The following is a 144,179-nucleotide window of genomic DNA, read 5'->3' on the forward strand; positions in this document are numbered from 1 at the left end:
TCAAGACAAGTGTCACTCTTACTAAATCGAGCTCTTACTTGCTATGTAAAGGTTCAAGTCATAGACACCTTTGCTTATGCACAATCTTTTAGAAGCGTCCTACGATATTTTGGAATTTTCTTTTAAATTCAAGTGGGGGATTGTTGGAACAAAGTTCACATTGGTGTGTGAATTGAAAATAAAATATTTGAGTCTCATATCGGGTACTAGAACATACTAGTGTGTTATAGCATACTAGTGTGTATTTTGAGGAAATAAATAAGTGTAACTTAATAACATTATTGTGATTTATTTATCCATCAATTTGTAACCGAAAATATTAAACCATGGACATGTACAGTAAACTCATAAAGATTGTGATATGAGAGTTTTTGCATCCAACGAGAGAAAAAAAAAATTCATATCTCATCTTAAGAAAAGAGCACAAGAAAGGCCATTGCACTATATACTATAGCTATGCTCCATTGGTGGCTGCTAACAATGTTTTTCCTTCACTGCACTCTATTGCCGATCCAGCTACGGTCCTTGGTTATTATCATGCGTGTTTGACTGCAGGCAATATACTGGCCGTGAGGTTAGTTGCATATTTAGATTATCTTTTATTCATGTTACATTATCTAAATATACAAAAAGTCATGTTGAATTCCTTGCTAAAGGCATTGAAATATTAATTTGATTACTTGTGAACATGATATAGAAGTAAAACTGTTTGTTGATGAAACGAGAATTTTCCTCACTTGGTTCTTATATTTTTAACTATTTTACTAGTATCCATGTTTCTGAAAGTAAGTTATGCAGACATTAAAAATCAGAATTGTGAAGAACCTTTGAAAGTATAAAATCATTTTCATCGCTTTAAAATATTTATATGTCGTCCATAGTAAAGTAATAATTGGTTTCTTTCTTTGATTATGCAAAATTAGATTTGCATCATGTTTTGTTCCTAATTGTTTATAGAAAAACAATTTTTATTCTATGTATTATATGTGATACTAATAATATTATTATTAATGTTAATTGGTTTGAGAGTGATCAAAGTATCACTAGTTCCTTCAAATAAAGCATGGTTTTATTACCATTATCCCTTGGATTGAAGATTTGTTTTAGTACCATATTCGAGTGACCTCAGTGTCATTATATTGATTGATATTGTAGTATCATCAATACATGTGGTATTGTTGCACCACATGTGGTATCTTAGTACCGTTGATTCATAGATTGAGGTTGTAGCATCAATCTGAGTGGTATTGTAGTACCACTGAATCACCGATGAAACATAGAACGATGTCGTAGCATCAATTCGAGTGATATTGTAGTACCATTCAAGAAGGTGTATTCTTTGACCGATTTCTACAGTGCAGTAGCATATCGGTATACAGTTGTAACTGAGTTGTTTTATGCTGGGGACGGCGTGGTTGATAGTCTGCTTGCACAATTTTGGGCAGTGCCACGAAACATCTTAAAGAGAGCGACCTAATCCACGACTCAAACCCAGTAATCTCTTCGGTGGCTAAAAATTATTTTTAACGGGTTTTTTAAAATCCGAATACAACACTTCAGAGTGTAGAATCAGAGTAGGAGGAAGGAAGAGTAATGTAATGTGCCATCCGGGATTATTTTGAATAAGAAGAAGTGTCTTGTTTTCCCCTTAATTGTGTCGTTGTCTTCTGTTTTAAAACTTTGAATTGTGGTGTTTGTCTTTGTTTCTGCCTCGTTAAGTTATTTATGATCTGATGAGATTCTTCCATGGTGTCCTCTTTTGATCTTTGTTTTAGAACATGGAATTATGTTATGTGTATGTATTTGTGTTTTTATTGAACTCTTCCGTATACTAACTCATGGCATGGCCTTCTTGTCCATATACTCTTTTCCCATACCCATGTGTTGAATTTAGTGTGTACTGTGTATACAATATTTTACATTATACTTTCTAGTTTCTGTAAAAAAATATATTATACATTTTATTTTACCCTACATTCCAGATATTTTCCTTCCAGGAAATTAAGAACAAGCAACACACCCAACTATCTATTTTGTCCGTTCATGTAGACTTAATTGATCATAGAAATGACCTGTTAAAAGACTAGCTAAATTTAGAAACCTTCAAAAAGTTAAGGATTCCATATCCTTTATATTATTACTTCTCATTGTCACACCTAAAATTAGGATAAGCTAATGGTTTTAATTAACTATGAAAATCAACAGACAAATTTAACAATTTCCATCGAACCAACACAACTTTTTTGGTTAGATTTGTCCCTTTTTTCACCATTGCCACCTTCATGACACATTTGTCAAAAACTGTCTTTAGTTTTTGAACTATTATTATTATTATTCTCGTTTTTTTTCAAATGATAAAAAAAAAAAAACACAAAACCCTCCTAAGAAGAAGAAGAAAAAAATCTAGTCTTCTATTATGGGTTCTATCCGGAGTATTTGTTCAATTAAAAGATACATATTTATAATTTATTGTTGACCTTTCAAAAGGTGGAAATTCATCTGAGAAAAGTCTTTTTTTCATATTAAATTCTTGAGGCTCAAAGTCAATGTTGGGTTTTTGATAATTTTGTCAAAAGAGAAAAAAATTACAATTTTGAGCATGTCCAACAAGAAGGTGAAGGGCCTTCTTAAAGGCCTTAGATACATATCTCAAATATTTGGTAAATAAACATGCATATTTCTCAAATATTGTTTAAAGAAAATGCACATTTGCATTCCTAAATTCTAATGTTTTAATTATTTAAAAATCTTCATTAATTTATTTATGTTAAGTCACATATGCAGAAAGTGAAAAAGAGCAAGAAATACAGATTGGATGTCCTACGGATGTAAAGCATGTGGCCCATATAGGATGGGATGGCCCCTCTGTAAATTCTCCCAGCTGGGTAATTATTAACTTTTTTTTTTTCTTTTTTAATGACATTTTTTCTTATTTCTAGCTTGAGTTTTTTTCTTGTCGAAAAATCTAATGCCTTTCATTAAAAATCAACGGATCAATACATGTTGGAAGCCGATGAATCGGACATTATATATCGTCGTATTAGTAAGATTATAAACGACCGACCATATTAGTTTGTCTTCTATAAAACTGAGAATGAAAAGTTGTTACAAATTAAAGGGATAGTAGAATGAGACTTTTATAAAATAATTCATATTATGTTGCATCTTGAGATAATTTTTTGACTGTTAGTTAATGTTCAAGCTTGTAGAATAGTAAATCAATTTGTGCTTATTATTAAGTTATTTTCCTTGACAAAAGATAGCTTTTTCCCTTTCAGATGAATGAATTTAAAACAGCTCCAGGATTTGCATCAGCACCCATGACTCTTACAGGTGATACTCAAAGCAAAGCACAAGATAACAACGTAAAATGGGTCTCTGAAGGTAACAAGATTACTTTATTCTATTTAAACAAACATTATTATTATGTGTTAAATTGCTCCAAACATTTTCTCTATCTAATTTGGTCATTCATTCATAGATACAAAGAGAAGAAGTTCAAGGAGTGTGACCCAAGGAAGAGATTTGCCTGAATTGCCAAAATCATCTAGAAGGCAAACAAATACAATAGATTCTCCCACAAGGGGAAAGACAAGACAATCAAGAAAAACATCATCTAACAGACCATCAAACCTTAAAGATTCTCCAGATGAATCCAAACAAGAACTCATCATGTCTAACGATTCTGGAGAATTATTATTAGATGGGGGGTCACAGGCCCAAAACATTCCTAGAAAGACTCGTCGAAAGAAGTCAAAAGATAAAGACAGTTCAAGTGGTAGTAGTTATGTGTCATCATCATCCAAATTGGGATCTAAAACTCAACAACCATCAGATCCAAATTTGGATTGCGATGATTCTACTCCAACTTCCAAGTCTAGTAACAAACCAAGTTCCTTTGAAGAAAATGAGAATTGTGAAAGAGGAATGACTGGTGTGGTATCTTGAGGGAGGGATTAATTAATTGTTCTACTTTTATGCTGGCTGCTATTAGTTAGAGTGTTGTATAGTAGATTATAATTCTCTCTCAAAAACTAGAACAACACTTTCCTATCCTTTTTTCTTTATGCCCAAACTTTAAATTTCAATGTCATCTTATATTAATTTGATTATTATTTCTTTTTTTAATAGTGCATTATTTACCCATTGCTGATATTAATTACTAGTGCAACATGTATTTTTTGTGATAAATGGCTACTTTTTACAATTTATAGATATTCCTTTATTCTTGGTACAATTCTTTTGTATATTAGAACCAGAGGTAATATAACAAAGATAGTATTGTTTTTTTTGTTAATCCTTTTAAGCCGGTTAACCGAATGTCCGACTTAATAAGTAATGTTAAGTCAGTCGATAATATTACGTCGGTTAATTTGTAACTGGACTTAAGAAGTGATTTCTTAAGCCGACTTAACAGATTAATACTTATTTAGTCAGGTACGGAACTGACTTAAAAAGTCATTTTTTTTAACCGACTTAAAAAGCGTTTTTTTAACTAGTGGCCGACTTTGTATGCCTTATAGAATTTGTGTGTAACTAAGATAGTTTCCCCCCAAAACGACTTTCTATCACTAAGTCAAAAAAAAGTGGATGATTCATTGAACGAGTCATCTACAATGCCTTATAAAGAAAAAATGATAGATTTGTTTTAAGTATTAAGCTGCAGTCATGAAGAAAGTAGCGGTTTGAACCAAGATACCTAGGCTAGATTTCGAGCAATATTGCACAACTTTGAATCTTCGGACATGGGTATCACCAAAATTCTCTAGGCAAAAAAAGGGAGTGTCTAGGCCCCCTTCTTTACACGTGCATTTTAGCACTTTGACGCCAAAAAACATTCATGAACCAATAATTGAGTCATACGCTTTTAGAACGTGTTAAAATATTTTGTAGTAGAAGCATTAACAAGAGCCTTCATGTGGTCTGCCTTTTTTTATCAATCTCATGTTTAAGATTATGACAATGAATTTTACTCATTGGTTGTTGGACAAATACCCCCTTATCAAATTCCGGAAAAGCATAAGAGGGGAATAAATGAAACCAAAATTCAATTTCTCCCTGATATGTCTAATTTTTCATCACCAACTCTATTGGTGCCAAGTCTTTTAAAACAAGTAAACCGATACTATAGGGGAATGGTAAAGAATCCATTTATGTGCTATGAGCAGCCTATACTACTGTCCCTAACTTAGCCATCCATACCAATGCAATCCTTGTATGAGTTGGATATTGCTCTTGTCACTGTCCCTACTCACAGTACCAATTACTGTAAAAAAAATCTTGCTGCTGCATTCTTCAGAATTAGTTACTACTATTAATTATTACAGTAGTAGCCTTCTACTAAATTCACATAGGTTTCTCCCTCTCCTCTCATCACCTAAATTCAATTATAAAATCAAATTACTAGTAAGTAAAAAGAAGATTATGCATATATATAATTAATAGTACTATTCTAAAAAATAACACTGCAACAATTTAACTAGGTAAAATTAAATACAGTAGTTAGGAAAATTGACCAACAAAATACTAGAATAGTAACATACTACAACTCATATACTACTTCAAATTCTGAGTAAAAGAATTGAAAATGGAATTAATTACTAATGCTTTGTGTTCATATTCCCCATACATACTCTAAATAAACATTTCTTTACTATTACACTACCATCACTATCAATTTTTCATTTACCCTTGTTGAATTCAAAACCCTTTACCTAGTCAGATTAAACAGATAGGAGTGTATTCCTTTACTCATAAAAAAAGACAAAACATATCTTCATCCTTCCCAACTCAAAATCCTGTGAAGAAGACAAACATTATGAGAAAGACCAAAACCAACATAAGAGGATCAAAAAGCAGCAAAGAAACCCCATTGAAAAGGACATCACTAGGAACATCTTTTGTATGTTGACCCAAGATAGTTCCATTTCCAGAAGAACAACTATTATTGTTTCCCAAACACAGTTCTATATTTCCTGCCAACTTCAACCTTTGTCCATTTCTACTTGAGAAACTAATTCTGCCACTCAAATTGTTGTTCTCCAAATTGAACTCATTAGCAAACTCCAAAAGCCCAAATTCCTCAGGAACAGGCCCATCAAGCTTGTTATTATCAAGCCCAAAATAAGTCAAATTCTTCAAATAAACCCCCCATTGAAGCTGGGATTTTACCAACCAACCCCATTTTTGAAAATCCAATTTTTTCAACACTACCAAGATTTTCCCATATTTCTGGAATCTCCCCAGAAAGTGAATTCCCACTTAAATAAACTTCCTTTAATCTGGGAATTTCTCCTAAGAACAAAGGGATACCAAAATTACCAAAAATGTTGAAACTTAAATCCAAAAACTCCAAATTTCATCATCATCATCATCAGAAGAAGGGTAGTAGTCACAAAGGATGCCGTGTGGGGCGGAGATACAGAGGTCGTCGTGGTCGTCGGGAAAGAGAGAGAGCGCCATGGAATGGTTGGGTTGAGAGAGTTGAGAACTTGATAAAGAGCTTTCTGTTCATTTGGGTCAGTGAGAGGTTGATCTTGAGAGAAGAAAAAGAAGAGGAATGCCCATAAACCATAATAATACTACTACTAGCGTTGTTGAAGTTGAAAAGAAGAGCCATGAATGTACTACGTACTAGTGTCATTGGGATGGGACAGACAGACAGAGTTTGTTCTTGTAATCTAGAAAATTACAAAAGTGGGCTTGAGATAAGAATTGGAAAATGGAGTTAGTTAGTTAGTTAATTACTAATTGGATTGGACATTATTTATGGTAATACTAGTAATAAAGTGAAAGGTGAAAAGAGGCAGGCAGTGCAGAAGGTAGAAAACGACAAGAGAGGATGATTATTGTTGTTTGTAAAATATGTATGTCATGTCATGTGAGTGGTCTGTGTGTTTGGTGGTGTCCAGCCGGTAAAAACAGACAGAAGTGCGCCGCATTCGCTGACTTACTGTCTGTCATCTCTCTGCTCTGCTTGCTTGCTTGCTTGCTACCTAGAGAGAGCGACATGTAACTCCCTTCTCTGTTTGTGTTTGTTTCTTTCTTTACCAAAACTTAACAACATCACGTGACACCTAATCCCCCTACTACTACTACCCCTCAAAATCAAAACCAACAAACAAATACTACTCCTATCCACACTTCTAGCCTCGTTTTTCCTCTTTATATAGTTGTCAACTTGGTTTCATTAGGAACCAACATTAATCTTAGCTTATACTATTTGGTATCACAATCGATATCTCAAAATTACGATGATCAACCGTAATTTTATATAACCTACAACCATTCCAGTAAAAATAAGAGAATAGAATAGGCATGGAAACAAATTGAGTCTGAAATGATTTTTGTTTATTGTGTTCTCCAAGAGTTTAGATATTTTGGTATCGTTTGATTTTTAACAAGGGTGAAAAATATAATCCCATAACTACTTAAAGTTTGGTCAGGTGGTAAAAAACCAGATTTTGTATTCAAGAGGTTCCGAGTTTAAGCCTTACTAGTGTATTTCAAGAAAAATAAATGTAAATATATTGTAAATGTTCTTTAAGTCCCACCGGTGTATTTCATTCATGAGAGTGGATTTCCATGGACTATTATTATTGTGGCTATCTGGAAAATAGAAATTACACAATTTTGGACTTTTGCCCTATTTTTTTTTTTTCAAAAAAAAAAAAAAAAAATTTTAGAATTGCAATTGGACAAAGTGATAAACGTTTTTCTGGTAAAGATTGCGTGATGTATGCATGATTTTGAATTGATTTTGGTATGTCATTTTCGCCGTCAACTTTTTATTTATTTCAATGATTTCAAGTTTCACACAAAATCTTGATACAGTGTGATTTGTATTTGAGATATATGTATGTCATCCTCATAAACAATTATTATAGTACAATTTTTCAATCTATAATTCAAATAACGTCAAAAGTAAAACCATTAACTTATTTATATTTTTTACCACCTAATAAAATAATTTTTATGGACAAACCATTATTTTGATCCTAAAAATGTAACTGGGTGTCACATATATTGAAATTTTAATAGTAATTTTATGGACTAAATTAACCAACAAATAATTGAATAACACATTTGAGGATTGATTTTACTACTTATAAACAAATTCAAGGATCTGTTTGTAATTTTGATACATTTAGAAACTAATGTAACAGAAACAAAATGGTGATTTGACCAATTCATAAACAGAGGAAAACTAAATTGACATATTATCTGGGAGAATCTGAAAAAGGAGTGTCTTCCCTAGCTATCATTTCTTGAGTAGCAAGCAAAACAAACTTGACAATTTTGTAAAAGCATTGATGTGATAATTGTACATTATACAAGCCAATACGATAAATAAATTATTTCGCCACAATCAATCTCATCAAATGAATTAAGTTTATATCTATTAAAATTGATATTTTCTGGTTCACTATATCTAATGAAATCCATATTGAAGAATTTGAGGAATCAAAATCAACATTAGGACCTGCTTGCTATCACTACGATATAAAAAATGAAACGAAGAAAACAAATAGCCTGTCAGGAGCAACTGAAACCTGAGAAGATCATGCAGCCAACTGCCATCATGTAGTTATAGAAAATCTAACGTTCGTTCTGTCACGCTGCCGTTTGCTTGGTCTGCATGAGCAAACAGATACTTCAAAATTCCACATCTCTAGTATAAGGCAATATAATGAAACTAGAAACAATTTTGTAAAAAGATTCCATTTTGTAATTAAAAGTGAAAATACTAACTAAAATGTAAAATATGATTGGAATGAAATAAACTTACCTTCAGGTATTTTTTCTGAATTTTCAATGCTTCAGTACATGCTTTTTTCGCATCAAGACTTGAGGTTATGTCACCTAAAATCTGAAGAGATAGTTTTGCGTGAGATACATGTAGAAAACACAAGCAAGAACATGAAATCTGCCTATCCATACATATACAGTAAGGGATTTAAAGCAAGAGTGAGGACCTTGACGACATCGTCCACACCCTTGGCCTCGGTTAAAATCCGCTTATTCTTGGTCTCAAGAACACTAGCAACAAGAAAAATAGCCAGTGCATTATTTTCCTCAGTATGGCCTGTCTTTAAAGTATTTCTCTCAAATTTTCCATATTGCTTCAGAACTTTGTTATTTACTGCAGCTGACACCGGTTTTGTTTTAGCACCATCTGGATCCTCGTACTTCGCGAAGATGTTTGGGTTGTATTCCATGCCCCACATCAACTGGAAACAATCTATATTATGTCTTAAAATGAGCTATTAATTTGAAATATTCTCTATCTCATCAAAAGAATCAGAAAACCATTAACTCCTCAATCAAAAGTGATAAAATTTGTGTTGTCATGGGAATTGGTTCTTACCTCCCAAAGATACAAAGTATCTGCAAAAGAAAATTCTCTTCGGAAAAGAACCATCAGCATGCGAAATGCAAAGAGATACTCTCCACCATCTAAATCCTCTGCAAAAATAAAAGTGATAAGGGTTGGTTGCTTCCTCACACATTTATACATAAGAAAGCTTCTTCAAGCCAAGACAAATTTTGAAACAAGGTTTCAGGTAATGTCTCCCCGTTAGGGAGAGGTCCCCAAACAACTACAGACAACTAATATTAACATCACAAGTTGTGCGTGTGTGTGTCGGTTTTTTGTCATCAAAACAACCTTGCAACATTAATATATGATTTGACAAAAGAGTAAAATATTTTTCATAAGCTTCCACTACTTGGAAGCATTTGACTCTGATGGGGAATAATGTGAACCAGGAAACTATTGCTTGTGGCATATTAGAAGTTGCGAAAAGGTTTACATACCAAGGTGATGATGAAGCTTGGGATCAACTGTTTTCATTATCTGCGAGAGTGTACCCAACTGAGTTTGCACTCCCATTGAACTTGCAGTGCACCTGAAGTTCTCTCTCTGTTATGGGACATAGGCAGGAATGTAAAAAGTAAAAACAACAGAAAAATTCGGAGCAAACAAACACTCCCTAATAAACTGAGATTAAACATGTTTTAGTCTTCAAATGAAAACAAAAGTAACATGTTTTAGTCTTCTACATATCAGTTACCCACACAAGAAACATCTAGAACTATCACTTTTAGATAAATTTCTCTTGCATTATGTCTAGCATACCATCCTTCGCATCGCACGGTCAAAACACCAATAGCAATCTGCTTCATTCTCAATAAGAATAACCAAAGGTGAGCAAATATCATTCATTCCTGCAGAGGAAATAATCTATTAAGAAACTTCTTCAAGTTCTTTCAGTTTAAGTGTTTAACATCAAAAAATTGAAAGCTATAGTAATCCACCTTGGACATAACCAATATCATTGTCCATCCAAGCATAAATCGATAGAACATCCCAAAGTTTTGCTTGATTAGCTTCATCTTCATAAAAGACAAGTGCTCGGTCTGTTCGAACAACATCAAGACCTACAATGCAAAATTATCAATTGTCATTATGGATGGTTATTATTCTTATTAAACCGAACATAATATATCAAAAAAATTGAGTATTTATGCAGCAACATATACTTACCAATCTGATGTAATAACTGCATCCATTGTACAACTTTCTTATCTGAAGTTGTGAGATTTACCAAAGAAGGATCTGTTGGCTGGCCATCCTCACCGATGAGGGGTGTTGTAAGAAATTTTCCACTACCAAGGGTTGGGACGAACTTTTGACATTCAGCTTTCCACATATCATACTGCCCCCTGGATAATTTACAAAAATATTTCATGCTTTGTTTGTTATCAATCAAAATGAAGAAGATGGAATAAAAAAGCAGAAGAAAACTTGGGATTAACACCCTGAAAATTTTGTCCCTCTAGATGCCTATTAGAAAAACCTGCACCAGACTATAAGAGAAAACATGGGAAGCCACCTAATGTTGTGTTAATTTGAAGATCGAGTTGTTAGAAGATGTAAGACTATCTTGATTAGTATTTTAGATTATCTCATGGATTGGTTTCTTACCAAACAATATTGATAAAAACTTTGTTATTACATTAACATGTTTGCATATTCAATTACGAATTAGAATAATCAATCATATCAAACTATATTGATATTCATAATTAAAAGTCTTTATTCTTAGTTTATGCAAAACCCTGTAATTTGAACACAAGTAAAGAAGTATCTTGTTGTGCATATACTATGAGGCACCAAGCATAAACTTAATAGAAAGCATGGCCATCCAAGAGGTAAAAATTTTGGTCTCAAATATAATACAACACTGCAATAATTTTAACGATCACAATCGCAGAATCAGAAGAAATAACCACAATGATAGGAGGCACTGGATGATGAAGAAATAGGCATATGAATTATATATCGTCCACTTGTTTGGTATATTTTATCTCACCACCTCATATTATCTTCTAAGAAAAGTAATAGCTTGGCCACTTTTTGTACATTATGCAAGACAAGGTGAAAAACTAAACCAATAACATTAATGATCCAATAACCCATATTAATTGCATTCCCTAATAAATAGATACCAGAACTTAGAGGACCTAAGAAATTCAGGGTACTATTGATGTTCATAACTTCTTTTAATCCTCTTGATCTCATTTTCTAATCGTACAGAAGTTCATTTAATTGAAAATATACCTTCGACGTTGCATGAGCTCATTCCGTTCGTCAAATGTACTGTTAGGATCATAACAACCTAGTAAGAATTCCCATACCACCCCTTTGATTGAAGGGTGGACACCCTACATAATTTACGGAAATAATCACATCAATAAGCACAAATTAGAAGGAACAAAAACTTGAATACATAACAAATAAAATTATTATGATAAATCACATTATATATTGTTTCGTTTACATAGAAAAAGGCCTGATGCAAATGGGAAGAAGGGAGTAAATCTTACATGACATCACTACAGTCTACAAAGTATTGAGAAAGAGTCCTCGTACAATTGAACAGTAGTTACCATAGTAATTATAAACCCAGAAACATACAGAGAAACACACAAATAGACTAGCAATGCAATGATAAAGAATATACTAGTAAAAATTAAAAGTTACCCCTCGCTGTATTCGTCTCAGCACTTTTGCGATATCCAAACGACCCTCTCCATCAAATGCTGCATGCCATCTTCTTGCACTTAAAGTCTTGCCAGACTGTGAAAATAAAAAACAGCGTATATAATCGTAAGACTTTTTTTTTTCAAAACAAAAAGGAAAAAATAGCGAACAATCAAACCACGAACTCACTCAAGTAGTAGTAAAAACAACAACAACATTTGTGCGATCAAAGTAAGCTTGCAGGATCATTTTTGAGTTCTTAAAGAGTCACACCAGACCATTAGACTACAAATCTTATAAAAGTTTTTAAATATGGTGTGCAATATTAGGCCAACCAAAAAAGAGATGAGAACCTCCAATGATGTTCACCATTGGAGATACTCTTCGCCAGTTTTGTCAAATAAAGGCTATATAGTGGTGCTATAGCTTAGCAAAATCTTAACAAATTGACATTATTTTGTAATATGCTATTTAATAGGCCAAATGCATCCAAAGGTCCTTTAAGTTTCACTTTTGTATCAGTTAGGTCCTTTAAGTTTTTTAGGTAACAAATAGGTCCTTTTAAGTTTCTAAGTTGTTGCACTGTTACCCTTCCAGTTATCTTCCGTAACAAAAACTTATTGCATTGTTACCCTTCCAGTTAATCTCCTCCAACATATGTGTTTTTGTTTATCAAAATACCCGTCATGGTGGAAGTCAACGTTAACTGCCACGGTGCAACAAGGTAACAGAGGTTAACTAGAAGGGTAATAGCGCGACTAGAAACGTAAATGAGCTATTTGTTACCTAAAAAACTTAAAGGATCTAACCGTTACAAATGTGAAACTTAAAGGACTCCCGGGTGTATTTGGTCTATTTATAACGTGTTATAAATAGCACCTATAATGGCCCTCTAGCATAGCATATTCAAACAAACGAATATTCTCTACAATCATCTACTGACAACACTTATCTAGTTATCTTAACACAAAGTTTCAATCTTGCAATAATATTAGTCCATTGTCTAACACTAACACACAAAAAAGGGTAAAATTACAAACAAATATACAATAGAATATTCTTTCTATGTGGAGAATTGCATTTGTGATAAAAACAGAAGCATGAATGGAGGATATAAAGCTGACCCTTGGTTTAAAACGAGTTGCTGGAACATCAGCTATGCATTCTGGTCGAATGGGATAGAAATCATTCAACTCAGTAGTTCCAGAATTCTTCATAAGAAAATTGCAACAACTCATTCAAATCATTCGAACCTCTTTAATTTCAAACTTGTTAGAGACCCATCAAGATCAATTTCTCTGCTCAATGAACAAACCCAACAAAAAAACAAAAGGGTCAATTTCATTGTTGTTTGGTAATACCGATTATTATAAGAAAAATGTGAATATAATATAATTCTGAAAATACCTTGCGATTACGAATCATGTGGCGATTTGGAGAATGAGAGATTGAATTGGAAGAATGGTGAATGGAAAATGTGGGGATGGTGAGAGAGAAGAAAGAGAGAGAATGGAATGAGTGTTGAATAGAATAATCCGCAAAATGGAACGAACAAAACAAAACAATACAGAACAATGATTTATTCATATATATATATATATATATATATATATATATATATATATATATATATAAGAGAACAAGAGAAAAGACTATATATACACTTTGTATTAACGGTTATATATGGCACAAAATCATTTTCATCAATATTCCTTTTTTTTTTTTCCACGTCATTAGTTTCAGCTCCTTTTGTATCATAATTGCGGGGGATCGGACTGCGTCCTACCAAATTCAACGTTAATCACTACTGGTTTATTTCTATTTGTATTTGGATGAATTCATAAATGTCACTTCAATCATAATCATAATGTATTTTACTATCATTTTTTTTAAGTGGACGAAAATTTCCAACATTTTAAAAATTGGACCGGAGGTTGAAGTTGAACTTATGTGATCTATAGATCATGATTCAATCGGTTCAGCCAATTTAACTATTATTGAACAAGTACTAAATAAATAAATAATTTATCATTTATTTGAATAATACAAAAGCTCATCATCGAACCTGTTCAGAAACAAAAATTGTGTCATTTCTCGTTAGGGGTGCTCGTTGTAACACCCAAACCCAATATTAGCCTTATTCTAGCTTTAGAATCTTATTTTCAAAAACTACGCAGCAGATCAAATAAAGTCAAAGACTTAAATCAAAAAGATTGATAAAATATTGGTTCGAGATATTACAAATTACTTCAAAACCTTACTAATAACATTAATTAGTAGAATACGAGTTTATTCCAAATCTTTGAATTAAATAAAGTATTATTAATTATACAAAATAATTAAGACTAGAGGACTCTACATATATAAAACCCATTTTTCCTGTGTCATAATCAGAGCGAAGCTTCATCAATACTCGACACGACCTGAGAACCTGGACCCCCAAAGGTCCAGCACATACACAAAACAGAGAGTTAGCAAAATATCCGACTAAGTGCAAGTAACTCGATTACTATCCACACTTGAGTAAATAAAAGTAAGGCATAAGCATATATGTTCCTACACAATTCTATCTAATAAGCATACTCATTAACAATATAGCATAGCGAATTAGATAACAAATACACACATAATTATCAAAGAAACACTTATGTTAAATCAATGACAATTATCAAGTATCAAGTACAAATGACACATAATTCCTAAATGTACACTAATGTCAATTAGAAATGTATGTCTCCTAATGCATATCTAATGCATGTGGTACCATTCCTTTTTGGATAAACTTATATCCCTCTGCATCTTTCATTTGCTTACCAAAGCGGTTATGCATTTGACCAATTACATTGGATTTCCAACCTTACCAAAGGCCAATCATACAACATGAGTGCATGAAATGTTCACATAGCAATTATATGATATTTACATTTACACATATACCAATATGTATGTATACTATCAATCATAATTACTATTCCGATTAATTATCAACTCCATGATCAATTAACAATTCATATTATGATTCAATCACAAACATCATTGTCACACATAATGCATTTATTCCATCAATCAACAATCCAACTATCATTGAATAGAATACTAGCATATATTTTTAATTATTCAATCATTTGAATTCATAAAACTCATTTTATTTCCAAATCATGCTTCTAACATAAGAAATTATTAACAAGCAAGCATTATTCCAGAAAACTAACTTAAGATTCGGAATCTACACAAAAAACTGTGAAAAATAGGTTCCGGGTGCATGAACCGTCGGAAAGTCAATACTCAGTCAACGCAGTCTGGTCAAAGTCAAGGGTCAACAGTCAAACTGTCAAACCAACAGTGGCGTCGGTTATAGCGTCGACAAGTTTCGACGCAAGGACCTGTTCATACTGCATAATTATTATGCAGAAGAATTAGCGACGCCATAGCGTCGACCTATTCGACGCAAACACTAAGTTGCAGATTTCCAGAAAAACGCGTTTTGAACGTGGGTTTGACCCAAAAGTGCTTATTTTCACCAAAATCACTTATTTGAACTTAGGAAAAGTACATACACTTAATACCCAACATATAACTCATATAAAACAACTTAAACATAAGTTAAAAACACCAAATCATCAAAATTAATCATTTATCTTCAAGTTATTAGATTTTATCATAAATCTCAAAACCCACAATTTTTGCAAAGCTTGAGCAATCAACCAAAAGCAATGATATCATATATGCATCAACAAGGAATATGAACACATTCCCAATTCCCAAATTAACCAGAACCCATAGAGATGAAAGAGTTTGGGTATGAAGAAGAAAGGTTCTTCTCCCCTCTTTATGAACCATCTCAAAATGAATAAATTACTACTCTCATACCTTATTGATGTTGGATTCTCTAGTCCTTTATCTCCTAGCTCTTCTTCAATCTTCCCCTCTACTTAGCTTTCCTCTTCATTTCTTTCTCTTCTTTTCTCTAACTTTCTCTTTATCTATTCTTTCTTGAGAGCTTCTCTCTCTACCTCCATCAAAATCATAATTTATGACAACCTCTCTCTAACTTGGTCTTTATATAGTTAGGTTTACCCCATTCTTCTTTTACCAAAATACCCCTCTACTAAATAGGCCTAAAACATATTCTAACACATCACTTCCCTCATTCTATTCTTAATGAGTTATTTCTATTAAAAACACGTAAACCAACAATTAACACATAATTAATTAATTACATTAAAAACCACAAATAAAATAAATGCAAATAATCAATTAATTACTAATAATTAAATTTGGGTCGTTACACTTGCGGTTCGGTTTGGATCGGTTATGAGGCAAAAAGTCATCCGATCCAAAGAAAAAATAACATGCGGTTTGGTTCGGTTTTTGGATGACTAAGAAAAATATCCGATCCAATCCAATTTTATGCGGTTTATTTCGGTTCGGTTTTATTCGGTTTTTAAATAAACAATACATAAATACTTGTAATATAAAAAATATATACATAAAAAATTATATATATAGGATACTTGGTGGACGGTTTAGAAAACCATATTTTCATGATTGCAAGAGGAAATCAAAGAGCATTATTATGCAAAAAAAAAAAAAAATCAATAAAAAATTTAGGATTGTTGTCGTTATGACAATCGAGTTTTAACCATGAAATTATATATGGATTTGGAGTAACTATAAGATATATAAAATAATTTAAAACCAATATATAATAGGTTAATGTAATATATCATACTAATAAAAAGAAAAATAAGTATTATAATATATGTATGCGATTTGGTTCGGTTTGGATCGGTTTTTAGAAATCAATTCAAAATTCGATCCGATGCAGCGGATTTTACAAAAGGGCATCCAAATACATCCAAAATGATTCGGTTTTTTGCGGTTTTCAATTTTTTTGGATTGATTTTCGATTTTTAATTAGATTGGTTTGAATTTGAGTACCCCTATTTCTCGTTTTCCATATCACCCATAAAGGTTTACGTCAGACAAACAAAAGTCCTTTGCCCCCTTTTTTGCTTCTATTTAACGAGCAAAAACTTGAATGAGCCTTTTACCCCCTTTCTGTTTCCGCCTCGTGCCGGCACCACCCACACCTTTGATATGCTTCCTCCACCAAGAACCCCTGAAAGCTCAAGTTTTGCTTAGGTGGAAAACGACCTCAAAGCCAATTTCCATGAAAAAGTAACAACTTATGAATACGCATAACTCCCCCAACAATCTAACCATCCAACAAACATTAATGTTTGTTAAAAAACATGAGATACTTCGTACTTATATATTTGTTATAAAATTATATGTATAATAATAATAATAATAATAATAATAATAATAATAATAATAATAATAATAATAATAATAATAATAATAATAATAATAATAATAATAAAAAATATAATGATTCGGTTTTGAATGACGTAACTCTGACTGATATATGAATCGATAGAAGTTGTGCTTAGTTGATTTTGTTTGATTTACATCTATACAAGAAAAAAAACATCAATACAACTTGATTGATTTAAGGTCTAATTAGTCTTTTGGTTCCTTAAAGATATTTTAGGTTTCGCAATAGTCCCTTAAGGAAAAAATATCTGGATTGGTCCCTTAAAGACACATATGTTTCTCAATTGGTCATTTCTGTCAATTTTTTATAAAAAACGTTAGTTTTAGTTGACTGGATTGTGGATGTCATTAAGTGTAAGTGGTCCACCAAAAACCTTATTAATTTTTAAAATTTTAACCAGTGGAATTTTTTGTTATATTTGGAGTTAAAATTTAACGAAAAGGATCAATATGGCAAACATATATGTCTTTAAAGGATCAATCCGGACCTTTTTTTTCTTTAAGGGACTAATCCGGATTTTTTTTTCTTTAAGGGACCATTGTGAAATCTAAAATATCCTTAAGGGACCAATAGACTAATTAAGCCTTGATTTAATTAAGATTTTCGAATTCATCATGTTGGTACGTGGTTTGGGCATAATTAAAGAGGTACCAATCAATCACAAAGGAGGATGACACTTGTAAATATGTCAATGGATGAGTGTCTACTCTACGGTTAGTTCTCTTTTTATTTGTACCTTTATATACAAAATTCCTCTGGATTCCTTTTTTGACAGCTGTCCCGATTGAGAGACATCAACACAAATTTGGAGGAGTTTGGCGCTGTCAAAGGTGATATGATTCTAAAATTCTATCCCTTAACAAGAAGAAATATTTCGGTCTTGGAATAAAAAGAACCAAAGTTGAAGATTATCATTCAACCATGTGATAATGGAAAATAAAGAGCTCCTCCACTAAGCATATGAAAGTGGTGCACCAAGCAATAAAAGAGCACCACTATCTCTTCTTTTATTTTCCATTTTCCTTGTAATAATTCAGGCCCACTATCATGATAGTTTGTGGCTGAAATCCTTTTATTTTCTTAGGAGTTACTTTTTGCTTATTACATCATCATAAGTCATTCCTATATATACGAGGCATGTAACTCTTGCTAGAAAGGGATTTTGGATTGAGTAAAAATATGAGATTTGTTCTCTTTGGTTCTCTGAACCTCATTTTTAACTTATCGGCTTGCCGTGACGCTAATCTTTGACTTATCAACCGGAGCCTCATAGCCGGTTGTGGCGTCCTCACGACTTATCAATCGGATTTTTCCATCCCGATTGTGGCGTCTTTCCACCACCTCTATCATCACAACTCTTGTTTTGTTACAACCGCTCCGCGATTCTCATCATTTGGTATCAGAGCTCAAGTTCAAATCAGGTGTTATCTATCCTTTTCAATTTTGTTGTTGGTTTTATTTTTGTTTTTCATAGTTTGAAAAAAAAAATGAAAAAAAAACCGGAAAAAAAAAGATGGATGAAGAAATGCTGCAAGTCTTCACCAATGATTTAGAGAAGTTATTTCATAGTGAGTTTAAAAAAATTCATGAAAAGTTAGACCGCATAGAGAGGAAATATAGAAGAAATTATGATAAAAGAGATAGAGAAAAGGAGAGAGAAGATAGAAGAAAGAAAAGTGAGGAACAAATAAAAAGTCATATGGCAAGTTTTGAAGTATTGTGGGAGGAATATCTCCTAAAAAATCTAGAGAAGAAGGATAAAGAAAATGAAAAAAAAAAAGGTGTAAGGAGATACTTGAAAGTGAGGTGAAAGAAAAAGAGATAATTGTGAAAGAGGTGAACAATAAAGAAATTCATGAAGAAGAAGAAGTAGAGGAGATGGAAAATAAAGAAAAAATAGAGATCAATGAGAGGGAGAAAGAGAAAAGTGTTGAGAAGTTATGGCATGCAACTACACTAGTACCTTCTTCTAAGTTGGTTTGTGTGGTCAAATGTTGGGATTCTTTTAATATTATTTCTTGCTCTAACATTTCATTTTTTTATGATGAAGGGAACAAAGTGGTAGAAGATGAAATTATTGAAAAAGAAGTTGAGAGTGTTTTTGTAACTACTGAAAATGTCACAATTCCTATTGATAATGCTTCTTTTGCTTCTTGTGCTCTTGAAGTTATGTTTGATTCATTATCTCAAAGAGAAGTTATCAAAGAAAAGAGAAATTCTATATTTGAGAGAAAGCAATGGAAAGAAAAGCACACAGTTTTTGCTAATAAAAATGAAAAATTCTCTAAAGTAGAAGTTCTTACATATCATGGATTCTATAGATTTATTTTTGACCCAGGAGGTTATCAAGCTACAAATTCGAGGTCGAATTCTCTTAAGAGGAAGGGAATGATGTGATCCTAAAATTCTATCGCTTAACAAGAAGAAATATTTCGGTCCTGGAATAAAAAGAACCAAAGTTGAAGATTATCATTCAAGCATGTGATAATGGAAAATAAAGAGCTCCTCCACTAAGCATATGAAAGTGGTGTACCAAGCAATAAAAGAGTACCACTATCTCTTCTTTTATTTTCCATTTTCCTTGTAATAATTCAGGCCCACTATCATGATAGTTAGTGGCTGAAATTCTTTTGTTTTCTTAGGAGTTACTTTTTGCTTATTACATCATCATAAGTCATTCCTATATATAGGAGGCATGTAACTCTTGCTAGAAAAGGATTTTGAATTGAGTAAAAATATGAGATTTGTTCTCTTTGGTTCTCTAAACCTCATTTTTAGCTTATCGGCTTGCCGTGACGCTAATCTTTGACTTATCAACTGGAGCCTCCATAGCCGGTTGTGGCGTCCTCACCATCTCTATCATCACAACTCTTGTTTTGTTCCAACCGCTCCGCGATTCTCATCAAAAGGTTATCATCTTTTCTTGAAAAGCTTTCCTTCAAATGAGGGCCAACTTGTTGATTGGGGGATTATTCAAAATGTGGAAGAGGCGACGTGTATGTGTTGCATTGCAACAGGGTCCTTGAATTTGAAAACCACATTACTGTCTCTTGTCCACTTGCATTGCATGGGCGGTATGGTCCAAGGTGCATGCTTTGGATCGATCAAACACCGTTTCGCCGAATAACATTTCTTCTTTGTTCCTTGGTTTTCTAATTCCTTTGAGGAAAGGGAAGCAAGATTCTAGAGGAGTTCTAATGGTTTGGCTTGCAGTAGTTTGGGTGTTGTGGCGGGTGCAAAATGAAAGAATTTTTAATGCAAAAATGATAGGGGGTGAACAACATTTTTGACAAGATTCAACTTACATATTGTAAATTGTTCTAATCTAAGAAGGTTATCTCGCCATGTTTATTTTATGAATGGTGTGTTAATCCATTAGATTGTATAGCTCGATGATTGTTTGATTACGATATAGTGTTAAACCATAAGAATGATAGTGGTTCTTATTGGGTTATTGTTTTATTGGATAGACATCATGTACGAGTTTATTAATATTATTATATTTTAGATTTTCTTTTTTTGGTTTACAAACAACTGAGAATCGAACTCAGTATCTATAGTGTACTACTCAACCCTCTCACTAGTAGACCAAACCTAGTGGTTTATTATATTTTAGAATTTGTTAGTAAGTCAAGATCCTTCGCAAAGACTAATCCCTCAAGTCGAGTCTTGTGGGATTTAAATAGGTCGCATATTTTTTTTTAAAATTTTAACTCTTTATATAAGGTAGAAACTAGAGATTGAATCCAAAATCTTAGTTAATATAAGGTAGTAGAGACTCATCATCTCATTAGAGTGCTCCCAGTAACCTTTTTTTTTTTTTATGAAAAACAAATATTCATTCATTCCAATCGGCACACATTTTTTATTTTTATCCTTAATATATTAAGACACAATACATCTAATTTCAATGTTTCTACCTTTTTATATTCCATCTAATTCTAATTCCAAACTGTTCACGTTTTCTTCTCATATTTATTACTAACTTTTTCCTATGAGCCAAGGAACAAATATATATATATATATATATATATATATATATATATATATGTATAAATGAGGAATTGTGTTAAAAACGTGAGCAATAATAATCTCATGGTAAGTTGTTTCTTGGCTCTTTTTTTTTCGTAAAAAAAAATTGTTTTAAATATGAAGGTGTTTCATATAACGTTTTTTTTTTAATTTTAAAAATAGCTTTTTTTAAAACCAAACTTATATATAAACCAAAATCATTTTTTTAAACAAAAAAAAAAAATCTTATTGAATAGTACTACCTTCATTCCCAAAGATACAATTGAATCAACAAAAAATTAATATATTTAATTTGTTTAAAATATAGTTCTAATACATCATTTTTTATATACTTAATTGTCTCTTATAAAAATGACTATGGGGATTATAACTTATTATAAGTACAATATACCAATTGTAAACAAGTTTGATTGATAATATTTTTTTTCATGTAAAAAATCATCATTTTATGATACTACTCTAGATTTATATATCTTTATCCTTAATATATTACTCTCTCTGTTTCTTTTTAAGTGTCTTTTGACGTCTGATTTAGCGTTCCAATTTGACTATCCATTTGGTATTTTAAAGGTATGATTCAATTATACCTATTGTCAATTACTCTTATTTTTTTCAATAAACTAATTATTGCTATATATTTGGAAAAAAAATTTTTTTACATAATATATTAAATTTATTGGAAAGAGAAAGTGTGTGCAAAAAAATAAAAATTTGTTGGTGGATTAAAATAAGGATATAATAGAAAGATAAAGTGCAAAAATATAATTTACTAATTTGGTGTTACTATTCTAAAAAGACACTTTTTTTATAACATTCTAAAAAGACACTTAAAAATAAACGGAGGGAGTAAGACACAATACTATCCTAATCACTATTTCCCGACAAAAGCTCCAATTAGTCCACATAAATTAATATTCACTTTTTTTTTTATTTACAATGAGTTGGGGGTCGAACCCAGGACCTATAATATACTACCAAAACCCCTCACCACTAGACCAAATATTTTCTAATGAAATTTAATATTCCGATCCATCTAATTTTCAATTCCCAACAACACATATAGTAGTAGTAATAATAACACAAATGAGTTTAACTCAATTGGTCGAGACATCATATTATATATTGAAGAGTCAGTGTTCGAACCTCGGACACCGACATGTTCACCTTTAAGATAAAAAATTTAGCCACTAAGAAAAAAAACAACAACCATACTATTTTCAAAAAACTAACAACACCCATTTTAAGGCCTTTTGAATTGACTTATTTTTTAACTTATGCGAAACAGCTTATGCAAATAAATAAGTTTTTTATGTATTATTATAAGCTTTTCAAGTAAGTTTATGATAAAATAACTTATAAAAATATCATTTTTGTCAATGAAAATTTATGAATAAACATAAAAGTTTATTTATTTACAAAAATAATTTATATATATTTATGACAATTTTGGCACACAATGTTAATATTTTATATATTTAACATTTTAAAGACTTTTTGAACAATAATTTTTAAACAAAAAATTATATAAATTTTTAACACGTTTCAAATTTTAACATGGCCTAGTTTTAATATAAGGATCATTACGCACTCACATACATAGGAATAGAGTTTGTTGGATCGGGGTTACAGAGTTTTGTTGCGAGTGAAACCATCTGGAACAGAACATTAGCTGCTTACTTTGACGAACACAAAACAAAACAAAACAAAACAAAACAATACGATGAAGAATATCTTCTCCAAGAAACCCAACCCAAAAGGTTCTTCTTATTCATCACTCAATTTTCTCTCTCTTCTGTTCTGTTTCTGTTCTACTGTAATAATTCATTCAATTTCATTATAACTAAACAAACCCTTCTTCTTCTTCTTCTTCTTCTTCTTCTTCTTCTTCTTCTTCTTCTAACAATTAACACCCACCCTCTCGATCTCGCTATGCAGAGGTTCTTCGTGAGAGTAAACGAGAAATGGCAAATGCCACTAGAGGTAATTAATAATCTTCTCACTTTTCACTTCATCGCTTATACTATTACATTTCCATTCCTATACTATCATTTTATTATTCCACAGGCATTGAAAAGGAAATTGGAGCATTACAACTCGAAGTAAGCATTACTTCTTTTTTTTTTTTTTTTATATATAACCAGTTTAGTCTTTCAAATTGTTAAGGTTGCTCGATTTAGTTCTTCAAATTTCTAAAATTGCAATTTAGTCCCTTACATTCAATAATGTCTGTCAATTTAGAAAATTTTCCCCCCAAATTTAGACCTAGGTCTTTCATGGTTTTCATGGACATATACTAAGGCTTTGTTTGCAAATGCCAAATTTTGAGCTTATGGCTTATAAGTTCATATGACAAAAAAAACTTGTTCGGTAACTTTTTTTTTCACGAGTTATGGCTTATTTTTACTAGCTTGTATCTTTTATTTTGATAAGCTAATCCAATTAGCTTATAACTTATCATTTTTTCTCTCAATTTCACCTATGTCTTTCATATACATAAGCTAGATCAACCGTTAACACTACAAATTCAATCCGCTAGCTTATCCGCTTTAAGCTAGTTTATAAGTTATCCTTTATTTTTGCCAAACAGAGCTAAAGATATATTTTGATCGAAGCACAAAATTGATATTTCTTAAATTTGAGTGACTAAATTGCCCGACCCTTACAATTTCTAGGGCTGAAATGCTGATTTGTTAATTTCTGATGTGTGCGCTTTTATGATTAGGAAAAGAAGCTAGTTGCTGAGATAAAGAGAACTGCTAAGACGGGAAATGAGGTATAAACATTCATCTAAGTTGCTCCTGTAGGAAGACCAAAATTGATACTTACCATCAGTTATCATGATTCATGGGCCTTTTTCAGGCTGCGACTAAAATTCTAGCGCGCCAGTTGGTTAGGCTTAGGCAACAAATTGCTAATCTTCAAGGTAGTCGAGCTCAGATGAGAGGCATAGCAACTCACACACAGGTACATTTCTCGAGTGGTGGTTCTTATGAGGCCAATTCCGGTACTTGGGTATCAGTAGTGGGTGATTTTTGCTCTTACACGTGGTTATTTATTTCATGCAGGCATTGCATGCTCAGTCTTCTGTTGCTGTTGGCATGAAAGGTGCCAGTAAGGCAATGGAAGCTATGAATAAGGTAACATGGTTTATCGTATGTTTTAATTATATTTGATGTCCACGACTCCACACATGATGCATTGCTCCGGTTTGTTTTAGTATGTACATGCTATGATAGCAAATGATACAGGGTCTTATGATTTTTGACATGTTATTGTGTGCATTAATACATTTTAACTGGATGTTTATTCGTGGAATAGTGTGCAACACAATTCAAGGTTGAGGTTGAAGGATAAAGTTGATATTTATAGGTTACTGTCAGATTTTTAAGATTGCAAAGTTTCCAATGAATGATCATGAAGGATGAGGTTGTTCTTTTGCTAAAAGGAAAAATAATGCATTGGGAAGACATAAATGCAGAATTGATACTAGCTGTTGTTAGCAAAACATAAATTTGACATTGGAGTCCATGAATAGTCTCTAGTTATGTCATATTTTTCAATCATTTTCTCTTGTGCTGAATTTAAAGAACTTGTTTGCAGCAAATGGCACCTGCAAAGCAAGCCAAAATTATTCAAGAGTTCCAGAAACAATCAGCAAAAATGGATATAACTGTAAGATGTTGTAAATTTCAAAGTGGGCATAAATTTCGAAACATTGTGTTTCCACATCTAATGACTCAGACTTTAATGATCTTGACATTAATTTATGTGCAGACTGAAATGATGTCAGATGCCATAGATGATGTATTGGATAATGATGAGGCTGAAGAGGAGACTGAAGATCTGACAAATCAGGTACTAAGGACTTCCTCACATTTCAGTGTTTTTTAAAAAATGTGCTGCAATTTCTGGAGAGCTTAAACTTTATTAATTTCCCAGAATTGTTGGAAACATCTCGGCTATACATTTGGCACGGCTATTTAATTTGCTAATTAATTTACATCTCGGAATTAACACTACTAGGAATTGTTGGTCAAAATTTAAATCTTAGCTTTGATTGCTAAAATCTATAATCCAAAGATAATTAGGTGACTAAGCTGAGTCAAGCTTATGATTCTCTCTTAGCCTCCAGGCTTCAGACATAAAAAATTGAAATCAATAGAAAAGTGCATGGCTATATGCCACAGATTCTTTTTAAGAGTTAATAAGATTGCATTTGATGCACCTGAGGGATAACACAGGTAGAATAGAACAGCATGCAGTTAAAAAACAAAACCGAAGTAGAACAACATAGGACAAATAGTTGAGTTATAAGACAATTATTTGTTCTATATAGTGTTTGGTAGACATTATTCAGTACAAGCAATTTTGTGATGTTTGATTTTCGTAAGTATTGGACAAAATAATGTTAAATTTACTATTTCATTTACACTGACATAAAACAAACATAGGACCCAAAATTAATGCTCTGTATGTATAAAATAACGTACTCCCCACTTGTATTTTGAAAGAGTACGCTAGCAAGATACAATTTTGAATTTGGTATGTAACTTGCTAATGCTAATATATTTCTTCTGAAAAACAAGTGGGAGTATTCTAGTTACCTGGTTTGTTAATGTACTCCTAAAATTTATATCTGACAAATCAGGTACTAAGTACGTACCTCCTCATAGTTAATTTTGTCTTTAAGTGTTGTAATCCTTGGTATAATACACTCTCGATTGGTTTATTGAGTAACAAAATTTAGAGTCTTATCCTTGACTTCATAGTTTAGTTCTGATCTGAGTCTTCAACCATTTTTGAAAGCAAACATGATTCGTTTACTTTTCTCTTTGGTAGGTGCTCGATGAAATCGGCGTGGACATTGCTTCACAGGTTGGTATTAGTTGTTATAATCTCTGCAGTCTTGTCGTTTTAAATCTTTGTTGTTGTTTATGTCAACAAAAACATGTTAATTTGTTTTTCATTTGAACTCGTGGCAGTTATCAGCAGCTCCAAAAGGAAGCATCAAAACAAAGAATGCTGAAAATGTTAGCAGGTATCTACCATCCAACAGTAGTTTATTTTTCCCATTCATCACAAGTTTTTCCCCCTTCTATGTTGTAAAGAAAGTTAATAAAAGAGAGAATGATATTATTTAAAGATATGAATTTCTTTTTATGTAACTTATAAGTTGTGAAGAATTTACTTGGACTTGTTCATTTGAAGTTCCAAATCTACATCTTAAGCTTACATGTGAATTCCTTTAGCTGTTGCTTTTTCTGTCAGTTTGTTTGACCTTTGAAATTTGTTGCCTTTGCAGCTCGGACATTGATGAGATTGAGAAGCGATTAGCAGCTCTTAGAAACCCATAACTTTTTGTCTGGGATTTTAATTCTCAAACTCAGTTGTAATCTATAATTCTTTTCAGAACTCCATAGTTTTCTTGGGATTTCAGAAGTCCAATGTGTATATCCTCCTTGAAGTTTTTGATGTATTTTACTATAAATTTTCACATGCTCGGCTTGGGCAATCTAGTGGAGTGGATTCGAAATTGAGACAGACAATGCTTGTGATTGGGGATGGAAAGAAAACATTGTTTTACTCGAAACAATATAACCTAGTTTGATGTTATATATACCTAACAAAGTACTAAGTTGATGCTTGTGCGAGCTTGCCAAAGAGGCATATGGCAAGATAATGTGTGCAGAGAGTTGATATGTAATCAAATCAGCAAAAATCTATGGAACCCATAAACTAATTATCGGTTCGAGGGGCTTGTTTTTTAACAACTTATTATTTTATTTTTTATTGTTATCAATATGGTAACTCAAGTTTTATAATCCTGTAGTACCATAACCTTGTTAAATTCCATTCATTGTCAACAAACAATAACATTGTATATTACAAAACTTGCTACAACTCAAGTTTCATCTGGTACAATACTTATTTATAAAAAAAGAATCTTTCCATTGAATTACATCTTTGACACATTATAAGAACACATTACAGTTGCTGAGAAATCTTCTGAAGCAATCTGGGGGGATCCAGAGATGATATCAGGAGGTCATGCCATTGTGACCTCAATGGTAATTCAGTAATATCCATAGACTTGATTCTTTTGTTTGATTCCATAAGGCTTCTTGAAATCTCAGATGTGTCGAAATTTAGAAATCAGGAACAAAATGAGACACCCTTGAGTTTACCTCCTGATAGTGAGGAGTTCAAAGTTCCTCAGAGGATCATCACGGTTGCCTCTCATTGACCCACTACGTGCAAAAGTTGGTTGTCTGGTCTCATACACAGGTTGACCTCTATGCGCGGCAGCTGGACGGGCCCCACCTGAAGCCATCCTGCCAGTATGGTCACCTGAGGAATTTGGCTTGTTTGATGATATCACGGCTCTTCTCGAATTGCTTTCATATCGAGTTGGATTGTGTTGGGCATATTGCTGTTAAAACAAGATAATGTTAAACATACGATTAATGACTACTATTCTGGCACAAAAATAATAACTCAATATACAAATACAAAGCTACACTCAAGACTCAACTAGATATTCAGAAAATAAGTCTGTTTGATTTGACAAAACACTTTTTGTTTTCACTGTAAATTATTAGAAGAAAAAAAAAACCTTGTATTCAGTTTTTAGATTTGTAAATAAAATGGTGAAAGCAATATTTATTGTGCTTAGAAAACGTCTTCTTAAACCAAACAGGAAGCAAACATTCTTTCTCATTTGAAAACTTCATACTCCCTCTGGTCTCAAATTCTTATTGTTGCAAAAACATTACCACTTCGTCATAAGTCTTATGTCTAACGTGTTCGCCATGATGAGGATGATGAGGAGTAGCATTTGCGCGGTTCCTCTGGGTGAATGCTTCAACAGCACCAGATAATTTCTCTCGAATGTCTCTCCCAACTGAAATAAATTGCATGAACAAATATTATATAACATAGACTTTGAGAACAATACATTAATTTTGCTATTGATAAGAGCAATGAAGAAGATTGCTACAGTTGAATGCTTTCAGTTCAAACATTTATTTTCTGTCACAAAACATTAGCAGGATACCAAATTCCATTCATATTCAGCTGAAAGAAAACAGACCTTGCATCCTTTCTGGTTGTTGGGGAAATTGACGTCCAGGTGTCCTTTCTGGATAACGTGCAGGTGTCCTTTCTGGATAATAACGTGCAGGTGTCCTTTCAGGATGACGTGCAGGTGTCTTGTCTGGTTGCTGCCGTCCAGGCGTAGGTGCATACATAGCTGCCTTGCCAGGCTTTAGTTACAACAACTACAGTAAGCGACCAACAATAAACAGAAAAATCCAAACAAGAAATATATACATATATATAGAAATACTAACCCGTCCTCTAGAAGTGCCACCAGCTTGTGGATACTTCAAAACAGTCCAGTCAAAAACATAGTCAAATTGATAGCCTGCATGAACAATGTCCTCATCAATTCACAACCACTAAACACACTAAGGCTTTGTTTGCAAGTTTCGAGGGGAAGGGAGGGAGGGGAGAGTTTTGAAAAAAAGGAAGAAATAATTGGAAGAAATAGAGGAGTTTGGGAGGGGGAGTGGAGGAGTTTGGAGGGTTTAATTTTCTTCATAACTCCATTCTCACTATTCCTCTCCCTCCAAAGCCCTCCCCTCCCCTCCAAACTCGCAAAAAATGCCTAAGAGTTTCGAGCAAAACATACTGAATATATTTTCCACAAACCTTCTCGAATAAATAGATCTCGGAAAAGTCTCTTCAAATATGAATAATCTGGCTTGTCCTCAAACCTCAATGATCGGCAATAGTGGAAGTATGATACAAACTCAGAGGGATATGATTTGCAGAGATACTGTTCTCATAAAAGCACATAATTCAACAGGCTGAATAAAATTAAGATTTGATCCGAGACAGAAGGGGAAATGAAGAGGAAAATTTTACAAAAATCATGCTGAGTGCTAACAGTCGAGTGCACGAAATATAGTTAAAGAATTTAAAAGCAAATATCAACTTTAAGAGCATTTTGTTAATTCCAATTTTTAATGTACAAAGCTGATAAGAGGTATTAATTTAATTTCACAAAAAAACTTGACAGATCCAGGTAGTCAAGTCATAATTACCTCTATCGAAGTTGACACCTTCGTCTCACTAATTTTATCATATTTTTGTTTTTTGTTTCCAGCCCTCAGTCCTTGCCAGGGAAGACTGAAAAAGGAAAATGTATGAAAGAATGTTGACAGTGTGAATAAACTATAAAGTTGTAATAACATGAGACCTCCAAGCAGGGGGTAAATTAGATGCATTTGCCAATTAACTAACCTTCCTCTTAAGAAATACATGAGCACATAACCAAGAGATTCCAGATCATCCCTTCGGCTTTGTTCTGCCAGCACAATCACGCACAATCAGTATATAGAACACACATTCAATTCTAATCATGTAATAATTAATTTCAAGCTAAATGTTTCTAACCGAGAAAGGAATAAACCAGCACAGAGTATTACTCACCGATTCCAAGATGAGTGTTGACACTTGCATAGCGTGCTGTGCCTGTAAGGTTCTTGTTTTCCCTATGCAAAGAATGATGACAATATAAGGTTTGATTATGCCCAAGTGTTTAGCTAAACTAAATATTTCACCCTCCTGAAATAATTAGGACAAAACCAACCTGTATGGTATGTGCCTATGAGTCTGAAGATCCCTGTATTTTTTTCCAAGACCGTAGTCAATCACGTACACCTGAAATGAGATACGTGCATAATGAACCAACAACAACAAAGACTTTTCCCATTAAGTGGGGTTGGCTGCTATAATGTTCTATCATATACCGAGCATGATGAATCAATCATTAATGTTTAGTTTTGGACATAAGAATACGTATTGATTAAAAATAAAAAGATGGGCAAACAATCCATACTCATAATATCCATAAAGTGTTTAATAAAAATGAAAATAATATTAATTTAAAGTGCTGTGCAAACATAGCATATTTGATGATTAAGAAATCCCCTTCCCGTTGCTTTGACCAACAAGTAGGAAATAAAATGAAGTTTTTGAAAAGGATAAAAAACTTAAGGTTAAGTTTAAGCTTCATTTCATCGTATGTTAACTCTATCTAATATCTAATATAGTCTCACTCTAACATATTCATGTTAAAACTAGTACAAGATACTGGGATGAAATCAACAAACTGATATTCATCTAGAAACTTGCATACCAAAATGTGTGCACATGTCAAAATTTATATGTTGTTTCCAATGACAATTTCTCAGAAAGACCAACTCAACATTATGCTCAAGGACAGTAAATTTGTTTCCTAAATTTATTGAGCAGGGATCTGTTATGAACAGCAACAGTATCTACAGTGCAAGTCACTGAACTAAAGAAGAAACACACCCTCCCATAAAGTAAATATTATTGTGATATTATATAAATAAAAGTAAACCACATAGTTGAGGTATGAAAATAGGCAAAACGAACTGGTGAACTTCACTTAGGATTTTACAGGAAAGGCTCCGGAAGAAGCGAGAATATTCTTGAGAAACTTAAAGGCAGAAATGGAGACAGGAAACTGTCAATTCTATGTTACTCTACCAAGCTTATATTTTGTTTTTTTGAATGCATGCAAATGCAACTCATTACAATGAGCAATTTCTTTTTATGTATATCAAAGACAACAAAATAACAACCAAAATCTTCCAAACAACACCACGGATCCAATGTTGCAATTGCACTGTTAATAACAAAATTTCCAGAAAAGATATTGAGATCTATATCTTGATGGTTTCTCTATTTCATGGTCTTCTTCTAACCTATTTATTGGTACATCCTTCATTTGATCTTTTTTTTTTTTGGTACAAGAAGAAAAATCAAAAGAAAAAGAAAAACAAACTATCTAGAAAAGAAAGTCCCACAAGCATCAGCTAGCAGGAGGGGACTCATTCCATCTGAGGGATCAAATAGGAGAATATGCTTCAGGATTGGCAGCTCCAAATTTTGCAAGGTAGTCAGCGCATGCATTGCCCTCCCGAAAAGGGAAAACATAACAGTATTTGCTTGGAAGAATAAAGGGAAAACAAACAAAATAGTTATGACAGCTAGAACAGTTAGTTAGAGGGTATGGAAGAGTGGACGTATCGTTCAGGTTTGTTTGTTTGAAACAACACAGCAGTGGCTCGATTGTAATCACGGAAACCCTTGGAGGATGAAAAAAAAATCTGAGAATTGTGAGAAAATGGAGAAAGATGGATTCAAGCAGAAAACGAGTTGTGCATTTGTTAATACTTAATACACATTATGAGTCTGAATACTCAGATTTAAAGTGTGCAAATGTTAGTTAGAGAACCTAACTAACTTGCAGTTGCACTGCACTATGTAACGAAATCTAACATGCCTAACAGAAACTAGCAGATACAAGTAGATGTGTCGCCATCAATCAATATCAATATAATAAGAGACTATATACTCTAACATAGGATAACTCTTCTGCATTTTTTCTATTCAATTCAATCAATAAAAATCATCTGTTCTTTTACTCGGTTCCTTTCAAGGTTTCTAACATCATATTTTTTACTGGACTTCTCTCACATGTTAGACAAGATTATGTCATCTTTTGATAAGTGTTATTCCTACTATCTCTAATGAATTAATTCATAATCTTATTTTTTCTTGTATCTCCACTCACCCTGTGCAACATTATCATCTCTATAACACTTATGCTCTTGTTGGAACTTTATTTACTTCAAGCTTGAGAGGTACCTTTCAATCACAAATAACAATTGAAACATTTCTCCATTTCATCCAACTCACTTGAATCCTATGATTTATTTCTCTCTCTATTTCTTTGTTACTTTGTATGATAGATACCAGCCAGATACCAAAATTGTGCAACTTGTGGAACAATATGATCTCCATTATTTACCTCTAAGACAATGCCAAAGTGGCCTTGCTATCCATTTAAAAAAAAAGTAAAAGTGGCCTTGCTAAACTTGCATTAAATGGTGTTAATATTTGGGTTGGAGCTAACTCAACCCTACAAAACCGGCTTGTAACGTGAGAAAACTTATAAACACTTAATCAGGTCATATCACATCCAATGTGAGACTCTCAACAAATGTACTAAAAAATTTACTTTTACTTAATCATAAACCATGCAACTTTAAGCTTCTCTTCACAACTCTAGTTTACCATTTATTTCTATTTAGATTCTTCCACCATCTATGACTATATAATCTACAAAAGAAAAACACATGAAAGTATTGGCTCTTGGATATACTGGTACTAGTAACAACATCGAATACCAAAGTAAAAAGATAATTGCTCAAAATGGGCCCTGGCATGTGCTATATTTGTATATAGACACCCTATCATAATCCTTTTTCTAGGTCAATAATAATCATATATAGATTAATTTAGGTTTCCCCCATACCCCTCTATAAAACTTTTCAAAAGGCATATTGCATCCACAATAGCCAAAGGAATGAAAAAACAAGGAAGAAATCTTCAATAGACAACAATAACATACTTGATTTGCTTTACGCCCGAGGCCCATCAGAAAATTGTCTGGCTTTATGTCTCGGTGAAGAAAGCCTCTTGAATGCATGTATTCAACTCTGTTAATCTGAAAAAACGCACAAAAGTAGGAGGAAAATAAGCCATTAGTAAAACTATTTAAAGAACCTTATTAAATAGTAACATTTGTCAACTCGACAGACAGACTTACTAATTGTTCGGCAAGCATCAACACTGACTTCAATGTGAATTTCCGGTTACAATAATTGAATAAATCTTCCAGACTTGGTCCAAGAAGGTCAATAACCATGACATTGTACTCTCCCTCAACACCAAACCATTTGAGGTGGGGAATTCCTGTTCCTCCTTGAAGAAGCATATACAATTTTGACTCATAGTGAAGCTGCGGATGTCTGGTCTTCACAGATTCCTGGATTTTTTTGGCAGAACAGTGAGACAATTAGAAATTGAGAAACTACGAAAAAAAAGTGAGCATCGAGCAACTACAAAACAGACTTGTGATGATAAACATAATGTGCCATCGATTTCACATCTCACTTCAATCCATAAAGAAAACTTGTTTATTTCTCCTATACCTCAGAAACTAATCATCCACCTATTGACCAAAAGTTAAGATTTAAAAATCATCTCTCATGCCATTTCTTTCGGTATTTGCTCCAGCAATAAATGATATATCACACTCAATTTCATGCATCGCTATTGGCCTAAATAGCTAAGATAATGTCCTATAAATACATCCAGAATCACCAGAAGAAGAAAAATCAACCAAACTCTATAAATTCATGAAGGAATTTAACAATTAAAAGGAACCAAATGATTGAAGATAACTTCACATACCAGCTTAACAGCCACCTCCTCTCCAGTTTGTATATTAACAGCTGATATAAGAAAGAATAGAATGAAAATTTGTTAATAATAGCAGAACAATGCAATTACAATACAATGTAGCTAAATCAAAAAACAAAGGAAAACAAATTTATTTATTTATTTAAAAAAAAAAAGGGGCAATAAAGATGAACAAACCTAGATAAAGCTCCCCAAAAGAGCCACTCCCAATTTTCCTTCCTAGTTTAAACTTTCCACCAATCACATGATCCATGATGAAAATCACCTTCAAATTTTATCACAATTCAGCACTTGGTTGTGGAAAAATCCAAACAAGGAAGGAAAAAAGACCAAATTGATTCTTTCACCTGAATCAAAAAAAATCCTAACTTTCTTCTAAAATCAACCAAACCCAACAACAACAACAACAACTAGATTTCACAATCTAATAATCAAAGATTAAATGTGAAATTGGGGGGTAATAATAATAATAATAATAAAAATAATAATGAAAATGAATCAAATTTATGAAATTTGAAACATCCTCAACAATGAGGAATTATTCAAAAGAATAACCTTCTCTAACTACATTCCTTCACCCCAAAAGAACCCAAACCAATCATCCTACAATACTTATGGCCAAAAATCACAAAGAAAAAAAAAAGATTTTTTTTTTTTTTTTGGCAAAAAAGAATAAGGTAGGAAAAGGAGGAGGTGTCTGTGGTGGATGAAAGAGGAACAAACAAAAGTAGTTTCACAAATCAAAAAGTTTGGAGATGAACGGAGGAAGTGGGTCTGGTTTGGTGTCAAGAAAGGAGAGAGAGAGAGAGAGAGAAAATCAAAGACAAGAATAACAACATAAATAATGCTTCTATTCTTTGTGATTATAGGAGCGTGTTTAAAAATAAATTACCGGTTAAGCTAACCGGTGCCCGGGGCACCGGTTAAGGAAACCAAAAAAGAAAATTTTTAAATTGAAAATAATATTTTTAGACTTTCGAGATGTTGACTATATAAAGTTTAATGTCATATTACTATATTTGCTTTCTTAAACAGTGCCCCGGGGACACTATTTAGCATTTTCCATAAATTAATTATCCATTGAAATTTGGTCGAGGGGTGATTGACAACATCATAATCAAATTAAATGGTTTGGATATTGACTGTGAAAACAAAAATAATTAATTAAATTTTGAAGTGTGAGTTTAGTTCAGTTAGTAGCGACATCACATAATAGGAGTCGGAGTTCAAACTCCACTGGCCCGTTTGGATTAACTTATTTTTGAGCTTATATGGACAGCTTATGTAATATAAATTAAGTTTTATGTTATTTTATAAGTTCGCACTAGTGAAAACTATATTTTTATAAGCTATTTTATCATAAACTACCTTGACAAAGTTATAATAATAAATAAAAATTGCATAAATTGTTTGCATAATCTCAAAATCGAAAATATTGATCCTATTTTTTGATCCTACCGATAATGTTTAAAACATTGCTGAAAAAAATAGATATCGACTCAAATTAAGAATGAGTGTAGGATAATTTAGGTACTAAAACCATCTCCAATGGTGGGTACTTATTATTTTAAGTACTGGTACTTAATAGGTACTCACATTGGAGCAAAACACAAAGAGTACCTGATAGGTACCAGTTCTACGATAAGAAGTGGTACCTATTTTGTTTTTGCGGGTCTCATTTATAATGATGTATAGTTATTGGTGGAATATGTTATTGGTGGGACTCATTTAAAACTTTTTAAGAGATTTGGGTTGAAGTGATTAAGTACTTATTAGGTACTATTATTAAAAAATTATAAATGAGTGATGTGTATACGTGAGGTCCAATTAAGTACTCAAAAATGAATATTTCCATTGTGGATGCTCTAAAAGTACTATCAAATTAAATAAAGACTAAGTTTAAAATATTTTTATTTATATGGACAAAAAATATATTTAATCTATATTTTCATGTCGAGAATAAATTAATTTATCCATTATATACAATGAATGAGAGACTAACTTGTACTGTATTTAAAATGAAAATGTCAAAAATTAATTTGAATTTTAATTTTTTGTGAGGGAAATTGAATTTGGCCAGTTAAAAAATTGTGAGGAATCAAATTGTGTCTTCACATTTTGAATGTTTTGAGTTTTATTATTTTGATTATTTTCCTACTTTTAAACGCGCTAAATTAAACTATTATGATTTTTTTTTTCACATTTAGAATTTTCAAATTCAAAGAAAAGGCCAAGAAAGAAGAGGTTACCCGTTTCCTTCTCCACATTTGTGCTGTCAATTGTAGACAAAAGCTATTTTTCTCCCTTTAGTGTATTTGATTCTCTAGTCAATTTTATTCTTTTTATATGTCAAAGCAATTGATGGTCATGACTTTTTTGTGTAAGGATAAAGTCTTGAGGATTGCTTTCTTCTTTCTCTCTTTTTTGGTAAATTTATTCTTTCAATTTTTATTTTATTTACTTTATTCTTTTTATTTAAGTAATTTTGTCTTTTTTATTTCAAGTAATAAAAGCTGGTCAATAATTTTGTCTTTTTTATGTTCCTTCAAAAAAAAATTGTCTTTTTTATGCAAAGTTAAACTTTTATATGAACGTTGGTAGACTGCTTTTCGATTCGATATTATTTTTTTTTACAAGTTTTCTGATTCAATATTATTTACTTTTTTTGGTAAGTCTGATTGATATTATTAACAAATAATAATTGTTTCTTTTTTAAGAAAAAATTAGTGATTAAACTAAATCAATTATGAGATTTAAATTAAAAACAAATTTAATGTAACACAGACTACACTTTCTTTTCACGGTGTGTTAAAAATGTGTTGGGAAATATATATACCTGTATTTTCACTATGATATTATGTTTTCTGTTAACCTCTGAATTTTGGAAAAGTAATTCTAGTAATCAAAGTAAAGTTTGGTTTTAGTAAAAATTAAACTTTAATTATCAATCGTTAGTTAATTCAGTGGTGATTGGCGCTGAACTTGGTAGGGAGGACCGCAGTTCGATCCCCCGTAACTGCGATCGGGAGGGGACTGGAACCACTTGATGCCAGAACTGACCCCCGAACCCGATTAAATTGGTGGTGAACAACAAAAAAAATATTAAACTTTAATTCTCTCTTCTTTAAATAAAACTTATTAACTACTTAACACATTGTTAATATTTTTCTAGGTTACTTGTTATAGTTTCGAAGTATTCAACAATTCATACATAAGAGTTAGGATAGAAATCGTGACACGCTACTTAAAAGTTCAAGTTTCTTGTTACTTGGATCGATCTAGTGTTGTCATTGTTCATTGCTGATTTATTTTTTATGTGCTACGACTCATTATCGATTAAATTTATAAGGAAAGTAAATGAATCAACTTCTTTTTACCAACATTAAGCGGTAATTTATTTTCATCGGAGGTGTGTTCTTCTCTTTCACCCAAGTTTTTTTCATACATAAGGGTTAAAGATCGAAGTCTTGACGATTTGTTTGAAAGATTCAAGATTCTTATCACTTGAATTAATTTATTTTTGTAAAATGCATCAATATTTTATTTTGGTACAAGAAATGCTTCAATATTTTTATGCTTCAAATTTATTTATGAGATTTTTTTTTTTATATCATAGAAGGATCAAGCCCAGAGAAAAAATGATTTTGCAATTGATATGACACCATGGCAGAGTACGTGAAGAACATCGCCGAAAAGGATCCATGGGATCGATGGGAGAAAATGCACGCTCGCAACAATGTTGGTTTCGACAGAATCATCTCCAAATTGGAGATTCTACTTCAACACTACAACTGCTCGCCGAGCTCTTCCCATGGTGCATCGAACTCACCCAAATACATCCCTACATCAGAACCAGAACCATTGAATATCAATTTGTTGATGCATGATGAATTACGTTCACCTGCAAAACAGGTCGAGGTTCCTTCTGTTCATGAGCAGCTATTAATGGAAGAAGAGATAGTCGCTTTTGCAAAACAGATCGAGGATCCTTCTGTCCCCGCTAAGCCAATTTTAGAATCGCCGGAGCCGTATTTTGACAACTTGGTTACTGATTCGACGAAACTAGTAGATGATCTCGGCGAATTAGCTTTTGATAACGTGCAGAGGATTGGAGAATTTCGACGAGAGGATGGGTTTGAGGTTCAATGTGACACAAATCTCACGGTTCATAACAGTGGAATTATAGCGACACCAGAATTGTCGAAAGCAGAGCCAATCACAACACATTCAGTCCATAACGACGATACTTCACGGCTCGACGAATCGCAACGCAAAGTCACCGACAATGATGTAGCGGGAAATCGAGGTTTATCTCTTCAAAGTGAAATTCCTTTTGCATTGTATTTGACAAGTATAGTGAATAATCATGCTAGTAGTATGGAACCTAAGTTTCAATTACATTGGGATGATCTCTTAACTAAGCACAAGGTGGTGCTAGTGTCAATATATGGAAATTTAGCAGTTGACATCACAGGGATTCAATATGATTCTAGGCTTATTCCTCCTGATGCACAATCTAGTTTACTCAATTTTGGCCACCATGTGTTTGCTGAAATGTGTGAGCAAGGTGTTCTCTCTTGGACTGGCTTAATTCTAGGCTCTGTGGCTAGAATTAATGGCTGGAATGGGAAGCAGGTTCAGTCAGACCGTACAAGCCTTGCAAGTTTCACAGAATGGTATGAGACACCACTACCTAAACCACCAGTTTCTGCATTATTGAGCCCTCTACTATCACTTGAACCACCTAATGGTGTAGCCGTTGAGAACCGCTTAATGTTTCCACCGCCGCCAAAACCACCAGGTCACGGTTTTCAATTGCAAGTGACGCGGGCAACCGCTGTTCTTCCACCACCTCCTGAGCCTCCCGATGTAGAACACATAGTGGTGGTTTTGCAGGGATTTGCTACACTTATATTTCCTTGTTTGACTGGCTTAAGGAGCTTGTATCGAAATGGATATCGTGTGACTGACTCGATACTTGAGAGCTTGAGCATTTTGTCTCAACTTGTGATTCTTCATAATTTTGACAGCAAATTTTATACCTTAGTTTCCATATTAATAATGAAGTTAGTGCATGCAAGAACCCAACAGTGGAATTTTCTAAAGGTTAGTAATCAATACAGTGGGAAAGGAAATGTTAATTTGGATGAGATGTACGCTTCTTATGAAAACAGGGGTCTGCTAGCAGTAGTCAATTACACTCTACATGACTTATTAGCATTTCATGCATATGGAGCTGATATCAATCAAAATAAAGAAATGTGTGTTGAAGCCTTGCAACATTTGAAAAGCTTCTGCCCTTTTGTTGATAATCTCAAACTAGATATAACTTGCATTAATGCAATAGCTTCTTGTTTCTCAAGATTTGAGTATAGCAACTCAGAGAGTTGGCACTTGGGTAGGGAAGCCAAAGTTGATGTTGGCTGGTGGATAAAATATCTTTCAGTTTTGAGGATTGATAATTTTCAAATAGTCATAACAATTGAAAACTCTACATTCTTTGTATTCTATTTGTCTGATATTCACTTTAGCAATTACCATGTATGTCATGATGTGGAGCTTGTGAGCACTGTGGCGTTTTCACATGCAAAGGGTTCTCTTCAAATCTGAAATTCTGGTATAGCAGAACCAGATGTTGTATAGAATGTCGAGACATCTGGTCTGACATGAATAACACGGCAAGGCATATAACATTAAAACGGATACTGAAGAATAATGTTTGATCAGATGTTCCAACATTCAACTTAGAGAATGTCATACTTAATGTTGGAACATCTTACGAAACATAATAAAATCAACAAGTAAATAAACTGCACAGGAAATTGTTAACCCAGTTCAGCCAATCTGCCTACTCTGGGGGATACCAATCCAGGAAGGAAATCCACTAATAGCTCTAGTCACTAAGACCTCCAGCAAACCCTTTGAATTTACGTCTTACACTAAGACCTCCAGCAAACCCTCGGTTTACGTCTTACACTAAGACCTCCAGCAAATCCTAGGTTTACGCCTTATGACCTCGACACTACTCATGCAACTTCTGCCTAGGAACTCCTAGACATGAGATCCCATCTCACTTCCACACAACCAACACAACCTGTGTTGTTCATATAATGTTGAATAAAATGTGGTGACAATCACCGTGACATATTTTACTCTTGCTTAAAAGCTTCGAGTAAATCACACACAGTTAACTCCGTACTTCAAAGCTTAGGAGTAACCTTACACAATAACAAACTCAGTTCTTAACTCGTGTTATAGAATCCACAAGTAAGAATCACAATTAAAAAATACAAACACTATCTCCTTGCTTAAAAGCTTCAGAGATATTACAATACTCAACTCATTACCTAAAGGTTTCTGAGTGAGGACATAGTGACCATCTCACAACCCGAGTGGTTCACTTACACCAACTCTCCTAGAGAGTGGCTCAAAAACACGAAACCCTAAAGACTACATCTTTGATAAACAATGGTTTCGGTTGATTAAAATCTTGGTCTTGAGTCTTCTTTATATAGACAGAGCTAGCACGCTCCTGATCTTCCAAGATAAGCTTCAGAACACAGCTGGTCTTTGAGTCACGTCCAGCTAAGCAAATCAGACCTTAATAAAATCTTTCCTAAAATAGTTTATCCTCTTTAGGAAATAAACAATGTGTTGAATCATTCTATTATGTCTTGATAAGAACATATCTGCACTTAATAACGTCTTGATCAGATCAAATCTTGATATACACGTTTGTAGAGTGGATTTCCATATATAGCAGATACGTGTAATAAATGCGCGAGATTTGGGCAATCTGACTGTCGTACCCAAACATGTTACAACATTTGGTCCAACATCTTTTGTACCTAACATGTTGAAACATTTGGTCCAACATCTTGCTTGTATATTTGTTTTAGCAAAATGAGGCCAACACACAAATATCCAACAATCTCCCCCTTTGGCAATTTTTGGCTAAAACAACTTCAGCCCATTAATTAGCACAGAGAGATTTAAAAACCATACAATCCTTCAAGTCAACGTGAGCACACAAATATGAAGGAAGGTAGAACATCTTCTATGTTACTTCCAAAAGATTTCCTCAAATGAAAATAACGCACAGGGTAAAGAAATAAACTTTACCATAAACCATCAGAGGCATACACATCAGCGGAATCATAACATACTTAGCTTCATCCTTCAGTAGAGAGAAATAAACTCTCACAAGCACACTTGGGAAAAATAAATTCCCACATCAACATCAAGATGTTTCAACATGTTGTAGCGCATCATAACATCCATACATTAAGCACACATAGGCAAAGAACTTGATATTGCATTACTCCCCCTTAATATCATATCAGGGAAAAACATACTTTTGCTCCCCCTGAATACATCAGCTCATGCATCTCATCAGGCCATCAGAAAAACTGGTTCTTAAAAACTGGTTCTTACTCCCCCTGAATTCATGCATGTCACTGCACACACTACTACTTCTTCATAGACAGGCTAGACTAGCATGTCACAACATCAGATACAACATTATAAAGTAGCAGACAAACACAAACATACTACTCCCCCTTTTTAGCCACAAAATATGCCAAACAAAAACTTCATGCATTAAGAGCAATAGTAATGAACATCACAGAAATCCATAGTGCAGAATATCAGAGCATAACAAATCCATAGTCTTGAAATAGCAGAAGCATTACATCACGTACCAACAAAAAAGACAAATGTCCTCAACATTATGCTCCACATCATATAATCATCAGATACCACATACTTCTACCGCACACAAAACACATCACATATCACAACTCCTTAAGGAAACCACAAAGTAGCAGTTGGGAAGAGTAAATTCTCACATAGTTGAGAAAAATAAGTTCTCATGCATCCAGGATGTTCCAACATATGGCAGGACATCATCCAGAGCAAACAAATAGAGCTTTGCACAACAGAATAGTAACTACTTACTGCATTATGCTACTTCCCCTTAAAATCAGAATTAGAGCAAAAATTAATTTCACTCCCTCCAAATACATTGACACATGCTTATCAGAATGATCATCAGAAAACAATTCTTACTCCCCCTCAATTTTATCATCCATATCAGCACATAAGCATACAGCAACACAGATTCAATACTACACCACTCAGATTAGCAGATGTTTAAGCATCAGACACCACATCATATAGTAGAACACATCCAACCACTAAAAGAGCATGCATATGTTTCAACATCAGGTAGCACAACAGACATTAGCAGCAAAACATATCATGCCTACCAACTACTAAACTACTTCCCTTTTTAGTCAGAAGTTTAGACAAAATAGGGTCTTCATGCATTAATCAAAGAGTACAATAGTATAGATATCCAAGAACATAGTGCACAGAGCTACTACAAACGAAGACAACACCATGGGATACATACCTCATCAGATATAAATCAGCAGTGAAGTCATCATCAAATAGCCTAAAACAGATCACACTTCATCAGCACAAAACTTTCAACATGATGACCAAGATGTTTCACCATCTAGTAGCACATCAGATAGCACAGGTTCCTCCGGTATGGTATCAGAGCATTGACAACAAAGATGTTTCAACACATGATAGCACAACACATAGCACATGTTAGCAAAGATGTTTCAACATGTCTATTTAGCGTGGTATCAGAGCGAATAGGAGCAATCACAAAATACGTCACATGTTAGCAAAGATGTTGCAACATATGGTAGCACAGGTTCTAGCATAGATTCTTCCAGCATGGTATCAAAGCACGTGGTCTTCCAATCAGGGCATGGAGCATCCATCTAGCCAAAACTCCCCTTGTACACATGATCCCATCTTTGTGCAAAGGAAGCACGATGAAAGGAAACATTGTCACAGAGAGCAACAAACACATTCTGAGGGATCTTTTTCGCACCAGACTTTTTCTTTGAGGCAAAGGGTGTGATGTCTAGCACATCCTCCTCAACATCATACTTAGAGTCACTTGAAGATGCTTCCTTTCTTTTCAGACTCTGTCTCTTCTTACTAGCAGGCACATTAACCTCATACATATTCTTTTCAGAATCAACCACTTTTTCATTAAGTGGCACAGTTTGATGAATTTCTTTAGACTGGGAGACCCTTCTTCAACCTCAGTAGAATTCTCTTCATCAGACCCTGTTTCTTCATCAGATGAGTCAGATGGGTCAATAGATGTCCCAACATTTTTCACCACAACAGTTTCTTGAACAGGTTTCTGGATAATAGGAACATCAGCCTTAGGTTGATCCACAGATGTGTCAACGTCTGTCACAACATCCTTTTCAGGAACTGTTTGTTTTGATTTATCAACAACAGAACCAATAGCATCTTTTGTCTGAGATACATCAGCAACAAGAACATCTATAATTGTGTTTGTGGAATCAGCAACATTCACACCAGCAGAGATAATAATGTCAGGAACTAGCAATACTTCTCATAGCTTCTTTCTCCTTTAAAGCACAAAGGGAGAAATAAACTCCCATATACTGAAGAAAATAAATTCTCATACATCAGAGAAAAATCAATTCTCAAAAATCAGATCAGGATGTGTAGACATCATGGTGACATCATAGTATAACATATTTTGTGAGAACATAAAGCTAGAGGTTTCAAAAGAAGATCTGAAACTGTCACATATAGTAGTAGTAATCACATTTAAGTATCACAAATCTGACCATTATCACATCTGATTGCAACACATCTGAACACATATAGTACTTCTCATCAGAATGCACATCCACACAAATAGTCATAGCATGACCAGTTCTCTTTCTGTCATACTTTGAGCAATAGCTTGGTCACGTGGAAGATCATCAAGATCAGTTTCTTCTACCGCAGTCTAAACTTCAATACTCCAAACCACCACCAGGTTTAAGACTCTCAGAACCATATCAGCATCAGTGTGGGGAATTGTAGAACAGGTTTCAACAACACGAACAGGTTGGTCCAAGATGTTTCAACATCTGATGTGACATCAGACTCAGGTGAGGTTTCTTTGGGGGACACAACCACAACTTTAGTGGGGGATAACAAAGTGACAGAATCAACAACTTTGAAATATGACACATGAAAAAATTTCAAAAAAAATGTCATCAACAACCACAGCATTCATACTAGACTGACCTATGGTTTTAAGAGATCTTGGTTTATCTAGAATTACAATTTCAGAGGCAGATCTCACAGATGTTTCAACACTACCCACAACATTTGAACTGACAAAAACCTTTAACAGAGGTAACAAAATTTGATTCAACATTTAGGGGTGACAACTGAATCAATGAGGTTATCAAAACGAGTTTGGTAGGTTTATTAACATCATCAACAAACATAGATAGACTTTTCTAGGACCTTTTGAGAGATAAGATTAACCTGGATAATGGATTTAGAAATAGGTTTCCTAGATGATGCACATTTTGTTGACCAAGCAAAATAGGAGTAGATTCAGATGGATTCAAAGTATTCACAGACCTTTTATGCATTCCCTTCTGACACGTGAGTGATCACACTGTCCATTTCACTTCCTTGTTGATCTTACAGGAAACATGTCTCGAATAATGTTCTAACATTCAGTCAGACATTGTCTTCTTTTACTTGCATTGATCAACACATCTTCAAACATATTGTCTTCCACTTGATTCTAAGTGTTCTCCTTTCACTTATACTTAGTGACACATACCAAGACATCTGAATATCTGAATTTGTGACATCTCTCAATAATGAAGACTCTTGGAAAGTCCTTCCAAAAAATCTGTAGAGAAAAATAAATTCTCCCAAACTCAACCATTTAACCACTCGAGAGATATGTGGATAACTGATATAATTATTCAGCTTTACATGACTAGAATTAACCATGCCTTGTTAATAATTTCAAAATGTCACAACATGTTGTCTGACATCATATTCTCATATGAGGCATAAGATCTCCACAAGCTTGTACAACACTCTAGACAATATATATGTACCAATGCAATCCACAGATAAACACATGACTCTATCTGTCATAGATAATCAGGGTTCCAGCTGAAGATGAAAACTCGAGCACTAAATGAAAAACATGTGAAAGACTTCATGCCTTCATGTTGAAGGGCAACACCAACTCCCTCAGTAGAGTTGATTCTGAGTCAGATATTCTCACTTCTTGAGAATACATCCAAGCATTCTGACCTCTTCACTTAACAAGGACACATCTGATCAATGTCCTAGCAGAACCACACTATGTATCATGATCTTTTGAATAGGCAGGATGTCATGCATACAAGGTGTAAAGTCACTCACAAAATCCAAAATCATCTTAGTTTGCTTAAAAGCTTGACTAAGATCCTGATTATCAACCCTTTTCTAGAGTGACTTGCAACAGAAGAAAACCAAAGACAATTATCAAACCTCAGTATTTGACAATATTCTTCTGCCCTTTCATTCACTAGTAGTTGTTGATACTAGTGGAATAAATAGTCATGCATTGCTAGAGCATACTATTAAAACAAGATCAGAACCTCCACATTCTTATTCACATAGTCAGAAACACGTCTTCTGATCATACAGCTTGAGCACTCCCATACACAATCTCAAGCACCTTCCACAGAACAGCCATCAATAAATATGATGTTACAACATCATTTAGGACATCAGCTTCTGATTTTGGAACCCAATTACATTGGTTCATAAATCATCATTCAAAAGGACTTATTGTGCATAGACATCCTTCAAGAAGCTCCCAATAGAGTACCATCAATGCAGATCATCCAGGTTTTTCAAAACACCTGAATACCATGAAGAGAAATAGACTCTCATATATTCTCTGAACTATAAAGTTCAGACTGCATAATTGCACAACTCTTCAGACAAATACATCAGTTTTATGCATAACTTCAACAGAGGATATACATATACTTAGCTCCCATTAAAGTATTTATCATTTGTCAGATAGGATTACCTTCTCACACAAGGTAGGACATTAGATCTGACATCATTCTTCTGCACATGTATGGCACCAACAGATGACATCCACTCATGATAGTTATTCTAACAAAAGATCATTCCAGATTAGGTCAGTTGCTTGACCTTGTACTCCACCCTGAGTAGAACCAGCTTCCTTGGCTGAAGAAGCAGACGTTGGAGAAGATGTTTCAACATTAATTCTGACATCAATCTCAATCCCATCGGTTTCATCCTGAACTATGGTCTAGAGATACCATAGTAGTCCATAACTCTTGCAAGGGGACACAGGAGAATCAACCATCAACCTTCAATATCAAATCATCCACACATGCAGGGACGTGCATATTATACATCCCCAAAACTTCTTCTAATGTTCAAACCTCTTGTCTTACTTTAAGATGTTTGATGTCATTCTTCTGAACCTATAGAGGAGATTCCCTCTAACAGGTATCTGGAACATTTTGATCCAACACAATATCAGGTATCACAGATGTGACAGTACTTAGCACAACATCAGTCTTAGGTGCCCAAGATGTGCCAACATTCGACACCACATCATTCTCAGAGACAGATTCTTTGAGAGACTCATCAACAAACTCATTTGTGACCTTAGTGGAAGCATTAACTACATCATATGAATTTCCCTTGATTAGCGTGCACCAGACAATGGAGAGAGGGATACAACATATACTTCCTTTCACTTCAACACAAACACACATTTGGATCAGACATGAACTAACCCAAGAGGTCAACCATATGTTGATTGTGTCCTAACCAACAAACTTATCTAAGACAAGTTTCTAGCGTAGAAACCATCTCAGACACAGATGCCTCCTCTTCCAGGTCAGGAGAAGCTTCCAAACATATGTAACCAACACACACTTGTTTAGCACCCAAGCATCTGCCATGCCCTACTGTCATCCAACAAGATTCTGCAGAATCTCCTCATCAGATGTTCCGTCAGATGTTCCAACATCTGGTAAGACATCAGTTCCCGGAACACACCAAGAAATCATTTATCAAACCCACTGGAGGTTAGCTTTTTAGAGTTGGAAGCAAAAATAAATTGCTCATAACTTCCTTCAGATCCTTTTTCAACAAACTCATACGTGAGTGCCTTTATGAGTGGACTTGAGATCACCCCCAAGTATCTTTGGCATCTCTAACGAGTTAAAAAAAAACTCTTCCCGAGCATCACCACACCAGGGCTTTCATCATAAAACAGAGTGGTGCATCCTCAACAAATAAAACCACCAGGAGTTTTCCATCAGATATATATGCAGCGGAATTCAAATCACAAAACTCCTAAACAAACTTCAGGCATAACACAATAACACAGGTTTGAAAATAAATCAAACCATACAGCAACTCATCACAAGATCTACACGCCTGAACAACAATAAACAGGTCTAATACACACCCTGTCATGAATAGTCCATCCTCCACTTCTAGGGACCATTCAATCAATGTGAACTTCTCCAAGTTCAAACAAATTTTCAGTATTCCTTTCTTGCCCATAACCAGAAAGTATCTTCCCTAGGATCTCATCCAGAAAACAGAACAGGATGCCTGCTCTGATACCAATTGAAATTCTGGTATAGCAGAACCAGATGTTGTATAGAATGTCGAGACATCTGGTCTGACATGAATAACACGGCAAGGCATATAACATTAAAACGGATACTGAAGAATAATGTTTGATCAGATGTTCCAACATTCAACTTAGAGAATGTCATACTTAATGTTGGAACATCTTACGAAACATAATAAAATCAACAAGTAAATAAACTGCACAGGAAATTGTTAACCCAGTTCAGCCAATCTGCCTACTCTGGGGGATACCAATCCAGGAAGGAAATCCACTAATAGCTCTAGTCACTAAGACCTCCAGCAAACCCTTTGAATTTACGTCTTACACTAAGACCTCCAGCAAACCCTCGGTTTACGTCTTACACTAAGACCTCCAGCAAATCCTAGGTTTACGCCTTATGACCTCGACACTACTCATGCAACTTCTGCCTAGGAACTCCTAGACATGAGATCCCATCTCACTTCCACACAACCAACACAACCTGTGTTGTTCATATAATGTTGAATAAAATGTGGTGACAATCACCGTGACATATTTTACTCTTGCTTAAAAGCTTCGAGTAAATCACACACAGTTAACTCCGTACTTCAAAGCTTAGGAGTAACCTTACACAATAACAAACTCAGTTCTTAACTCGTGTTATAGAATCCACAAGTAAGAATCACAATTAAAAAATACAAACACTATCTCCTTGCTTAAAAGCTTCAGAGATATTACAATACTCAACTCATTACCTAAAGGTTTCTGAGTGAGGACATAGTGACCATCTCACAACCCGAGTGGTTCACTTACACCAACTCTCCTAGAGAGTGGCTCAAAAACACGAAACCCTAAAGACTACATCTTTGATAAACAATGGTTTCGGTTGATTAAAATCTTGGTCTTGAGTCTTCTTTATATAGACAGAGCTAGCACGCTCCTGATCTTCCAAGATAAGCTTCAGAACACAGCTGGTCTTTGAGTCACGTCCAGCTAAGCAAATCAGACCTTAATAAAATCTTTCCTAAAATAGTTTATCCTCTTTAGGAAATAAACAATGTGTTGAATCATTCTATTATGTCTTGATAAGAACATATCTGCACTTAATAACGTCTTGATCAGATCAAATCTTGATATACACGTTTGTAGAGTGGATTTCCATATATAGCAGATACGTGTAATAAATGCGCGAGATTTGGGCAATCTGACTGTCGTACCCAAACATGTTACAACATTTGGTCCAACATCTTTTGTACCTAACATGTTGAAACATTTGGTCCAACATCTTGCTTGTATATTTGTTTTAGCAAAATGAGGCCAACACACAAATATCCAACAAAATCTCCAATGAGTCACTAGATACAAAGATGAGACATCAAGCAACTCAATTATGTGGCAACACAATCCAATTAATTGAGAAGCTTCATGCTACTTTAAATACAGCTGTGTTATTACATAATTGTGGGGTATGTGACATGTCTAAGATGATTTTAGATTGTTCTAATTTTCTAATTGTGGGGTATATAAAAACTGGTGTATTAGACAGAAAAGTATTGCTATCTTTGGAGCTTGTTTCTAAATGTTGGATGGTTGTGGCGATGCAAGTAGATTATGGAGATTTTGATCTTATGAGATTGAATTGTGGTTGTGTCTACTGTGTTTTGAGGTTGAAGAAAAGAGACATCACCTCCTATTCAAGTTTAGCTGTGCTTAGTCAATTTAGTTTGATTCACTATTGCTTTAGGAATGCTCATCTTTCTATTTGGTTGCCTAAATTCAATATTCAAGGGAACATTGCTGATAGTTATGGTCTTTGTTTTCTTCTTTTGGTTACCTATGCTACTGTTGGCATTTGGAAGGATGCCAAACAATTGTGGTTGGGTGGGGCTGCAATGAAGTGCGTGTTTGAAGGCGACTATTGGAAATTTGCACAACCATTGTATTATGTAGAACTCAATACTCGAAATGGGCCGCAATTAGCATACAAGAAAAATCAGAATACACAAAATATTCTTGCCACTAAAAGTAACTTTGGCAAAATTTCTCATTGCCTAAGTGATAAAACTTATGCTGATGTGCAGATGTTTCCTTTGTCATGGGGTGGTGCATTTGAATTTAGCCATGTCATAGTTACCTCAATGGACTCACTGGAAGATGATATTTTGGATGGTGATCTCAATGCTATTTGCATAAACATCAACTTCTTAACTGAGGTGGTGACGACATCCATTTGGACCATTTGTAATCAGTTTCTAATTTCTTGTGCCCACTTCAAACAATGGGATCCCGGTCAGCATTTGGAGATGTGCACAACAATTTGGTCCTTCAAATTCAAGCAATGGGATCCGGGTAAAATTGGTGCTATGAGTAATTTTTACAACCTTGAGGACAAGGTTGATTTTAAAGGGGAGGGTATTGTAATGAATCTACTAAATTGGATAGGCCCAAAATAGGAGTTAGTCAACTTCAGCCCAAAAAAAATGGGACTATGTGGAGAAATGAGTTATTATTAATAGGGTAATAGGAGTATTTTGTGAGTTATGTGATTGGTGAAGTTGTTATTCTTCTCTCCCAAACTCTCTTTTCACATCTCAAATTCCTTTGTATTGCAACTATTTGATCTAAGTTCAATAAGAATGATTCCTATCTTAGCTTTATTTCCTATTCAATTTTAGTATCATTTCAGAATGCATACAATCCAACACATTAGAAATAAATTAGTAACAATAAATCCTATGATGTGTCAAAAAGAAAAACAATAAATCCTATGAGTGCAAGTGTGCAACATGCCATCATCAGCAATTATAAATCATGTTGAGCCCACTGGAAAAAAAAAGCCAGTCCTTAACTAATGCATCCATGATCCATCATCAACAACATTAATGAATGTTTTTATTATGATCATTGAAATGACGTCATATCACTTATTTAAAGCCGTTAATATGGAATATACTTTTAAATAGATTAAGAGGACTTTAACCTAAAATTAAGCGCTTTGCAAAATAAGCTAAAGTTAGGGCATTTTTTGCATTTTAATACTTTTGACAGTTTGGTGAAGCATAAGAAAGTAAGACATATAATTTGGTTAGCAACTACTTTGAGTCTATGGCGTGCACGAAATAACATCATGTTTAGAGGAGAAGTGGTTAATTTGTCTTCCTTAGTGGATCAAATTATGTTTATTTCTTGGTTTTGGTTTATAGGACGAATAGGGAATATCTATTCTTTTGTATTTTCTGATTGGTGTAATGACCAGTTAGTGTGCATTTAAAGCATCTAACAGTTTATTTTTTCTTGAATTGTAAGGTTTGAGTACACCTAGTACTTCTTATAATTCAATTTTTTCTTATAAAAAAAAAAGCTAAAGTTAGGGCGTCAAAATCATAATTTTATGAAAGTTAGGGGTCAAAAGTGCATTTGAGTTTTTTTTTTTCTTAACTAGACCAAATTTGGCTATTGCAACTTTTCTTGGTAGCAAAAGATTCAAACTTGTTTCCCCTAGGAATCGAATTCGGATTCTCTAAACAATTTATCACACGGAGAGTTTATTAACTAGTCCAATATCTTGCTAAACTACGTGTCTATTTATGTCTTACAATATGCTATTTAAATAAATAAATGATAAAAGAAAATTAGTAACTATTCGTTCTTTTGTCCCAAAAAAGATAATTAGTCGTTAAAATTATAAGAGTCGATGAATTTAGGATTCACATTTTAATTTAGTCCTTAATTAATAACTAAAATGTCTATTTACTCAAATGAAAATATTGATGTTTTAGAATTTTCATGTGTAATTCATATCTCTTTTAACTAAATCCTTAATTAAAAAATGAATTTTCATGTATAATCTGTTGGGTACACACCCAGCCAAGCCCAACTCAATGTTTAAGGATCCAAATGGTTCAGCCCAAACTAGAGAAATTAATAAGAGATGTTTTCTCTCCCGACCTCCCGTGTTTCTTTTATATCTCCTGAATTTCCAATTTTACCATTGGAAAAACTTCGGTTTGTAGAAACCGAAGTTTTTTTTACCTTGAAAACAAATTTCGGTTTCTAAAAACCAAAATTTACTCTGAATTTGCACTAGAAAAAATTCGGTTTCTGCGAACCGAATTTTTCTGCAAGGGTAAAATTGGAATATTGGAGGGTATAAAAGAATCACGAGGTTGGGAGAGAAAACATCTTAATAAGAAGAGTGTGCATCACTCTCATTTGGACCTTCTTTCTTTTGTTTTTTTTGTTTTGAAATTTTGGACATTCTTTATAATATTTAAAGTGTGTTGATCAGTTAAAAAATAAATGGCCGGACAAAATCCCTAAAGTTATACTGTGTTTAATTTTAAAATTGTTCATGAGATTGAACAAACTAGAGAGAAAAGACCGAACAATATCCTAAAATTTTTGTTACTCCCAAAACCACATGACAATTTTATTTATTTATTTTTTTGGTATTAGCCCTCTAGTTTTTAGGGGAAATGACTTCAATAATACAGAGTTCGACCGCGAAATAAGTAAAATCTGACCAATAATTATTCCTATTAGAAATCGAATTTGGGTTCTTCAGAACAATTCATCATGGGAGTAACTTATTAACCACTTGAGCTCAATTTATTAGTTCACGTGACAACTTTTTGTGTCAAGTTATCTTTAAATATTGTACAAAACACTTTTTGATAAAGACTTAAAGGGAGCTTGTTCCTCTGTAATCTGTCTTTAGTTTTTTTATATTCCTTATCTTATTAAAAAAAAAATATTGTACAAAACAACAAGTTATTCAATACCTTAAAAGTTTATTCATTTCATCCAATTAGAGAGTAAATATTAGACGGTTGTTAAAAAAGAATATTATTAACACTCTTCGGTCGGTTAATAAAGGCAAAAGAATATATGATACTCAATCATGAACAACAGCACAATCTTTAGAACTCAAGGACACGATGGAATCTGTTCAAGTAAGGTCATGTCCACAACCTTGGTGTTTGGACTAAAAATGATGTATTCAGTAACCTCTTTGAATCCAATATATAAATCATGTATATATTATGGTTACAAAATAATTGTTTACAATCAAATAACTTGTAATCAGTTTTCTCAATTATATATCTACCTATAGCTAATAATTGCATACACGAAAACAACTTAGAGTGTACCTCAACACAAACAAACTCAAGAACCTTAGAACCTTAAACTATAAGCTACCTAGAAGTTCTACAAGTCCAAGAAGAAGCTGTATACAAACTAGTATCTTTCCATCCAAGCCTTAACATGCCATCAACTTGAGAAAGACTATAACCATGAGTTGGTGAAAACATGTTCAATATCAATTGTGCTTGAGCCATTGAATTAGAACTCGTTGAAACTTGCTCAAAACTATTACTTGCAACAAGCTCATTTCTCCAAAGCCTAAATTTTTCTTCACCACTTCTCTTAGGTCCTCCTATTGCCAATATATTGTTAATCTCTTTAGAGAGAAGATTATGTTCAACAATGTTTCTATTAGCATCATCACTATGCAAATATGATCCAAGAGAATCAAAAAGTGTTGAATAGTAATGCAATGAACCAACAAAACGGTCCAAAAATGAACCTCCAATGTTAACATCTTGTTCTACCAAAGTTATGATTCTTGGTTCCAATTCTTCAAGAAGTCTCAAAGTTTTCCAATCTGGTCCAGTTGAATCATACAAAGAATGTTGCAACCAATGAACTGCAAGTGTCTCATTAGGCCTAATTTGCAACATGGAAACATCAACAACTTCGCCGAATTTACATGCTATAGGGTAAAATTCCAAACACAAACCAAGCCTTCTCGCGAAATTCGAGAGGTTTTTCCCCGTCTCAACAAGAAGCTCCATCGACGCTCCCATCCCCGTCATTCTGACATTTGGTCGACCCTCCATTCGAGTAGCGAGTATGTGAAAAAAAGCCGGCCATTGAAGACCTTGCATGATATCCAAATCAATTATGTGAATGTCATTACAACGATTCACCGCTTCGAGAATCGCTTGGTTTGAAGTGAAATGTGAAAATTTGATGAAAGGTGAAATATTGTTGAACACTTGTAGTGCTGAGTGAATTGTTCTATGATCAATCAAAGGTGAACATACTCCAAGCCATGAATTCATGACTCTACTAATCATAGCTTTTGCAAAATAAGCAACAACACGTTCAGCACATGATGTTTTGAAAGGTGAAGCTAATTGTGTTAACTCTAGTAACATTCTATGAGCTTCACCAAGATTTTCAACTGAAATTGCCACAGCACATTCCATTAAAAGGGTTATCAAATTCAACCCTTGATCACATTCATAATCATTATTATTATTATCTAAGTTGTTGTTTGTTTGAATGTGAAGATTATGAATATTATTATCTGAAGTGTTTAGTGGTAAGTGATCTTCAACGAAGTGTTTAGTAATGTGTTCAACCCAATCACATACCTCATTATTTTGTCCTAAGTTTAAGGAATGATTTTCTGTTAGTGATTTTGGATAAGGGTTTGTTTGGATTGGAGGTGGCAATAATAAGTCATTTGTAATGATTGTGTAGTCCCATGTTTCATGCATGTGTGGATGAATCATGTTTGGATTTGCATGAAGGACTTCAAATCCCACTTTCATCATAGAAAGAAAGATATATCAAATTAAGACTTAAAATCTATAGCTACTATAATATAAAGAAAATTAATATGTAACAAAACTAATAATACAAAGAAGTAGAAAATGGAGGAGTTTGGACTGTGAATGAGAGGGAGTTTTGAAGAAGAGGGTTATGTTACTTTTTAAAGGGAGAGTTTAGTGAAAAAATAATTAATTAAAGTAAATTAAATAGAATTGTGATATTGTCAATACTCAATAATAACATTGCCAATTCCTGTTTATGGCCGGCATAATCAAGCCATTTGGAAAAGGACAACTCACTAGAAGCTAATCATAACACGTCGATTTGGCAGTGATTTTTCCATTAATTAATCAAGCTAATTATGTTATCAATCTTTTAATTATTTTAATTCTGCTAAAGAAACAAAATTCACAATTTTTGCTGACAATAATACTACAAAACTTAATTAGACATCAATGCAAGTTACTACTCCTATAACACATTTTTATTTATTATGAATGGATAAAAAATTGTGTAATTCAGATATGTTATTATTTTGTTAACACATTTATCCTTAACTCGCCATAAAAAACAAACATATATCCTTAACTCGATTTGATACTATGATAATCTGGCTTAGATCTCATTTTAAAAGTTAACTCAAAAAATGAGATGCTCAAACACATTTACACACTCAATAATTTAAAAATCTAAATAATGTGACACTCCAGACAATTTCAACATACTCCCTCCGGTCCTTATTATAAGGAACAGTTTGAATTTTTTTGATGGTCCTTTATATAAGGAACACTCCTTAAATCTATGTTTTATTAAATAAGTAATTCTTTTTATACCCTTATTGAATTGAATTGTATACTCCAATATAACCTATTCCAATGCTTAACATTAATTACACACACATTTTCTATACAAAAAAAATGGAGGCAAATTTTAGTAAACAAAGAGTCACGTAAATGATAATGTAACATTGGAATTAATTAGCTTTGTGTATAAGAGGAGTTACATTGGAATTAAAAATAGTGGTTTAGTATATTGATAATTACAAGAGACAACAATCAATTAAGACCAAGGTTATTTTTGGAATTAAACATAACATTTTAGAATTTTTAATAAAAAAAATAGGTCTCCTTGATCTGTGTGTTTTTATAATAAGGACCGGAGAGAGTATCAAAACAAATAATCAAACTACCTTAATGTCTATGTTTTCTGCCACTGCCGCTGCCACTGCCACATGAGTTAATCATCTATCGATGTTGATGCAATGATTAAAAAGTCAAACACCTAATGGAAGACACCGCTCATTGAAATAGTCCAACTCATCACAGTATATTTAAAAAATTGTCCAATACAAATCTAAGTTATTTAGCTCAAGTGGTTAATGAGCTTCATCAAAAAGAACAGATTTTGAAAAAACCCGAGTTCAATTCTTGAATGGAACAATTTTTTGGTCAGACTTTATTTACCTCGCGGCCGAACTCTGGACTACTAGGGCCCCTTTCCCTACGAGTTATATAAAAAAAAAATTGTCCAACACATATTCATCTATTAATTGGTGCTTAATTACCGACAATAATTTATGTTTAATAATAATTGATTAAATAAATAAATAAGATTTTTTTTAACGACGTGAATAATAATGTTTAACAATATTTACTTATCATAGTTTGTAAGGAAATCAATTACAATTTTTAAAAGTAAATATTAATACAGCAGTGGAAATTCAATAGATAATTTAAGAGGTGAAAAGATGAAATTTTAATTTTGAAAAAACTTAAAGTTCACTTGTGTCAGAGTATAAGTTCAAATAAGCCAATTCATCTAATCCAAGTTATGTGTGAGATATCTTGTAGTGAATATCCGGTTATCATTTTTTGTAACTCTTGCGTGAGTCTACTTGAGTTTATAGAATAGAATGATAGTGATTAATTTGGATTGAGTTGTCATCTTAGCTGGTCAGAATTGACGTAGCCGGCAGTAATCTTCTGCAGCACGGTTGCTTTGAAGAGGTGAGGATTGTACCTACAGACACTCTGACGCTCAAGTTAACTTATGCGTGAAATGAATGTTTTAGAGATAGAAAGAATTGTACATGTGTCTTCTGCAAGAGAAGGTTATATAGTTCCCAACGCGGAACCAAGATCATCAATGCAAGGATTAAGATGACGTCCTCGTCATCATTAGTTGGCGCAATAACATCCTTGACAGTTGCGCAAGTGAACACAACCTTAAGCCGATTTTTTTTTCTACCCCAACAATTATCATTTTACCCCAACATATTTTTCAAATGCCTATTTTACCCTTATCAAATTTTAGTATATTTTAATATTTTTTATTTTGTCGTTTTATAACTTTTCTGGTAGATTGATCACACCCTTGAAAAACTGTTTCGGTAAGTTTTTATCTTTATCGGCATGTTAATTTTATCGGAACACTTTTTTAAAAGTGTTCCGGTTTGGAAAAACTATGGATGTTTACCGGAAGACTTTTAAAAAGTGTCCTGGTTCGAAACATATTGCAGAATCAATGATTTTACATAAGTGTTCCGGTAGGTGTAAAACGAGTTCTTTCTAGTAACAGTTAGCCACGGTCAAACCGTGGCAAATACTATAATTTGGAAAATTTAAAAACACAATCCACAGCAGCAACAAAAAGACACAAATCATTCGACAACAAAAATCCAGTAATGGTCGGAATCATTCCATTAGAAAAAACCTCGTCCACTAAAGGACTACGAATGAATCTAACAAGGAAAAAAAAAAAAAAAAAAAACCCTTAATAGAAGCCATTGTTATCAAAGCCTTAATTGTTGGACCCATTAACACTAACCCAACAAAAACATTTTTGTTGAATTTCACTAATTCTTTATTAACCCTTTTCCCAATTGATTCTTCATTAACTCTTTTCGAAATTTTCGATCAAGATTTTGAGGACGGTGATGGAGTGAGAGAGATTGTGAAACTTTTCTAATTGACTTTGAGACGTCTTAGTCAATATGTGTGAATTGATCGGATCCGTTGACTTAACCCCTGGGAAGAAAATTGATAGGAATGGACTATGCCACTGAAAAACGACAAGTAATGGAAACCCAACCTTTGTGATTGGAGATCCCATGAAGAAGGTTCATATGGGTAAAAACAAGTTACTTGTTAGTTATGTTAGCACTAAAATTTTGTCCATTTCCTATGTGTTATGATAATGGCTATGAGAAGTGCTAAATTAAAAATAAATTTGAGGGGTAAGCTTTAAAGACTTTTAATGATTACCATAAGCCCTTATGGGTGGTGTATGGTTGTAGCATACACTAGATGGAATCACCTATATGAGTGTCAAGTGGGGCCGCTTGCATGAGACCGTACGGCGGGTCTCTAGAGCACTCATGAAAACCAGACACGCGCACGGCCTAAATGCGCAACACCGCGTAACACGAGAATTGTGGGGGTGCGATGCGGGTGGTAGACCGCTAACACACACCAAGTGTCTTTGGTTCATATAGCTTGCTACACCAATTTCACTGTGTGTTAAGTCTATCATCCTAGCACTGGTTCATATAGTTTGCTACACCAGTTTGATGCATCACACTCAAAGGTAACCCAAACAATGTTTTCGAAACAATTTTAAGTTATTCTTTAGTTTAAAAACTTTTGAAATATGTGGGGGGATTGTTGGATATTTGAGATATTTCAAAAGTTATTTATTTTTATAATTTATTAATTTAATTTGACTTGGGAATTATTTTAATTACTTATTTGATTGTAACCAAAAAAAAAATTACTTATTTGATAAGGTATCATTTAACCTATTAAATAGGAGATATATATACATCTTATTAGTTTTGGTATGTTGCATCATGTATAATTAATACCATTTTTTAGTGGAACCTTAAACCTATTCACATCACGTGTTCCTATTTCATAGCAACTAATTAGCCTATTTATTTTGATAACCGTTTTGAAAATACAAATTAAAAAAGAATTGATTTGTTTTAATTACATGGGAAGAATTCTTTATAACTTGGTCAATATATATGTATGCTTTATATAAAAACAGAGAAAAAAGTATTAAGTGATGAATACATCCCTAAACTCATTGTGTTTCATATATCTAATCCTCAAAACAAAGTATTTTCTAATAAGTGTCTGAGTTACCAACCTTGTTGATATTCTTGTGTCTTGATAGCCTCGGCATGTTTATCGTCGAGAAGAACCGGTTGTATTATGGGGGAGTTGCGCAATATTTACGGATAATTCCTTAGTTCAGTGATTACACGCCTCCGGTTAATCATTTCCAGCCATCCGCGCCAACTCTTTCATCTACATGATAGCTAACAAAGGTCACACCACTCCTTTTTTTTTTTTTTTATATGCTTTGTTTTGTTGGATTATCGGGCTTATTCGATTTTTCTGCCTAGTTCGTTAATAAATTTCTCTTTTCATAAAACCTCTCCAAACGCACGAATTCTTAAAAGCTAGGAATCTTAGCTTTAAAAAGTCAGGGCAAAATTGCCTTTGGACGCGAAAAAGATGGGTAAAACGCTCACCCAAACATATACTTAATATATTTTGTCTCCCTTTTCAATATTAAACCCATATTTTCCCAATGGAGGGTTAAGAACACACTTAAGAAAAAATAACAGGAGACAATCCTCTCCCACTTCTCTGAGGTTAACCTTTGATTAAACAAAATAATTTATTCGATTATTATTAAACGACCTTTTAGGTGAAAGTGATGTCTATATAATTGTTAGTTTATTCTGGCTGTAGTGCCTTTGAACGACCATCAAGTTATTTTACCAAGCTACAAGGACAGTTTAATATACAAACCATATTGCTTAGTCTTCATTGAAATGCATCTCTCTTGATCAATAAACATAAACATATAGTAAATTATTTATTGATTTGTAAGCTTGCCGACTTGTATTGTATTGTTGTGCACTTTTGTGGTCAGAGGTTCACATTTTTTAATAGTATGCTTCAAACGACACGGCACAAGAAAAATGGTATCAGAATCTAGTGCTTCTTAATATGTCATTTAACCTTGTCATTTTGACATTTTCTAGATTTAGGCTGCTTCATATGTAACAGCTTCACTGGAATATGAGAATACTATATTTAGTTAAAGAATGGGAAAGCATGTACCGTTCCAAGTGCAAAAAATTAAATTAGTGCAGTGTGTAAAGTAACCAAATGTTCAAATTTAGCAAAAGAAAAATTAGTTATAGCGTAAGTTTGGATTCTTGGTGAATTTGACATAATCAAGGTAAGTCACGCTGATTTTTCAAAAACTACACTTTAGAACTACAACAAAATCCATTGTGGTTCCAAACATACCGATAATGTGATTGATATTTACAGGGTTTCAAAAAATAGGTCATCAATGCAATTTGGAACAAAATATCATGCTTTTTATGTCTGCGATTGAAATTGAGATTTGTATCATTCTCTACGATATCAAAAATTGTAATGACACAATTTTATTATATAAACACTCCGAAAATAAATGCAGAGAAACAGAATTTTATGCAGATTTGTCTCAAAATGGACTTCAATAAATTTAATTTAATGTATGACTTGTAAAACAAAAGTACTTGTCAGTGATTACACTTCAGGGTTACAGACAAATGTTTTGTTATAAATAATGTAAAAAAGAACATGAATAGTAAAATACATTGTATCCACAATTCAATGACACCAGGTATCTGTTTACAGAGTAGCATATTTGACAATGGACGGTAAGAGATTTACAATTCAATAGTTGCAACCAGAAAAGACTTGTCGAAGCCAGCTTGAGGTTAATTACATGATTCAAGAGGACAACACTTTCTTCTTTCCTTTTCTCATAACAATTAATTAGTGTAACCAATAACAAGTCCAACAAGGAATTGCATCAAGAGTGACATTTAAAGCATAGAAATAGTCAAATATATGCATGAGTTATGATGATACCTACACTATTTGACTCAATAGATCACGAGATTCCCTTGTTAGGACTCATGAGTAAGATTCCTCTCGCTATTAGATGGCTCTAACTTGGGCGGCAAGAGGTTTAAAAAGCTTCCTTGAACAGGTTGATCACTTGCAGATGTATCAGAAACCTCAGACACCTCTGAATCGGAATCTATCATAGAGCAAGTATGATTAGATAAAGAAAAAATTATGGTTACATGCAAGAAACAAAGATATACATAGAACAGCATGAACTAAGAAAACAGTTTGAAAGAATCAAATAGTCACAAAGATGTAAGAGCCTACCAAAAAGTGACTTAATGGATGGTCTCCTTGATTTGGAGGGTTTCTTCTTCAGTTCAGCTGCAACGCAATAGGATGGCAAAATCAACATAAAAGAGCAATATACCCATTAACTTCCAGAATATTCTTAAATGTTAAAAGCAATCAGCACCCCAAACAAAACACAAATTAAAAAAACTTTTCAACATACTCCGCCAATTTATTTTACATCTCCGGTTACAATGGAATGTAATAGCATTGATGTGAAACTGTGGTTTAGGGTTTAACATTCATTTCTAAAAAGCTAAAATCTTGGTAAGCTTTATCTCGAGTGGTGTTAGAAAATCTGTAAAATATAAAACCATAACATTTTTCATCAAAGTATGTTAGAGCATCTTAGATTCTCTCTTATGATTAGATTCCATATCTCCTCATATATAACGATTTTCTTACGTTCAAAAAAACGATTTTCTTATTAAATTAGGATTAAGCGTCTGATATCAATATAAATAAGGAGGTACATAGTCTTCTGTAAATGCAATATTTTTAGTAACCATTTATTGGCTTCAAAAGCACTCATTTGGTTAATATATCTAAGTGGGAAATATCTTTAACACTAACCTTTTTTCTTTAATATACTTTAACCCAAACGAAAGTACATTTCAAAGGAGATATATTTTTAGTAACCATCTATTGGCTTCAAAATCACTCATTTGGTTAATATATCTAAGTGGGAAATATCCACGAAGAATTCCTCGACAGTAACATATATAGCTATGACCAGAGACACACACACATATCGGTCAATTAAGTATAATAGCTATATCTATGACCATAGCTAAAATTGAACCTTGTGGCAAACATATTACATAAAATAATATGCATGAGTGGAAAGAGAAAAGTGAAACATACCCATCCCAGGAACTTGATAATCGCTGACAATTTCAAAGTTCTTGTATGTGTATCCAACAAAATTGAAGTCCTTAGATGAAATCATCTGCCACATCCCATCAAACAAGAAAAGAATAAGAAAAAAGAATTTGATTCGGGGTGGAGAACAGCATTTGGTAACAAATTAAAAATTCAAAGATTGATAATTATTCTGTAAGACTGAAAATAATACTTAAACCCGGTTGTCTAATACAGTTCACAAACAAGATAACCAACAATTGATATATTTGTTGGCAAATGCTAAAGCAAGTGAACCACAAAATCTGACAAGAGTTCTGTTGAATATATGAAGTCATTATTTGAGACTTGGGCAATATATACAAGCCAATATCATGAAGGTGCTGATCTAGCATGAATATATCAGCAAGCTCAATAATACATGCTCCTAAACCCTAGTAGATTCATATTTCAGCTTCCAAAGAATTCAAAGAACAGTGTATTCTCATGTATTATTGCAGTATACTAGTTGTACTGCAATACAGATAAATTTATTCATACACAAGTCTGAAGTTGGTTCATCTTAAAAATTATTCAAGTGATTTCAAAAGCCAAAATCAGCCTAAAAACAAAAAGAGCAATAAAATTTCTTTTACGGGAACTCCAAGCCATTTCAAGAGTTTGCAAGACATTTCTTACTACACGGCGCTACCTATATGGTTTATACCTTCTCAACCACCAACTCGCCTCATAACAACTAAAAGGCATATCAACGACTTCGTAAAAAAAAAAACTTACTCATGGTGTGCAAGTAAAAGGAAATTCATTTTTAAAACAGAACATACACCATAATTTTCATATCTATTACTAATATATTAAAATCGATTACTATCAAAGTTACTAATTTACCCTTGTTACTTTTAACCACGTTCCAAGTTTTATATCCTTCATTGTAATTTCACTAAAAAAATAGAAATATGATATGCTTAAAAATAGGAACAAAATAGATTATAGATAGAAACAAAACAGAACAGTCTATACATAAAAATAGGGGAAAAAACCAATAAAAATAGGACTATAGAAATTAAAAAAACATTACTCTATAAAAAAAATATAAACAATATATTTCATCAAAAAAAGAAAAGAAACATAAACATTTTTTTTATAATCGAAACATAAACAACATTACTACAAAGTTTACTACTTAACCATTAATAATAATGTAATAAAGTTAATTAGTATCAAACTTACTAAATATTCTTAATAAAATTTCTAATTTTTAATTAAAAATATACACGGGGCCATTATTTGTCACGGAAACATAAAAAATTTAATAAATAAGTTTACAAAAAATAATTAACACAATAATTCCACTTATATTTCAATAATATTATATAACAAATTTTTTAAATATTTTATTTTAAATAAAGTTTCTACATTAATATAGTGAGAAACTCAAATATCAAATAAAAGTCAATGTACCCGTGCGAATGCACGGGTCTTTAAACTAGTAAGTATTTCAAAAGTACAAACAATGATAACTGATTGATTTTCTTTGCTCTTCCTTATATTTAAAATTTTAGGGGGATTTAACAGAATACTGCTACTTGATCATCATATCAACAAATAAAAGGTTATTCAAACACTAACTCAACAGACAACAGATAACCTGGTTGCAATTTCCAACTGAAGGGAACATGAGATTACCTTCCTCCATGGACCAGCTTTTGATGACGGTCGAGTTTCGAAGTCAGCCTGCATGCACAAAAGGAAAAATGAGAAACAATGGACAAGAAAATATCAATACAAATAAGCAAGAAAGTGATAGACTAATATACCTCATCGAACTTTTCAAAATTCTGAGTATCTAATTCATCATTGACCTCAGGTATAAATGCAGCTTCAATGTGATATAGTTTATCCCATTCAACACCATTGAAGAACGGATGAGCCTGAAGAGGAAAGCAATACAAAGGTAGACTCAATATACAAATATGAAACATAATATAATATAATAAATCTAATCTATAATATAAAGAAGAACACACCATACAACACCTTTATTTCATCAGCACCGTTTGATCCCAGCCTATGATTGACATTACATAAAAGTCTACTAATAAGATCTTTAGCCTCTGGCGATAGCCCAGCTTCCTCAGGAAATTTCAAGTGAGATTTCCAGTTCACTATCTGCAATGAAGAGAAACCAAGAAAAAATTACGATCCTCTAAAAATTATATATATATATATATATATATATATATATATATATATATATATATATATATATATATATATAAAATTAAAAATAAAAACTCAGTCTGTTTGGTTTCTACGTCCATTTTGTGTTATTTGAAGACATGAAATATAGTGAAAATAAGGTGACATGAAACAGAAAAGGAAAAATACCGAACGGGATCTAAATTACTGTGTATATAGGATTTGGCTACTCAAAAGTTAACTATCAGTAATACTTGAAAAGAAAACCTTGAATTAAGTAGTTAGCTTCAGTCTGGCTGTCTTTCAACAACATTTTTTCAATATCCTTACTCTTGATTCTTGAATGATACTGAAGTCCACAAGAATGCAAGTTTTATTTCTTTGGAATAAAAGTATTTACTTTTTAAATATAAATGATCAACCAGTTAAGGATAATAAAGCCCATGAAAGATTTCATCTAAGAATGATTTGGTCACAAGCCCCTAACTACCAAGCCTATCTAAAATAAGAAAACAGATTAGAGTTTGGCAGTTCATATTAAATATCTGAAGGGGAAACAGGTGATCTGGTGTAAGAAGCTTCAGAGTCAAGAGGAAAATAAAGACTTATATTGTTGCGTTTCAGTTTATCTTGCACACTCGGCCAAAAAAATAAAGGACTAGAGGAAGAGTTCTGCCAAAGGAATTAAGATTAGAGGAAAAGTACTTTTAGCCTCATCGCCATTATCATATTTGATATGTCACGCATTTTATCAATGAGTGTAAACAATCTAGCCACCAATTTGATGTAGAATGATGGACTGACGGAAACGGCAAATACAAAGATGGGATAAACATCTTAACTGAAAATTAAAAAATCAAATGCAATAACTGCACAGGCCACAATCAATAGTAAGAGTATCCTGTAGTGGATTATAAAAACAAAAGTAAATGTCAAACAACCATTAGATGCAAAAATCATTTGTATCAGAAAGATTACCTTCCTACATGTTGTCATTGGATCATCAGAATAAAAAGGTGGATATCCCACCAACATTTCATACATGATAGCACCGAGTGACCACCTGTGAATTTTATAACAACCACTGTTTTGTCATGATAAGACATTCGAATGTCAAAGCAAGTTGAAATTTACTGAAAATATATAATTCAATTATGAATGAAAAGAATAAAGTCAGATGCTAAGATTTACAAGCAAAAAACTCACCAATCACATTCCATCCCATACCCTTTCTTCAAAAGAACTTCTGGAGCAATATAATCCGGTGTACCAACTGTGGAATAAGCCTACAACATTTATACATTCACAATTACAAGAACACACAGGAAAATGTAAAGGAACAGAATTTTAAACACGTGAAGTAATAGATACCGTCAACAGTATAAATCAGCCATTTGTTTTTTATTTTATTTTTCATTTTTTGGTTGGACAGGCAGAAAGGGATTAAGAGGTACAGTTCATGAGTACACTGTACATAACTTCAATACTTACTGGAAGGAAAACACTACATTAAGTTTTGCAACTACATCACTCTCAATAAATAAAGCAAGATCATAACATTACAGCAATCAACTTACAAGTGTCCTCCTGTTCTTTTGCCAGTTTTGCAGTTGTTCTTGTTGTGTGCGTTTTGGAGTTGAACCGGTCTCATTATGTGTAGATCCATTTGCATTCTGACCAACAGAAAAATCCTTTTCTTCAAGCTGACTACAGTCTAATGGTTTACAAAGTCCAAAGTCAGACAGTCTCAAGTGTCCATATCTATCAAGTAATAAGTTGTCAGGCTTGATATCCCTGCAACACAAAATATTGAAAAGATGAATTTACAGTTCAGTGATAAAGTTCTCTTTAGTTTTAAACGGGAATGGATTCTCTCAAGTGTGATTTACACTTGAGAGAATAAAGTGTAATCTAACACCATCTAAATTCATTTTCTCTAAATTTTTATATATTTCTCTCTCTTGATCAATGGTAACAAACCACACTTTATTCTCTCAAGTGTAAATTACACTTGAGAGAATCCATTCTCGTTTTAAACACATGGGCACACACAGATAAATATGATTTCATACATCGAACATTTTCCAGAATTGGATGATTTTAAAATAATTTTGCTAGCAATCATGATAAGAGTTATAACAGCATGTTATGGAAGTTAACTTCAGGTTATACCAGTCTGCATTAGAATCTAACCCTACAAAAAATATGTATACCTGTGTATATAATTGTGCTCGTGTATAGATTCAATAGCCAGAACAGTTTCTCCAACATAAAATCTGGCTTCATCTTCAGTCAAGGTATCCTTTCTCATAAGTAGAGTCATCATATCTCCACCCGGTAGATACTCCATAATAAGATAAAGATACTCATCATCCTGGAAAGAACAGTAAAGTTTGACTATGCAATTGCTGTCAACCTCTGCGAGGAGATTCCTTTCCGCTTTGACGTGTTCAACCTGAAAAAAATTGTGAAAGAGGGAATAAGTATAAACCATTACAACTTTATTAAACTTATTCATAAAAATCGCCGTTCTCTTGAATAACATCCTCTAGCAAGACAAATGACTACAAACCTGGCCTCTGCGAAGCATCTCTGATTTCTTTAGTTTTTTCATTGCGTATACATGATCAGTAGTCTTCTCTCTGCAGACTCTGACCTGCAACAATTTCAAATTTAATACCCAAATTGCTTTAGTCGAAGATACATAAAGGAAACAGAGAAAGAAAAAAAGAATCAGCTGGGAAGTTCTGGCAGCTTTTACACACACAGAAATCTAAGAATGAGCTTGTGGTTCAAGATAAAGTGGATGTTTCAGCAAATACAATCTACAGACTCTGTATGTTCAGTACCACTGAGCAAGATCTATTTGGAGTTTCTGTGAGAGAGTGGAGAGAAGAAATTTTTTCATTCACAATAATTTAATCCCATTCCAACGAAGCAGAAAGGTTATATATTGTAAGAGATGGGGTGACTCTGACTCCTAGATCAATTGTAGACTAAAATGTGAAATCCAATAAAAAATTATGACTAACATTAGGATATTGGTAGTCTTGGCCATCTACAAGTGTTAGTGCCAATTCTCCCAAATTATTCTCATATTACCATAATATCCATGGCTTGAATAGAGAAAAAAATATTGAGACCCTAAATATTATTACTAAAAACATCATGAATGCCTATAGGCTCTTTTGTACCACACATTACTGATTACAATGTTTTATTCCGTATATCTCCCTTCAAAATCACATCAATGGTTACTAATATGCATATGAGGAATCAAAGAAGAAAAAAATGCATATTATTATTATATAAAAAAGTAGTGAGAGTAACAAACAGAAAAATATATTTTAATTTTGATGAACAAAGACAATATAGTACAATCCACCATTACATTTCAGTTTATTTATACACAAAAAAAAAAAAAAAAAACATAAACCAGAAGAAGAGAGCATAATTAGTCATGTCATATTTATCATTACTCATAAAATTGTGAACATACCTCTCCAAATGCACCTTTTCCAATCATAGTTAATAACTCAAAATCATCAACGCCCATCTTGGCCCTCTGAAGGCGCATATATTCAGTTTCCTTTTTCTCTAAAAACTTAAGCAAGTTGCTTTGATCCTCTTCAGAGACATCAGCATCAGCCAACTTCTTTTCCAAGATGGTTCGACTGTTATAAGCAAGTGAAGTGTTTTAAATTTTTAGCACGGTATTAAAGCACCTAACACAATGCACATTAACATTCAAGAGAAAAAGACATTTTCAGCATCTTTTACATGCTTCAATCAAACCATGAGAGAGAGGAAAGAGGCATTATTTATCACTATACTCGACTCTGGGTGCCCCTCAACAAAAAATTGAGAGGAAACCATCTTTCACAATACTACATTTCAAATGTTGAAGAATATGAAAAATATCACATAATAATTGGGTTGTGTAATTGCAACTTTCAGTAATTTAGAATGTCTTAGATTATCTTTTAGGATTGGTTTCCATGTTTCTTCTAATGTTTTGTTTCATATTCAATTGGGATTAGTAGCCTAGTAACTGTCATTATTAATTTCCTTAATTAATAACAGGAGTCTAGTATCAATATGAATAAGGACCGGACTTTTGAAATCAAATTCAAAATCAGAAATCACAAGCTTTGGTGTTTCCATTCCCACATTCATATTTAAAAACCTATAACATCAACATGATATTAGAGCAATAGTAATATCTCCAAAACAAAATCTTGCTGTTCATTCACAAAGTCCAATCTCCCTTTCATCCGAAACTAGTAAGATATTTAGATGAGCTTATAGGTTGACTCAACATAAGTTCAAAACAGCTTATGACAATACGATATTTAGAAGAGCCTGTGAAAATAAGTAAAAACAACTATTGAACGTATCATCAACTATATTTATGATGTTCCAATTCCAAACACTTGGGCAAGTGATCATGTCATAAGATAAGCACAAATAAGCTCTTCCAAGTGCCCCCTAAACAAGGATCAGTGCTTAGTTTTTTGTGATAAAAATCAATAATCACAATTCCAAAAATTTATTCTTTATATCTCCTCATTCCTTAAATTCAACACAATCCACTAAAATATTAAAACTTGTAGTTTCTATAATAGTACAATAGCTAATGATGTGATTAGCCAATTCCCTCTTAAGAACATCAATGAGTGAAATCTTTAATCCATTATATCATTATATGCACAGGCATATCACCAGCTAGATTTTTTTTTATTTAGAAAATAATAACTTAATAACACACTTTCTATGGATAGTTCTGCAAAAAAATCTAAACCTCATCGGTGAATAGTAACAATTCCGGTCAAACTTGAGTTGCAAGCAAAACTGTTCTCATGAAACAAAATAATAATGAGGCAGCATAAGCCTCGTTCGATTTTCAGATTCGACACTCCATTTGAATTTTCACCCTGGGTTCTTGAGAAACCCCAGCCAAGTGCCGGATTTAAAAACTCTACAGTACAACTCCTATGTGAATTATAATGCAGTAATGCAAAGGTGCAAATTGTACAATGGCAATGCTGAAAAACAAATACCAGAAGGTTCATACAACTTGGTCCAAAACTATGTAAAGCATAAAATGAAAATCACAAAGATAGCACTTTTCAAATACTACCAAAAAACTCAAAAAGTAAATTGCTGCATGTTTACTGATCCATTGGTTCCCAAAGCTCCTATTCTAATGAGATTGTTTTCCCTCCTCACAAAAGCGAGGCCGAGTATCATAATTGGATTTCTCCAATATATCAAAAAGCAAGTATCTATAGTAAGTATGGATAAAATGAATCATACCGCTCCTTCCTCTCCTGAAGGTTCTTCATTTGCTCCTTGTAATGATTTTCAATATACTGCTTTGCCGCGGCAACCTTCTGTTTGGTGACATCAGAAAGCAATGCTTCATCGACAGGTGATGTCGAATCTCCATCTCCATCTCCATCATTATTACCATCTTCATCTCTCTTCTTTGCCTTCAGTTTATCACGAGGCTGCAACTTCTGAAGCCAACTCCTAGCAGAATCCATTTTCTTAACTCAATAATTAACAACCTTCCTTGTTCCTTCTATATGCATGTTCAAACAATTTCCTTCAAATCACTGAAAAAAATACCAATTACAAAAGATTTGCATCAATCATATCGAAAAAAAGTAACTCCTATAAAAATGATTAATTTCTACACCAAAATAAGACGAAACAAACCCCCATTCAAATAAAAAAAAAAAAAAAAGGGGGGAAAAAACCAGATTCGTTTCCCTGCAATTTCCAAATTTGCACACAATCCATTTTCCACAAAATATAGTATTTACATTTATTTATTTTTTCTCAAAAATCATGATTAAAAAAAAAACTGTGTACCTGAATTCCTTTGCTTGGGGCATTTTGCAAACCGTAAAATGGAAGCAATGGCGTGAGAGAAGGAAAGAATTTTAAGGATTTGATGAAACCCTAGAGAGAGAGAGAGAGAGAGAGAGAGGGAATTTGGTTGTGCAATGGGGAATGAGAAAGGAAAAGGTGTGTGTGTCGTCTCTTTCCGATGAGATTGTGATTGTACGCGTGCGTGATTTTCTGTGCGATGCTCCTCTCCTCTCTTTTTTATGTTTCTTTCTATTTCTGAAAATGAAATGAATCAAAATCATGCATGTTCTCGTGTTCCTTTTTATACCAACTTTGCAACCATATTTTTTTTCACTTTTTTAGGAATAAAAAAAAAGTTGAGAAAATAAGATATACTTAAAATAATTTTATAATTTTATCCTCATAAAAATCATTTTTGGAACACTTAAATAAATGAGATTGCCTTTCTTCTAACTTAATTAAGATTCTTATGGAAAGTTTGTTGTCTATTAGAAATTAATCTCTGCAGTTGTGCGCTGAGAATATTCGATTTACGCAAAAAATAAATTATTTTTTATTAAAATAATTACTTTTAAAAATATTGTATCTTATTGTTATAGATTAAAAAAAATAGAATATAAAAAATAAGAAAAGTGCTATTCAGTAAGAAATTGCTTACAAGATAGAGAAAAATCTTATGACAACTTTTAATACTTAAAAATTATGACAATTCTATCTCTCATGTATGGTTAGTCAATTTATAATTCGTTAAATTTTCTTAATTTTATGAATTTTTCTTTTCTTGTGTAAATTTTTGTTACCAGCAACGCACTACACAATAATCGGAAAATAATCGATTATAAATGAGAAATTGGTTTCACCAACAACAGAAAAATGAGAAGTTATGAAAAAATAAGTCAGGCTTGTCGTGCCAACCCATTTAACCCGCTATTTTTGCCAGGCCGAGCTGAAGTTTTCGACTCAGTGTCTTGACGGCCCAACTACCGCTGGCATTTTATTTCTTAATTTTTTTTTCTAGACTCTTTTCCAGAAACCAAAAGATTAGCACACAAAAAATGTTCCAGTTTATTTTTTATTTTTTTAATTACCATTTTTTCTATTGGTTTATAGAATGAAGAGATATTTATTATTCGTAAAAAATCAATTCAAAATTAAGAAAGGGAACACCAACAAAGACATTATAGTTTAGTAAAAAAAAAGGCAAAATTACACTACAAGTCCTTTATCTTATTTTTTTGTAACACTTTGGTCCTTTATCTTTTTTTTGTAACACTTTGGTTCTTGATCTTTTATTTGTAACACTTTAGTCCTTTATTTTTTTTATTTGTAACACTTTAGTCCATTTTTTTGTAACAGTTTGGTCCTTTATCTTTTTTTATTTGTAACATTTTGCTCCTTTATTTTTTATAAATAAATAAGATAAGGACCAAAGTGTTACAAAAAAAAAGATAAAGGATCAAATTGTTACAAAAAAAAAGATAAAGGACCAAATTGTTACAAAAAAATAAGATAAAGGATCTGTAGTGTAATTTTGCCAAAAAAAAAAAAACAAAGACATCACAGTCGTTTTAACCTTTAAATTTTTTTTTTTATGGATCCCACGAGAAACTAGATTCGATTCCAACGCCTCCCTTTTCTGCTTTTGTACGAGCCAATATTCTACTTTGGAAGAATGTTTTACCGCATAAAAATCTAATGAATAATGCTAGCAACACACTCTTTAACAAATACACTCCAACACACTCTCTTTTATTGGTTGAAATTCACATGAGTCCCATAAAAAAATGTAGACTCATATAACTTTTATGGGACCCATATAAATTTTAACCAATAAAAAAGAGTGTGTTTGTTAAAGAGTGTGTTGCTAGCACTCCTCAAATCTAATTGCCTTAACTTTTTTTTTTCCTTATGTTTTGTCGCATTTTCTCAACAAATTTTGAATGGAGAAAACCAAGTTAGTCGTTGTTGCTAAAGGTCATGGAAGAATGTTAGCTAAGCCGATCCAAATAACCCATATAACTTTTATGGGATCCACATGATTTTAATCTACATTGAACAAATTATAAAGCTATAATTTAAGCATACTTGTTTAAACATATATCAACCGAAGAAAAATAGATAACCCCAAAAGAAAACTATAAGCCACTAAAAGCTGTTCAATTGGAGCTTGAAGTGGATGATTACACATTTAATCATGACCAAGACAGATGCAAAACCTAGAAGAATTTTATTTGGTTGTATAAATCACATATGGAATGACAATTCTTACAGTGTATATTTTCGTCTCTCAAATTAACATCATAAGCAATTGGTGTCAATAGAGATTATCGATAGTATGCCATGTGTCTGGATGAAAAGAACGGAGAGCTAGCAAAAGGATTCGCCTGAGATGTATTGTTGACAGGTTTCTTCTTTTCAAGTTTTGTTTCAGCACGGAGCCAGGACTCAACAACAGACAGCAGATTAGTTGAAGATTTCAACTCGTTAACATCTGATATTTTTTCTGCTCTCCTCAGTTCGCCTTCTTGTATGTATGCCAAATGAGTTGCCCATGTCTCTAGTCCATCAAAAATGTGAGTGGCATATACAATTGTAGCTTCTCTCTGTAAAAAAGAACATAAAAAATTACCATTGTTTCTGAACACAAGTTTCCAGGCTTTGCAAGATGGGCTAATCATCTTCTAAGTATAATAATTTGTTTTTGCATTATAGTTTCTACTTTCTATGAATACTTTAATATACATATTGGGAAAATATACAGTATATTCTTTGTCTCTTGTAGAAACTGAAGATCAAACTCATTTTATCTTTAAAAAACAAGTAATCTTAAAGATTACTTGTTTTAGTTGCATTCAGGCCATCTCCGTTGGAGTTTTCCCACACTTATAATCTGTGTGTTTGAGCATTCAAATATATAGAGCTAGTGAATACCTGCTCACATTCTTCCTTGAAGAATTCCAATAAATCCATTCGAGTAACAACATCCAGGTCAACTGTAACCTCATCCAGCAAGAGAACCTGAAATGTAAATCAAGGGTTACAGGTTTAGATTGGATTGATTTGAACTGTCACATTAAATTAAATAAAATTAAACATAGTCACACAAATAAATAAATAAATAAAAATACAATAACCATTAGATATCATATTGGGCATACGCTTACTATAGGATAGTTCTTGTCGAAAATTACTATATTAAATAAATAACTTTTTGTAAGCATTATATATTAGCAATCCAACCACCAAATTGGAAGTTATATTTTAGTAGATCCCAGCCTACAAATTTTCATAAAATTCAAATACTATTTGATACTTCATCAATTTAATACAAAATATACATTTTAAACTACAAATAAATGTGGATTGTGGACTACCAAGATTGCATAACAACTGATGTTCAATTTAATTTAAAGCTTAATGTGCATGATCATTTTTTTTCCAAGAAACAATGTGCATGACCATATTAAGATAATATCACACAATTCGTTATTGGGTTAGTAAAATTTAATGTATATTGTGTGTTTTAAATGAAGTAACTTTCGTAAGAGCTACTTTTGAAGTGTGTGTGTGTGTGTGTGTAATTCAAAAGACATCAACAGATTACTCAGAGAGGGTTTTTTCTTCAGAAAAAGACGGCAAGGATCAAGTAGGAATATAAAGTTCACACTCAATTGAAAGCATATTGACACTGACATTGTCCACAACAGCATAACTACCATATACAAATTCCCTAGGCTATTCAATCCTTGATACCTTGTACGGATGAAGAAGACCTAGACAGATTTGTACTCGACGCCGCTGGCCATCGGATACCTTATGCATTCGCCACTGCAGATCTATATCAAGCAGGTCAATCAAATTATCTCTCCTGTTAGGATCAACGCCTTCGACTGTCAAAATCAGAAGAGCGTCTTAGTTTTTCTACACATCAGACTAAAGAGCAATTGTTTTTGGATAGCCAAATGTTACCACACTTGTATACATAACATGATTTCAGTGTTCATTATTTTACAAAATTTTGTCCTTAATAGGGTTTTATTGAAGGACCCCGTGATATGGTATGATTAGCTTTTCTTGCATGATATTTAGAAATTGAAAAATGGAGATGCAGTTGCATTTGATAACAACGAAAATCATGTTTGAAAACCCACCACCGAATATCATATGTTCAGCAGAGAAGTCTCCCTGGAGTGGAATGTCTCCCTGGATAACAGCAACAACATTAATACTTGAAATGGAATTGATCAAAGCATAGGCAACACAGGTTAACAGAAAGGGCCATGGTACAGTTTGAAGAAACATCAGAAACATAAAAGTTATGCCAAAAGAAAACCACTAGAGATCTAAGGCTCTGAAGTGGGTCACTATATTTTACGATCATCAAGTTCTTGCTAGGACCAAAGCCCACATTATGACCAGATTTACAATACGTGTGTGGTTCTTGTACAAAACAAAAATAAACATTAGAGGAAATCAATCTATAGTTCTGGCTAAGAGAACACAAAGGGTTGTGCATGAGTGCATCCATATTTCCATACTACAACAGAGACATGATTCCGACATTTGATCTCATAATATTTATCAAAAAAACAAAATGATTGGCTTAAATGTACCTAAAAAATTGAGGACAAAGTAACTTATTCATAAGCACTCACCAACAATCAATTCAAACTAAATGCAGAGGCCATAGAAGAAATTTAAGCAACTAAAACCTGTGAAAACAATTCAACTTTATTTTATCTTTTGGTATGAAAATAACTTATTCATAAGCATGTATATGATAAACACTAATGATATAGGCTGGCCATACCGAAGATTGTCTCGCAGTAATAAATCACACCAGTGTTTACTTTTGGCCATATGAAACAACATTATGAATCAAAGATTGCATATATGGCTTTGGCTAACATGCATGAGTGCACCATATGGTGCACAGTGCACAAGTTAGCAATTTCATTATAACAAATATGAATTTTACAAAATCTATCGTTGGATTGAAAGTTTATATCATATAGATCATCCATAATTTTTTTTGGAAAAATTGAAAATCATTTGATATGTTATTGAAACCGGTCAAAATTATCGGTTTATAAATTTCTATTAAATACCGTTAATCTTTATGAGTCTCAATAACATATCAAATGATTTTTAATTTTTTTATGGATGATCTATATGACGTAAACTTTTAATCCAAGTGTGGATTTTGTAAAATTCGTATTCATTATAATGAAATCGCTAACTTTTGCACCGTGCACCATATGGTGCACTTGTGCATGTTAGAACTTGGCTGACTAGATAGTGGAGTGATATCCTAGTTAAAAGATCCCTCCACAATAGAGAACATGGGTTAGCTTAGCTTCATAACAGACCGATCACTCAGCAATTAAAAAACAAAACAGCCGAGACCTTGATCATGGCACAATGCCGGCAAGAATATATCCCAATCGCAATGAATGAATAGTGCAATAGTGAAAAAGAAGCAAAACCTAACCCTATTTGGTTAGCACATTGAAAAATCACAAAAAATAACCTAACAGAAAAATGAAGAACTCACAGCGCAGCCAATGTTTTTACTCCAAGATCCACCCAAATAAGCAAGATCTCCACTACAAACAAGCTGAGTATCATGAAAAGCAGAAGAATTCAACACACGGACAACGTCTCTTCCTCCAACCATATGCTTCCCAGCCAGAATCTTCAACAAAGTCGTTTTCCCTACACAAAACAACGCAATTAACAAAATGCTCTTCCTAACAATTATAAATGAAGAAATGTTAGGGTTAGTTACCGGATCCATTGGCACCGACGAGGAGGCAACGAGATCCGGGGGAGACGTGAAGGTTGAAATCGAGGAAAAGCGGTGGTTGAAGTCCGTCGTAGGAGAATTGCATTCCTTGGACTTGGATTCCACCGGAATTTTCGATCGCCATTTTGAAGCTGTAACGGTAATAATAACTGGAAGTGTGATTGGGGGTTTTTATTTAAGCTTGTGAAGTTTGAGTTTGGCGCCGATAGAAAACGAACACGTCTGTGTGTGTAAATCAAAGCTGTGAATAAAGGACCATCCACGTCGACTCTTCCACCTACCTCCTCTGCTTCCATAATAATAATAATAATAATAATAATAATAATAATGGAAAAATGTCCAAACTAGTGTAAACTTAATTTAACTTATCCAGATTAATGTCCATTAGTTTATCCTCTAGTTTCTTCCAGTACCTTATCCAGATTGTGACATGTGGCAAAAAAGAATTCAATGGTTCAAATTAAAAATTGAAAAAAAAAAAACCGTAACAACACACCATGTCTTTCTGCTTCCTCTTCCTCGTTGAGAGTTCAGAACTGCTCAACAATACAGTCCTTCGTCTTCCTATCACATCACCCTTCTGTCGCTGTCACCTTCTCTATCAGTCCCTACACCGTTTGCCGGCGACAATAACGACGACACACATCTCTATCTGTTCCAGCGACGCATAGCCACCAACACCATCACAAACCAATTCAGTAAGGTTTGTATTGTGGAGTGAAAACGATGTCGTTATTATCGGTAGTGGGTCCCGGTGGTTACGTCGCCACCATTAAAGCCGCCCAGCTTGGTTTCAATTCAGTTTTATACTTGTTCGTTTTGATTCTATGTTATAATCTGGTTTTTTTTTTTGGTTTATCAAGGTGTTTACGTGAAAATTTGGTAAACAACCGCTAGTTTAAGTATTTAAACTCGTGAGACCAACTAGTAAATCTCAGGACAATTTTGTGTTTTGTTTACTTAGAAAAATGTTTTAATGTTCACTTTAGGAGGAAAGCAAACACTTAAAAGTTGAAATCGTTTTCAAGTAACATAAGAGAAACTAATTCGAATCGCCTCGAAACAGTAGTTTCTCAAACAAGTATCCCAATTAAACTAAAGAAAATCGCTGGAAAGTAAATTGCATTGAATGTAAAACAATTACAAATAGATGGTTCACAAAACATACATTTCTTCTCAGATATTCCTTTCGTTCGAACGCTGAGTACTTAGAATTTAAGAGAAAGTTTTATGTAAAATTTTGTGACCCCTGTTCTGAATGAAAAACTGCTATATATACTACAACGAAGTGGTAACTGCTTCTTGATCATCTAGACGGTCTTCGATTTGCCACGTCGACCCACGTTCTCCACTTTCACTCTTCATTCCTTCAGCGCGCGCCAATGCTTATTGGGCCGTTGTTGTTTCTTTTTTGGGCCTGACCCAACTTGCCCTTCGACTCGATTCTATGCTTTCGACGGGTTCCTGACAAAACCAAAACCAACTGCGCCTTCCAAAGCCTTCGAAGCGCTCCTTTGCTTCGATATGATTAAACCTCGACACAGGATTTGAAAGTTTTATTTTGACAATATAACCTTCAAATAAATGTTGGACCCACCAATTATATTTAATTGATAAATACCAAATTTATATCCAACACAAGGGTTACTTATTAATCAGTTGTGGATTAAAGACAAAATTATATGTTTAGTTTTGGAGGTGTATTTTATAACAAATCATTGATTAAGTTGAGGAAGTGCTTTTTGTTATTTTTCCATTTTTTGAATCTTTAGTGTTTTCTAGATCTCAACCAAGAAGAAGAAAGACATGGTGTGGTGTTGTTACAGTTTTTTTTTTCTTTTTTCAATTTTTAATTCGAACCATTGGATTATTTTTTGCCACATGTCACGATCTGGACAAGATACTGGAAGAAACTGGAGGATAAGCTAATGAAGTATATATGAACTTCGATGACTAATTAATCACCAAATCTTCAATAATATTGTCCGTAAACTTCATTTTTTTTTAAAAAAAAGAAGTGTTAACGTCATTAATTTACTCTCTAGAATCTTACATTATTTCCGATGGATAATTCTACCAAAACGCATACTTTTTTCTTTTTTTTTTTTTTTGTTACAAAAACGCATACTTTTAAATCACACATTTTCTATTTTCTCCTATTATTATATTTACACTTTTCATTCAAAGTCTTCCCAATTTATCTCAAAATTTGCTATTTTACATTGAATATGGGGAGGGATCAAATTACACCGGTGTAACATTTGAGTAATGTTACACCGCTCAATAACGTTTTAACGAATACAAATTTTACAAAATCCACCGTTAGATTGAAAGCTTATATCTTATAGATCATCCATGTTAAATTTTACAAAAATCTAAAATCGTTTGATATGTTATTGAGACCGATAAAGATTAATGGTTTATGCATTTTTATTGAATACCGTTAATCTTGATCTATCTCAAAAACACATCAAACGATTTTAGATTTTTATACAATTCAACATGGATGATCTATACGATATAAGTTTTTCATCCAACGGTGGATCTTATAAAATTTGTATTCGTTAAAGCGTTATTGAGCGGTGTAACATTACTCAAATGTTACACCGGTGTAATTTGATCCCTCCCCATATATATATATATATATATATATATATACACCAATTACTGGAACCGGAATTGAAGAATATTGAAGATCAAAGTGATTAAATAGCATCATTGCAAAAAAAAAAAAACAAGTATCTAAATTTATGGGATCAATGGTTGTTAATCGTTGTCTATAATGAATGGATCATTAGTTGTATAATTGTAATTTATCATAGTTCAGATTTCATATTTTGACCTTCCTATTGAGCAGCATATTTGATTGTCTTATTGCTTTATGTGAATGTATATCTTCATTCATTCGAGTGTTTGTATAGTTGTGGTGGTGAATTTTCATATTCAAGATTTTTTATTCTTTTGGTAACATATTGATGTGTCATTAATAAATTTTAGTTCCTTATTAATTTTTAATTATCATGTTGTACTACATATCTATCTAATGATATCTTTTAAGTGTATTTTTCTATTTTTCTACTCAAAGTAGACATGTAACAATTTCTCTTATACTGGCAATGAGAATATAATATATTATTTGAGATGTACACTTAAACAAGAGAAAATTAAAAGTGGTATGTCACGGATGGTTCTTTTATTTTGAGTTCAGATATGCTCTATTATAGAGGATAAGTTAATGGAGCATATCTGAACTCCATAAAAATTATTTTATTTTTTTGGTAAGGAGTCATGGAAGTTATTTTATTGAAAGAGGAAAAAGAGGACAACGATTTTCTTGTGATTAGTTGGTGAGAATGGAACAAATTTTTTTTGGAAGTTAACTAATAACCAAATACTGATTATTTTAATAACAAAAAAACAGTGAAGCAATGTCCTTTTTACTAATTAAATTGTTTGATAGATCCTAAATAGCGAAAAAGTTAGTTTAGAAAAAGGAGAATGTTAACTTGTGCCCTTAAGGCACATGTTAAGGAAGCAAAAATAGAAATTATTAAATGCTAATTTGTGCATTTTGACTTTTGAAGCATTAAATTTCTTGTATTATTAAATGATGAATTTCTATTTTGGTATATCTTAACATGTGCCCTTAGAGCACATATTAACAAGACCCTTAGAAAAAATACCTATTTATTTGAGCAATTTGATTCCAGGACTCAATGCAGATGCTTGCCCTTCCATTGGTGTCTCGTCTCCATGTTACCAATAAATAATAGAAGTGTTCCGTTTTCATTTGCAGCATCCCTCCGCCCTCCTCCATTCTTCATTGGAGCTATTTCCCTCCTCTCCATCTTCCTTGTCTCCACTCAAAAATGTTGCCCCTCTCTCATTTCGGTTTAATAATTGTGTAACGCCAACCTTTTGAATATTAACTATAACAAGTTTTAATAAACATGAAAAATGAAAGAAGAAAAAAAAAAAAATTAAAATGTATATATATATATATATATATATATGCTTTCTTTGCTCTTTATATGATGTTTTAAATTTTCTGCATGAAATGAAACTTAAATTAGAGCAAAAGGTTTAAAGATAGATAAAATACCATTGTGAATAAATTACTTATGAAATTTCTTAAAAGAATCAAACCAAAAACAATTAACCAGACTTTTGTCGACGGAATTCGATAAACACATGAATGAAAGGAAAAATAAAATAAAAGTGATAAAAATAATAATGTAGTTTCCACCGGTTTTTTTCTCTTTTTATTATATATATATATATATATGGGGGCTGCTAATTTAGACCCAGTTGGGTCTAAATTAGCAAGGTGCACCTTTTGAGTTGGACAAAAATACCCTTTCTTTTTTTAAATAAAAAAAAAAAAAACATATTGGCGCTGATCCAGTGTCGCGCGCCTACCGCAGGACCACCGTTACAGACCGTTGATTTCCATCAGACGGCCAAGAGATGATCTCATCATGGCTGTCGGATCAATCAGACAGTCCAGATCATCCATCTCCATGATAAGCCAGCGCGTGCACCACACTAGATCTACGCCTGGAGAGAGAAAATTTCATTTTAAAAAAGCAGGACACGTGTCAACTGCTGGGTGGTTGGCGTGTTTTTTTTTTCATTTAATACTTTAAACTCAATTATTTCGTTGTAAATTAATTTTTTATTTTTTTATTTTTATACCAAAATTCATAATTTTTTTTTGTCTACAAATAGAGACTTGGTTCGTTTGATTTGGACACAAAAAAAAAACTCAATTTTTCACTACCTTTAATTATCTTTATATAATACTGTGAAACCATTTAGCTGGTAGAATGGTTTCACAGTATAACTCTCTGAAACCATTTTACTGGTAGAATGGTTTCAGTGAGTAATTTCTTAATTGTTTGCTTCTGAAACCATTCTGAAACTATTTAGCTGGTACAATGGTTTCAGAGCGTTGTACTTTGAAACCATTTCACTGATAGAATGGTTTCAGGGGAGTTGATTTTTAATTGTTTGCTTCTGAAACCATTTTACTGCTAGAATGGTTTCACAGTATAACTCTCTGAAACCATTCTTCCAGCTAAATGGTTTCAGAAGCAAACAATAGTTTTTAATTACCGTTTTATCTCATTTAATTAACGAAAAATAGTTTCAGGTCTCAAAAAATTTCATAAAATATACCAAAAGTTCCATAATATTATCTAATATTTTATTAGAAACAAATAAAAAAACAATTGGTTTCAGAGTACAAATCTATGAAATTATTATTATTATTTGTTAAATGGTTTTAAATAATCAGCGGAATTTGTGAAAATAATTTCATGACTTGAACTAGGGAGAGTGAGGTACACAAGAGGGTTCTAAATAATTCATAGTACTTTACATAAAATTTTGGAAATTTTTTATGGAATTATAATATTTTTAATTACCTTTTTACTCATTTAATTAACTAAAAATAGTTTCGGGTCTCCAAAAATTTCATACAATATACCAAAATTTCCAGAATATTATCTACTATTTTATTATGAAAAAATAAAAAAACATAGAGCCTCCCTGAGGCCGCACGCGCCCCCACGCGCCGTCGGTGAGAGTGGGCGTGGGCGACGCGCACTGTTCATCGTCCCTCCCACCCGTTTTATGCAGAAACGGGTCGTGCGACCCGGTTTTTGACCCGGTTCGATCTCCCTCAATACTCAACGAAACTCGACGTTCCTTATATGGATTTTGATCGTTTTTCAATTTTACAAAGGTTTCCGGTATTAGTTTTTGAAATCGGCGTTCGATTCGCACGTAAAATGAGGTCGAAATTTGGAAGAAATTTAAAAAATGTAATAGTTGTTCTATTGTTTCAAAAAAAAAAAAAGGGTATTTTTATGATGCAAATTACATACATGCCCCAGTTGCTCTATTGTTTCAAAAAAAAAAAAAATGGGTATTTTTGTCCAACTCAAAAGGTGCACCTTGCTAACTTAGACCTAACTAGGGTCTAAGTTAGAAAACCCCTATATATATATATATATATATATATATATATTCCATTTTGGCCTCTTCAAAAAAAAAAAAAATATAGTAAATCAAACACTTACCTATAGATACAGGATTTTCTAAAAGTAAAAGATATTTTCTCTCCCGACCCCCGTAATTCTTTTATACCGAAATATTCTAATTTTACCTTTGCAAAAAACTTCGGTTCAAAAAATGCGGTAAATTTCTCCTTCTGCCACGACAAACTCTCACAACCTCCATTCTAGTCACAAAGAACTGTAATGGCCTTGGATTTATATGCTATTGCAATGTGAATTATTTATTCACGAAGTATAAATGAGATGGTAAAGTGTAACCTCCATGACCCTCAAGTTCAATATATATTCAAAATGTAATTCTTGGGATGACATGTGCCTTGATGAAATGCAATTCATAATGCAAAATTAAGACATGTTTCAACCTTTTCATTCATCTGCAGCTGTATTACGACTTAATTATTTGTAATCTGAAATTGAGATGGTATGATTATCCTAAATGTTACTTAAGATAAATGGGAATCACTAGCAACTTTGCCCAGAAGGTTTTGTTCATGATGATTCTTAGGTGTTTGTGTTGGACTTGGATTAGAAGAGCTATAGGGGATGCTAACTTAGCCTTCATGATAAAAGTTATTGTCAACTCCAATTAGTCAAATCTTTGGGCAAGAGTTCTTTGTTCGATGTAAAGTTGAATATTTGAATGAGAATTTGTTAATACTTGCAATTCTTTTTTTAATTAATAACAATATTGTGCGGAGATTAAGGCAAGTGATTTTAGTCTTTAATTTCAGGGTATTGATGAGGTGACTGATCATGAGTTCAATCTTCTGGTTTGTCCTTATTTTATCACATAATAGAAAGGGAGGGGTGGTAGAAACTGGTTTTTAACGAAGAAGATGCTGAAGTTAAATTTCTGGCACTAGATCAGCGCAAAAAACTAATAGTTCAGTCACTATGTGTCCTCTCGGTTTACCAATATGTTTCTTTGGAGTGACAGTACAGGATGCTAGATGGCTGATGGTATGTCAATTTTATATGCCGGAATAATCACAGGGCTGAAGTTAACTAGATCATAGATTTGGCTGAATTAGTTTGATTTATATGGTATAATCACAAGGATAATTGGCTATTGTATATTTGTATTTAGGCAATCTGCAATATTGCTCTGGAATTTATAGACCGGAAGTTGATGCTGTTTAGTGGACTTGGACTTGGTTTTATTTTTTTATGGCTGGTTATGTTTGGTTATTCTTTGCATTACTAGGCCTTTCATTTTTTGTTTCTGTTATGTTTCTTGATGGGTTGGTTTACTATATTTATGGTCGATAAAGGGGGGGTCCTAGAGTGGAGGTGGAATGATGTTTACATACATAGTACATTAAGTTTTCATCTACATTTTGCATGCTAAATGTCGTATTTATGATTTTTAGTTGCGTGATTAAGAGTTATATTAGTTAATTTAGATATTGATTCTAGAACTAATATGTTCATATAGTCAATTCTATCAGGAAGCACCCACCACAAATAGAATGAAATGACCGATAGTGAGTCTAATCTTCGAGTTAGTCCCAATATATCATATGATTAGGAGGAGTGGTAAACACTTTGTTTTTAAGCGGACTATTTGATGGGAGCAGAGAAATTTGTCTTTCATTTTACATGCACAAATTTGTATTTCTGATTTTGAACTGTCATGATTAAGGACTGTGTGTATTAGCTATTGAATTATGTTATTGATTTTAGAATTAATATGTTCACATATTCAATTTTACAAGGAAGCATATGAATTAAGTTCAATAGCGTTATTGACCCTCAAGTCCAACTGCCGTATATTATGTAAATTTTGAGATGGTATCTTTGAGCCATTGATGACCATGGAACTAGTTAACTTGATGCTATTGCAACGTGAATTCTTCTGTTATATCCAACTGCTTAGGCAAGTACATCATGGTAAAGTGCAAAGTGAGCAGAAGATATGGTGAAAGCAATGAGCCAAATAGACAATCCTTTTCAGAATAAGCCGTGGAATTTTAAGATTTTGATATCTAGAAAGGGTTGAGGCTAAAGATGAAGGAAAATCGTGTTTAAACAGAGTGTAAAACGCAGCGGAATTTTAAATTTTTTCCTTCAATGGATCCTTGCGAATGGTCATGATCAGGGTTAAACGTTATACCTTTTGGTGAATTGGAACAGCAAACTATTTGCTTCTATTCGTTGATCACAAGCACCACACGACGGCAGCACCTCTAGCTAGTCCACACGAACAGGTCTTCAACTTTCAGTGTTAGTTGCTACAAGATGAAGGCTTAGGAAGTGTGGTTAGGGTTTCAGAGCTTTAAGGTTTCTCTGAAAAACGAATTGTGAAAAAGCAAGCACTCACTGAACTACACAAGCTTCTTATTTATAGAGTTTCTTGTGTGGTCAGTTGGGCCAAACGGTGTTTGGTCTTCTTAAGCCCAAAACCGTTTTTCACTAATCGCACCCTCAAAATAAGTCTTACTTATTTCTTCCATATCGACTGTCCTTATGTGTGTGACCCTGTAGGTTCTTATAACGGGCAATAATATTATTCTTAATATTATAAACAGTGAGCGGTATCTAGCAACACATCACTGCTACCCAAGTCACAAGAATGTCACGTGATCTGACAAACCTTTCCGTGATAAAACTCATGTGTATAATTACCCTTTTACCCTTATGTCTATATTGAACACAAGGCATAGTACGTCATCCTTGTTAAGTTCAATATTGGGCCCATAGACATATCTCCTGTTATGTAGGAGGGGTAAATTCCATCTAGGTCACTCATGTCCCTTAGCATGATTCGTGGAATACCCATCAACCAACTTTATAGTCATCCTGTTACGGATAACTTTGACTGGCGACAAAGTACTACACTCCTACATCTAGGGAACATAGTGGTTTCAGGTCGAAGGGTGGAATACACCACTTATCACTATGAGAATATCCTATGACATTTCATAACATACTATGTAGTATTCTCATGGTGGGTCAATCCGATATAAATATTACTTTTAATATTTATATCTATGTGAAGACTTGATAACTCTTTATCTATGATCCGTGAGATGTGATCATCAGTCTACCAACATAATAGTCTCTATGTTTTGATGTTATCCCAATTCACATTAAAGCTCGACTACGGATGTTTTAAGAATAGTGTTCTTATGTGTAATGGACTCTCACGATTAAGTCACATTTAACGTTCCATTCAATGAACTTACTATTCTAGGGACTCTATTATTATTTAACACATAAACATAATAAAGAAAAGCCTTTATTTAATAAGTAAATTATCCAATACAAGTATCATGCAATTATAAATAATTGGTCTCTAGGGCTTACACCAACAAAAGAAAGTACACTGCAACTACAGAGTGGGGATTATGATGATAAATCAAGTAAGTGATTTCATCTCCTTTGATAGATATAATTCCAAAAATAGTCAGTAAGATGATGAGAATTGAGACTTCAAAATATTTGTTGAGATAGCTGCATAATGATTTATGAATTCATGCTTTTAGGGCTACTAAAGTGCAGCTGCACATTCATGCCTAAGTCCTATAAATTGAAAATAGATTTTATATTTATATTGTGTTTTATTTTAATTCCTTAAATCACTCTTTAATTTGTGGATTGTCTTTATGAACTCTCTTGACTCTCGTACAAAAAGGATCATTCTTTCATTGGAATAAATATACTTAAATTAGAGTTATCAACAACCGCCTTCCTCTTTTGGCGTAAACACATCACATAATTGGCATGGTTAAATTTAAGCCTTGGTGATCCTAAATGATATGCTTGAGCCATTGATGACTCTAGACCTAGATGGTATTGCAATATGAATTCTTTATTCACAAAGTAAAAAAGGGATGGTAAAGTGTAGCTTCGATGACCCTCAAGTATAATATCTATTCAAAATGTAACTCTGGGAATGACACATGCAGTTGATGAAATGCAATTCATAATGCAAACTTCAGAGATGTTTCAGCTTATTCTTTCATCTGCAATTTGAATTCTTTATTCATAATGATTCATCATCTAAAATTGAGATGGTATAATTTGAGCTTTGAGTTAATTAAGATGATGAAAAATAGAAATCACAAGCAACTTTGCTTCTAAGGTTTGTGGCGGGATTGGATTTTTAGTCTTTAGTTTCATACTATTGGTGAGGTGATTGATCACAGTTCAATCTTTCGGGTTTTCCTTATTTATCGTATGATCAAAAGGGAGGGGCGGTAAACACTATGGTTTATTAATGATTTGCCCTATTTTATGGGCACATGATAAATTTGTTTATAAATGAAGTAAAAAAGAAAAAAGAGGGGCCAATCATATCAAAAGGGTTGTAAAAAGAGAACCCAGCTACCTATTTCATTCGACGTTCCGCCCGCCCGATTCGACCGACTTTTTGATAACAAGAAGGCGGCGAGCTGATCTGCTTTGATCAAGGAAGCTTGCAAATAACTATGTGTCCTATTTGTTTATCAATTTGGTATTTTGGAGTGACAGTACAGGGTGTTGTTTGGCATATATTTTGGTTTTGCTTCTGGAAGTCTAATGTTGGTGTCACATTTTCTGGTTTGGCTTCATCATTTTTGAAGAAACGTCCTTTTCCGATATGTTGGTGTCACTGTCACATACTCTTGTGCAGCGTTGCCTAAGTGCCTGACCATGAGTTTTAGTTCTCTTCCTGATTTTATTCGTCAACTCTTTATTCTGAAGTAACATCAATCTTGTATCTGTGTTCTTAGTTTTTCATTAGGTGAAAATAAAAAACTTGTGTTCATTCTATTTTCAAGGTGAATTTAGCATTTAACCTTTAATTCCTAAATCAGATATAAGTGCACTCTTGAACTATAAGGAGTATCATGCCTAGCTCTTTTATCTTCTTTTTATGAATTTTTGCATACCAATTGGATATGGAAGGTCCAAAATTTTGCTGAAAAAAGTAAAATTCGCAGAACTGAGAGAATAATGTACTACTGTATTCTTGATGACAATGTGCAGCCAATACAACATGCTTACTGCATTTGTTTTGCAATTCTGGGATTTTTTTTTCTTCATCATTTGAGGGGTGTTAATTATGAGCCTAATTACCCCAAATCTGACTCCAAGATGGATAATTTGTTCCTTGATTCTTGTAAGGAATGAGATGTCTTGATAATCCTTAAGGAAACTGAAATATGAACCCTTCATTAATATTGCAAAAGCTTGTTGCAAGAGTATATTTATATTTATGGAAGATATTGTTTTTGTTCTTTGATGATCCCAAATACAATGTTGCAAATGCAAAATGTGCCAGCTTTCTGAAAACTTTTTGTAGAAATACAATTCTTACCACACCGCAATTTGGTATTCATGGTATAAATTCAGACCAAGATGATTAATTGTCACCTGGATGACCCTTAAGTCACATTAAGCGAATTTTGAAATGGTATCTTTGAGTTATTGATGACCATGGAACTAGATTTTATTGCTATGTGAATTCTTTGTTCATAATGCATTATTGAGATGGATGGTATGTTTGAGTCATTGAATGTGCACAAAATCACTTATGTATTCATTTGCAATGGTAGTGTTGTTTGCGTAATGATGTCGGCTTATTTGGTTTCTTGTATTTCTGCTCTTGTTTGAATTTAAAATATTATATGATTTTGTATTTACCTTTTCCTTGTGTGTCGAGAAGGGGAAAGTACATAAAATCAATTTACTACTGTACTGCTAAGGTAAAAGTAGTTCTATGCCCCTTTCCTTTTGTTCAAATTGTGAAAGCAAAGAGATATGATTCTCTATAAGGTAAAAATAGTAATCATTTTCAGGACAAGCCATGGAACCATTTCAAAAGTTAATTTCAAGGAAATTCAAGATTGAAAATTTAAAGTTGTATGGTAACCTTACTTGTTCATATTAGTCAAAATCTGTCATTGAGACCCATCAAGATTAACAGTTTATAAGTTTTTATTAAATACTGTTAATTTTGATGAATCTTAATGGCATGTCATATGATTTTCAATTTCTTTAAAATTTGACATGGATGATCTATATGATACAAACTTTCAATCAAACGGTAAATTTTGTAAAATCCATGTTTGTTATAACGATATTGTTAACTTGCATCATGAAAGACATGATGCACTTGTTCATATTAGTCAAAGCCTATATGTATACCCGAACTGATGCTTCGTTTATAATTTTCAGAGATAATTGGAGTTCTTGATGAAGTTGTCAAAACCTGAAATATTTACTTCTGAAATTTTAACTTTATATAGTGGCCACATGGTTGATGTTACTCCGTGTGAAGATTTTTCTGTTTAGGTGATGAACTAAATTTTTGACAGTAAAGAGAAGTGTCTAATTGTCTTAATTCTAATGCATACTCAATGCAAATCAGGAGGTGCAATGTTCTTTCCCAACAATTCTGTCATGTACTCATGTTCATTCCACACAATGGGAAGCCAAATTTTTGTAACAATTGGTCAAGTTCAAAGCTTTTCATCAATTTGCAACATCCAATCCTTGACAAGTTTAAGTCTGCGGAAAATGACTACATAATCTCATTTTCATCAATTTATTTTTTACGTTGTTGCAACTGTATGTCCTATTAACAAACTACCCATATTTTGATTAGATTCAAAGACAATGGAAAAACTCAATATACTACTTAATACTTTAGTCAGACTTCAACTTCTTCCCAAGTATCTAACAATGACATGTTTTCAAAATATGGGCCTGGTCAAATCAATTTCTCAAATAAAACTGTTTCAAAAGGTTCGTCTTTTTCTACATTTCTACTTATTTCATAAGATCATTACGTTCACATTACTTTTATTTAGTTTATTTTTCCTTTTTTTTTTCAAAGAACTCATAACTACATTGTTGAATATGTTGTTGTGTTGTTGGAGATTGTTTGAAGTCCCACATTGCTTAGGTTCCCGGGATGTGAAGTGTATAAATATGTGAGGGCAACCTCACCCTTTGAGCTAGCTTTTGGGATGAGATCCAAGCATATTTTAACATGGTATCAGAGCCGGGTTGAGGACTGTAATGTGGGCATTTGACCCAGGACCACGCTAGGCGTGAGGGTGGGTGTTGAATATGTTGTTGTGTTGTTGGAGATTGTTTGAAGTCTCACATTGCTTAGGTTCCCGGTATGTGAAGTGTATAAATATGTGAGGGCAACCTCACCCTTTGAGCTAGCTTTTGGGATGAGATCCAAGCATATTTTAACATACATTACTATTGGAACTACCAAAAAGTTCAATCCTAATAAATTTGGTCTCTTGGTCTGCAAAACGACAACCAACCTTATCATGTTCTAGTGTTGAAGCAGAGTATCATGGAGTTTGCTAATGCTGTTGTTGAATCATGTTAGCTTCGAAACTTATAGTTAGAACTCCAGTGTCCAGTCACAAAAGCTACTCTAGTCTATTGTGACAACGCTAATGTAATGTTGTTTACTTGTCAGGTGATCTTATTCAACATCAACGCACGAAATATATCGGAGATAGTCTCAACATTTGTCAACTTCAATTTCGATGTATTAAAATATAAAAATATTCATTGTATCAGTTATTAGCAGTATATATTAGTAAGGCATTCATGTATATTGATTAAAAAATCATCTTGATGAGTCAACCATGAATTAATGAATTAATTAAGGGGCACAATTCTATTCTATTAATTATTTTCGATGGTATTTCCATTCTCATTAAGGTTAAATGGTTCTTATTTTCTAAAAAAATTCCTATATCTTTTTTTTGAATATGAACAAAATTTGATGCATTTTCTAATCAAAGTATATTTCAGTGTGTTCTCATTGATGATCAAAGGTGTAAGAAAAAAATTAAAATTTTCTCATTCTCGCATTTTTTTTTTTTATAAATAAAATAGTAGATACATAAAATGATGGACACCTTTTATCGTCTAAATAATATTTATGATTTTTTTAAATCAACGAAGTGTGGTATTTACAAAATATTTTTTGAAAACGTCACACAAGATATGATTATATGGCTAATGCTACGGTAAGTGGTCCACCGTGGACAAGTGATCTACCGAATATAAATTTTATAAAATTCACTATTGGATTGAAAGTTTATATCGTATAGATCATCCATAATTATTTTTTTTTAAAATCATTTGCTGTATTATTGAGACTCATCAACATTTATGTTATTTAATAAACCGTTAATCTTGACGCGTCTCAATAACATATCAAATGATTTTCAATTTTTCTAAATTTTTCTATGGATGATCTATATGATCTAAACTTTCAACTCAACGATAAATTTTGTAAAATTTGTATTTGTTATAATGTTATTTGTAACTGGTCTACCATGAACCACTTGATGAAGTGGTCCATATTAGAATTTACAATGATTACATTAGTAAAAAAAATGTTTAGGATATACCATAACATGTCCTTTCAGGGGCTTCAAATAGTTAGGTTGTGTTGTATATTTTTAAAATATTTGTTGAGAATATTGAATATTGATTAATTGCAAAAAATAAAACAAGACAGTCACTATGTGGTTGAATCATTTGCGTGAAATGATGTGTATTAGCGCCGCAAATTTTGCGGGTTTGAATATCTTACTTTATTTATTTTCTTAAGCTAAATTGCAGTTTTGGTTCTCACGTTTTCTAATTGTGTGATTTTGGTTCCGTAGTTTCAAATGAACGATTTTAGTCCTCATGTTTGCCATATTTTGCATTTCTTGGTCCCTCTTAACTATTTTGACCAAAAACTGCTGACTTGAAATTTTTTTAACACATGTCTTGATTATATTGGACAATTTAATTTTTATTTTATTTTTTAAAAAGAAAATTTAAAGGAAGGTCATGTGAGTCTTGATCGATGACTAAAAACCATGGTTGTCTTCTCCACTTATTCTCATTCTATATTAGATTCTTGTTCTTCCAATCTCAAATTCGAAATTTTAAACCTTTGCTTCCTCCATCTTTGTGTATCACAACGCTACCATGTTACTCTCATATCCCCAAATCAATTTTCTTCTTCGTTTCAGATATGTTGTTGTCGAACTGGTTGAAGGTTTGTAGTAAGAAAGTCGAACTGGTTTTTAATAGCTCATGTGTGGTACGATGAAGAGGCTATTGAGAGGGACAAGAAAATCATACTCCCTCCGTCCCAAAATGTAAGAGCTCGTTTGACTAAATGACACTATTCACTTATCTTGTTTTGACCATATTTTTTTAATAATATATAGATATAAATATTAGCATATAAGATTTTGTTTGATTTGTTTTGATGAGTATTTTCAAAATATCAAGTTTTTATAATTTTTACTAATAAACAATTAAAGATATTAATAATCAAAATTGTGCACTAATCAAACTAGTTGTTATATTTTCGGACGGAGGGAGTAACTGCATTGTTGTACTAAATTTGTTGTTTGTTATTGTATTTAGGAGTTAAAAAGCTATTGTCTGATGTACCAGCATGATTGCCATGTATGGCTTGTAGCCTTGTACTACCACTTGCGCATCAGTTCATTATACTATAGATTCCTTCATTGCCTATGCTTCAATAATAGAATAAGCTCGACTAAACCAATGTGTTGCTGCTCGTATAAACTGTCCCACCTAAATCTCTTACTAATTGACAGAATATCATTGTTGATATTTCTAACTTTGAAGCTTTAGAGAAGACAACCATGATTTTTTGTTAATGATATTTCTTTTTTGTCATGATAAAAATATAGATTGTCCAATATAATTAAGATAAGTGTTTAAAAAATTTCATGTCAGCAGTTTTTGGTCAAAATAGTCAAGAGGGACCAAAATTGCAAAATGGGGCAAACGTGGGGCTAAAATCGCTCTTTTGAAACTAGAAAGTCCAAAATCGCACAATTAGGAAACGTGGAGGACTAAAATTGCAATTTAACCTTGTTTTCATTTAGAGCCCAACTTTAAATATGTTTGAGACAAATAAAGATTTTAAAAAATAGTTTATGAATAGTAATTTTTTTATAGAAAATACTTTGGTTAATTAATTTTTTTTGGCACGTATTTTTTTTTTACTATACATACTTTGATTAATTATCGAAACTGATATTTTAAATTGAATATAATATAATTACTTGTTACTATACAAGACCCCCAATATTTACTTTTACTATTTTTAAAAATTTTACGAAAGTCATTAGGTTTAATTTAGCGGTGAGAAATTTAGATAGTATGCATGATGTCATAGGTTTGATCCACATTGCCAATATTGTAAATAAAAAAAATTACAAATATGTTTTTAGAATATTTTTGAAAGTTTTATAATTATAATTTTGTAAATGTTTTAATATAAAGAAATTATATTATTTTTTTGTTAAAAAAAAAAAAACCGTGACTTACACAACACAACACTACGAAACGACCTAGCCGTCTTTCTCTTTTCCTATTTGTATCTCTGATTCTAACATTATCATCTCTTCATTAATTTTTTTTATTGACCGTAAAAAATGTATATAAATTCTGAGGCTCCCACATGTAGGATCAAAGCAACAATAAGACCTTTCACATTCCATGGAGGAAGATGTTGAAGAAATGGGAAAATATAGCAAACTATGGTAGCAACAACAAGTGCGAAGAATCAACAAATTGTCCCTGTTTCAAAAAAAAATAAAAAAATTCATACATATATATGACCAAATCATTTTCAGCTAGCATAATAAATACTTTGTTAATTGTAAAATGTTTAATTAATTACCAGTTCGATTCTTTGTCAATCTGCTTGAAATGAACACCTTGTGGACGAATCCTTCAATTTCTAGCAAGAAAAAGCATGTTACTATAAGAAACTCCACAACACGTGCAATATACCTATGAGACCACATAGTATGAGCAAATGAAGACACCACCAGCTGAGGTTTGAGTTTGAGTGCTTCTCTTCATAAAACATTTCATACAACACTTTTCCCACTATTGGCCCATATAATACATACTACAAAACTTAAGGTTCCGCTAACATGTGCCCTGAGGGCACATTTTAAGGTTCATTTAATTAACTGATATCTCATTTAATTTACTTCAAAAATAGTAATAATCATCTTTATTAATTTAAAGACATGGTTCACTATATTTATTATCCATCTTAAAAAATGCATAGACAAAAATATGATACTTGCCAAATATGGATGACGTGCTTGGTAAAAAAAAAATCTACAAAACTTTTTTTTTTGTCAAACCTTTTTTTTAAGTTGAAAAAATAATTAAATTATAGTAAGTATTATAAAATTCTAAAACATATTAGCAATTCAAAAGCTAAAATAGTACTAACAATCATTACCATTACAACATAATACTATAATACTCGATCTTGTTCACCGGAAAAGAAAAAAAAACAAAAAACACAAGTTAGCATAAATGAAGTATTATCAGGAGTACTATAAGCTTGATTGTTAACAAACCAAAAAAATTGGATGCATATAATTGTGGTCATATTACCAAGAACGTGATCATAAATCAAATTTGGCAGCATATTATATTTTATCTTTCCAATTCTTTTAAGGGCCCGTTTGGTGCGCAGGATAGCATAGTGACAGGATAAGATATAAAACAGGATAAGGATAGGATAGGATAACAGCAGGATAACAGTTATACTCAGTTATCATATCATGTGTTTGGTGCACACAGGATAACAAACATGATAACTATTATATTTTGTTTTTAATACATATTTGCTCATAATAATATGATAAGATATATAACATATTTAATTGACAAAATTACTCTTGTAAAACAATTGTTATTTTTTTAAAATTATTTTGTAATACTTTGAATTTTATAAATAAAAAATATAAATAAGTAATCAAATAACTTTATATAATTTCAAATAAAAATCATGAGAAAATAATCAAGTTTAATTTTTTATATGAATCATGATCAAATAAATAACTCAATAATATATACATGTTAGATAAGCCAAATAAAGATATGATATATCTCATACATAAATAATAAAACTACTATTGCAAAAGAATTATATTTAATTTTTTATAAAATTTAAATTAATATCCCTATTTGTCAATTTTTTAATAATCATTTTACTTTAAAATATTGTAATTTTAGTAAAATTTTGATTTTTTTAGAATATATAAATTACAAAATTACCCCTGTGAGAAAATCACATATATATTTAAAAATCAATTATTTTATTATTTATATTTTATTAATTTTATTTTATGTATTTTAAAATATATTTTATAAAATAAATCAGTATTTTTTTTTTCTTATTCTATCCTGCTGGTAACCCAGCTCAAATTCAGGATAAGAATTATAACTAGAGAGATAGGATAGGATAAGCTTCAGGATTAACTTATCATATCCTTCTGTATCACCAAACACTGGATTGCGGCAGGATATGATACAGTTATCCTATCCTGTCTCTTATCCTGTGCACCAAACGGACCCTAAATGGGTAATAAATATAGTGACAATATATTTTAATTAATAAAGTTGATTATTACTATTTTTGAAGTAAATTAAGTGAGATATTAGTTAATTAAATGCACCTTAAAATGTGCCCTTAGGGCACATGTTAGCATTTGCCAACTTAAAATTATGTTAGTAACGCAAATTAATTTATTTGTGTTCACTCCATTAAAGCAAAAATATATACATTAGAATTTCAATGCATCGTCAAGTCAAGTGTAAACCTAAACCATATATAGAATATAAATGCATTGTCAAGTGTCAACTTCAGAAATTAAGTATTAGTTTATTTTATGTCATTTTACATTTTTACCCTTTAAGGTTATATTTAAAGACATTGTGGCTCGCTTTGAGAATTAATCAATCAATGAATGAACAATTATTTTCTTCTCTCAAAACTCTCTCATTTATGTTTGCATAATCTCATTTGTACCGAATTCTATTCAATTCGTTAGAATTCTTAATTTGAGACTTAATTCTATCGGTTTCGCCCCTAGAATCTATTTTATCGGTTACAATTGGTATCAGAGCCTTCGATTCAGCGCTAATGGGTGCAAAATACAAATTGGTGAAAATTTGTAGTGTCGAGGAAGCTGAAGAAAAGATGGAAATGGGTATATGTTTCATATGTGATAAACCTTTTAGTTTGGAACATCAATTGATGCATCATAAAAATATTCAAATTACAATGAAGGATAAAGATGAAGATAAGGAGGTTGCAGACAACAACGCAGAAAAATTGAAGGTTGATAGAATTTTTCCAACAAATCTAAACCATGTTTCTACCAACAAATCCCCAGTTCCAACGCCTCAAACCCCGATTTGGACTCCCGTTGCAATATCACCAACAGTAGAACACGAAGAGGGTAATCAAATGCAGCTTGACAATCACACCCTAGCCTCAACCACAGTTTCGCAAAAATCTCAACCCCTCGTCGATTCTGCTCCTTTTCTCTCCTATTCGCCATTCGATGACAATGCAGAGAAATCGCAGGGTCAAGAAAAAATCGTCACAGATCCCGTATTGCAAAATTCCTGCCAACTGTTTGATGAAAAGCCACAGTGGCACAACTCTGAATCTTCATAATGGCTATCTACTCTTCCACTACCGGAACAACCAAAGACCAACCATCGAGATTCGACGACGCGGGAAAGTCCATTGCAGTTGTCGGCAAGCCTCGCACCAACATGTATGATGCAACTATCATGGTTTTGGGTAAAGGAGTTGAGAATTGCAGACCCAATATTGGATTGGGAAAAGATGAAACGTACCATGTCTGATGGGTTGCTTCTCAGGACACCAAAGAACAACAATTCAAGTGTCACAATGAGAACATTACTTCTAGATTCATCATGGAAAACATATTTGTTTGATAAAGAAATGCTTCTGGCAAGAATATCGTTCATACAGTGCAGCAATACGACCCTGACACCACCGCCAAAAACACCATATCAGTATTTTCGGAGGAAGAAAGTGTTATTTCAGGTTTTTCACTACCATTTTCTTGTTAAAGGTTGTGATTCTAGTTGTGTTTGGATGTATTATGATGAAATGGAAAAATGGCTTTTAAGAGGAATGTGGATTTATATAATGAATGGTACAAATTTGTTTATATATTGTGCTTACCATGATCCACTTGAAGACCATGATTATCCCCTCCGGCTGTTTGATCAAATGTCAAAGTGCCTTATGGTTTCTTGGGATGCCATTTTTAGTAGGTCCATACATTATGAGTTTGACAATATTTCTCCTTATTTAACAAAAGGTTTTCAAAGGGTGAATATTAAGCTTGTTAAGTGCACATTTACCAACATGTTGCATTGTGGTGCTCTTTGAAGTTTTTTGTCTATGGAAGACATATTAATAATGTTGTTATCATAAGAAGACTTTTGGTTAGAATTTATGTGGTTAGAATTCTTGCTACTAAGTGTTTTGATCATATTTGTGTTCTTGTTCCTTATGAGGAATTTGAAGAAGTAGAGCATGCATTTCACATTCACCATACACCTAATTATATGATGGTCAATATTGTGAACATGGATTGGCTTGAAAATGCTTTGACAGTGTTTAGAGACATGTGCTGCTGGGATTCTTTTTCCCCAACAGAAGCATCAGGTGAAAGCATAGCATTATTAGAGATTTACAATTCATATGACCATGAAACTGAAGAAAGTCAACTTCTGGCCAATTATCATGATGCAATTCTCAAACTACTCATTGCTATAAGTGATACTCACAAGCCATTTGTAGATTTCTTGCATTCAAGTTGGTCGCTAAAGTGTTGTTTACAAGAGTTGGCTGAGATAAATGAAATGAATGGTAGTGTTGATTCTTCGAATGAATTTAAAATTCTTCTGCACCAGTCCCAAGTGTTGGCACATGAACTACATCTTGTTAACACTTGGATATGCTTGAGTGATTGTAGATGTGTTTTGGAAAATATTCACCGCTACTTTTATGACATTGCAATGGGCAGAAGATTCAATTTTATTTCTCTAATTGGTGGTAATGCAATTGCCTTGTTATGTTTATACATAATGCAATCCAACCTTGGGCATCCAAAACTAATCCTGGAGCTTTTGACGGAGGCAGTTTGTGTCGAACAACAACAACAATGGTTTGTTCCTTTGAATGGTCCTTTGTGGAGAGGAATTGTTGTTGGGTTCCCTTCATTCCAAAAATGTCTTGATATTACTAGGGAAAATGATTTCTCTGTTCCAGAATTCCAATTGTTAACTCATGTTGTCTTTGGCTCCAATATTTGGATAGGGAGCACTATTTTTCTTCTTTCTTTTGGATTTCAAGCGAGGAATATTAATATTGTTTCTACGGTATCCAAATATATCGGTCTAATTGTCCATGCTTCAATTGTTGGGCACAAGAGTTAATGAGGATTAATGATGGCAAGAAGAAGGAAGCACCAGGTGTTTATGTACCAATCAGGGATAGTTGTCAGTCTTGTATGGTTTGAACAACAAGCTACCTCCATGTTTCAAAGTATTGTACCTCTCTTGTTGATGCTAGTTTTCATAGCGAACATGGCGCTGATAGAGTGTGTCAAAACTTTTATGTCGCGGCTATTCTTCACAGAAAGATGATCAATTGGGGAAATGTTCGAGATGTTAAAATTCTAATTAAATGGAAAACTTTGCCTCTTAAACATGGAACTTGTGATTGATCATCCTTGAGGACAAGGATGTTTGAAGGGGAGGGTAATCAATTAATAGTTTTTTTTTTTAAATAATAGTTTATTTTATGTCATTTTACATTTTTACCCTTTAGGGTTGTATTTAAAGACATTGTGCCTCACTTTGAGAATTAATCAATCAACTAGTTGACTATCCGTGCGTTGCACGGGTTCAACAGAACGTCATATATATGTCAATCATGGACGTTATCAATCATGAATGTTGATATTAAAATACTTATTAACAAAGTTATACTACCCAATTATATGACCAAAGCCCGTGCGTTGCATGGGTTTGACGGAACGCCATATATATGTCAATCATGGACATTGCCAATCATAGATGTCGATATTAAAATACTCATTAATAAAGTTATACTACCCAAATATATGAGCAAAGCTCGTGCGTTGCACGGGTTCGACAGAACGCCATATATATATGTTAATCATGGACGTTGTCAATCATGAATGTTGATATTAAAATACTTATTAACAAAGTTATACTACCCAATTATTGAGCAAAGTGATACATTAATCAAATTTAACACGGGAATGAGTCTCATCATATTCAAAGACCAACAATGGAATGGTGATAAATAAATGAGATGGAAAGTAATACGGGAATGATATAAGTTAATCGTAAAACATAAGTTGGAATGATATAAGTTAATCATAAGTTTGCGTAAATCAAATTCAATTTGTGTGGTGAGATGGGTCATTGATTTCCAATAATTATCATTTTTCTTTTGTTTTACAAATCTAATCACCTCTTGGAAGAAAATAGTATTTAGAGAAGAAGGCGAAAATCTTAAATTGTGTAACTAAAAATGTGGAAAGATTTAGATAGAGATAATTTAGTTATCAACCGTCCCTAAAAAATAGCATTCATAATCCCTTAAAAATAGCATTCATAGAGGTACATTATTTTTTTCTCTTTATTTTTTAGGATTAAGGGTTGGCATGACCAGCTTGAAATTTGTTTAAAGTCAATTGATTTCTATGAAAATTAATTATACAACCTTGATCTGATAAGGGGAGAAGCACCCTGGGCTGTTTGTTAAAGCTCAAAGGCCAGGATGGCGCGGGTGCATGCTTCTGCCATAGCCGCGCGTACACTGGATCTAGTCCCTGTAACTCTAATCCGAAAACTCTCTCCTCTCTCTTCTTTCACCTTCACCAATTTTGTTGTTGTTAAGTTTCACTAAATCATGCTTAGAAAAACATATATTATTACAACATGTTCATCACATTTCTTGATAGTGCTCTCAAGTTTAAACAAAATAAACAGCATTTATAAGTATTTTAATCTCATTTTCTTCAAAATCAATCTCTTAAACAAAGTGCTTGAATCATCTACTTTTCCTTATAGTTGCATGATATTTGCTCCAACTTGATGCACCTTAAATAGACTGGTTGCTTGAGCAAGCCCTTAAACAAAGTGATTGAATCCTCTACTCTTTCTTATTTATTTTTTTTGTAAAATTTTTGTGTAAAAATTTGTGTTGTTGCGGTGGTGATGGTGATGGTGATGGTTTTGAGAAGAAAGATGAAGATTTAATGTGATGTAGGTTGTGGAAGAGATAGAAAATTGATGTGTGTGGTGTGTGTGGGTGAGAGTGAGGGTGGTGGATGAAAGATTAAGCTAGTGTGTGTATTTGATGGATTGAAATGAGTTTATATAGTGTTTGAAAGTGAAGAAGATAGATGGATGCTATGTGAAGCTTTTAAATCCAATGAAATTCTTACACTTGCAATGCAATGAGGATATGAGAAGCATAGCAAATGGTATTATGCAAAGCCATGATGGATAGTGGAGAAGAAAAATAACAAATGGTATTATGCAAAACCATTGATGGATAGTAGAGAATGAAGTAGAAGCACTACTTGTCACTTGATTAAGGTGTCATTTGGCTTGAAGAAGATATATGTAGTCAATGCATGTATGGTGGAGGTTCCAAAAGGTTCTTGAGTAATTACCAAGACACAATTGTCACATGAACATTGGACTTATTGCATCACACATGACATAAGGCACTAAGTGCAAAGATCATGGCACACTTGTCATATCACTATTGGACTATACATGATAGACCCACACATGCTTATAGGTGTCAAGAGATGGTTGGCCATGATGGATAAGGGTTTTTAAGGAGTTAGGGTTTCTAATGACATCATGTATGATGTCATCCAATTAGGGTTGCAACTTCTATCTTTTATAGTAAGTAAAGATGAATGAACAATTATCATCTTCTCTCAAAACTCTCTCATTTATGTTTGCATAATCTCATTTGTACCGAATTCTATTCAATTCGTTAAAATTCCTACTTTGAGACTTGATTCTATCGGTTTCGTCCCTAGAATCTATTTTATCGGTTACATACAATCCTTGTAAAAATCACTTAAAAAAATTAAATATTGAGACTTCAAAGTGAAAATAAAGTGAAATCAACTAAGGATCTTATGACCTAAATCTTCTTCATTCTTGCCAAGTCACAACAACCTCAATCCCGCAGTGACCTATACAACAACGCACAAACAATTAGGGACAAAAGTAGAGATCAACGAGATTTGAAACCCTAAAAAATGAGGTTGGGATATGAGAATAATCTTCTTTGGATGATTTGCACTTGCAAGAGCATTTACATAGTTAGGGTTTTGACGAACAACAGAGTTTTGTTGTATCCCTAGCGCATTTAAGCAGTTTACTGAATACACAATGAAGCAAGATGACAGCGGCGGCTAAGAGGACCCTAGAAAACTCTGAATGCACAATGAAGTGAAATGAAGGGGGAGATTAGAACGAAAATCCAATGAAGAATGAGGAGAAGACAGAAATCAAAATAGAAATTGAACTAACCTTGGAAAATATGAAATTGAAGCGGCGGTGAGGAATCTGAAACTGAAGCGGCGGTGAAAATCTGAACTAAACTTGGAAAATCGAAAGTGTCTCGTTTGTGTTTAGGTCTCGTCGCACAGAGTGTGCTTCGTCTTCGTAGAGAGAAAGTAACTGAGGGTTTCGTTTGCGCTTTGGCTTTCGCAGAGAGAGAGAGAAAATAACTGAAGTTACTCATATCACTCCCCTTTTTAGATAGTATTTAACTTAAATATAATATGTAATTGTTACTTGTTTGCTCAATTTGAGTAATTTGAATGTTAATTTTTTATCCTTATCAATTTTAATTATGTTTGTATATTGTGCATTTATATATATTTTATTTTAAATTTAATTTTTAAATAACGTATCTCGGTCGTATCGGATTGAGAATTTTGAAAATTTTCTCGTATCGCCATATCGGTGTCGTATCATATCGGTATTGTATCACGTATGGGGTTTCATAGGGAGGAACTAATTAGATTTTTTATTTTAATTATAAATATAAATATTGTATAAATTTCTTATTTTAAAGTAAAATAATTATAAAAATTGTAAAATAGAGATATTAATTTAAATTTTACAATAAATTAAATATAATTATCTTACAATGGTAGCTTTATTACTTACAATGAGACCAAAAATGTATTTAAGTCAAGATATATATCTTAAATAAATGAGGTATGTATTAAAAACATAGCTATCATGTCCTATGTGCCAAACACACAATAATATAACTGAGAATAATTATTATCATGCTTGTTATCGATTAATATTCTTATTTGTATCATTGTGTTAGTGCATGTGTTAGTATCCTATTTTGCATACTAAACAACATATTTAGATTATCTCCTTTACTCTCATCTTCATCATCTCTATCTTTCTCTTAATCCCACTTTCTCTTATTATTATTTTAAAACTTTTTATTGAAGAGAGAGATTAAAATTAAGAGAAATAAAGATAAAGGAGAGAGATGGAAATGACTGTGAAGGAGAATATTCAATCTCCTAAATAGGGATGACAAAAAAATCCAAACTCGAGAGATCCACCCGAACTCAAACCCAAGTCAACGGGCGAAACCTGATTTGACTGGGTTTGAGTTTGGGTTCGGGTGACATCCGATAATATGGGTGTGGGTTTGGTATCAGTCAAACCCACACCCGAAATCCATACACCCACCTGAATTATTTTATAATTACCTAATTACCCCCATAGTCTCCCTCAATTTCCTTGGAAGACCTTAAATTTTAGTTGTAATTTAATTTCTTGAAAGTCTATGTTGTAATTTCTTGAAAGTCTATGTTTGAATTTCTTTGGAAGACCTTAATTTTAGTGTAATTTAATTCAAAGTCTATGTTGGAATTTAATTTCTTAAATTTGTAAATTATTTTTAAATGTGCTGCGGGTTTGGGTTTGGGTGGAAAAAACCCGAACCCAATGAGTGTGGGCGTGAGTGTTATTTTACCACCGAACAACCTTTGAGTTTTGGTAATGATTTCGGGTATGAACTTGTTAAGTGTTAAACCCGCACCCATGAGCGCCCGTTGCCATCCCGACTCCAAAACATGTCTTACCCTTATTTTTATTATATAAAAAACATAAAACATTTTTCCTCCATTTTCACATTTTTTTTTTTTTTGATACAATCTTTGTTTCCATTTTCACATTTGCTTACCCTTATTTTTTGCACTGCAGACAGAACCCTCTCTCCTCTCTCTCTCTCTCTCTTACCCCAATTCTCACGGTTTTGCAATTTCCTTCTTCCTCAATTGAATTAACTTTGCCTGAAAAATCCACAATATCAGAACCCAAATCAAGCACCTAATCCATCATTCGACCCTTTCTGCTTCTCTAAACCAAACCTATTACAAATCTATTTATTTATCTTTCTCCAAAAATAGAAGGGGCTGAAAAGGATTCTTCACCATAATCATCTTATTTTGCACTGCCAACCTAATCCAATTTTCATACTTTGGTTTTTTATGTCATATCTGGCATAAACCCAGTACGAGGCTGCTCTAAAATTTTCATCTTTTTAAGGTTTCTAAGAAAACCTAGTTGTTGTTTTTGTTGCTGCTGCTGCTGCTTTTGTTATTTATTTTTTTATTTGTTAATTTTTGTGCAGTGTTGTAGCCATGCCTGATGTGTTAGATATAAGTTCTGACGAAGAAGAGGGTTTGAAAGAGGAAACCAGAAGTTCTGATTTAGATTGGATACAAGAGTTGTTATTCAATTCTGATGATGAATCAGACGCTGATTCTGATGTTGTTATCATTCATGAGAATAAACCACCAGAGTTGAAGTCAAAGTCTTCAAAAGATGCTGTTGATGATGATGATGATGATGATGATGGTGTTGATGACGATGATGATGATGACTGTGTGGTTTTGGAGGGTGACCCTGAAAATGGCGTTACTTCTGTTGATGAGGAGGATTCAACTGGGTCAGACGAGTTGGTTGTAGTTGGAGAGAAGGGTCAGGTATGCATGTCCTTGATTGAGTTTATTTGTTGTTAGTTATTTCTCTAATTTACCCCTTTGATAATTTGGGTGTATTTACCCATCAAACCGATAAGAACAAGCTATATGCATGTGAAATAAAAGTTGGTTACAAGTTAGTTGTGTGTAACACATGCAAATCTATTCATGTAGCTTGTTCTCATTAGTCAGGGGGTAGAGTAGGCCTCACCATAAATAAATGGTAATTGTGTATTTTGCTGATGCATATTTGTATTATAAAAGTATAATGTTTGTGTTGTTTTGGGAAAGAGAAAGAGTGTACATATTCATGTTATTGCTTTAGGGAGGTTTATTGTGGATCACCCAACTTGTGTTATTTGATTATAGAAATTACATGAGATGTACTAAGTGGTAGTTGGAGTGTACAAAACATGTTTTCTTAAATGTTAATTTCTTTCGGTGTGGATTGTCTTTGTTCATGAAATGACCTATGAAACACAGACACAACACTAACACGTAGACATCGTAATAATTCGAATATAACCACATGTGTCAGTGTCAAACAGTGGACTCGCCTTCAATCTTAAGTGTTACTGCTACATAGGAAATGACAAGGGGATGTGATGTGGTTGTTTGTGGATTTATATATATATATATATATATATATATATATATATATATATATATATATATATATATATATATATATATATATATATATATATATATATATATATATATATATATATAGGATTGTATCTCAAAATTATCATGTATGTGCTTTTGATTGTTCTTTTGGAATTGAGGGAGTACTTTCTCCTAAAGTGTCAATTCTTCGCAAGATGGTACATTGTACGCCATTGCTAAGGTTAGCCTCATAGCTAATTCTTGTAGGGTGTGAAATTACCACGAGGCAAGTTTAGATTGCTGAGGAAATGTTCAAAAAGGTAGAAGAAGACCTTGATCCTTGGCCATGCATCTTGGCTATTGTGTATGAGAAAACACTTTATTTGTCTTCTCAAATTTACCATTTTAACGCTTCTCTTTGCTTATGGGAGAAGATGTAGCTGTTGTATTTCATAGACGAACTCTATTTTTGTGACTTACAGGTTGCATGTAGAGACTATCCTCATGCCCGACATCTTTGTGCTAAATTTCCTTTCTCTTCCACTCCTCATGAGATACACTGTGGCCAGGTAAACAACAACTAAAGATCACATATTGGACTATATCAAAACTCAGAATTTCTCCAGTTTTTTTATTTTTTTATATTTTTTTTATTACTGTTATTATGTAGTATCTGATACACTCAACATTATCCTTTCCGTCACTCATTATTTTTATTTTTTTTATGATATGCAGTGCCACTGTTTTGTCTGTGATTCCCTCGCACCATGTATAAAGTGGGGCACTGGCATTTCGAGTTCAGATCACTGTCATGCACATGATAAAACTGAGGTGTGGAAACTTCAGAGGAAAGATTTCAAGCGTACCCTGAGTTCCCCGTTACCAGCTCCAACTAATTATGCTACTTCACTCGGTGTGGTACGTTCTCAAAGTAACGAAAATCTTCCTTGTGATATTACTCACTTGTCTCCGATTTCTGTGTTACGGAATCAAGCAGCCAGATCAACTGCAATGCACACTCCCTCACTCAACTGTATACCTCAAAATCAGGTCTCTCGGCCAAAAGCAACATATGCCCACTTCTCACTGAGTTCTGGTATGCAGAATCATATCTCTCGACCAATTAATGTCCCTGTATCCAAAGCCAACAACCCAACAATCCCAAATGATGCAAACCATGGTAGATATCTTGAATCAAGATCTAATTTGGCGAGAGACAGAAACCTGTCTCACTATGCACCAAAGCAAATGCTGGGTGTACGTAATCATGCCATCCAAAGGGAGCGGGGAAGGGATGCAAGCAGTTTAGGACCACGATTCCTCCGTTCTCCTATGTTGTCCAAGGAGCTTGCAGGCTGTACGGGGTACATATTGGGAGCGAATCATCCATTTCGTAATTCACCTACCTTCAAGAATCATGTTAATTCAGTACAAATTCATTCCGCTACAGGATTCTCAAATCCCTTAAATGTATCAATTTTATCACATTCAAGCTCAGCACCGGTCAGTCCTAGTTGTGCCAACCCGCATACCTTGACTCGCGAAACCCAATATGGCCAAGCATTGTCCCAATCAAACCATAGCCAGAATTTCCATCAAACTTGTATGCAAGGTAACAACAATGCTCCTTATGTGGCGTGCCTGAATAGCAATCAGCATGGAAATGAGCTTCAAATTAAAAGTCAAAATATAAATGCTAATGGAAATATTACACAAAGCGGAATTACAAGTCAAGACACTTGCCAACCAAAGCCACAAGAAGAAAGCCAAAATATAACTGCAGGTAGATTTTCTGCATTTGACCCAAGTTGGGAAGAGAATACTATTCAATTGAACACTCTATTTGAACGCTCTCCTCTACAAAGCACAGGATCTACAGACCAACCACCTAATGTGGATAAGTTACTGAAGTTTATTGAAAGCGTTGAACCAGAAAGTGAAAGTTCTCATATACCTAGTACAATTGTTGATTTTGAAAACTGGCTTTCGGGAAAAGAAACTGGTCCAATGGAAACAGATGGTGTTTTGCCATTTGAACTGAACATACCATCTCCAGATCCTAGTCCATTTGATGTTGATACGAGTGAGCTTTCATCTCTATGGTGGTGAATAAGTTAAAGGTAGCAAACAAAGTGCAGTCTTCAATGGGAGTGTTCATATTTGCCTATAGTGGAATGATGCCAATACAATGGTCACTTGTTTTTTAGTCAGTCTTTGTGACCGAGTCATTTGTGTGGCAAGTTTCAACTTCTCATCAACTCATGCTAAGAGCTGATTTGTGTTATATGTTGACTAATCCTCATAGGTAATAATGGTAAGTTAGATATAATAGTTGCCGGTAGCATAGCCTAATTTAGTTTTGCTTTGCTTAGTTGGATGTAGTAGTTTTGCTTTGCTTAGTTGGATGTAGTGAAGTCTTTGCCTCTAGGCTAATGGATGTGCAGGTCACAAGGAACAGTAAAACTAACACAAACTGAAAGTGTTGTGTTCTATCTCATATGTACTTTCATTTTCATTTATGCAGTAATTGAGGTTTCTATTTATCTAAACTTGTGTGTACAAAGTCAGTTTCAAGGATTTAAATGGAATTTCTTAGTGGCTTGATTTACAGTGAAATTTGACATATATAACTGCAGTGCACCAATTGACAATGCATTTCATCAAGCCTGTTTGTCTTTCAGGCTGCTAGTTCTGGTTGTGTATCTTCTGGATTCAGAGTTTTGATTTCATGGAGGTCGAAATCCAGGTTCTTATCTGGGGAATTGTGTACCTTCTGAAGTCAATATACAACTTGATCGACTCGCCCTTTAGTGCATATACTTTGGAGCTTCTAAAATTAGCGGTGTCACCGTATCTCATCAAACTCTTGGTGTTTGGAGAGTGTGTAGTCTAGTCTCTAATATTACATTCTACGCACTTTGAGTTGAAAAACTTATTCCAACATGTTGACTTCTTCTAACATGAACGTCCATTAGCTTTTTGAATTCATTAACTATATTAGAGAAAAAAACTACATTCTCTTTGACCAAAAAAAAAAAACTACATTCTCTTCTCGTAAACAATTTAAATCAATCTTATATTGCCATTTGTCACGTAATATTATTTTTTAAGATGCCGTCATAAAAATATTTATAAACAAAATATGCTTGAAGTTATTATTGCATTGCATAAAACAATTTTTTTTAAGACTTTTCATCCGTTTATTGAATATGTTTTTTTTTGTCAAGTAGTCTAGTTGAATATGTTTTTAATAATGAGAATCTCATAAAATAACTAAAAGATTATTTAAATAATATGCTATTTTGAGTAGCTTTTCTTAAATTTTTTTTATTTTTTATTTTTATTATAAATTAAGAGCATCTAGGTATTAAGGTATGAATAGATATCTCAACTATATTGGCACTTCTATTATTCTCCGTCCTCCACCTATAACTCTTATTATTATTAAATAAAATTTACAAGGGGATAAGCCTTACCCATAGGAAATGATTTTAGAATAATTAGGCATACAAACTCTTATTTAATTCTAAAAGACAAAACAAAAGTCTCTAGTAACTTAAGGTGAATGAACCAACTGTCAGCATGGAACGAAATCATGGAATGACACAAATAATCCTAAATTACAAGGTGATATTGCTTTTTCAAGCTAAACAATATGAAATCATGGAATGACACAAATATTGAGATAAATTCGACAAAGTGAGGCCTCTTGTAAAAACCTTTGACGAATCAAATCTTGTGAAAAAAAAATTACAATTTGCTATTTAAAAATAATTTCTATCTGATGACAAAATTAGCAAGTGTACTAACTTATCGTTAAGTAATAAAATTTATAAAGTTCGTATCCGCAGGGATTGTTCCAATATCGACAAAACAATTGTATCGTTTTTATTTATAAAGTTCGTATCCGCAGGGATTGTTCCAATATCGACAAAACAATTGTATCGTATTTAGGACGTAAATAAAAAGGGGGTATGCTTGGCATATATTTGGTTTTCAGACATTAAACTAAAGAGATGATTTTTAATAAAGATTAACGGATGATTAGAATTTTCGATTCACTTCCTCTTCATGATTTGGTAAATGCGGTCCTAGGCTTCCTCTTCACTCTTATTGTCACGATGAATTAACTAAATAGTTCAGACCAGTGTTAATGACTAAGAACCCTTTTCCATAAAAATAATTCCCTAATGTCTTAGGTCAATTCAAATTCATAGAAAGATTTATGCACGTTAATTCTATTTATCATAGTACAATAATCCGATATCTCTAAAACGACTATCGACCAAACAATTATTTCAGATTCAGGTTTCAAAAGTTATGGTTAGTAATCATTCGATTCCTAAATTCAATTCATAAATTCGTCAATTCATAAAAAGCATTAAGCGCAGAAATAACTGAATAACAATAATACTAAAAAGGTCCCAAGGATCCTCAACAACTTACATGGTTCAAATCAATTCAAGGAAGATCATCTACTAATTCTAATCAATAGAGACTTAGTTACTCATAATTAATTTAATAAGCAACATAGAGTGATCAAGAGAGAAAATAAACCAGGAAGCTATATGTTGTTGTATCTGCCGTTCTATCACTTCCGTTCCTTCTCCAAAAGCCTGCGTGATTCCGCCTTTTTTTTCCTTTCGTCTGCTGCTGTGCGTGATGCCTTATATATATTATCCATGAAACCTAATGTTTTCTTTTAGCCACATAAGCCAATCACAATTTTACTTTCTTTTTGGGCCAGCAAACCGTTTTTCTTCTTTTCTTGGGCTAATATTGTATTACATGTCATATATTTAACACATGCTAAATAATATAAAATATAAAATTAAATATTATTTGTAACTCTTCTATTCGGCAACGGTTGATTGAGTGATCGATCGTCCCATAATTCTTCATAAAATCTTCAATTCTTGGTAGCTAATAATTGTGCCATGATGTTGATGAGTTGCGGTGTGATTTTTCCAAAAATTTGCCCGTTTTGTAATTTATCTTCAAATTCTTTGTGATGTATCAACTCTTGCTAGAATCATCTCTAAACCATGTAATTATATCTAAAAACTTATTAAAATACTATAAAATTGCTACTCAAAACATAGAATGACAGACTGTCATTACTATCGTAGCAAACACACAAAATATCTCTCTTTTTTTCTTTTCAAAATCTCTATAATTTTTGTTTTAAAATTATACATTTAAATATGGTAAGTAATTTTTTTTATGGCAAGGTTAATAAATATTTTGACTGCCAACTTTTTGGATTAACATGAAATTTGATTTAAAAAATTATAAAGTTGATTTTGAAATGTTTAAATATTTTTGCTTAAAATTATTTTTTATACAAAGCATATTCTAATTTAAATATGAGATTGTAAATGTTTGCACTGCAAAGAGAATTTTATAACATTTTATTCTTTAATATAATTTCCAACAAAAAAAAAGGAGTTAAAAATTATCAGAAATACAAATTTAGAGAAACACAAATTAATTGAATAAATTAATATAAACACAAATCATTTCATGTATTGCCTAACCAAAAATAAAATAAAATTATTTCATGTATTTAATTCAATTTTTACCTAAAATAATTTTTTCAAAATCACACACACTTGAGGTATTAGATTAAATCAGTTGTTAGATTTTAGCCTTGTAATCTTGTAATTTAAGGAATACACAATGTTTTGGTTACTAATTACTACTAGTATTTTCAGTTTTGGTTTTGTGATGAAAAGTTTGGATAGTATACATTATTACATGGTATCTTGATCGTCTACTTCATTGTAAATAAAAAAAAATTCTATTTTAACTTTATTTTACTAATTTTTTTTTTTTTAAAATAGACACAAAAAAAAAACACCAGTGTACCAAAAACAAAAAAATAGAGACACACTTTAAGTTCAACTTCAAGAAACTGCTTTAAAGCTGCTTACAAAAAAAAAAAAAAAACTGCGTTTAAGTCCCTCCAAAAAAAGTGAACTATGGTGCTATTAAAAAAAATTAAAAAAATATACAAATTTATCTACAATGGGAATCAAACTCGGATCCCTTACTTACAATAAAATCTTTCAACCACCAAAGCATGCGCTGCTTTCAATTGTGATTAATAGTTTGGAATCCTAATATGTTAGTCATGTTTTTCAATAAATTTGAACGGTAGAATTAATCACAATTTCTATTTATTTAAGACTGTCCACTTAAGTTTATGTAGTTGATTGTGTTCTTAATTTTCTTAATCTCTAATTATCAGCAATTTTGTAACCTTTAATTATCATAAATTTTTTTCAATAAGCAAACAAAACGACGAGGTTCCAACATTATTAGAAAAAATATACAATATAAAATAATCACATAAACAAATATAAAATAATTAATGGGTTTAGAATCAACCAAAATAATGGGGTTCCAAAATTATTAAAAAAAAATTGCTGATAATTAAAGGTTAAAAAATAGTTTTTCATTAAATCATTGAAGTACATTTTTTGAAAAACGTGTGATGCTGGAATGTAAATAAAAATATTTAAATTATAAACAATATAAATGGAGATTTATTAACTAAATTATTCAAAGTATGAAAAATAACCAAATACTATGCATACGAATGTTAAAATTAAAAAAACAAATTTTCAAGTGATTCTTTAAACAATTTTTGTTAATAACTAAACCAAATGATGGGGTTCCAAAATAATTTTAAAAAATATAAAATATAAAATAAACACATAAACAAATATAAAATAATTAATTATTTCAGAATCAACCAAAACAATGGTAACATACTAACATCTAATCATCCAATTATTTTCTTTTAACTATACATTAATTCCATCTTTATTATTTCATTAACAATTGTTCTCCCTCTTTCTCTTATGTGTGTGTCTATATATATATATATATATATATATATATATATATATATATATATATATATATATATATGGAGGAATCAAATTATATCGGTGTAACATTTGAGTAATGTTATACCGCTCAATAACGCTTTATCGAATATAAATTTTACAAAATCTACCGTTAGATTGAAAACTTATATCGTATAGATTATATATGTTAAATTTTTAAAAAAAATCTAAAATCGTTTGATATGTTATTGAGACCGATGAAGATTAATGGTTTATGCGTTTTTATTGAATATCGTTAAGCTTGATCTATCTCAAAAACATGTCAAACAATTTTAGATTTTTTATAAAACTTAACATAGATGATCTATACGATATAAACTTTCAATCAAACTGTGGATTTTTTAAAATTTATATTCGTTAAAGCATTATTGAGTGGTGTAACATTATTTACAAAGGTGTAATTTGATCCCTCCCATATATATAGACTTTCTTGAGAACATGTAAGCCGTCACGTGTGCCCTGAGACCCCTATATTATAAATATATATAAAAAATAATTAGTTTAATTGATATGCACCGACGGTGTAAAATAGTTTTACACTATCGTCCAATAAAAAACCATTATTTTGCCATGTCATATCAAGAAAGTGGGGTGAAGTGGGGTGATGTGGCGGAAAACATGGTTGGTATTGGTTGACAGTGTAAAATTATTTTACACCGTCAGTGCATATCAATTAAATCCAAAAATAATTACACTTGACTGAAGAGTTTAATTGTTGTGCACCGTCGGTGTAAATTATTTTTACACATGCATCCAATGACGCGTTGCCACGTCACATAATGAATGTGACACATTATGTGTTTTTAATGACCATACATGATGTGTCAGTTTTTTATTGAATGCATGTGCAAAATAACTTTACACCGACGGTGCATATAAATTAAATTCCTTGACTGAAAGACAAACGGACAACCAGAGTAATTTTAAAATGAGAGTGTGACTAGATAAATCTCAGCCCTTGAATAGATACAAATTGTATTTAATGTTTACAAACTGCACATGGCCGATTAGTCTGTTCAGTGGTTATCTTGTTCTCTCTTGCAAACTCTTCTTACGAATACGAATGATTTCCTTCGTTATCAAAACAACACACCGTCACTGCTGCATGTTTCAATAATGAAATTGCCTCAGAATGGGTCAACAATGTTCTTCTTCTTCTTCTTCCTGCAATTAACACTATCAAAGAAGCCCCCTGTGAAATTTGAAGTAAAATACATATAATAAATCAATTATAGAAGTTAATCATGTACAATTTTAGAATCTCGTTACTGTTAAAAGAGTTTAGGCTTGTTCGAAATCTCTATTTAGTTTCAAAGTACTGCTTCTGCAAACCTTATGCATATTTTGACTGATTCATACTTTGGAAGAAAAACATAAATTCTTCAATTTTTAATTTGGAGAAAATGCAATTTTTTCAATTGAGATTATTTGGCGTGTCATACATACTACTGCCGTTGGTTTAGATTTATTTGCACTCCAATTTTGTTTTGACTAAAATACAGCCATGGGGGATTTCGACTTCAGAATACATACAGAACGGGAGAACCTGGTAATAATTCTCCTTCACTTTTATTTGCTTTGCTCTGCTCCACTGCACTGGCGATAAAATCTCATATCATGTTTTAATCTCGGAGTGGATAAAACGTGGCAGCAACTGATTGATGCGAAATGTGGGGTAAGGGCATTATCTTTGGAGGGAGTATCTCAAAATGAAAACTTTTGATACACAAACTCAGTTGGCTACATTTCTTATTATGCTTTATTGATGTCATTGTAGTATTGTGACATTTCCCTTAGGAACATCGATCAATGACAAGGTTTATAGCATATGCACTGTGTGTGTGCCGCTGATGAAGAAGCTCTTAAAGATTCTAATTGGTTACCCACAGAGCAGGAACACAAGGAAAGAACGGTATGCAATATTTGATATCATTAATTTCAACTAATTTTTGACGATTGACAATTCCCTTGCATTGTATTTTAACTAACTTCAAAACCAATCAGGGGGTGTCTATTGGCAGGCGAACTAACTGGAATTGTCAGTGACATGTTAGACTCTGCACAACTGATGATATGTGAGAAGGTCAGTTTGTTGTTTTCGTTGCAGAGCTATTCACATATATTTCTATGTTGACCTCTGCGATCATTAGTAATCACGAGTTGACCTTTTTCCCTCTTGCTGAATACAGGGGCCAAATCATGCTGCAGTCACTGCTTGTGCTACTGGGTCACATTCTATTGGTGATGCAATGAGAATGATTCAATTTGGGGATGCAGATGTTATGGTGACTGGAGGTACGGAGTCCAGCATTGATACATTATCAATTGCAGGATTCTGCAGGTAAATTATAACCAGCGCCTTTTGTTTTATGTTAGTGCCAACCACCTTATTAGTTCTTTGTCCTTTGTCCCTCTGATACTTCAAAACTGGTATTGGAAACTTACAGGTCTCGACCCTTGAGTACAAAATATAACTCAAGCCCACAGGAAGCTTCACGACCCTTCGATAGTGGTCGAGACGGGTTTGTGTGAGTGTGTATTTGTTTATTATTACAATCATAATAATTCATTTATTTTACTTAATGCTCATGTTCTGACTTCAAATTATTGGTTTGTTTGTCTTGCTGCTTATGTCTATGTTGCGGTTTTACTCAGAATAGGTGAAGGTTCTGGAGTCTTGGTTTTGGAGGTTAGTTAAAAAATTATTGTGTATCATCTATCCCTCCAATTCCTCTTCACCTCCTTTGTTTATAATATCATATTTCATGTTTATATGTTCCCCTATTGTTTAGGAACTTGAGCATGCTAAAAACCGAGAAGCCAAAATCTATGCAGAGATTCGTGGCTATGGGATGTCAGGTAATTTGTTGCAGGATATGTAAATTTTCTTTCTAGTCATAGTTTTATATGTGGTTGACTTCATTTCATATGGATTGTGACTAGGCGATGCATATCATATTACTCAACCTCCTAGTGATGGGAGAGGTGCCATTCTGGCCATGACTCGTGCTTTAAGACAGGTTTCTTTCATTATGCTATATTGATTTGTATTTGGATGCAGCATTAGAGGTTTTATGTTGGCTGAGCTGCCCACTTATCATGTTTGCATGCTGTGATTATTATCTTTCTTTTGTCCCCGATATTTTATATATGCTATTGTTCTACAAATTTCACACTCTAGATGTCATTTCCTGAGCATGAGGAGGGTGTTGATTAAGAATACATTGGATAGTGATATAAAATGAACAATAGTTATCAGTGTGGGGTAATCCTCACCCCTAGCTTTTGGGTTAAGTTAGGCCTAAATTCAAATTCTAAGAAGTCATGCCTTGTTGTTACACTCCAGCCTTAGCTCTTGCCCTCTCCCAGAGTTTGTTGTTGTTTTGAAAGGGAGTGATAACACTTGTTTTCACCTCGTCCCTAATTTTGGCATAACATTGGCCACTATTCAAGCATCGAGGTTTGGCGGTTTTAGCAATGGAAGCCTGGCCATCATTGTTGACATCAACCAAAGGTTTTAGAGTTGCAAGACTACAATCAATGTCACTGTCGCTACTATACGAGGTTGGCTATTTGGCAGTGGAACTTGAGTCTTCGTTCATCTGAGCTAGAGTTTCATCATTATCATTTGTCCACCACCCTTCACAAAAGAACTATAGCGTAGCGGATTTTGAAGAATTCGCTATGAAAACTGCAATAATATTCTAGTTTTGTTATTAGGGAAATAGCAGCATCTATTCCAGTTTCAGCCATAGCAGTTGTAGCGGAAATAGTGGTAACTCAGAATTTCTAGGGTCTGCAAACCTCCCTATGTCCAAATAGCCCAGCTCTCTCAAATGACAACCTGTCTCTCTTGACCTCTATTCTATTAACGGGCAGCATGCCCTTATTTCTCTAATTATCCCAGCCTTCAACTACTAACTAACAATCCGTCAACTAACAAACCTATCACACTACCTTTTTCACTTTCATTGTCACTGTGAGATCTATCAATTGCAATAAGTGTGTGCACAAGGACAAACTTTTGCCAGAACCAGTACTGGTTAGATATTAGCAAAGCTTGACAGTGAATGAAATTCTCATGCATAGGAGTTGATATTTAAGTGCTTTTGGCATTTATTGTTTGAGGGCGCTGTAGATGCCTATTCAGGAGAAATTAAGTCTTAATGAAATTAAACTCTTATTTCATATTGTATCATTGTTGTTTTCTTTAGGCATTTATGACGTAGCTATAGTTTCGACAATCTTCATTTTAAATGATTTCCTTTTGATAAATTTCAGTCAGGTCTTCATCCTTCTGATGTAGGCTACATAAATGCGCATGCTACATCTACACATTTGGGCAAGTGAAGAAGATCCTTACTGATTCTAGCAATCTAAGTTTGAATCTTTATTAGTTTGAATACTTCAGCAGTAGATAATTATGCTTAGGTCATGAAGTATCTCACACCAGAATTCTTTATACAGGTGATGCAATAGAAGCAAATGCTATTCAAAACCATATTCTCTGACCATGCTAGCTCGTCTGCTTTAGCCTTCTCCTCCACCAAGGTAAGAGTGGTTTCAAGCTGCATGACTCTACAAATTATATGTTTATCTATTTGGTTGTGTAATCTAAGTACTTTTCCCGTCTTAGATGTAAGTTTTCATTTACGGTAACGGAGATGCCATTAAAAGAAAAATTTGGATGGGGTAAACATTGACAATTGGTTTATGTCATATGTCATGTCCACAATTTCTATGATTTCAGGGGGCTATTGGTCATCTCCTAGGCGCTGCTGGAGCTGTTGAAGCAATTTTTTCTGTTTTAGCAATACGACATGTAAGCAACTTTTTGGCATTTTGTGTGCTTGCTTCATAGAAGTCGCGGGGAAGCATTTTTGCACATACTGTGAATTTGTGCTTAATATATAGCCAGACCCTGTATGCTTAATGTAATAGTGTGGTTCTTTACTTCTTTTGATGTTCTTATCACAGGGAATTGCTCCATTGACTCTTAATTTAACAAAGCCAGATTCTGTATTTGGTGATGGTTTCATGCCATTGACTGCTTCAAAGGAGATGCCAATTAGAGTAGCTATGTCAAACTCTTTTGGGTTTGGAGGAACAAATGCCTCACTACTTTTTGCTTACTCTGGATCATATTAGTATGATAGATAAATCTTATTCCACTGGCGTTATTCTACAAGAGCTGACTTGATTGCTGAGGACAGTTTAATGGCTCTTTCTTGCATATGTATGCCTGATGTATGTGCTTTTACATACATTTTAATACTGCTCTGTTGTTTTTACTCATGTGTTTTTCGATGCGATTAGCTTTTAATTATTTGTAAAAGGAGTGCTACGGACAAACATTTATACACACGCCATCCAACACACGCTCAGATATGATGCCACGTTTCCAAATTTTTTATTCGCTTACCTGCTCACCTGTTGCATCTGTTAACCTTTTTAATTTTTTTTTTTGAAAAGCAAAACCTTTTTATTTCTACTTTTTCTTTTGATTTTTTTGCTTTTCTCGTGGTTATTCTCGCAACCAAGCAGTGACCCATCCAAGCTATTCCATGATAGCCAAGTCAATTCTTTCAACATGTAATCCTCTTTCCAACAGAGATTATAATCTCTTTCCATCTCATTTTAACATTTTTGTTCTTCTATTCACATCGACCATGGTTTGTAAGAATGATCCTTTTCTCCCTAAAATTTTCTCGAGCTTTCCGACCACCACAAGCACCAGTTACATGATTGGAGACCAGATCTAAGTCTTACACTCTGCGAATTTGCAATTTTCATTGTTCTATTATGTTTATGTTTGGTGGAAATTGGATCTGCCTTCGTCGTCGAAAAGAGTGTGATTTACAGGTGCGGCGGAATGACGAGTGTGGGTGAGGTTGAGAGATGGTGAGGCCGGTTACTTAGAGAGAGAGAGAGAGAGAGAGAGAGAATGAGTTGTGGATTCAAAAAAAAATTTCAATTGCACAACTTAATGAAAATAGTGACGTGGCTATATAACAGAGGGTGTGTTTGAAAGCGTTTGTTAGAATGAGTGACGCTAGCATTGCTCTTATTTGTAAACCATCTTCTGGCCGACTTCAGGTTCCCTCCATTTGAAGTAGCCTCCATTTAGCCTATTGGTTGCATGGATGCGTGCCATGTGTAAAAAAAACATATGATGGTTGGGATCAAACCTTTATTCTTCTTCTTCTTCTTCTTAGGCGTATCAAAAGAACGTTATCTTCTTCTTCTTCTTCTTCTTTCATAATACCAATAATACCTTTATTTTTTTTAGCAATACAAATCTTTTATTAATAAATTCACAATAAAATAAGACATGTCTTTTATTAATAAATCTTTTTTTTGTCTGACCCGCTAGTTATGCATAATACAACTATTATCCTCCAAATTTATTGTCACCGATATACTGAGTGCATGAATGCATGTGATTCCTCGCCACAACCAATCATAATTCCACACATGGATGCATTTTTAAAATTGGGAAATATAAAAACAAACTGTTTTAATTTAGGGCAAGTTAGTAGCGGTACATAAGTAAGTAATGTTTTATATCATGAACAAATTTATTTTTATTATTTGATCAATATATCACATCATATCTCATTTGATTCAATAGTAAGATTTGTTACTCCGAAAAAGAAAAAAACAAATTTATGTATAGTGCAAGATTTGTCTTACTTATTCACATGCACATGAGACGAGATCATAAAACTATAGGTTATAATCCATCAACATTTTGTTTTTGGCAGAATAAATCCATCTGCATAAAACTTTGTATATTTAAAAATTAACTAATTATTATATTCCTTTTTCATTTTTAGAATAGAATCTAATTCCTTTCAATTACACATCCATGATCCATATTCCCCCAGGAGGTGAAGATGCATTAAATGATTTTGTTGAAAAAAAACAGTGATGCATAGTGGTCATGATGTGATAGGTATTGTTTCTTAAATAACATACTCCCCAACCAAACCAACATCCATCCTCATATTCCTATAATTCAACCTCTTATCCTGTTCTTAACACTGCACAAAGATTCCTTTCTTTTTTCTCTTCAAAATCTCACAATTTTTCATGTGTAGCCAAAAAGCGTAACACAAACTCCTTAATTTTGCTTCAATGGCTTCAAATTCCAACTCAAACCTTATAATCAACATAGAAAGCAATCCTTCCGAATCGCGCCTGGCCGAATTGAACATCAAGTGCTGGCCCAAGTATGTCCATATTTTCTCTCTTATTATTTTTTTATTTATTAAATTCATGTTATAGAAATATTAATTTTATGTTTCTTTTTTCTTTCCTTGGGAGGTGTGTTTTGCAAAAATGAAAAGATGGGGGTGTTCACCAGGTAAATACCAATTAAAATTTGATGCAGAGGAGACATGCTATTTATTGAAAGGAAAAGTGATAGTATACACAAAAGGGTCATCAGAATTTGTAGAGTTTGGTGCTGGAGATCTTGTGACAATTCCAAAAGGACTAAGTTGTACTTGGGATGTTTCTGTTGCTGTTGATAAGTACTACAAATTTAAGGCTTCATCATCTTAATTAATTAGTGTTGTGATTAAGTTAAATGTAGTAGCAACTTTTTTTCATTTATGAAATTTTTATTCTTTCTTTCACAGTTTTGGTTATTTATGGGGAAAGTGGCAGTTTTAGTCAAAGTTGGAACCAATCAGTCAAATAAATGAATGTTTTGTTTTGTTTTGTTTGAGAGTGGATTCTCTCTCTCAATTTGGTGAGAAAATTGTGGAAATAATGTGGTGCAATCTCAACGATCCATTTCATTTAATTAGAGATCAATGAACATAATTAAAAGATGCAAACCCATGATGTTTCATATTATCTTTTTCTCTCTTTCGTTTTTCCCCTCTTCCATTGATGCGGCGGTGCCCCACTCCGGCAAAGAGGCCGCCGCGCACAGCAGCGCGAGGTAGAAGCCGAAGTGGCTGTCAATGACAGATCCAGACGCCGCGAGACAATAGGGGGCTTCTCTGTATCGTCATTATTCCTTCCCTCTCTTATTATGAATTTCACACTGCTTTGTTATTATTCATTTTTGCAGACAAAATTTGTGGGGAGGAGCTCAATCGACACCACATGTGCTTATTTCTATCTGTAATTTTAACAAAACAAATTTTCCTTCTTTGGATACTAATTGGTGTTTTTAGGCGGTTGGTGGAGGTTACCAAAGTGGGAGGGTTGTGAGTCGATTTTTGGGTATACACATTGTTGTTAAATATTTGACAAGTTAGTAGAAACTGTTCTATATAAAGTTTTGTCATCAAGAGAGATGATGAAGCTTCATTGGGTGTGCAATTGGAGAAGTGAGAAAAATGCAGAAAAATGGAGGAAAAGAAAGATGAAAGGTAGAAGAAGGAGAAAGTAAAAAGAAAATTAATCTGAAAGCAAAAGAAAAAATGCGTTTTAATATTTGACCCTTGATTTGTTATGAGATGAAATAGAGGGACAGGATTTAACCACATTACTTACTCAATTTTCTCACCAAATTGAGAGACTCCACTCTGGTTTTGTTCAAACCATGCCCGTTTGATGGTTGGGATATTGACAAGATATGATACACCGTGTGGGAAGACTGCAAAAAGATGAGAGAATGTATTAGGCTGCTTATATGAGTAACTAGGGTTTTAGAATTAGATATTCTTTGGTTAGAGTCTTGATCGTTTTATTCTGCCTTCTATTTTTCTACAATGTCTTTATCTTCATTGATTCCGATCCTCTTTTTATGAAGTGAAAATTTACAATTATCAACAGGACTTAAGGTGGATAAAGACATGATATGATATAGACGGGATAAACATGTATCCTATCATGTGTTTGATGGTCACATGATAATAAACGAGATATCGTTATTTTATCATATCTCGTGTTTGATACACGTCCGATAATAGCTCATATGATAGTATATATATATATATATATATATATATATATATATATATATATATATATATATATATATATATAATTAAATGACAAAATTGCAATTTAATTTGTTAGTCTTCAAACCAACAAATACATTAGCCAACACCACCGACATGACAAAAAAGCATCAGCCTGACATAACCAAGACCCTTTCCCTGCATATATACTTGCAACAAAATTATCGGTACCAAAAACACAAAGAGATGCATAACAACATCAACGTAACAACAATAAAATGAAACATAATTTTTTTAGACAAAAAAAAAAGAGCAATCACACCAAGAAAAAAAAAAACTGTTATTCATAGAGGAACAAAAATAACATCACAACACCATCATAGAACAATACAAAAACATACTAATTGTTATATAGGAAAAAAACTGTTTGAACAATAGGTAGCAGTGGAAAAGATTGATGAAGGGATTAGAGGAAAAACTATCAAAATAAGAGAATCAAGGAAAAAGGAAAATGTTGTTGTTCTCACAGTTCCAGTAAAAACTACCAAAAAGAGAATCAAAGGTATCAAGGAGAACACAAAAGAAAAAAAAGGAGAGAATTACAGAAGAAGAAGAAGAAGAAGAAGAAGAAGAGGAAGAAGAAGAGGAAAATTGTGTTGTAAAAAAAATTGGACCTATTCACAATAATAAATCACATATAAATTTAAATAACTCAACAAAAATTATATAGAATAAATTGAAATAAAATTCATATAAACTTGTCTTGTTATTGCGGTGATTGATGTGGCAACTGTAAAGTAATTTCATCGCGATTGCACAAACCATGAACGACCTGCAAAATACTCAACCGTAATATAATAGCGTGCTGTCCTTAAGGATTTATCACCTCATTAAGCGCAAATCCCCCAGGATTCAACAGGTCCTTCCCGGGTATGAATCATATCCGAAGTGACAGAACTGACAAGAATTAATAGACACCGGTGATGTAATCCAGGAAAATAACACCTCAATTTATAAGGAAAGATAATATTGGTTTATGTTGAAAACTCTATGTGCCCAAGATCAATCATGTATATGCACTCTTTTTTTTCTTAATCCACGTACAAATATATATACATGAGAGAATTTTTTTTTTTCATTGTAACCATCATGTAGCTATTAACTAGGAGTGTTTATTGACCAAGTAAAACGTTAACAATTTATTAATAATAATGATGATAATTATATAATATTAAAAGGACTTTAAAATAAATTATTTTGTCAAAATATACAACAATCCCCCACAATTTATTTTAAAGTTTAGAGGAATATTCAAAAAACATTTCCTGGATTAACATCATTGATGTAATGCATCAAACTGGTGTAGCAAGCTATATGAACCAGTCCTAGACTGATAGTACTTAACACACAATAACATTGGTGTAGCAAACTATATGAACCAATGATACTTAGCGTGTGTTAGCGGTCTACCAATCGCATTACACCCCACAGTTCCTGCTGTTGCCGTTGTGTTGTGCGAATAGGCCGTGCGCGTGCCTGGATTCATTCATGAGTGCTCTAGAGATTTCGCCAAGATCTCATACAAGCGGCCCCACTTGACACTCACATAGGTGATTTCATCAAGTGTATGCTGCAAATCATACACCACCCATAAGGGATATGAAAATCATTAAAAGCTTTATTGCTTACCCTCTCAATAATGCAGAATCTAGCACTTTCTCACTCACACCATAGGAAAAGGACTAAGACAAAAATTAATTAACTAATTTTTGGTGCTAGCAGATCTAACAAGTAACTTGTTCTTACCCATATGAACCTTATTCATGGGATCTCCAATCACAAAGGTTGGGTTCCTATCACTTGTTGATTTCAAATGGCTTAAGTCCAATTCCTCTCGATGTGTCACAAAATTATTTCTTCACAGGGGCTTTTTCAGTACGTACTTTACACAAATGATGAAGACATAATTTTCTTTCATCAAGTAATATTGACTAAGACGTCTCTAAGTCAATCAATCTCATATATTTATTCAACTCTATAACAATAAACTTGTTCTCTAAAATAAATCTATACATGTCTTCTTAGTTAACTAAGCGACAACATTCTCACTTAGAACAGTTAAATTCACTTATTGATTTTATTCTTATTGGCTCTTATCTGATTAACATCATTGTATTATTTTAATACAATGGCTCATCACTTTAAGTGATATCTCATATGTTATCAAACTGACTTTCATCATATATAATTCACCAGGTCTACTTGAAAGACTATCAAGCGATATCATCCCCACATTTGGTAGGATAAGTGAATTTTTATTCTGGTCTACTTGAATAATTTCAAGTGACAGTGCCTCCATAATAAGGACAATTTATAATTCCGCATAGAGATATATTTTCTCATAAACGAATTTCACTAAACATCATTGTATTATTTTAATACAATGGATAATTCACAATTTCACTAAACATCATTGTATTATTTTAATACAATGGATAATCCACAATATACCATATTTTAATTTATGGTATCTCAAAAATATTTCATGAATCACAATCATATACAAGTCTACTTAGAATATTTCTAAGCGACAATTTTTCTTTCACATATGATGGACTATTCGCAAGTGTACGAATTTGCCACGTAGTAATAAAAATATCGATTCACAGGGATTCTGTGACTAAACGAGTCTAATAGTGTTCATAAACATCATGCAATAATAAACATAAATTGGGGGTTTGTTTGAGTGATTAATTGGTAGAAAAACGTGCTTTGTAATAAGTGGAAAAGCGAGGTAGAATCATCGGAATCACCTAGTCTATAGCTAAATCACATGCAATCTACCGTATCATATGAAATTACTCAAGTGTTCACAACTGGATCAACAAATTAGTGAATCGCAATCTCTTGTCAAAATTCACTCTATTCGTTGTCGATACTCCCCCGATCTCTCGGGTGTAAGCTACCTACAACGAATGATATGAAAGCGCGTCGATCGTTCGCTACACTCTATGTTTCAATCTCTCGACCGGAAACACTCGAGTGCTCAATGCAATTCAGTTCAGAAATTAAACCAATATTCTCATACGTGACTTAACTCAACATCATTATAACACTAGTGAAGGATTATAAAGCATTAAGTACAAATTTGCATTAAGTGAACACTATGAAAAAGAGTAAATTCTTACAATATAGCAGATTACATTAGATCCATCTACATCCTAAGCTATCCTAGATCCTACCTCCACAAGAAGTCTAGCTCCTCATGTTGCTTCGTTCGCGTCCTCGCTTCAACTTCATGGCTTGAGAATCCATGCTATTGAGGTGCTTGAAGCTATCCTATGAAGTTCTGGATCCAACGATGAAAGCTCCCAAAACCAGAAAGTAGATGAAATGTAGCAGATTTTCCAACCCCTCAACCAGAAAATGCAGTTTCCTTATATAATAATCGCAGCCACGCCGCGCGCCAGATCTATCACGCCGCGCGTGGTTGCACCTCCTTCAACTACGCCTCACGTGTAACGGTCTCACGCGGCGCGTGATAAAATCTGAGGTCTCTGATCTTCAACTCTGCAACCTTCACGCCGCGCGTGATAGCTCCACGCCCCCGGCGTAGTTATCCTTCATTCTTCACGCCGCGCGTGGTCGATGTCACGCCGCGCGTGATCAAGTCAGAGAGCAATCCAATTCTGATCAAAGCTACACGCCGCGCGTGATAGGCATCACGCCGCGCGTGATCAAGGTGAAAAACTTGGCTCTCTGAGATCTCCATCACGCAGCGCGTGATGGGCTACGCCCCCAGCGTAGTGAAAATCATATTTTCCTGCTTAAAATCCTGCTTTTCTTGCAGAACAAGTAACCCTGCTTCCGAGTAGATTTCTCTTGAATTTATTGCTTAAAACCTACTAAAATACATTTAATGTTGCTAAAATAGGCATGGATTAGAGAGTGTGACGATCCGTCATCACAACCCCAAACTTAAACCTTTCCTTGTCCTCAAGGAAACAACTTTTACCTCAAGCTTTTGTGTCAAGACTTTGGCATTTTCCTTAGATTCACTCGAATCATACATACGTGAGAATCACCTGATGATCAATGATCCACCTGCAAACAATGCTCAATTGCACAATCGTTCCCGCAAGGCATTTTCAAGTAATTCACCCTTTTCAACCAAGGCTCTATGATTTCATCACACTACTCACATACACTCTTCAATTATGGTAATTCACTCAAATCAACACATCAATGCAAGTCAACAATAATTTTGCAAGTAGTCTAAGAATTCATTCGGTTCACTTTGTGCACACACTTTAGAGGTCTTTTAGGGTTATAATGTGGCTTGGCTAGGGTGGATGGTGACTTTTTGGGATAAGTAGTAGAAAAACTTGGAGTTAGATCCCCCTAAGGTCAAAAATTTTCATAAACCAAAACCCCTATTTTTGAAACATAGTGGACTAGAGAACTTTTTTCATTTCAACACATAAGTTTTGCTATTCTTCTTGAAATTCAAGGCTATCACTTCTCTTTTCTTTCTTTTTCTTTTTTCTTTTACAACAATCATATATTTTTTTTTCTTTTCAATCTTTTCTTCATTCTCTTTTTTTCTTCTTTCTTTCTCATGACTAAAGCCTTGCAAATTTTGAAATTTTTCAATCAAAACTTTTTATAAGTTCTACCCTCACCCCAAACTTTATTTGTTGCTAATTCCAAAGAGCAACCCCAAACTTAGTGGTGAACAATGCGCATCAACCACTAATTAGGTGCCTAACCTCCAAGAACGTCATTCCTTTTTTACATCAAAAATTTCTTAAGGTTTTGCAAAATAACATTTTCTTTTTTAGCTCAAATTGGGTAAACAAAAGATATATATATGTAAGGGTGGATAGAAAAGCTCAAAGGTACCAAGGAACATGCCTCGTGTGTGCTACAAAAGTACCAATCAAATAAAAAGACGACAAGCAAAATCGAGAGACAATACACGAGTGGATATCACACATAGAAGGAAAAAGAGTGTTTGGCTCGATACCTCACGGTTGGGTCGAATCAAAGAACCGGTCAAAAAGTGTGCGTTCCCTTCCTTTGCCTCTTGATCACATGAGTGCAACAAGCTATTGAACTGCAAGTTTCACAAATTACACACGGAGACAATCAAGCAATTGATACTCAAGTAACTAGAAGGAACATGCCAAAATATTGAAACAAATTCTAAAAGTAAAAATCATTCCACAATCAAACAAGACAAGATTCAAGTTCAAAGTTAAAAATAGTACAAATCCAGCCAAATCCAAGCAACATTAAGCAATTATTACAGACCATCAAAAGTAAAGTAGTAGAACGAAAAAGTAGAAATAGAGTAGCAGCAGTAGAAGAAAACCATAACCAAGAACATCAAGCGGTGTCATCCGGCTGGACACTGAAATAATTTGTGAAAGGGCTATTCAAGTTCAAATTCAGCCCATCAACATCCAACATCTCCCTCTCCATAGCAGCAGCCTCCTCCTGCTCAGCCCGGCGGCGCCTCTCAACCTCAGCTAACTCCGAAGCTCTCAAACCAGAATTGTAAGCTTGTCTGGCCTGAAATGATGTCAGCTCCCTCGCCTGATGTGCCTCCCAATCAGCATCAACTGGATACAAAGTCCCAAAAGTAGGAGGAGGGAAGGTAGATCGATAAGCCATCGCCTCGGTGTACATGGAAGAGGCAGTATCAAAGTAAAGATTAGGAAGCCCGGAGTACTGTGAAATTTCCATCTGATGCAACATAGAGGCAAGCTGGTTGACATCGTGAGAATAAAGAGGAGCCTGTTCCGGTATCTCTTGAGGCTCATGTACCGGATCCCCATGTTGATTCGGATGGTTGCCTTCTTCAAACCTGTTGATTTCTTCTTCTTCTCTCAATGCCTCTTCCCTTGCAACATTCCCTTCACCACGGGGCACTATTGGACCTCTTTCAAATCTCTTCACAAAGTATGATAAAGATAGTGGACGGATAGGATGTAAGTCACCTTCTTGCACACACATTGGGACATTGCTTGCTCTACACAAAGCAGCAATCAGATTGCAATGCCCCAAAGTAAAAGTTGGATTATTATTATTCGCCATTTCATGTAGATCGTTTTGTAACCAAAGACCAAGATCAACGTAACGCCCCTCAGCTAATAATCGAACAGCAACAACATTATCAAGCTGAATTTCAGAGTTATTACCAACCACTCTGACATTCTTAAGCCAAAACTCACCCCTAGCACGATGAATAGGGTTAAAACTCGTCAAACTCAACCTAGTCGGAAGAGACGTGGGCGAGTGTGGCAGCCACATAGCACCAGGCCTACAAACAATTGCCTTTTCCCTCACCACGAGACCACCATTAGCAATTCTTTCCTTCTCGGATACCAACTCACAAGCACCTCTCACACGACAACCAAGCAAAGTGTTAATATGAGCCGCGGAATAATACACTCTAATTCCCCTAACCGTCGAATAATACTCCGAATGCGAAGACTGGTCAGGTAAGTAAGCATTTGCGAGAAATTCCCTAACCCACATCTGATTACCAGGATTAGCTTCATCTTTAATCATCAACTTATTAAACTTCACCCATTTTCTAGACTTAATCTCATTTCCTATCTCAGCAACATCTTTCAATAAATCCTCTCCAAAACCTTTTTCTTGATTAATAGTAAAGGTTTGGATTTTTGTGTACCTTTTCTCATGAACTGCACTAATGAAGTGTGGGTGGACCTGTGGCTGAGTCACATTGCTCCGGCGAGGAGGAGATGCTTCACTAGAAGGTTGATTAGACCGAGAAGATTGGCCTTTGCTTGCACTCATCTTTGACCTCTTCTTCTTTGGTGGTTCTTGTGGAGGATTGTTGTCACTCTTCTTAGACTTTCCGGTTAACCTTGTCAACATTTTGAGAGTGGAGGTTGAAATGGGTTGATTTCGGGAAAGTGGTGAAATGAGAAATTGGAAGTGGAATTGGAGTGGTTGAGATGGGTTTTGTGTGAGTATGAAGGAATGAGATGATTGAAGGTGATTAGAGATGAAATTGGAGAGGTTTGCAGGATGAAAATGGGTTAACAATGGAGTTTTTCGCGTGAGAAAACGTGTGTATTGATGATAGGATTGATGGAGTGGTTGAGAAGATGAAGAAATTCAAATTTTACACGCTTTCCTGTACAGTCAAACCGCGCGTGACCCCTGCTACGCCGCCCATGGTACAAATTGTAACGGTCAAGAACTTCTTTCATAAAGGCCACGCCGCGCGTGATGGCCATCACGCGGCGCGTAATCACTAGTCAGAGAGTCCTTCTTTCTCCAGGCTTTACGCAGCGCGTGATGTGTAACACCCTAACCCATACTACCCTTAAAAACGTAATTTTAAAAACTTTTTAACAAGTGTAAAGGCAGAGTGCCACGCGGTAATTAAAACACAAGCATACACACAGAGCGTCATGAAGTTTAACATGAAAAGCAACAGCGGATTCAAACTAACCAAGCCTGCATATATATATACATAAGCCATATTCATCCCTAAGGATGTCACTTATACAAGAACTAGCAAATCAAAAAGGTAACACCGATATACGATGTAAGCCAAGCGTAAACCCCGACTCGATGTTACATTACCAGAGCATTTACTATTTACAAACTCTAGCCAAAAGCTAGCACTAAAAGGAGAAATCTATGCTAAGTCTCCTCACCAAAAGGTACTTCAACACCAAGCTAAAACAGCAGTCTAAACGTCGGCACAGTCCTCAACCTGAATATCTGAACCCCCAAAGGTCCAGCAAATAACACAAAGCAGAGAGTTAGAAAACATAATCGCATAACATACGAGCATAAGAAAGGTCTTACACTTTCGAACTACATCATACATATTCTAACTCACGCCAAAACATCGCACTAAACAATTATCAATTAATAAAGTTCAACACAATTCAACCAGATAATGTCACATACCATTTATCAAATATATGCGCATTTACCCTAAGGTATCTAATGCCAATCAATTCACTGTCATGCCATCCCTAGACATAACTAAATGCATGTGGTACCAAGGTGTCTCACCAACGGTGGACCAAGAACAGTTTTATATCTTGCTGGATATGTCGGAACTTACCGAACCATCTTATCTCCCTTGGATAAGTCAACACAGTTTTATATCCTGTTGGATAGCAACTCTGGACTCATGGATTCATCTAATTCGATCCTCGGCTTCATTATGGACACATAATCCATTTTCGTTATTGGAACCCAAGTTTCCAATGTTCACATACAATCATGAATGCATGTATGTATACACATATCAACCATATGATATTCTCTAGCTCGAAGCTACTCTTTTATGAATGCGGGAACACAATCCTAACACATTCGCTTAACATTGCAAATTAATGCCAAAACATCACATTACTCACTCTAAACTGCAACTTATTGCATACACGTTTATCAATCATATTACGATTAACAATAAGCATTAACAGTATCAACATGTATCAACAATCATGTAAGGATACCCTTAAACCATATTACAAGTGCCTAATTACACTTACAACCATTAACAAAAGTTGAAGGTTCAGTACTGTTCGCTAAGCGAAGCAGTAGCGAACAGGTAGCGAACTATTCGCTAAGCGAAGCTCAGTTCGCTGCAGCGAACTACGTCAGAGGATTACAGGTGCATGGCGAATAGATAGCGAGTTGTGGCGAGCAGGTTCGCGTCCTGGTCGCTTAGCGAACTACACCAGAAAAATATATGTTCTTGAGTTTTCTTAAGGCGGTTTAACATTGAATCAGCTCAAAAATTCATTCAAACATGTTATAAATTCTTATAAACAGCAATTTCTAACATATATGGTGTCAAGGAACATTAATCATCCCTTCCAAACATCCAAATACATCAAACAATCAAAATCATGCCAATTTCTTGGGTTTTAAGCAACTTTCATAAACTTTTCAAACATGATTCAAACACATACATATTTTTCATGGAATCAAGCTAGTGATTAACACATACAAAGTGATGATGAAGAACATCACACTCACATACAAAAGCTTAATCAAAAGTCTAAAAGAAATTGAGTGGGAGAGTTCGGGAATGGAGACATAGACAATCTCCCCTCTCCTTGCCACTCAAGAATCATGAATTCTAATCTCTTACCTTAAGTTTGGTGATGATTCCTAGCCTTTCCTCTTCTCTCTTGCTCGTGATCTCCTAGCCAAAACCCTAGCTTAGCTTGTTCTTGCTCTTGCTCACTCAAAGAAATTAAGTTATGATACTATTCATGGGTTTGACTTGCTACTTATACTACTTTCTATTGTCATGAACCAAGCCCAATTGGCTTAGGCCCAAATGGCCTCTCACGCCCATTAAGCCCAAAACAAAGGTTCTCGCGTCTAATAACTTACGCTCGGCTAAATAATTATTCGTCGCTCACTAAAATAATAAAAGCCAATTAATAAATAAAATAACATTTAATAAAATATACGAATACGAAAAATGGGTCGTTACAATCCTACCCCCCTTAAAAGAATTTCGCCCTCGAAATTACCTAGAAACAGATCGGGATAAGAATCTCTCATCTTGCTTTCCAGCTCCCACGTTGCATTCTCTCCAGCCGGTCCTCCCCACACGACTTTCACGGATGCAATCTCTTTGTTTCTCAACCTCTTCACTTCTCTTCCTTCGATTCTCAAAGGCACAGTCTCGATGGTCAAGTCATCCCTCACTTGAACATCGTCCGATTCAATCACGTGTGTCGGAACAGACACATACTTGCGCAACTGTGATACATGGAAAACATCGTGCAAATTCGCCAATGATGGCGGTAATGCAATCCTATACGCAACTTTCCCAACTCGCTTCAAAATCTCAAACGGCCCAATAAACCTCGACGTCAACTTCCTTGACTTCAACGCACGTCCTACTCCAGTAGTCGATGTAACTCGTAGGAATACATGATCCCCTTCTTGGAATTCAATGTCCTTCCTCCTCTTATCATGATAACTCTTCTGTCGACTCTGAGACGCTTTCATCTTCTCACGAATCATCCGAATCTTCTCCGTTGTTTCTTGTACAATCTTTGGTCCAAGAATTGCACCTTCTCCAGTTTCATACCAACACAGAGGTGTCCTACACCTTCTCCCATACAAAGCCTCAAACGGTGCCATTCCGATACTAGAATGGTAACTGTTGTTGTATGTAAACTCTACCAACGGCAAACAAGAATCCCAATTCACGTTTTGCTCCAAAACACAAGCCCTCAACAAATCCTCTAAGGATTGTATCGTCCTCTCCGACTGACCATCTGTCTGAGGATGATAAGCTGAACTCAACCTCAACTTCATTCCTAAAGCTTCTTGCAAGCTTTCCCAAAATCTGGAAGTAAATCTCGGATCTCTATCCGAAATAATACTTGTTGGAATACCATGTAGCTTCACAATCTGCTCCACATAAATCTCGGCCAACTTAGGCACCAAAGTACCTTTCCTGATAGCAATGAAGTGAGCACACTTCGTCAGACGATCTACCACTACCCAAATCACCTCGTTACCTTTCTTGGTCTTCGGTAAACCTCCCACAAAATCCATTGCAATGCTATCCCATTTCCATTCTGGTATAAACATTGGTTGTAACAAACCAAACAGCTTCTGATGTTCGATCTTCGATTTCTGACAAGTTAAGCATGAATAAACAAATTCAGAAATTTGTCTCTTCATTCCCGGCCACCAAAATAACTTCCTCAAATCCTGATACATCTTGGTTACTCCAGGATGAATACTTAAACCACTTCTGTGACCTTCTTCCATGATCATTCTTTTCAATTCGGGTACATCCGGTACACAAACTCTTCCTTGAAATCTCATGACTCCACTTTCGTCAATCTTGATATTGGTCTCCTTGCCTTCATTGATGAGTACTATCTTCTCCATCAATTTCTTATCCGATTTCTGACGTTCTTTAATATCCTCGAGAAAAGGATTCGTCAACTTTAACATTCCAAGCTTCACACTTGAAGAAGTAACCTCACACACAAGACTCAAGTCTCGGAATTCCTCAATCAACTCTAACTCTCTCACCATCAATGATGACATATGCAAAGTTTTCCTACTTAATGCATCGGCCACCACATTGGCTTTTCCGGGGTGATAACTCAATCCAAAGTCGTAGTCCTTTAAGAATTCGAGCCATCTTCGTTGCCTCATATTCAACTCCTTCTGGTCGAATAAGTATTTCAGACTCTTGTGATCACTAAACACTTAAAACTTCGATCCATACAAGTAGTGTCTCCACACTTTCAAAGCAAACACCACTGCGGCTAACTCCAAATCATGCGTTGGATAGTTCCTCTCATGAACCTTCAGTTGTCTTGAAGCATATGCTACCACATTACCCCCTTGCATAAGCACTCCGCCAAGTCCTAACTTCGAAGCATCGCAATACACGACGAACGACTCTTTGGTATCGGGTAAAATCAACACGGGTGCAGTAGTCAATCTTCTCTTGAGCTCTTGGAAGCTCTTCTCACAATTACCATCCCAAACAAACGCTTGATCTTTCCTTGTCAACTTGGTTAACGGTAAAGCCAACTTCGAAAAACCTTCGATGAATCTTCTATAATAACCGGCTAAACCAAGGAAACTTCTAATCTCTGAAACAGATTCCGGCGTTCCCCACTGTGACACAGCGTCAACCTTCGCAGGATCTACCGCGATTCCTCCACTTGAAATTATATGCCCTAGGAAACTCACCTCTTTCATCCAAAATTCACACTTTGACAACTTGGCATACAACTTCTTCTCCTTCAAGACTTGCAAAACAATCCTCAAGTGCTCTTTGTGCTCTTCCTCGGATTTTGAGTAAATCAAAATGTCGTCGATGAACACCACCACGAATCTATCCAAAAATGAATATATAATTCGGTTCATATATTCCATGAAAACTCCGGGTGCATTGGTCACACCAAACGGCATAACTGAATACTCGTAGTGCCCATACCTCGTCCTGAATGCAGTCTTAGGTATGTTTTCCGTCTTCACTCTAATCTGATGGTATCCAGATCTCAAATCGATCTTACTAAACACGCAAGCTCCAACTAGTTGATCCATCAAATCATCTATCCTCGGAAGTGGATATTTATTCTTGATCGTCACTTTGTTCAACTGACGATAGTCTATACACAATCTCATGCTTCCATCTTTCTTCTTTACAAGCAATACCGGCGCTCCCCATGGCGAAACACTCGGCCGAACAAACCTCTTCTCAAGCAGCTCTTCAAGTTGCTTCTTCAACTCATTCAACTCTGACGCTGATATTCGATACGGCGCCATCGATATCGGGCTAGTTCCAGGTACTAGGTCGATAGAAAACTCTACCTCTCGCTTTGGAGGCACGTCAGATATATCATCCGAAAACACATCTGGGAATTCACAAACGATCGGTAACTCTTCTACCTTAACTCCTCCTTCGAGTTTCAATGATGCAAACATCATGAACATCTCAGCATGTTCTTTCAACGATTCCGATACTTCCTTTCCGCTCATCAATTGCAAGTTCTCCTCCGGCTTCGGAAAAACAACGGCCTTCTCACGACAGTTGATATGAATTCGGTTGAAGATTAACCAATTCATACCAAAAATTACATCCATACCACTAAGTGGAATACACACTAAATCCATACCAAAGTGCCTATCAAAAATGGTTACGGGGCAATTACGACATACTTGTCGAGTAATTACTGAACCATTAGCAGGAGTTTCTATTTCCATCCTACCCGTCATATCCGTTAAAGGAATACTAAGACGCTTCGCACAATCCAAAGAAATAAAAGAATGTGTCGCTCCCGTATCTATAATCGCAATTAAAGGAGTGTCATAGATGAAACACGTACCTCTAATGAGATTGTCCTCTTGGCTAGCATCCTCTCCACTCAAAGCAAACACCTTGCCCATCACCTTCTTGGGCTTCTTACAAGTCAGACTCTTGTGGCCTTCCTCTCCACAGTTGAAACACACCACTTTTCCTCTGCAAGCTTCGGTCTTGTGGCCCAGCTTTCCACAATTCTTACACCTATCCCCTCTCTTCGGGCAATCATAAGACATATGACCCCGTTCTCCACAGTTGTAACAATTTCCATTCACCGGCTTCTTACCACCACTTGTATTCCCTTTACCGCGGTTGTCATAAGGTTTTCCACGCTCTTGTCCTTTCCCTTTTCGGTCGTTCACAGCTTTATAGTAGTTCACCTTAGCTCTACCATCCTCATCACAAATCCTACTCTTGTTCACAAGGGTCGCAAAATGCCTTATCTGTGAAAATCCAATCATATGTTTAATGTCCGGGCGTAAGCCACTCGAATTCACGCACTTGTCGTTCTCCGCTTCCAAAGTGTTGTAATGCGGACTAAACGCACACAAAGTCTCGAACTTGACGGCATAGTCAGCTACCGTCATATTCCCTTGTTTCAACTCCATGAATTCCACCACTTTCTTGTTCTTCACATCAACAGGAAAATACTTAACCAAAAATTCTCTTTTAAACATTGCCCATGGTATAGCCATACCACCGGGTCCTAGCCTCAACTTGGCGTTCTTCCACCACACGTTCGCTTCCTCGCGCAACACATATGTTCCAAGGGTTGTCTTCCCTTCCTCGGAACAATCCATTGCTTCAAAAATTATTTCAAGTTCCTCCAGCCACTTGTAAGCTCCATCCGGGTTGTAACCTCCGGTAAATGTTGGCGGTTTCTGCTTCATGAACCGTTCCAACCTCATCTCTACCTCTCTTCCAGGTTGATGATCTCTAACCACTATGTTGGTGAGTGCGGCCAAAGCCTCCGCAATCTGGGCATTCGTTCTCGCAGCAGCCATGATTCCTGAACGAATCACAACTAGACGTTAGAAAGTACTAACAGTGTTCCCTACACATGCTCATACGGGGAAAAGAAAAGTCCTAATTGGTTCACACGAACCGACATGCTCTGATACCACTATTGTAACACCCTAACCCATACTACCCTTAAAAACGTAATTTTAAAAACTATTTAACAAGTGTAAAGGCAGAGTGCCACGCGGTAATTAAAACACAAGCATACACACAGAGCGTCATGAAGTTTAGCATGAAAAGCAACAGCGGATTCAAACTAACCAAGCCTGTATATATATATACATAAGCCATATTCATCCCTAAGGATGTCACTTATACAAGAACTAGCAAATCAAAAAGGTAACACCGATATACGATGTAAGCCAAGCGTAAACCCCGACTCGATGTTACATTACCAGAGCATTTACTATTTACAAACTCTAGCCAAAAGCTAGCACTAAAAGGAGAAATCTATGCTAAGTCTCCTCACCAAAAGGTACTTCAACACCAAGCTAAAATAGCAGTCTAAACGTCGGCACAGTCCTCAGCCTGAATATCTGAACCCCCAAAGGTCCAGCAAATAACACAAAGCAGAGAGTTAGAAAACATAATCGCATAACATACGAGCATAAGAAAGGTCTTACACTTTCGAACTACATCATACATATTCTAACTCACGCCAAAACATCGCACTAAACAATTATCAATTAATAAAGTTCAACACAATTCAACCAGATAATGTCACATACCATTTATCAAATATATGCGCATTTACCCTAAGGTATCTAATGCCAATCAATTCACTGTCATGCCATCCCTAGACATAACTAAATGCATGTGGTACCAAGGTGTCTCACCAACGGTGGACCAAGAACAGTTTTATATCTTGCTGGATATGTCGGAACTTACCGAACCATCTTATCTCCCTTGGATAAGCCAACACAGTTTTATATCCTGTTGGATAGCAACTCTGGACTCATGGATTCATCTAATCCGATCCTCGGCTTCATTATGGACACATAATCCATTTTCGTTATTGGAACCCAAGTTTCCAATGTTCACATACAATCATGAATGCATGTATGTATACACATATCAACCATATGATATTCTCTAGCTCGAAGCTACTCTTTTATGAATACGGGAACACAATCCTAACACATTCGCTTAACATTGCAAATTAATGCCAAAACATCACATTACTCACTCTAAACTGCAACTTATTGCATACACGTTTATCAATCATATTACGATTAACAATAAGCATTAACAGTATCAACATGTATCAACAATCATGTAAGGATACCCTTAAACCATATTACAAGTGCCTAATTACACTTACAACCATTAACAAAAGTTGAAGGTTCAGTACTGTTCGCTAAGCGAAGCAGTAGCGAACAGGTAGCGAACTATTCGCTAAGCGAAGCTCAGTTCGCTGCAGCGAACTACGTCAGAGGATTACAGGTGCATGGCGAATAGATAGCGAGTTGTGGCGAGCAGGTTCGCGTCCTGGTCGCTTAGCGAACTACACCAGAAAAATATATGTTCTTGAGTTTTCTTAAGGCGGTTTAACATTGAATCAGCTCAAAAATTCATTCAAACATGTTATAAATTCTTATAAACAGCAATTTCTAACATATATGGTATCAAGGAACATTAATCATCCCTTCCAAACATCCAAATACATCAAACAATCAAAATCATGCCAATTTCTTGGGTTTTAAGCAACTTTCATAAACTTTTCAAACATGATTCAAACACATACATATTTTTCATGGAATCAAGCTAGTGATTAACACATACAAAGTGATGATGAAGAACATCACACTCACATACAAAAGCTTAATCAAAAGTCTAAAAGAAATTGAGTGGGAGAGTTCGGGAATGGAGACATAGACAATCTCCCCTCTCCTTGCCACTCAAGAATCATGAATTCTAATCTCTTACCTTAAGTTTGGTGATGATTCCTAGCCTTTCCTCTTCTCTCTTGCTCGTGATCTCCTAGCCAAAACCCTAGCTTAGCTTGTTCTTGCTCTTGCTCACTCAAAGAAATTAAGTTATGATACTATTCATGGGTTTGACTTGCTACTTATACTACTTTCTATTGTCATGAACCAAGCCCAATTGGCTTAGGCCCAAATGGCCTCTCACGCCCATTAAGCCCAAAACAAAGGTTCTCGCGTCTAATAACTTACGCTCGGCTAAATAATTATTCGTCGCTCACTAAAATAATAAAAGCCAATTAATAAATAAAATAACATTTAATAAAATATACGAATACGAAAAATGGGTCATTACATGATGTACCCCCACGCCGCGCGTGATGAAATGTGAAAAACTCCTTCCTCTGTACTGAAGGATCACGCCGCGCGTGGTTGTACTGCGCCCCCGGCGTAGTTGAGCTCTGTTTTGCCCTGTTTTGCTTCAGTCCTTGCTTCTGCTGCGTACCTACCTACATACTTCAAAACAAAACAAACTAAAACATTAGAAACCGTTGGGTTGCCTCCCAACCAGCGCTTGTTTAACGTCCCGATGCTTGACGTCCAATACCCCTAAGGGTTATGGAAAAATAGTGCCACCATGTGGCAAGTAGTGTGCATTCCAAGGTAACTTAAGAGCATCTTTAACAATATGATCATAAACTTGGACCTTAAAGCATTGTGGGTCTCCATCATAGCATTTCATTGTATCAAAGACATTGAATGTAACCTGCTGATCATCGGTCCTTAGCATGAGTTCACCCATCTCCACATCGATTAGGGCTCGGCTAGTGGCTCAGAAAGGTCTACCAAGGAGCAAAGGTTCCCACACCCTAGTTTCTTCTATGTCCAAGACCACAAAATCTGCGGGAAACACAAATCCAGCAACTCTAACCAACACATCATGGAGAATACCTTCCAGATGCACAATCGATCTATCCGCCAAAGAGAGACTCATCTTTGTCGGCTTTGCTACCGCTCCCGGTATCTTTTTCATCATTGATAACGACATCAGATTTATGCTAGCACCCAAATCACACAAAGCCTTTTCAATAGTGAGATTTCCAATGGAACATGGAATTGTAAAACTCCTCGGATCTTTCTTTTTCTGAGGTAGCTTCCGTTGGATGAGGGCGCTGCACTCTTCAGTCATACTTACCATTTCATCATCTAGCGGTTTTCTTTTCTTTGTAAGCAGCTCCTTCAAAAACTTTGCATAACTTGGCATTTGTTCCAATGCCTCAACCAAAGGTATAGCCATCTCAAGCTTGTTCAACACCTTCATAAACTTCTTGAACTCCTTCTCTCGCTCAAGATTCTTAACTTTCTTCTTCCTAGGATAAGGCATCCTAGCATATGGCGATTCATCAACACCTTTTCCTTTCTCCACCTTCTTCCTCTCTTTTTCTTTTATCTCCCTCTGTTTTTCAACTTCTTCTTCCTTATCCTCACTAATCTCCATTTTCTTAGACAAATTTTCATTTTCGACTTCTCCCTCATGTCTCTCATTTTCAACTACAACCTCTTGCTTATTTTCAACCTCTCCCTTAATGACTTTCTTTTTCAACGGCTTCTCCACAGTTGGCCTTTCCGGTACCTCTCTACTCCTCAAAGTGATTCCATTGCAAGTTTCATTTTTCGGATTATCATGAGTGTTTCCACCGAAACCTCCTTGGTTTTGCAACATTGAAAACTGTCTTGAGAGTTGACCCATTTGTACCTCAAGATTCTTGATGGATGCTTCATGGTTCTTGTTTGAGGTCTCTTGACTTGACTTCATTGCTTCGAAGTTGCTTTGGGTCATGAGCATGAACTGATTAAGAGTCTCTTCCATCCTTGATGGAGGCCTTTGCTGCTGTTGAGCTGAACCTTGACCTTGCATATTGTTTCCCCATCCGGAACCGTTATTGTTGTTGTTGTACGGTTTCCGGAAATTAGCTAAGTATCGAGCTTCCTCTGAGCCTTCCATAAAACAACCACCATTGGGATGGTCCTGCAAACAGAAATCACAACGCACATTATCAATTTTACCTATTGAAGAAGTTTGAACTTGTGGATTGGACAGCAGCTTCATCATCGCTTCCATTTGGCTAGTCATTAGCTTTTGTTGAGCTAATAGAGCTGTTTGTGTGTCCAGCTCCAAGACTCCTCCTCTCTTGTTGGCTCCTCTATCATTGGTAGCCCTATACTCGTTTTGAGCCATACTTTCCACCAGCTCTCTTGCTTCAGCCTCATCCCTATTTTTCAATGAGCCACCAGCTGATGCGTCAAGTATCATGCGTGTTTGCGGCCTCAACCCTTGTGTAAACATTTGCATCTGATTGTGGCCGTCGAAACCATGATTGGGACACCTTTTTAAGCACACCTTGAACCTCTCCCAAGAATCATAAAGTGTCTCTCCATCCGCTTGTTCGAAATTACTAATTTCCGCTCTCCTTTCCAAGAACTTGTGAATAGGAAAGTAGCGGTCCAAAAACTTCCTTTCAAGCTGTCTCCATGTCTCAATAGTTCCGGCGGGTATTGTATCCAACCAATCCTTAGCACGGCCGGTGAGAGAGTGTTTGAACAACCTTAGTCTTTTATCCGATTCACTTACCCCCGGTGGGTCGGTATAATCGCAAGACTCATAGAAATGTGACAAATGCAAGTTGGGACATTGAGATTCCGATCCGGAGTAGGGGTTCTGTAACAGCCCCCGGGCCCCATCATGGCGATCCCGGTGCTTTACCTCACGACCTTCTCCACCCCCCTCTCTAGTGGAGTTTTTGCCTTTCGTGGGAATCGAACCATGTACCCTGGGGTTCAAGTACATGTTCAATCCATTCCCACTACCAATTGAGCTACGTAGCCCAATTGGTAGTGGGAATGGATTGAACATGTACTTGAACCCCAGGGTACATGGTTCGATTCCCACGGAAGGCAAAAACTCCACTAGAGAGGGGGGTGGAGAAGGTCGTGAGGTAAAGCACCGGGATCGCAATGATGGGGCCCGGGGGCTGTTACAAAAAAATAGTGGGAATGGATTGAACATGTACTTGAACCCCAGGGTACATGGTTCGATTCCCACGGAAGGCAAAAACTCCACTAGAGAGGGGGGTGGAGAAGATCGTGAGGTAAAGCACCGGGATCGCCATGATGGGGCCCGGGGGCTGTTACAAAAAAAAAGTAGAAAATGAGAGTGAGGAAAAAAAAGAGAAAAGTAAGAAAGAAAGACTTATTGATCCCAATTCAATGTTAAGGAAGATAAAAAGTCAACTTTTGAAAGAGGGACCTCAAAAAATTCCTTATTATGTGAAGTTACCTTATCCACACATAAGGAAGAACAAAAGTAGTGTGTCTAGTGAGAGTGAGAAGAAGGTGGTAGAAGGGAAGAGTGAAAATGAAGAAGTAGAAAAAAGTGAGAAAGAAAAAGAAAAAGAGGGAGGAGTTGAAAATGAGAGAAAGAAGAAAAAAGATGATGCAAGGTTTGTCGATAACGACTCAAATTTGAAGAAAATTAAGAGTAAAATTTTGAAAGATGGAGAAAAAGCTCAAGTAGTTCTACCTCATGAGAAGCTACCCTACCCTCACAAAAAGAAGAGTAAGAGAAAAGATATCGACTTTAAGAAGTTCATGGAGATGTTTAATAGCCTTCAAGTCACAATTCCGTTTATGGAAGCTTTGGAGCAAATGCCTATGTATGCCAAGTTCATGAAGGAGTTGTTGACTAAGAAGAGGCAGCCTAAAGAGGATGAAACCGTGTTGTTGACGGAAGAGTGTAGTTCAATTCTTCAAAGAAAACTCCCACAAAAGAAGAAAGATCCCGGTAGTTTCACTATACCTTGTTCTATTGGGAATTTACATGTTGGGAGAGCACTTTGTGACTTAGGAGCAAGCATCAACTTGATGCCCCTCTCTATGATGAAAAAAATACCCGGTGCCGTAGCTAAACCCACAAAGATGCAGTTATCTCTTGCGGATCGGTCCATCACGTACCCCTATGGAATCTTACAAGATGTTTTGGTAAGAGTGGCCGAATTTGTCTTTCCGGTGGATTTTGTAATTCTCGATATGGAAGAAAACGCCGAAATGCCTTTGTTATTGGGAAGACCCTTTCTAGCAACCGGGAGAGCTCTAATTGATGTGGAGATGGGTGATTTAATGTTGAGGCTCAATGATGAGCAAGTTAACTTCAATATCTTTGAATGTATAAGAAATCAAGATGTGACTCCACAATGCTTTAAAGTGGATGTCATTGAAGATGAGATTGGGAACTCAAAGAAAGAAGCAACAAAGTCAATTTCTCTGGATTTGAAAGCACTCCCTCCTAATTGGAAATATGTATTTTTGGGAGATGGTTGTAAGCAACCTGTGATCATTAGTAGCTTGCTCACTCCTTTGGAAGAAGAGAAAATTTTGAAATATTTGAAAATGGATGATGGTGTCATGGGTTGGGATTTGAATGGTGTAATTCCAGCCTTTTGCTTGCACAAGCTGAAGAATGAAGAGGATTCCAATTCGGTGGTCCCATCTCAAGAGCTCTCGACTACAACATTGGAAGACTTGGTGAAGAATGAAGTGATGAAGATATTTGAAATTGGTTTGATGAGTATTATTTCCGATAGCTTTCAGGTAAATTCGGTTCATGTGGGTCCAAAAAGGGAAGTTAGTATGGAAGATTCCATGGAAGCTCCTAAAAGGCTAAAGAAGAAGAAAAGAAAAAAATGGAAGCACAAGTGGATAAAGTTTGTGAGTCATCCGGTCATCAAAAAATTGTTGCTTTGTGATCGCAATGTGACCCCATTGAAGAAGGAGGAAAAGAGGAGACGGGGGAAATCAAATTTGAAGTATCCTCCCTAACTTGGATGATGGTGCGTCAAGCTCAGGACTTTAAACGAGCGCTGCTTGGGAGGCAACCCAAGGTTTTATTTATTAACATCTGGTTTTTGCTACATTTGTTTGTGCTTGCAGGTTAAGCAAAGGAGTAGAGTGGAGTTTAAAAAAAAAACATGAGAAAAAAAAATTTGGTGTTGCGTCCGACTCAAGCCTTACGGATCCCCGCGCCAATGTTAAAAAAAAAGGGGTGGTTCTTCCCACTTTTGACTGCTCTACTGTTGGTTAGTATCACTTCCCTTGAATTTAATTTTGTCTTTTATGAATGTTTTTGTCTATTTGAAAACTTGTGCATTGTTCGAATAGTTTTGTTTAAATGCCATTAAAAGTCATCTATGTTAGCATCCATGATACATGAATTTGTGATTCCCTTGTTTAATTGATTGTCATATTTGATGATAATTAGAAAAGTTGAGGAAATTTCTCAAACATTGACCACTCGTTAATCCGGCCAAGCCGTGAGATTTCGAGCCCAAACACATAAATTTTCTTGTCATGAGAGATTCCACAACTTAGCTAATTCTCTAGAACTTGCTTATGTTCTTTTAATTGATTGATTGCTTTGAATTACACACTGAGGCATGTTGTTTGTACCTTGAGCCTTTTTGAAGCCACCATTCCTTATCTTATATCCTTTGTTAACCCCGTTGAGCCGAAAGAAAAATATTCTTTGTTTGATAACCCAAGTTTGAAAACATATAAGAAAAAAAAAGATGATTTTCTTGGAGTTAGATCACTTAACTTATGATTAGAGCACATTGTTCATCATTAAGTTTGGGGTTGCTTTTGGTATTTGCAACTGATTAAGTTTGGGGTGGGGTACTAGAGAATTTATCAAAAAAAATAAAGAAAAAAGAATTAAGTAGGGAGAGGCATTACCTTGTGAAAAAAAATGGTGTTTATAAAAAAAATAACAAAAACAAAACACCAAATAAAGAAATGCTAATGAACCTCTCCGCAAAAAAAAAATGAAAAACAAAGAAAAGTTTGACAAATAAATTCTCTAGTATGATGATGTTTGAATTTTGGGGGGATGTTTGAATAATCTAATTCTTTGTTAAATGAGTGATCTTTAAAACTCCAAGTTTTTCTGCTTACCATACAAAAATATCCACCCTAAAACCTTAGCCCCGTTATAACCCTCAAGTCCTCTTAAAGTGTGAACTCTTATGCATGTTGATCGATTGTTAGAATGTTTGCAAGCTTATGGTAGAATGGCTATGTTTGTGTTGATTGAGTGAATATACCAATTTAAACAGGAGAGAATGTGAGGGAGTGAAGTGATTATGGTTTGGTCAATATTTGTGAAAAGTTCTTGATTTTTCGGTATTAATTTGTGTGCAAGTAAATTCATGATAGGGATGATCATTGAAATGATAATTGTGATGTTCTAACTTGACTGACTTTGATGGCTTTGAATTAGACTGTTTGATAGTGCCAGGTTTTCCGATGGATGAAGATATTCCTTGAGGACAAGGAAAAGTTCAAGTTTGGGGTTGTGATGACTTCATGTCATTACTATGTTTTTTTTTAGCAAATGCAAGCAAACAAGTAGGTTTATACCATGTTTTTAGCAATTAAATAAGAAGAAATTGCATGAAATATGAGATAGCATGATAACAAGAAAAGATGAAAAATTGCCTAGCTTCTGCCTTCTGCGCCCAGCTTAGGGGCAGCTGAGCCCAGCTTGAAAATTGAAGAATTGCTCTCTGCCTTCTGCGCCCAGCTTGGGCAGAGCCAAGCCTGGCTTGGCACGAATTCTGCACTATAAATTGAAAACAGTTTCTCATTTTAGGGATACGAAATATTGGATCGAGAACTGATTTTTGACGGCTATTTCAGAGGATCAAAGAGGCATTCAAGCAAGGATTCAAGGGTGGAAACACATCTAATCCCTTCTTGTAATGATGATTTCTTTCACTCATGTTAATGTAATTTCTTATTTAAACATGTTTGGCTAAATCTTTATGATTGATCTTTAGGGGATTCTAATTACTTTTAATCTTGAAAAATGTGATTGTCATTTGATATGATGAATGAATTACGAAGTTAGTTTCTATTGATTATTCCTTATGCTTAATGCTTTATATGATTTGGCCAATTGTATGATGATTTCAATTATTTGTTTTACTATGAAAATAGGAATGAATCATCGATCTAGGAATAATCGATCTACGTAGCTCAATTGGTAGTGGGAATGGATTGAACATGTACTTGAACCCCAGGGTACATGGTTCGATTCCCACGGAAGGCAAACACTCCACTAGAGAGGGGGGTGGAGAAGATCGTGAGGTAAAGCACCGGGATCGCCATGATGGGGCCCGGGGGCTGTTACAGGTTCTCTTTTAGTGCGGATAACACAGTATTCTTTATGTCAAAGGAGACCGGGTTTGCCGGTTGAAAACCTTGATTTGCTAGAGCGTCATTATCCCTTCGCCCATAGTCACCAAGAGTACGTCTTTGTGGTTGAGGAATCGGTGGAACGTTGATCGGTGGATCCTGCTCTTCTTCCATAGCAGCTGAACTCTGTTCTTGACAGTCCGGTACACCACCTAACGAAGCTTTTTCCCTAGAAGCTTGAGATTCCCTTGCCGCTTTCCGATTTGCACGAGCTGTCTTCTCAATTTCTGGATCAAACTGCAGCTCAATGGGACCTGTCCTCCGCATGCACAAGGAAACAAACAAGTAGAACGCTCCGGTAGAAAAATGTAAAACAGAAAAATCAAAGAAAACACAGAAAATATAAACACTATTGCCTTGTCGAATCAATCACAATCCCCGGCAACGGCGCCAAAAACTTGATGGACTATTCGCAAGTGTACGAATTCGCCACGTAGTAATAAAAATATCGATCCACAGGTATTGTGTGACTAAACGAGTCTAATAGTGTTCATAAACATCATGCAATAATAAACATAAATTGGGGGTTTGTTTGAGTGATTAATTGGTAGAAAAACGTGCTTTGTAATAAGTGGAAAAGCGAGGTAGAATCATCGGAATCACCTAGTCTATAGCTAAATCACATGCAATCTACCGTATCATATGAAATTACTCAAGTGTTCACAACTGGATCAACAAATTAGTGAATCGCAATCTCTTGTCAAAATCCACTCTATTCGTTGTCGATACTCCCCCGATCTCTCGGGTGTAAGCTACCTACAACAAATGATATGAAAGCGCGTCGATCGTTCGCTACACTCTATGTTTCAATCTCTCGACCGGAAACACTCGAGTGCTCAATGCAATTCAGTTCAGAAATTAAACCAATATTCTCATACGTGACTTAACTCAAAATCATTATAACACTAGTGAAGGATTATAAAGCATCAAGTATAGATTTGCATTAAGTGAACACTATGAAAAAGAGTAAATTCTTACAATATAGCAGATTACAATAGATCCATCTACATCCTAAGCTATCCTAGATCCTACCTCCACAAGAAGTCTAGCTCCTCATGTTGCTTCGTTCGCGTCCTCGCTTCAACTTCATGGCTTGAGAATCCATGCTATTGAGGTGCTTGAAGCTATCCTATGAAGTTCTGGATCTAACGATGAAAGCTCCCAAAACCAGAAAGTAGATGAAATGTAGCAGATTTTCCAACCCCTCAACCAGAAAATGCAGTTTCCTTATATTGCACCTCCTTCAACTACGCCGCGCGTGTAACGGTCTCACGCGGCGCATGATAAAATATGAGGTCTCTGATCTTCAACTCTGCAACCTTCACGCCGCGCGTGATAGCTCCACGCCCCCGGCGTAGTTATCCTTCCTTTCTTCACGCCGCGCGTGGTCGATGTCACGCCGCGCGTGATCAAGTCAGAGAGCAATCCAATTCTGATCAAAGCTACACGCCGCGCGTGATAGGCATCACGCCGCGCGTGATCAAGGTGAAAAACTTGGCTCTCTGAGATCTCCATCACGCAGCGCGTGATGGGCTACGCCCCCAGCGTAGTGAAAATCATATTTTCCTGCTTAAAATCCTGCTTTTTTTGCAGAACAAGTAACCCTGCTTCTGAGTAGATTTCTCTTGAATTTATTGCTTAAAACCTACTAAAATGCATTTAATGTTGCTAAAATAGGCATGGATTAGAGTGTGACTATCCGTCATCAACATAGCATATAGGTATCTCTATAAATATTTCAATGTCATGAAATTTCTCAATAAGACATCTCCTCAATTTACTTTCAACTAGTTTACATGCCTCAGTGACAACAAATATTCCTGCAACACTTCACTTGAATAACAATAATGAACAATATAAATATTGAACCGTTTAATTAACACAATAAAATGTTAACCACCGAGTTCAAAAATAAAAGTTTAGAGATATACAACAACTTCACATCAATAATTATTTAATATATATATGAGGGACTCTAACAAAATACCACACATCACACATATTTGCTTTGGTTATTAAAGTTAAACGAAAATTAACATCACTATATGCATAATCTAAATTCATAAATCTATTTTCCTTCATTGATGCTAACTGGTATATATCTTCTCAATTTAATTATTGTTCTCAATATGCACATATTACATGTATACCAAATTTTAAGCATCGCAACACATGTCATTGAATCACGCTTGTAAAACATTATTCTAAACACATGATAAGCATCATATACATGAACAATACCACTTTTATAGTCATTAATTTTAAAGTCTAATTCATCAAAATATGATATGAACATACATGTGCTTCTCACAATATAAAAATTATATACTCACAGTTTCAAAAGCAAAGTAACCCAAGGTTTCTTTGTTGTCTTTACATTATCGTTGAATGTCAATCGCCATGCCATTTAATTTCCTAGTCTTTTACCAGAAATGAATCACGGCAACTCTTTGGGAATTAGGTCGCAAACAAAATTGAGAAATTCATTTGATAAATCATCAAATCCTTAAGATTGTTGTAAAAAATTGGACCTATTCACAATAATAAATCACATATAAATTTAAATAACTCAACAAAAATTATAGAGAATAAATTGAAATAAAATTCATATAAACTTGTCTTGTTATTGCGGTGATTGATGTCGGCAATTGTAAAGTA

General features: G+C 34.1%; 10 protein-coding genes, 2 long non-coding RNA genes, 1 other non-coding gene and 1 pseudogene across 18 annotated transcripts; 8 read left to right on the plus strand and 6 right to left on the minus strand.

The window, feature by feature from the left end:
* The first annotated feature begins 1,409 nt into the window (after positions 1-1,409).
* On the plus strand, positions 1,410-4,128 carry LOC123913266 (CRIB domain-containing protein RIC6). The gene is made up of 4 exons (XM_045963959.1): positions 1,410-2,660; positions 2,785-2,885; positions 3,279-3,384; positions 3,482-4,128. The coding sequence occupies exons 1-4, from the start codon at positions 2,600-2,602 to the stop codon at positions 3,946-3,948; spliced, it is 735 nt and encodes a 244-aa protein (XP_045819915.1). The 5' UTR covers positions 1,410-2,599; the 3' UTR covers positions 3,949-4,128.
* A 4,135-nt stretch (positions 4,129-8,263) lies between these two features.
* On the minus strand, positions 8,264-13,625 carry LOC123913273 (rab GTPase-activating protein 22-like). 2 transcript variants are annotated; one of them, XM_045963966.1, is made up of 12 exons: positions 13,454-13,625; positions 13,171-13,344; positions 12,047-12,142; positions 11,624-11,727; positions 10,547-10,725; positions 10,318-10,440; positions 10,139-10,227; positions 9,817-9,922; positions 9,368-9,465; positions 8,976-9,230; positions 8,789-8,869; positions 8,264-8,634 (listed from the first exon to the last, which is right to left on the minus strand). In XM_045963966.1, exons 2-12 carry the CDS (start codon positions 13,282-13,284, stop codon positions 8,614-8,616), a joined length of 1,266 nt encoding a protein of 421 aa, XP_045819922.1. In that variant the 5' UTR covers positions 13,285-13,344; positions 13,454-13,625; the 3' UTR covers positions 8,264-8,613. The 2 variants fall into 2 exon arrangements, with proteins under 2 accessions (XP_045819922.1, XP_045819930.1); XM_045963974.1 differs by lacking the exons at positions 8,264-8,634; positions 8,789-8,869 and having other exon boundaries at positions 9,101-9,241; positions 13,454-13,603.
* Positions 13,626-14,290: 665 nt separating this feature from the next.
* Positions 14,291-16,328, minus strand: LOC123913290. The gene is made up of 2 exons (XR_006811622.1): positions 15,917-16,328; positions 14,291-14,477 (listed from the first exon to the last, which is right to left on the minus strand). It is a non-coding gene; the product is annotated as an uncharacterized LOC123913290 (long non-coding RNA).
* A 6,681-nt stretch (positions 16,329-23,009) lies between these two features.
* Positions 23,010-26,965, plus strand: LOC123913314 (vacuolar protein sorting-associated protein 2 homolog 3-like). The gene is made up of 11 exons (XM_045964022.1): positions 23,010-23,176; positions 23,355-23,399; positions 23,484-23,518; positions 24,142-24,192; positions 24,279-24,383; positions 24,485-24,556; positions 25,020-25,091; positions 25,194-25,274; positions 26,259-26,294; positions 26,402-26,457; positions 26,722-26,965. The coding sequence occupies exons 1-11, from the start codon at positions 23,140-23,142 to the stop codon at positions 26,771-26,773; spliced, it is 642 nt and encodes a 213-aa protein (XP_045819978.1). The 5' UTR covers positions 23,010-23,139; the 3' UTR covers positions 26,774-26,965.
* Positions 26,966-27,246: 281 nt separating this feature from the next.
* On the minus strand, positions 27,247-34,628 carry LOC123913297 (casein kinase 1-like protein 10). Of its 3 annotated transcripts, XM_045964002.1 has the most exons (14): positions 34,130-34,615; positions 33,960-34,047; positions 33,774-33,814; positions 33,127-33,345; positions 32,929-33,024; positions 30,073-30,143; positions 29,913-29,974; positions 29,724-29,787; positions 29,525-29,609; positions 29,130-29,256; positions 28,769-28,842; positions 28,510-28,681; positions 28,193-28,320; positions 27,247-27,849 (listed from the first exon to the last, which is right to left on the minus strand). In XM_045964002.1, the coding sequence occupies exons 2-14, from the start codon at positions 34,033-34,035 to the stop codon at positions 27,601-27,603; spliced, it is 1,464 nt and encodes a 487-aa protein (XP_045819958.1). In that variant the 5' UTR covers positions 34,036-34,047; positions 34,130-34,615; the 3' UTR covers positions 27,247-27,600. The 3 variants fall into 3 exon arrangements, with proteins under 3 accessions (XP_045819958.1, XP_045819949.1, XP_045819965.1); XM_045963993.1 differs by having other exon boundaries at positions 29,525-29,787; positions 33,960-34,628; XM_045964009.1 differs by lacking the exons at positions 27,247-27,849; positions 28,193-28,320 and having other exon boundaries at positions 28,555-28,696; positions 33,960-34,615.
* A 2,786-nt stretch (positions 34,629-37,414) lies between these two features.
* On the plus strand, positions 37,415-49,955 carry LOC123913321. Of its 2 annotated transcripts, XM_045964038.1 has the most exons (3): positions 37,415-38,583; positions 38,968-39,386; positions 48,645-49,955. In XM_045964038.1, exons 1-3 carry the CDS (start codon positions 37,446-37,448, stop codon positions 49,755-49,757), a joined length of 2,670 nt encoding a protein of 889 aa, XP_045819994.1. In that variant the 5' UTR covers positions 37,415-37,445; the 3' UTR covers positions 49,758-49,955. The 2 variants fall into 2 exon arrangements, with proteins under 2 accessions (XP_045819994.1, XP_045819988.1); XM_045964032.1 differs by having other exon boundaries at positions 37,415-39,386.
* A 2,377-nt stretch (positions 49,956-52,332) lies between these two features.
* On the minus strand, positions 52,333-54,036 carry LOC123887292 (protein SCARECROW-like). The gene has a single exon (XM_045936583.1). It carries the CDS (start codon positions 53,925-53,927, stop codon positions 52,500-52,502), a length of 1,428 nt encoding a protein of 475 aa, XP_045792539.1. The 5' UTR covers positions 53,928-54,036; the 3' UTR covers positions 52,333-52,499.
* A 5,412-nt stretch (positions 54,037-59,448) lies between these two features.
* Positions 59,449-69,511, minus strand: LOC123920822 (serine/threonine-protein kinase tricornered-like). Its single transcript, XM_045973146.1, has 14 exons — positions 69,135-69,511; positions 68,574-68,875; positions 66,757-66,931; positions 65,830-65,913; positions 65,471-65,712; positions 64,835-65,051; positions 64,464-64,543; positions 64,236-64,320; positions 63,096-63,227; positions 62,876-62,989; positions 62,745-62,792; positions 61,062-61,146; positions 60,174-60,230; positions 59,449-60,039 (listed from the first exon to the last, which is right to left on the minus strand). Exons 2-14 carry the CDS (start codon positions 68,801-68,803, stop codon positions 59,906-59,908), a joined length of 1,683 nt encoding a protein of 560 aa, XP_045829102.1. The 5' UTR covers positions 68,804-68,875; positions 69,135-69,511; the 3' UTR covers positions 59,449-59,905.
* Positions 69,512-71,185: 1,674 nt separating this feature from the next.
* LOC123901679 (ABC transporter I family member 21-like) lies at positions 71,186-75,204 on the minus strand. The gene is made up of 6 exons (XM_045951687.1): positions 74,923-75,204; positions 74,689-74,849; positions 73,286-73,337; positions 72,888-73,024; positions 72,066-72,152; positions 71,186-71,737 (listed from the first exon to the last, which is right to left on the minus strand). Exons 1-6 carry the CDS (start codon positions 75,062-75,064, stop codon positions 71,459-71,461), a joined length of 858 nt encoding a protein of 285 aa, XP_045807643.1. The 5' UTR covers positions 75,065-75,204; the 3' UTR covers positions 71,186-71,458.
* A 14,648-nt stretch (positions 75,205-89,852) lies between these two features.
* Positions 89,853-91,723, plus strand: LOC123902318. The gene is made up of 2 exons (XR_006807549.1): positions 89,853-90,139; positions 91,489-91,723. It is a non-coding gene; the product is annotated as an uncharacterized LOC123902318 (long non-coding RNA).
* A 9,382-nt stretch (positions 91,724-101,105) lies between these two features.
* On the plus strand, positions 101,106-105,123 carry LOC123913843. 2 transcript variants are annotated; one of them, XM_045964732.1, is made up of 4 exons: positions 101,106-101,528; positions 101,614-101,968; positions 103,057-103,143; positions 103,310-105,123. In XM_045964732.1, the coding sequence occupies exons 2-4, from the start codon at positions 101,624-101,626 to the stop codon at positions 104,681-104,683; spliced, it is 1,806 nt and encodes a 601-aa protein (XP_045820688.1). In that variant the 5' UTR covers positions 101,106-101,528; positions 101,614-101,623; the 3' UTR covers positions 104,684-105,123. The 2 variants fall into 2 exon arrangements, with proteins under 2 accessions (XP_045820688.1, XP_045820680.1); XM_045964724.1 differs by having other exon boundaries at positions 101,158-101,493.
* Positions 105,124-110,487: 5,364 nt separating this feature from the next.
* On the plus strand, positions 110,488-115,235 carry LOC123902681 (annotated as a pseudogene).
* A 1,182-nt stretch (positions 115,236-116,417) lies between these two features.
* LOC123883623 lies at positions 116,418-117,220 on the plus strand. Its single transcript, XM_045932520.1, has 2 exons — positions 116,418-116,720; positions 116,838-117,220. The coding sequence occupies exons 1-2, from the start codon at positions 116,626-116,628 to the stop codon at positions 117,052-117,054; spliced, it is 312 nt and encodes a 103-aa protein (XP_045788476.1). The 5' UTR covers positions 116,418-116,625; the 3' UTR covers positions 117,055-117,220.
* Positions 117,221-136,582: 19,362 nt separating this feature from the next.
* On the plus strand, positions 136,583-136,689 carry LOC123903384. The gene has a single exon (XR_006807960.1). It is a non-coding gene; the product is annotated as a small nucleolar RNA R71 (small nucleolar RNA).
* The last annotated feature ends 7,490 nt before the right edge of the window (positions 136,690-144,179 follow it).

Source organism: Trifolium pratense, linkage group LG1 (assembly GCF_020283565.1).
Source record: "Trifolium pratense cultivar HEN17-A07 linkage group LG1, ARS_RC_1.1, whole genome shotgun sequence".
Classification (NCBI taxonomy): Eukaryota; Viridiplantae; Streptophyta; class Magnoliopsida; order Fabales; family Fabaceae; genus Trifolium; species Trifolium pratense.

Coding starts and splice junctions, on each gene's coding strand:
- LOC123913297 (XM_045963993.1), bottom strand. CDS start 34,035: ATGGATCATGTGATTGGTGGAAAGTTTAAACTAGGAAGGAAAATTGGG. Junction 33,025..33,126: donor TGATGCTTGCCGAACAATTA/GTAAGTCTGTCT, acceptor GCGTTTTTTCAG/ATTAACAGAGTTGAATACAT. Junction 28,843..29,129: donor AGATCTATTTATTCGAGAAG/GTTTGTGGAAAA, acceptor TTGTTCATGCAG/GCTATCAATTTGACTATGTT.
- LOC123883623 (XM_045932520.1), top strand. CDS start 116,626: ATGGCTTCAAATTCCAACTCAAACCTTATAATCAACATAGAAAGCAAT. Junction 116,721..116,837: donor AACATCAAGTGCTGGCCCAA/GTATGTCCATAT, acceptor AAAAATGAAAAG/ATGGGGGTGTTCACCAGGTA.
- LOC123913266 (XM_045963959.1), top strand. CDS start 2,600: ATGTCCAACAAGAAGGTGAAGGGCCTTCTTAAAGGCCTTAGATACATA. Junction 2,886..3,278: donor CTGTAAATTCTCCCAGCTGG/GTAATTATTAAC, acceptor TTTCCCTTTCAG/ATGAATGAATTTAAAACAGC. Junction 3,385..3,481: donor CGTAAAATGGGTCTCTGAAG/GTAACAAGATTA, acceptor ATTCATTCATAG/ATACAAAGAGAAGAAGTTCA.
- LOC123913321 (XM_045964032.1), top strand. CDS start 37,446: ATGGCAGAGTACGTGAAGAACATCGCCGAAAAGGATCCATGGGATCGA. Junction 39,387..48,644: donor ATGCAAAGGGTTCTCTTCAA/ATCTGAAATTCT, acceptor ATATCCAACAAA/ATCTCCAATGAGTCACTAGA.
- LOC123887292 (XM_045936583.1), bottom strand. CDS start 53,927: ATGATGAAAGTGGGATTTGAAGTCCTTCATGCAAATCCAAACATGATT.
- LOC123901679 (XM_045951687.1), bottom strand. CDS start 75,064: ATGGCGATCGAAAATTCCGGTGGAATCCAAGTCCAAGGAATGCAATTC. Junction 73,338..74,688: donor GTAAAAACATTGGCTGCGCT/GTGAGTTCTTCA, acceptor GCTGTTATCCAG/GGAGACATTCCACTCCAGGG. Junction 71,738..72,065: donor TCAAGGAAGAATGTGAGCAG/GTATTCACTAGC, acceptor TCTTTTTTACAG/AGAGAAGCTACAATTGTATA.
- LOC123913314 (XM_045964022.1), top strand. CDS start 23,140: ATGAAGAATATCTTCTCCAAGAAACCCAACCCAAAAG. Junction 24,384..24,484: donor GCATAGCAACTCACACACAG/GTACATTTCTCG, acceptor TATTTCATGCAG/GCATTGCATGCTCAGTCTTC. Junction 24,557..25,019: donor CAATGGAAGCTATGAATAAG/GTAACATGGTTT, acceptor ACTTGTTTGCAG/CAAATGGCACCTGCAAAGCA.
- LOC123913843 (XM_045964732.1), top strand. CDS start 101,624: ATGCCTGATGTGTTAGATATAAGTTCTGACGAAGAAGAGGGTTTGAAA. Junction 101,969..103,056: donor TAGTTGGAGAGAAGGGTCAG/GTATGCATGTCC, acceptor TGTGACTTACAG/GTTGCATGTAGAGACTATCC. Junction 103,144..103,309: donor ATGAGATACACTGTGGCCAG/GTAAACAACAAC, acceptor TATGATATGCAG/TGCCACTGTTTTGTCTGTGA.
- LOC123920822 (XM_045973146.1), bottom strand. CDS start 68,803: ATGGATTCTGCTAGGAGTTGGCTTCAGAAGTTGCAGCCTCGTGATAAA. Junction 65,713..65,829: donor AGATGCTTCGCAGAGGCCAG/GTTTGTAGTCAT, acceptor AATTTTTTTCAG/GTTGAACACGTCAAAGCGGA. Junction 60,231..61,061: donor TTATCAAGTTCCTGGGATGG/GTATGTTTCACT, acceptor ATTGCGTTGCAG/CTGAACTGAAGAAGAAACCC.
- LOC123913273 (XM_045963966.1), bottom strand. CDS start 13,284: ATGAGTTGTTGCAATTTTCTTATGAAGAATTCTGGAACTACTGAGTTG. Junction 12,143..13,170: donor CAACTCGTTTTAAACCAAGG/GTCAGCTTTATA, acceptor TTATTTTCACAG/TCTGGCAAGACTTTAAGTGC. Junction 11,728..12,046: donor TGAGACGAATACAGCGAGGG/GTAACTTTTAAT, acceptor TAAATTATGTAG/GGTGTCCACCCTTCAATCAA.